Below are 144,179 nucleotides of genomic sequence, written 5' to 3'. Positions count from 1 at the left end.
AAATGTACCAAAATAAACATTAGGTAAGCATAAAAATTATAATTTATGAGACATATATTTATCTTTAAATTCTTTCCATGTTTAAAGTTATTATAACATCATGCCATTATGTCAATAATATAAAGCCACATAAATATTTCTAGAATTCATATGGGTAGCTTTGCAATCATATATAACTCAAAACTAAAACAATAAAAACATAATATGTTCATCTTAATCTTATAATTATTTTACAACGATGAGTATGTTGCGATTTGCGAATAGACAATTAAAGAAAATTGGAAATTTTCATGTTATAAGCCAGTTTTTGACAAAATTGATTTATTTATTTTGTTATACTTCATAAACGAATTACTGTAGAAAATTGAAATGTTTACCAAGTGTTTATATTATCATTATCCATACATGACATCATTTTTGAAATATTTTGACACTTTTTGAGCTATTTATAAGCAATTGAATTTTTTTATTTATTTTAGTTAAACGAATAAAAAAATTGAGAATGAGTAAGAATGATTGAAAATTACTATAAGATTCTTAATAAGCTATTCATTTTCATTTAATAAATATTAAAAATACTAAAAGTAGAATAAATTACTAAATAGCTATATCAAAAAATATATTGTGAGTTATATTTAAATACTTTATATAATGTTATCTTCATAATGGGTGATGGAAAATGTTTGATTTTTTCTGTAGTATACGCATTATTTGGTAAGCAAAAAAAAATATCGTAATACTCGATTGAGAGTTGTTAACTTAGTGATAAATAATAAATTGAGAAATGTATAAAGAATTTGTCATTTGTTTAAGATTACCTATTTATTATTATTAATTTTAATGATTATGAAAATTTAATGAGCACAGTTGACGAGTATGCTGGTCACGTTTAACTTGAATGCATTAGTCGACTTTATCCGAATACAACATTTTATGTGTATAAATCTAATGATCTTATTGGGTTTTTAATTATGGTTCTAGTGCTAAAATGTGTAATTTATTTTTTTTTTGGTTTTGTTAACGCAGGACTTTATAGTGTTTTAGTTTTTGGTAATAATACCAATATTCAAAATTCATTTATTCTATTTAAATTAATATAAACACAATAAAAAGCGTATTACCCACTTTGGGGAAATATGAGAAATATGAGAATAGTTTAAATCAAAATTAGAGCGCAATTAAATTTAGTTATAACTATGCTTTATCACATAACATAGTTCATGTTATTTCCTATAATTTGGTAATTTAACAATTAAAAAAGATGAAGTTGCGAGGTAGAAAAAAAATGATAAGAAGACGTTTTAGTTTATGTTATGGCAATAGAAAAATGTCTTAAACAGGGCGCTATTTGCCTAATTAAATATTTGATTTGTTTACTGATGAAAATTAAGAATCTAAAAAATTTAGAGAAAATATACGTCAATATTATAATGTGTTGTTATTTGTCTCTTTTAGTTTTCAAATAACACTACCATCGGGCCATGAACCTTTTAGTTTTGAAATACATAGTGATATTACATATCATCGTATTAGCTTATTAGCTCCCTTTATCCTAGCTCTAGTCATTTATGAGATGTTAATTTTCTATAAGAACAACTTTTGCTTGATAATAAAACAAAGCAAATGTTGAATAAAGAAAAGTTGTATTTACCTTAATCTATATTTATTCATGATTACTTTATATTATCATGTACAGAACAGAATTAGATCTTTTGAAAAGTTAAAAATAAAAATAATACCAAACAACAACAAAAGCAAAAAAAAAAAAAATTCAATTATATAGTTTAAAAAGAAATTCTATAATAATAATATTCAGATTCATTCCATTCAAATGATCTATAGCTATTGTAAGTTCAATGCACGATATTATATTATTAAATAGATACACTGTGGATTATAGTCAATAACAGACATTACTGTTTTTCTTGATAATATCTAGTCAAAAACGTAGCAAGCACTTACAATATCGTCCTGTCGGATCGTTAAAGATGAATGGCATCTGCGACTATCCTACTAAGTACAATCTTAAAGTGCACAGAATGTACAATCCAACTCGTTTTTATGACACACCTGACATACCATTTTGGGAACTGAAACTTTGCGAGGTCATCGATTAGGTAAGGTGCCGCAATAAATCGTCAAAATCAATCACTGGATTATTTTCCCGCACTTTAGGAGATGGTCGCACCAATATGTACAACTGAAATGTTCAACAGTTGGTCCATGGTCTGATGTTGATTCATGGCCTTGTTGACTTGATGTTAATATTCTACATCACAAACTATGACAAAATCATTCATGAACGCAACTACAAACATCACTAAAATTTAATAATTATCAATATAATTTATTTAAATCTTGAGGTAAGTACATTTTTTTTATACTTTCTACATTCTCTTTAATTTATTTCAATATTAAATTAAAATGTTTAAAGAACATTATAATAATTAACATATTAATTTTTTTTTTATATACATATAAATCACATTATTCCAAGTAAAGACACAAAAGTTAATAAAAATACTATTTTTATTTATTGTAAGTGTATCTTAAACTATCATGTGTACCAAAATAATAATATAAATTCCGCAGTTTAAAAAAAAAGACATCCGGTCTGCATGCATGGTATCTAACAGCAGAATTTATATTATTAGTTTATTAAACACGGCGACTTAAAACCTTCTTATACATTAAATAAAAAAAAAATATTTGTATAAAATTAGTGTTTGTACTTGGAATAAAATGATTTGTATTTATTTTATAAAATAAATAAATATGCTAATTATTATAATATTATCTAAACATTTTAGTCTCACATGAAAGTATTTCAATTGGAATAAATTATAAGAAATGCAAAAAGTGTGTAAAAAATTGTTCTTGTTCTAAGATTTAAATTAATAAAAAATAAATTATGTCGATAACTTTTGATTTTTAATGATGTTTATATATTTTTGTTCCTTTATTTTAAAAGATTCTAAATAAGCAGTTTATTTGCTGATTAAAGAATATCGAACATTTATAGAAACAATTTTTGTCGAAATATTTCAATTTAGAATTTTAGGTAATAAAATCTCAAAAATTACAAATAATATTGTAGTTAGTAAATCATAAAAAGTTTTTTGTTAATTCTTTAAGTTTTAAAATTTAATATAAGGTTATTTTTAAGATTTTCGAACTATATTACAAAAAAAAATTTCTACTGAAAAGTTAAATAATTTATTATCACTGTTTGAAGCTCAAATTTGTACGACATATTATAATAACTATTTTTCTTTAAAAGATTTTTATTTTTTGTTCAAAAACAAATATTCAAAAATACTTTAAATTTATATTAAATATTTATATTGTCATTTTCTATGAATAATATAATTTAAAAAATATCTTAACGTTATTTATAGACATGAGAAATTTTCGATTTTTTTTCATAAATGTTGATTAAAAATTATTTGTTAACCAAAATCAACCTTACAAAATAATAAAGGGAAATAAATTGCTTTAGTAAATTTATCAAACAACATAATATCATGAAATATACCAGTGATATTATGGGCTGACACAGACCATCTCCGCTCAAAACCGTTTTTTATGTACTATGATATATGACTGAATTTAAATTTAATACATTCACTCAATCCACTTGACGTCTAATGCATAGCAGAATGATACCAACTTGCCATCTTTTTTAAATTGATTTTTATTATGTACAATCAGTCTTATGTATTATAAAAATAGAAATCCGTTACGTATTTAATAAATTATTAGAGATAAATAATATGAATTCATTCCTAAAATATAACTTTAAACTAACTAATAAATTGATAATTACGAGTATACACTCACAAAGACGCCAAAAGAAAACTATAATCGTCTGATGTTCATCAATAATCGACTTCAAAAAAAAATAATATTCGATATAAACATATTATATGAATTATGGGTTTTGTAAAAGCGTGTTTTTACGTTTGTTTTGGGTACACCCTTATAGAATTAATTTATATAAAAGTATAGAATGTCGTTATGCTTTTTTACGTTGATACATATAGTCTCTGTGAAGAGACTTATTTAGTTTAAGTTATCACGTAGTCAATATAGACGCTATTTGGTATCGATACGAGAGTATTACTGCTTGGTCTTTCTATTTGTATAACACACGCTTTAAAAAATGCATGAAAAACGATTATTCCGTTGTCGACTGCAATGTAATACCGTGGTAGGTGTTAATAATCTCAGATTATAGGATAGTATACGTATATAAATATAAGACATGATATACAATTAATCTGAATAAACATACTAAATTCTAAATAACGATTATAGAGGCTTGTATACGATTGTGGCGTATTCACAAGGAATTTGTAAATATTATAAATTACTTATGTGCATTTAACCTTGGTTGGCCGCTCGTCGCATAAACTACAAGAAATAGGCAACGTAATTGTTGGGGGGTGATGTAGTTCACAAACATATGTGCAGCTATACAACTGAACTGTGCATGTACAATACTCGTTTCGCCGGAATGTCGTCATATTCCTTACCACTAAAACTTTATTATATTCTGTGTCCATTAAAATAAGGATTAGGCTATATTGAATTAGGTTGAAAATTTTATCTAAATATTAAAAACATATTTTTAAATATATTATTTTGTAGTTAAAAATGCATAATATTTTAAATTTAACACTTAAAGCTTAAAATATAATATCATCGTACAAAAACTTTCTATACAAAATTACATTTTCAAAAAATCTATAGATTAATTTTAAGCTATTAATAGGCATTTTTAATTTCTATAATAATAATAAAAAATGTTATACCTACTTCATCAAGTTAATAATTAATAATATTAAATTATTATTACCCAAAATTTCATATATTTCTTTAAATATAAAAAATATTTTAAAATATTAAATTTTACTTGAATAAATTAATATTTTTTTTTAAACCTGCTGTATTGATTTCTAAAGATAATATATAGATCAATAATAATTTTTTCTTAATCGAGCAATAAAAATTTTAATTTAAAAGTGGTTTCAGAACATTTAAAGTTTGTTCGAATTAAGCAAAATTGTATTGTTTTTGCGAGTAGGTAATCTTAAATTAGAATGCATATACTAACCACTCTACGTTGATTCATGTAATTAGCACTAATTTATTTTAATCATGTTTAGAACAATAGGCTTAAACTAAACTATTTGATACACTATTTTTAATGATATGTAAAATATCCATTATAAAAAAATATTCTTTTGCGTATTTTTCGAGTTTTCACCCATATCTCCTTTACTAAAAGTATATACAACCATTTTACAATAGACAATATAATTTTTTTATAACGCAAAAATCTTTGAAACCGGATGTCGTATATATATATATATATATATACCTATAATCAATATTCCTATTCATGCGGGATATTTCGTTTTGAACACAATCGTAAATCGGAGAAATTTGATCTTAAGGTTCAATTGAGCTACGTATCAAGTTTCTTTTCCGATATCTTCACTACATTGGCATGAAAATCACCATCTATATTAATGAATTGCTCATGTTTGATATTAAATTTGTAGTATGTATATTGTATATACAATATAATATACATTACTTAGTATATTTAGAAAAAAATAAAAATTTGTACGAAGAATATTTGTATTATTATTATTATTGGAGGGTACTCCACAAAATCGGAGCATCTGAGTTGCGTCCCGTAAAAAAGGTATAGACGAATTGCATCCCACCATATTTGGTTAGGTAGCAGAAATTTTATTTCGTTTTTAAGGATTCTCCGTTTTGTATTAATTATTAGGGAGCCTGAGCTCTGATATTAGGTTTTGAAGATAAAATAAATTATGATGATGTTAGTTGGAAACTCGCAAATTTCTGTACGTCAATATATAAGACACAACGCTGAAAAACATTTAATTTGTTAAAAATAAAATAAAAAAATTAAATGAAAATAAAATAACAGGATTAGAATTCGTAAAAAGCTTATCTAATAAGTATAAACATAATTTTTTATTGAAATTTTGATTAATAACTTTATTATTATTATTATTATTATTGTTTATTTATATATTATATTATGGACTTTTTTGATTTTGATTATATCTAAGTTATTTAACATTTATATATTTTTTATAACATGTGATAAACAATTTTTTGATTGACTTGTGATTATATTTATAATTATTATTTATTTATTTATGTTACTAGTTGTTTTAGAACCCCTGATTAAAATACACGAATTGCGTCCCAAAAAATCTTGGACGCAATTTGTGTACCTATACCTTTTTATGGGACACAACTCATGTGCTCCCCACAAAATTAGAGCTGCTTACTTTACATTTTGCGTACTTATTAAAAATAAAATAAAAATGATTCCATTAAATAAAAATAATGTAATACTAGATAACAATATATATTTATATTAAATTATAATTTATAAGTTAAGCTTAAACTTAATAAACTATTGTACATTAATAAATCACATTATATTGTATATGCTACGCAGTCAATGTATCATACATAAACAATTAGATAATATCACGCAATAACCTATATTCTGGAAATTATGTTTATGTAGTATACATAAACCATAAAAATGGCACGTGTCTAATGAACATTTGGTTTTTTTTCTAAACAAAAAAAATTCTATATATATATATGTGTGTGTGTGTGTATTATATCATATAGACGTTACAAATAGTTAAAACTATTCTATCATTTGTGACTTAATATTTTATTTATTTTTAATTGAAAAGCTTACGTGTGAATGAAGTTAAACAAAGTCTTCTCAAGTAATTTCTATAGTTAAATCAAGGTTGGAATCGCATAAAATGCATAATATTATATAGATATAACGAAACACCGGGTATAAAAAGAACGGGGTTTATGTGTTATTTATTATGTAGATACATAAAAACATTTAGATAGAGCCACAGAGACATCATTATTTGTTATGGTCTTATGACAAGACGTTCACATTGTTGTGTATATTTTTTGGTATAAGTAACCACTAACCACTATAAATACACGTATGAATTTTATACTATAATAATATACGTACTAGCTTAAAAATCTATTAAAACGTCAAATAATAATATACCACGTATATTATATTATATATACACCACTATACTTTTGTAAAACGGAACTGGCAGATGCTTCAATATACCTATATGAATATAATATAATTAATACGTCTCAAAAATAACAGAAACAATAAAAAAAATTCCAAAAATCAATCAATATGCCATATTTTTATTATTGAAATAGGATATATAGATGAAGTAGTAAATTAATATTTTATAAAAGTACAATATATTTATCTATACTAAATAATCTTTAAAACTATAACACAGAATATTTTTTAAATTTTCGATACTATATTGATTAGAAATTATAAAGTATAAAATATACCTAAATACTAAAATACCTAATATTATATCATAATAATGTGATAGATTATTATTATTAAATGTGTATATAATAATAACATCGTCTACTGCGAGATGCCGAGATATTAGTGTAATCTTAAGCATCATCATCGTTTCTGCAGGATCACGGGACCACTATACTCGTATTATATACAATTTGTATATATTTATATATCAAGTAGATACATATAGGTTTATAGTAAAATAATACCTATATAATAATAATGTTGCGTTACCTACGCGTTAAGGCGCGTAAGTATATGGGATGCACAACACATGGTTTATTGGTATCGACAGTGCAAGAAAGTGCCAAGATAAAATTAGAAGTAGGATAATAACGATATAATGAAACAGCCGACATTGATTTTATTGAATGGAAAAAACATGGGTAAAACTGGATAATATCAATGGTAATAAAAATAATAACACAAGGCGCGGAGAAAGGGGATCAAAAGAGTACCCACTACGCATAATATATTATATTATGTATACACATATATACATTTTAGATACCACGATGGAGGTTTCGGGTATACACCGTATAGAGATTAGCGCCACAGTGAAACGCATATAATATAACATGTACATAATAATATAATACCTACGGGGGCCTAGTGATGCCGCCGTCGCCAACGCTCTGGCATTCTTCTCGTCGTCATATATAAATATATATAATATGTATACTCGTATTATGTTATGCGTGTTGTATAATCGTTCCGAAATCTTCGGGACTTTATTTCGTCGGTCGGTCGGAGGAGAAAAGAATTTTATTATTTGAAAACCGGTGGAATGTTTTTCTTATACACGAGATGAAAAAAAAATAACGAACCCTGTTTGAAAAAGCGGCAAGTGTCGTTTATATTATTATAATATTCTTAAGATAACGCCGGCCGCTTTTTTATTTTTATTTTATACATGTTTAACAAACGAATATGACCGCGCTCTTATAACTATAATATTGTACGATCACACTTAGCTTTTTTTTCTACGAAACAAAACGAAAACGAGAACTGTCAGTATCACTTTTATATACGTTATATTATGACATGTTGTACTTAAAAGGTGTGATGTAAATAGTTCTGAATGCGGAATAATAGGTAGATTTTTTAATCAAATTGTTTTTTCAATAATATTATACACGAAATACATACAACGTTGAAGTACTGTTTTACCTTTTGGGACACACACCTCCTGCTGACTTCGTTCACCGCAGCATAAGATAGTGGTTATATAGGTTTTTATTATAGATTTTTGAATGATCATAAATGATAATAATTCATAATCGATAGGTCATATCAAAAATGTATAGTGTTGTTGCTATTACAGCACGTATTAAAAAAAATTGAAGTACTCGTACAACTAGCATCTAAGTAAAATAAATATTGATTAGAGTAAATAGCATTTCAATTTATTTTATTTTGATGTAACATGGTATGTATAACGTTATAACCATGGTCTATAAATAATTTATTATAACTTCCAAAATTACGAACATCACTTTTTAATATAATTTGCAATTAGTTATTTTAAAAATATAGTTGAAATAGGTAGGTACACGATATATAAACATTATATCATTCTGCTCTCAATCTTAATAATAAATATTATAATGCATCATGATAGTCACGTATGTATTTAAAATATAAATGTATAATACTTAAGTCTTTAATCCATAAATCGTCACCTTGTATGAAATATGTGTATACCCATTGGCTAACTAGACTTCTAAAACGTGGGGTGCTAAAACTATTAATGCCTCATAGAGCCATGGTGTTTCACTAAAAAAATAATAGTTAGGTATAAAAAATAAGGAGAGTTAAATTTGATATAGAGGGTACTAAAGATCCTTTTGCATCCCCTTAGTTGCGCCATTGTGTATACCTAAGATTTATGATATCTTATGTTGAATGAATGAAATAATCAATAATATCATTTTAAGATTTTACGCAAAAAATAAATAATTACTTATTTAAATATTTTGATGTTATGATTTATGATCCTCGCGATTCAATATTTATTATTTGCGTATTTATACTCCTATCCTCATACATGAACACTAAAAATACGTTGATGAATACGTTGTCGATATTCGCGTTCTAGTAACTCTAAATAGCAGAAAACTGCATAATTGAATACCATTATTATTAATATTGATCGATAAAGATTATATTCTGTTGAATAATTTTAATTGACCCAACACTCAAGACATAACTTTTTTATTAAATTTTATCTCTGTGATACAATACAAAAATGAAACCTAACTCCAGAACAGTTTAATTCAAATTCAATTTTCATTTCTTATTTTATATTATACTACATTATTTTCACTACCTTGTATTCTTACTGCAGCCCAATGGAAAATGTATATTATAAAAGCTAATTAATAATGAATAATAAGGATAATTGAAAATTCGTTACTATATTATCTTTAAGTAAATAATGATAATATAGCATTTCTATGAGTAATAAATTATGTGTAAATGTAAGTTTGAGAGTTTTTGAGTGATTGATAAACTGCAGACAATGTTTTATTATTTCGTAATTTTATGGAATATAAAATACGAGTACGTAATATCAAATTAGACGGATGAAACATATTTAAAGGAATTTATTACAATTCTACAATGTATCATTGACTTATTTATTTTTCATTCTATTTTTACACGAACATCTCCCGTATTGCCATATTATAAGATTTTAATAAATTATGTCGGTTAAAGAAAATGTAAATGCACTTACCAATTATTAAATTAAAGCACGACATGCGTTTATCATTTTTTATACATATTTAATGTAGTTTACTTCTTTTTTTTTAATTGCTTAAAACATATTGTTCAATAATATTGGCAACATTAAATATTTACTTGTATCTATATGATATTGTGATATTTTTTATTTTTGAAATATGATCAAATGATATTGTATATTTGTATTGGTTAATTTTGTACGGATAAATGTTTACAACTCTGGAACAAGTCCCAAGGTCTAAAACTAAAGTAAAATAACAGCGATAAAAATTGTAAACATTAAACAAAAACGGAAGAAAAATATTTAAAATATAGATAAAACACGGTGTATATTATTTTTTGAAACATCACGATTTTTTGTTCATTAAATAGTGAATAGCATAATTTAACATTAACTTACTCAAACATTAAGTTTATTTAAACTTCTTACGCGATTAAGTTTAACACCAGCCACCAGGTAATTGATTTTAAATGTTTTTACTTATTAAAATCACTGTTAGAGAAATACATTTTTGTCGAAATTATAAACTGAGGTATTGAGGCTAATCTAAAGTATATATAAAAAAAGAAAAAATCAAGGTCTAATTATATGTATAAAAATACTTGAAACATGATTCTTTATTATTTTTATTTTTAAATTATTAGTAAACATAATTTATATTACCTACATTTAATTCAAAAAGTGTTATTAGTATAAATGATAGCTCTCCACTGAGGCCTTTAGAAATTCTTAAATTATTTAGAATTAAATTTTATATCAATTATTTACTATTAAGTTTTTAAATTATGTTTGCAGTCTGCAAAAAATATTTTATAAGTTATAAACTGATTATGACTATGAAATTCATAACATTTTACAAGGTTAATTCTATATCAATAATTATTCTTATAGATTTTTTCTTCTTTTAAATAATATTTTTATAATAAAAAAAAAAAGTCGTAGGTAATCTTGTATAAAATGTTAACTTCACAATTATCTGGAAATTTGTAACTAAATTATTTAGAAATTTTAATTAGGCTTAGAGACTTAAATTTGCATGTTTTTTTTTTTGTTTTTGTTTTTGATAGATTCATAAATTGCTAATCAAATAAAACTTTAATTTTGAAAATAAGGAATCTAAATCCAAAATTGTATTTTGCATATTTATACATATTTTAAGGTTTTTGCATGATAAAAATATATAAACGCATTTCTTAGCTTTTTAATAATTTTCTGATACTATTTTTCAAAAAAAAAAAAAAATTATTGATTATACAAATTAATATATAAAATAAAGATTGCAATAATTCAATTGGTATTATTTTATTTGGTCTTCTTTTATGCACATTTGCATGTTTATATTTATATGGCTTTAGAACTATGTAAGCCCCTTAGCCTAGTTATAATATTTTATGTTATATTAGTTTATACTATATGTCTGTATAGTATGATTTGCATGATTTTAACATTTAAGTATTTTTAATAATATATAAAGTATAAACCGTACAGTAGAAAAAATATTATAAATACGGAGCTATAAGTACTAAGTTGTATCTATGCCATTATAGAAAAGTATGGATTGTACTTATTGAATGATATAAAATAACTCGAATAAATTCTGATTGTTTACATTGATATAGTTCATTCGCGCTCATTGATCTCGTTTATATCGTTAGTATCCTATATGGTTGACAATAGGTCATGTTACACTGTATTATAGAATCGCAGAAAACCTGCAGTGAAATAGTTTTTAAAATAACGGTCAGTTGCACGTCGTAGATATACAATAATATACTTTATAATACATAGATACAAGATTATGTTAAATTATATTTATATAGCAAGAGAAACTTTAAGCAAAATGATTTAAATACCATTATCTTTTTAATTTTTGTATATAATATACTTTTAACTTATATCAATAAATAACAATTGAGTTGGAAAGTTGGAAAAGAGAAAATAAAATATAACATCTAAAATTAACGAAGGTGTATGGTGAAAATAAATAATTATTTCTAAAATAACACAAATGATGAATAATTAGTGTAATACTGTAATACTATAAGATTTAAACTATACACAAAAAACGAGACTAATAATTATTATTCTGAATAACGATCGTTTTAATTGCTTACATATTCTGTCTAGACCACAGCAAGACGACTTGAATAATTCATTCTTAAAAATTTTCATCAATGTACACTAGTGCATTATCAACTATAGGTATGTAAGATAAGATTCATACGCATTGTCATATTATTCGAAAACCTTTAGTCGTATAGTCATCCTATTGATTTTATTACCATTGTTTACTAGAAATGTGTAGGTAACTGTTTAATTTATTTACAAATCATAACTAACTAAGAAAATAAGACGATAAAAATGTCGTCAGTCACTGTACAGTACCTACTGTAATTATACTATAGTGTATACAACATGCTATTTAATGATTAGTGACCTCGTTATGACGTTATGAACTTTAAATTAAATAAAACTGAAATACCAACAGTTTCTAGCTCTTAATGATTATTGTCATATTAATTATTTTGATTATTTTATGATGGGCCTCACTAAACAAGTACATATTATACAATTTGATAAATTTATAAAAAATAAAAATCTAGAAATAAATTGTTGATGGAAATTGATAAAGTACTATGTATGCTGTCGACATCAAAACTGACTTTTTTTGTGGAGATAAACATTTGCCATATTATTTAACACATATAAAAGGGCCTTAATTTAGCTTGGAATGCACTGTTGTTTGTTAATACTCATATATTATCGTGTAACACAATATTTTTATTTTTTTATCTTATAGTAACTTATTGTATACAGATTCTTTAATTATTTTAATAATATTACAATAAAAAAAAGATATCTATAAATGAACAAAATAATATTATACATCTTCCCTCAAAGAATTCAAGAAAAATAAATTAAATTTGTATTTACGTTATCTGTAAACAATATCAACAGTTGGTATAATATAACATATAATTATTGCAGTAAGTATTTTTTTACATAAACTGATTATATATTCATTATAATATCATATAATATATATTATGAAAGTCGAAATTATTGTTAATGGGTAGCCACAAAATTGAGATAGGGTCACCCGTTTCATTAAACATCCGGCGACGTGCTGTAAGTCGTCCAAGGAGAACAAACGCACACACATTATATATATATATATTCACATACATATATAATATATATATATATTAAACACCTATAAGGCATAAATATACATAATAGTAGAGTTGCTTTTACAGCAGAGAAAATATGCAAACGTACTTGATATTAGTACGTACATATAAGTTAATTCATGGGTATTATTTATACTTATATGCGTAATACTCACGTATATTATTGGGATAAATGATTTTAAACCAGTACAGACTATATAATTTCGTTAATAAACAGGGCAAGGCAAACACAATAATACAAATGCATTACATATAATTATAATATCTATATTATTATCTATACCTATATTAACGGTTTACCCACGAAATATTAACTATTTACGCGATTGCCAATTTGATAATAACAATAAATTAATAATATCAATAATAATTATCATTACTAATATTATTAATTTATTGGTATAGAGTTTGCGAAAACGGAACACCTATAATAGCTGTTGCAATCAGTGACGATGTGGTTCCTTACCGTTACTGCATATAATCATTGATATAATATAAAATATGTAAAAGCATTATTAATTATTATCAATCAATATTACATGTCTAAAAATAAAGTATATATATATTAAGATAAAACCACCTATATTTCAATATATAAAAATCTCTCGTGTCACAACGGAAAATGTTTGTCATTAAACTCCTTCGAAACGGCTTGACCGATTTTCACGAAATTTTGTGTGTATATACAGTAGGTCTGAGAGAGTGATTTAAACTATTTTTCATACCCCTAGTTGTAAATAGTGGCTCTTTAGAAATATTTTTTAATATTTAACGTGTAAAATCATAACTATTTATTTTTTTGTTGTACGAAAATAATTAATAATGTGCAACCAAGGATACTGCTTACGGTCAGTTTCCACGTGATAATATACAAATATTATTATCAGTTTAACTCTAATAACAAAATAGTTTAATTCTTTCTGTGTAAATAAATTGATTTAATACAGCATTAAGTACTTAAATTTAATCGATTTCTGTGTTTTGTACAATAAAAATTTCGGCAAGACGCAAAGGGTCTGATTTGGCCCGTAAAAAGACTAAAATTACAACCAATAGAGATAAAAGGGTATTTATTATTTGCACAAATAATTATATATAATAACAATAATAATAATATATATACTTATAGATAGATCTATATTACAAAATAAAAATATATCACTAGCTATAATGCTATATAATATTTTATTATAAATTGATATGTTTTTTTTTTTCATAACTTGTTATTAGCGATAATGATTTGTGACATTTTAAGAATGCTACATTAAAATCAATATTAATTTTTCAAAATAAAATTACTTGCGTGTTTATATGTAATTTTATAATAATTGCATGATAAAAAATCTCTATTCCGCATGTAAAAATAAATTTTTTGTATAAAAAATAAATTGTTAAATAGCTGTGACAAATTAAAAACCATAACACTTAATTTAAAACCATTAATTGCATTTACACTATTTTATATATAAATTTATAACAATAAATATTACATAATTAAACGTACAAGTTTACATTAAAAATAAAGTGTGACAATACTTTATTAATTGTATTAACTATTGAATTATAAATATTTTTAATAGAATAATTGTGTTACTTGTTAGTTGTTAACATTTTCGAGACTAGTCTTTATCAAAATGGTTAGATTTTAAGTTTTCGTATATTTATTTATATTTTCATACATAGGTATTCAGTTTCAATAGGAGTTAGATACTATGTAGTTAATTTAATGCTTTACGAACAAAATTAATTAGAGATTTTCCTCCTAAGACAAAAAAAAAGTATTATAACTAAAACAATTTAATGTTGAGTTTCGATTTCTAAAATAAATTATGGGTATACATTTCGTTTTTCACAAAATAATTAACAATGGGTATATGATGTATACACCAATAAATTACCAATTACCTAAATAATTAACAACGGTGGTTAGCGTTGTTCCAGCCGCTTTTAAAAATCTCAAGCACAGACAATTATAAAAATAACAGCCGATAAAATATTTTTCCGTTAACAAAGCACACGGCGATTATGTCTCGTTTTTTATTCATCCGAAACATATTATAGTATTTATTACTGAACACTTCTGAAAGGGTAGTTTGGTGTAGGCCTAAAATAATAAGTAATATTATTAACGTAGTGTTATATATTATACATAATCGGTCCGAGAAGATACTTTTAGTTGTATAATTTCGATGTTTTGATGCATCGTCCTTGAAAATATGGACCCCCGCACAAAGTATTTACCCTCTGGGCGACCACTACCGCCGCGCTGGCTTACGCATTAACATTTGAATAAAAAAAAGAATATATATACAATATTATATTATATTATAATGTGTCGGTGGAATTCGGAGAACCGTATTATTATATTATATTATATATAGTATAATATATTTCTGTGTGTGTGTGTGAGTAGGGTTCCCATGTGGACGACCCAAGACGAAATGGCTCCGACAAAGTGGGTAGTACACGCACGTTGCACTCGTTGCTGCAGCAGTGTATATAGTTGTGTAAACTATTGAATAACCTGCAATCTCCGATGAGGGATCTCTCTTTTATTCGCCTCTCGTCGTCCTTTATATTTCACGTATTATTATTACATCTCGCGTGCATTATACGCTTTTTTTTTTTTGACAAGACGTCGAGAAACCGCGCGTATTTACGCGTACGGCGGCATATACCTGTGTGAGCAGAAAGAACCGAAAAAAAGAAGACGAAAACCCGACGTCTCCTCGACCACGACCGCAGAACGGCAGAACAATGCGCAATACTCGTACGCGTTTGATATGACTATTAAGCGCGTGTAACTGCGTACAAGTGATCGTAGTTTATACGCCGCTGATAAATAGTATTTGGCATTCCCGAAAGATGATAATAATATAATTGATAGGTATGGACGGTATGGGTGTTACTTCTCATAGCCACGTGTAATTTGTTGTGCGAAACGAATTAACGAATGATACGTTAAAGAATTTAAGAATACGTTTCGATTAGAACTTTCTATATAATAGCCTATAATCTATGAATATTATACTTCTATACGCGCCGTGTACGTACCTGGTACATAGGTAGTAAGTGTATAGTTTACCGGAGTAATGTGAATAATTGTGTGTTTATTAATAATTACACAACATAGTGTTAAACTGTTAATGTGTATATATACTGTACGGATTTTTTTGAGATTTTCGGCGTAATGCAACCGTCGGTTTCAAGATTCTTCATTGCGGAGTGTGGACCGTGATTGTAATTATATACAATATATAGAAATAACACGTATTGCATTTATGTACTGACTGCAGTTTGTTATTTTAAACTGTTTGATCGACGTTCTTTCGACTCTGCTGGTCGTCTGTCTTTCATCTAGAATCTTGATCACGACGGAGATGATGTTACATTATTATGGCATCGAGCGTTTGTAAAATTTAATCTAGAACAGGAAGTATCTGTTATAATAAAAAATAAAAATAAAACAGAGGCAATGATTTACTATTGGTGGTTTAATGAGAGTATACAAGTTGTGTGCAAAATAACAGTGGTATTACTGATGTGGTATTAATAGACATTACAAAATTCGAAATCCAATCGAGTTTAAATACGTATAATATACATAAACAAACGCACTATATGACGTGTTTGATATTATATGTCTCAATTCTATTTAAATTTAAGTATTAAGTGTAAACAAATATTATTTTAACATTTAAGTCATTGTTGAAATGAGTTCATATATTTTTTTTTTTTTTTAATCTGAATAAAAATCCTTTTGTTATAATATGACAATGGTCAATGAATTATGAGTAATGGAATACATTAATACATTATATTTATATCTAAACACCTATAGTATTATTGGTGTAGAAATTACATAAAATATTTGAATTCGATTTCAATTTATTACATAATATTTAAAATTTACAATAATTGTTTATAATAATATTATAATAAATGATAAATTATGTAACTATTACTTAAAAAATTAAATAGTATTAGATTTATGGTTTGTACATAACATATTAAATATTCAAAGAATATATTATTATGTAGATATCCAGCACCGGATCTAGGAGGAGGGCAATCCGGGGCATGTGCCCTGGATACTAGTCATAATAAAGGGGCGCAAATTTCTAATTATGTAATAAGTAAAAAAAAATAAAGGTTATTGATATAAAAGGGCGCCAATTTTATATTTTGCCCTGGTTTAAAAAAATGTTAGATCCGGCACTGTAGATATCAAATATGTATTGATAGATATTCCAATCACGTTAATTTTATTTATCGTATTGTTCATGTGTCGTGAAATTGTGCAAGTAAATAAGAGTAAAATTGTGTATAATTACGTGTTTACGTAACTAATAAACTATTCAATAGAATCATGATTTATAACTTTATTTGTATATTGAATATTATTATTTATATTTAAGTTTATAATTTTAAATTTTTTTACTTTTTAGAAATCATGAATATTTTATGTAATAAATTTACTTATAATTAATTAACTTATAGTAAATTTATACTAACAAGTAACATATAACTAGAGATAAAAATTTAATTTATACACTTAAATGGTCATTCACCAAGCATACTCATCCCCTTCGTTTCCTTTAATTAAATTAAATCAAATTTTACTTTTTGAAATTTTTAATTATATTTATACTTTTTATATCATTTAAAATTTTCCAGTAGCATCACACATTTCTTTTTATCAAATAAGTACAAATATTTGTTAGTGTAAATTATTAAGCTGGTTATTTTTTTTGAATATTTGAATATATTTAAATCAAAATTTGGACAAGTAATTTTTAAGTTATTAAAATGCATATAATAAGTATAAAAGTCATTAAAATAATTTATAAATTTTTTATACAAAAAAATAAAATATATTTAATATTCAATGTATTATTGTAAATTGAATAATATTTATTATACTCAATAATTTTTTATATATTATAAAATATATAATATTTTAAGTTTATACAATTTAACTAAAATATTATATGTAGTGTTTCAGTGCTATACTAAAATGAAAATTTATTTTTACAAGTTTTAGAAGATTTGTATGAATAATAATAACATTTACCTTATAATTATTTTTATTTATTAGTAAATTTTAAAGTATGATATGTATAATGTTTAATTTTATACAACTCACAAAAATAATATATTGAGTATGAAAAATAACAATTCAAGAATTAATATAATAATACATTTTGTTAATCAAATTGACATTTACCAAGGCCATCAGCTTATTAGTACTAAATAAATTACTTTATTTATTAACACCATACATAACTACAATCATGATATTTTTAAAATAAAATTAATATGTTACTATTATTTTGAATAAATTATTTTAATAATGCTATTAAATTGTTATATTTGTATAATAAATAATAATTTGGTCATTGGTCATTAGTTAAATATGTATTATAGCCTTATTTACACATAACTATAAAAATGGAACATAATATTATTTATTAGGTTTATTATATATACGTAATATACCTACTATACCAATTATTTTACCAATGAGTAAACGGATACATCATTTTATACCTGCAATTTTTTATAAATCGTTAGACATTGATACAAAATGACATTCATTTAAATATAAAATGTAGATATTTATTAATTATAAATGAAGAAACTTGCTTCTGTTGTATACCTACCAGATAAAATAGGTTTCTATTGTATCTTAATATTAAGTAAGTAACGAATATGTTAAATTTAAATTTTAAGTTAAATGGTAAATCAACACCAAAATAATAAAATGATTTTTTATAAAGGTGACTGATGAGTCAATAATTATTTTTAAGAAAAGTTTTAGTTTAAGTTACTATAATTTATATTATTTTTAATATTTTGAATTTTCTTAATATTTTGGTAGTTTGTATTTACTTTTTTCAGAATCAAGAACCACTGTGTTAATAAATTAATTTTTCTTCCATCAATTTGTAAAAATACTTTCTATTAATATACGTCAATATTCACTTAATCCTTAATGTCGTAATTTCAAATCATACAATGATATTTTGCTACGCTAAAATAAAGTTGGTTAATATAATATAAGTAAAATTGTTATTAGATATTAAATGACTATGTATGTTATAGTTGTGTCTTGTGTGAAAGTGGCATTATATTTTTTAATTTTTATATACATGCGTTTCTTATGTTGCATATAGATGAGTAAAAAACTAAAAATTCTAATTGTTACAATTTGGTACTCGCTATTATAATATGTATTACATAAATAAATGAATATATTCATGCGGATATTGATAGGATTTACTATCTAAAATAATATAATTTGCAATTTATTTTGAATTATTAAGAATTTGATTTTTTTTAACAATAAACAAGATTTACTATATATAATTCATATTATTTTAATTAATTTTAAATACATAAGAGAGAAATAATTGGTTTGATTAAAGTTAGTTGGTATATAACATAATTATTAAGTTCATTATATTATTATGAGAAATTATTTATATAAGAATCATTTATTGAATATGACTTTATGAGTTTAAGTGGTATGTGGCGTGCATAATTCAGTATAAAATGAAAATGATTTAAGTGTTGGAGTTTCTGCGTTACTCCTACAATCCTTTAAACAGATGTTATTATATAAATGCGCAACATCTTCAAGTGCCAATTTATTATTCGATTTAACACGGTAGATATTTTTGCATTTTCAAAAATAAAATGTTTAAATCATGCGGTTTGGAATGAATACGCATGTATTTAATAATTTTTAAATACAAGCATTTGCCAAAAAATTGATACAAACACATTATTATTATCACAGGTCATTAGAAAATTGTTACCACTTTTAATGCATCCAATTTTTTTTTATCGTATTAATTATTTGCCGACCGACGATCGTCTTGTGCTCCCGTCGTTGTATATTTTATAACACGTCGCAATAATAAATGGTAGACTTAAAAAAAAATAATAATAATGACGAAAAAATGTTCATGTAGCAGACACTTGCAGATATCAATGGTGTATAATAATATATTGTATAGGTACATCCTGTTTTTGAAATGGTTTGGCGTGGAGATGACACGTGTTTAGGTTTTCGTTTTTACTCCCTCGCCACCACCGCAATCATCGCAACACATTTCACACCCTTGCACAACCAATGGAAACTTTCTCTTTTATTTTCGGGAGCCGACACTAAAAACAACGGTAAATCGAGATTAATACGCCTATTCATACACACAGCTATACGCAAAACAAAGTGGAATAATGTTATGGAAGGGGAACGACCAAAATGCCAAAATATGAACGATTGTGTATAGTAGCGTTAGACGTATGATATTACATGTTAAAATATCGACTATATTGCAAAGACTATATAGGTGTATTATAAACATTATACATATTACATACATAACACTGCTATATACATAATATATACCAACGTGTGTTAGTGCGTGTAAGTCTCGTAGACGTCAGACGGCGTCCACCAGGTGTTTGTCTTGTGTACACGCGTGGCATACATATATTTATGTGTCTACACATTATAGTAGACTAATATTATATGGTAGTAATTTCCGAAGCGATTTTTTTTTCTTGTCTCGTGCGTCTGGTGCAAACATTTCGATCCCGTAATAATCACAATAATAACAACAAAACAAACGCAGGCCCATCTGGCCGGAATTTTATTATTATTATTATTATTATTATTATATAAATCGACGGCCCCCGCGCAGTCGATCATTATTGCACCTGGCTGAACCGTTTGTGCACACGAGGACGAACCGTTTCTTTTTTTCTCGCTTTTCTGCCCTTCTTTGCTCTTGCATTAAATACCATACATACATATTATACAGATATAGGCACCTATACACAACCGTATTACGGTCCGGCGGTGAAAAATGCGTCCTGCGCATTTGCCCTCATTGTTCGGTACGCTGGGCATATTATATACATATTTCGCGGCGGACCACCGGTGACAGATGGCGAATATCGATGTAGTATATACATATATGTATACACACACCTTGTACATAATATATAGGTATGTAGGTATGCACTTAAATATTATAATACGCATGTATGTGCGCGAGCGAGTGTTATGAGAGTTGTGAGGGTAAAGGAGTCCCGCGGGAGACCAAACGGCAAACCGTGATCCGCGGCGGCTGTTTTAATACATCGTGGTGTGGTCGCACAATATACGTTTTCTGTGTAGATTCTTACACGATAATAATATATAAAAAGTTTGAAAAAACATCAGTTGAAAAGGATTTATTCAATTCGATAGCCACATGATTTCCCGGACCTATAGGGCACTCATCGCAGAGGAACAATTGATTCCAATTTACGACACTGAATTGCATGTCGCACTACTCATGCTGCGTTTCATATGACGTATGCAACATCACGACGACAATAATTAATATTAGGTGTATACGATTTTCAACGTAAATGATACATTATATCATTTATTTCCTGCTTCGAAAAACCTTTCGTCTATCTCTCCGGAATGCACCACAAGTATAAATCGTAGATATATTATATAAAATGTGAGTCAGCAGCACGACGACCGGAACAATATAATCTTACCAGTTCGAGTCACCGTGCGAATAACAGTCCACACACGTACAAGTAACAATTTTCTTCGGTGTAAAATAAATCTGAAAGAAAAATAAATATAAACACAAATAACGGGAATTTAGGTAAAAACGAATTCGCGCGCGTTTAACATATATATCTACCTGCTTATATGGCTATAACAGCTACACAGTGTACTACTACATTGCGCATTGTACATATGAGTATGTATTAGTATTGTTAGTAATAACTAAAAATTTAATATTAATACGATATACGAACACTATATATCCAGTCATAGGAGTGTTATTGTGGATATGCAACCAAATGGTTCAGACAATATAAATAAGTACCTATAGTATAGAAATTATGTGATATACCGGTCTTTTATTTAATTTTTTTTTTTTAATTACATATGTAGTACAATGTATAAGATAATGCCTCATAAGTCACTAAGTTGATATATATTATACTGAATTTAATAATATTTATCTTCACTATTATTGTCGATAAAATTTTTGAATTGGTGTAGTATACTGTATAGTTGATTTATTATTGATTGTTGATAAATGTAAATGCGTTCTACCGCTTTTGTACTACACTGCTACAATAATATAAATAGTATTTAGTATTTACTGCTTTAACGGTGTGCCATATCACTTACAACTCAAATCAATAATCTATATAGATAATTACCATCTTTTCCCCGTCCTTCATATTTCTTTCAGACATATTATACTTCACATAGTAGAGCAATACGTATATGTTAAATTTTATTTTTCGTAACTCTGCTAAATATTAGTATATTTTAGTTTCTATTTGTTTTCATACTTTGGACACTATTATTTATAGGGTTTTAAAAAATTTCCTACAATATTAATAACTTGTTTAGCAAGTATCTGATTATATGTATATGTTAATTGTTAACTAAGATAATTTCATATAAATAAAATAGGATGATATTTAAAATACGTATATCAATCGAATGAATGATTATAACAATTCTAGAATAATAATGAAAATATTAATCCACTAAAATTTTTCGTCCATCCGTTTTACGTTAGTATACTGTAAATGTATATATGTTTTATACATATTATATAATATAATAGTGAAGACTATTACCTATATTTTTTCACGGTGTTAATTTGAAACTGATTCGTGAATAATACTGGATGACAATGCTGAACGAATAAAAAACCTTAGAAAATTTTTTCTTTTTTAATATTTTTTTCTTTATTTAAAAAAATATTTAGCTACAATTTATGTATACCAATAGTAGTACAATAGGCAAATTAGATAAATAATGATCAGAAACAAATATAATTATATTTATATCTAACCTAACTTAACCTTATATTCAATGCTTCGATAATCGTTATCCAGACCCTTTTTATACAAACGAAAAAAAAAAAAAAAACAAGAAAAAAGTAAAATATTGTGCGTTTTTTCGACCGTCAAGTAGTGTAATGGGACAGATGATGGTTTTCAGACCGCATAAAACGATCCGCATACATAACGGTAAACGTATTGGCGTGAATAGGCTGCACGCGATGAGGAGTATTTCAAAAAAAGATTCGTTTCTGAAAGAAAAAATTGAAAATACAACTTACATATACACACGCGCGTGATGGATATTCTTCACATCACAGTATCACACGCGAATAATTCTGAACAAAAGTGACGTACTATTATGTTGTATTATATTATTTGTACGAAGGGGAGATGTGCGGTCCATCATATATTATATATTATATATAATAAAATGTATAAGTATGTATATATGTATAGATATAGCTGCGTGAATAAAATACGTGTTATTGTGTTTTTCAGTATATTTTGTGTTGTATGGATGAGTACAGAAAACGCTCTGATAATTCAAATTTTTCGAGTAAATAGACACAGAACGAGCAGAGGAAATACTTAAACCACAACAGCACAATAATTTATGCGCTATAATGTAAATCGATTTGAATTCATTCAACATGTGAAGGGGAGTTTCTTATGAATTTCTACGATTTTAACACACGTGCTACGTACCTGTAGGTATTTTGTATCGTACGACTATGTAACCACATAATAAGTAATGACAAATTACCTACTGTTAACATCTTTCAACTGTAAGTACAATAAACAAACTATAGGTACATAATATTATTATTATTGTTTTGAGCAATCGATGTATAATTGAATATTGCGTTTACTATTATTTTTTTTTACACTTATCAGGTTCATTGGCATAATAGTATATTACGTATATATTTTATATGTACATACCTACGTAATAATATAAAATAACTATTAAGAATACATTTAATTTAGACCGTTTACTTTGAATAAATAATTAAAAAAGAATAAAAACAGTTAAAACTATATTCACTGTATGGATACAGTATTTGCGTATTTACTATTATTAACACAATTCATCCGAGCAAATTGAATGAGTTTAAAAGTACTTAAAGTATCTTTGCTCTACATATTTATAATTTATTTTCTCAAAATATAATTACCATATAAATTTAACTTTAATAATATGCGTAGGTATATAAATATTTCACTACAGAATAATATATTTAAAATATAATGAATGTATTTAATAATATATTAATTAATATTTATTTCAGTTATATATCTTTCAACATTTTTCGTGTGAATAAATTTCGTAGAATGGTGAATATGTATAATGTATAAGTTAAGTGGTGGATTATAAATTATGCTGATTTTTGCTTATTTTAGCTACATTAACATAATATTTTATTTACAGCTAACCCCAATTTAATGTCTACACATAAAAAACACTAATTGCACAGCTTTCATTTTATAGTAGGCAATGGCTAAAATAAGGAAAATCTACTTCAAACATTTTTGAGGATATGATAAATTTTTAAATATAAATAAAGTGTATCACAATGATTTGATTCATATACATATATATATAATTTTCATATATCTACAATACACTATAATATATATATATATATATATATTGTTGTAATACACTATTACAGTATTACCTATGTCGAATGTAATATGTGGCTACACTATTTATAATATTCAACCAAAATAATATTGTATAAGTAAAATAGCTTAAAGTATATATATATATTTTAATAGTTTATATTGAACTGCCCTTGAGTAGTTGAGTATTTTAGAAATCACAGCCAATTCACTTTTCAGCATCCAAGGTTTTGTATATTTAAAATTATTTAAGTTTGATATTTATTAATTTCGTAGAAAAGTATTAAAGTTAAAAATATACTGTAGTCTTAATGTTAAAATTCAGTAATAAGGAGGCATCATTCATCATACAGTAAAAATATAATAAATTGTAATCTAGTAGAATGTTAGATCTTTTTTACTTGTTAACTGATATTTTACAAAATTATAAACTTTTGTGGTTTAACCGCATTAGATATGATAATATTTATCGTTATAATTGGGTTATTAATTTTATCATTACCAATTAGTGTGGAGTGGTAATAATAATCAGTACTTAAAGCCATACAATTGTATTTATTCCTAAAACATAAAAATCTTAAACTAACATAGTAATATTATTAATTATACATAAGTAAAACGTCTGCTGTTTCTATATATTTTAGATAACCATGTAAGATCAATAGTTGTGCATACGTGTATTGATATACATATTAATATAATAAAATAGAGGGAATTGATCTGCTAAATAGCATACCTAACCTAATCTACTTGGCATCTGCAGTAATTCATCATTGAATAGATTACTGAAAAGTCTGAAAATTGTAATAGATGTATTAAATTTGAATACAATGTTAAACCGTGTACGAAAAACGTTTTTGTGCCGAGATAATTATTTGTCTGCTAATAAGGATATTTTATATTATTATTATGTTAATAGTAATTCTTTAGTAAGTAGTTATACAGTATGTCAATTATTACTAACAATAAAACGCATAAATTATATAATATAATAATATTATTTTATATATTACTAGCTGTTATTAACGTATAGGTTATACATAAACATGCACCGTTTGACTAAAATAATATGTATATTACACGTTGCTGCAATGAGTGATTAAAAAAAAACTACGTTCGTTTACCAACCAAATATCATGGAACGATGAGTTACAAATGTCTTATTGCGTAAAATCTATCTGCGTGTGATCTTTAAAATATGTCATAATAGTCGTTTAGTCGGTACGAAAAGGTTCATCGAATTAATCAATATGAAAACTTAAGAAAATAAAAATTAACTAAGAAAATTACACTGTAAAAACTAAAAAGTAAATTATACGGAGTAGTGTCGTGATGGCAAAACGTTTCAAATTCCTAGGAATAATATTTTTTGAATTTATTACAAAAAAATAATTAATATCGTTATTTTTCATTTAAATATTCAATTTAATTATTGGCATTTAAAATTTAAATTTGAAATGTCTATAAAAGTAATGGCGTGTATGTGCTTTTGATATTTTAAACAATTTAGATCATTACGCAGATCACACGAAATGAAAATTTTATAACTTTAAACGTGCAAAGAAAAAACATTGTTACTCGAACTCGCAGCGTTAACCAAAATATTATTGGTGGAGCTGCAACGATTGGTTTTTGTATACGTTACGATTTCAAAGAGACATTTTTATATGAAAACTGCTCATCGCCATGGGTGGTAGGGAAGTTTCATTAATGGTAAAAATCCCCGGACACAGAGAGTTACGGGTGAGAAATCGTACATAATAATATTATACTATTATAATAAATTGTAAGACGACAATAATGAATATAATATATAAATATATTATTCTATTCAATGTTATTATGTACATAATAATGAATTTTTGGAAAAATCGAAAAGGAAATCACACGCCTTGTGTAATCGTAAATTATATCGCCTTAACCGTATAAGTACGGCAAGAATGGAATAGTACACACAATACGAATACATTATATGGTATACGAAATTTGCTGTATACAAAAGACGCGCTTCGAGTCAAACCTGGTGGACTCCATATACTATATTCCATTACATAATAATATAATATATACGCGAACCGCTTGCAATGTTATTCTCTTTTCTCTCAACATACGTCCGAAACGTCCATTGTGCGTAAAAATTTGGTACGATAATGTAGAATACAATAATATAACAATACGAGCGTATGTCACCCAAATATATTTTTTTTTGACCGACGACGCGCTGTCCGGCTGTGGGACTCCTGGTTTCGCGAGCTGCAGGCTGGCGACGACGACGGAAACCTAACCGCGGATCCGGTAAACGTATACGTGGTAATATATATTTATTGGTATACGATCCGACAACGTCGTGTTTAATTAGCGTACCTATGACCATGGGTGGGCATCTGCACTCCTCAGATACGTGTATTACTAACGAAACTGTATAGGTACAATGTACGTTTATATATATATATATATACATATAAATGTGACAAATCCGACGCCTAACGGTACGGGCGGCATACTATTTACGTATAAACAAACGAAATAAAAAAATATAATATATAATACAGGAAAAAAGTAGCGAATTAACACAGGACGTTTACCGTTGGACACTAGGTGTATTATAATTAAACAGAATACTGAGCGCGACGAATCTCTCGATCGACAGCTATATGATGTCATCTACTGCTGCACGGTTATCATCATCATCGTCATCATCAATCATCATAAATAGACGGCGGAACCGCACGTTTCGTAATATCGTAAAAGTTTAAAATTATATACCTGTACATAATATAATAATTATTATTATAAATGAGTCCGTCTACAGAAGACGACGCCGATCACGAGAGATTGTCCGAGAATTTCATTATCGCCTTGCGCTGTTGTATACTTTTATTATTATGTTGTATACAGCGCGTGACACACGCGCTCCCGTGTGTGTGTGTGTGTGTGTGTGTGTGTAATATATAGTTAATATATAATACGATTATGAGAACATACGACAACAATAAGGCCTAGAACTCTATTATGTGTGATGGACAATGTGGACTTGAAGACGATTGTGCCGATCGGTTAACGGGTATTTCACTGCAGAATGTTTGTACACGCTTAAATGGATATCATTCCAAAGCGTTTACTTGCAAAATTTGTCGTCGTCTGTTATTGTCGCGATGATTTACCGCGCATCACGAATTGTCGAACGAACGGTTAATAACACGATAATGGCTGTCCCGCTGTGGACTTAATAGTTTCGACTTCATTGTGCACGCACGCAAATATATGAAACCATGAGATTTTGTTCCTATAGCAGCGGAAGCTCCGTTTGAAAATTTATTATGGGCGCTTTTCCGCATCTATTTTGTACACTAATATTACAGAGACAACGATTCCAGAAGGGTGGAAGGCCGGGTAATTTTACGTGCCTACCGGTTTTCACGAAATTTTAGAATAGTAATAATTCGTATATCGGGTGCTATTTGTAATCTGTTTTCAAAGTATGGACTTTTAGTGTATACTTTTAGTATAGACCTATACTAAAAGGTCCATGGCTAAATACCAATTTAGAGACCATCGATAATAAGACTATGGTCAAATACGTACGTGTAGATAATTTGACTAACAAAGGTCTATTATGCTGCGGTTACACTGGAAATTTTAATTACACTCGAATTGATGCAGCCTCCCAGTGGCTTGTGCAATAAGTGAAGAACTACTGTTACACTTTTTCATGACTATTTGGTCTGACAAGGCCACGGTCCGTTCATTTTTCAATAATAATACGTAGAACAACCTGTTTATATAATACTTGTACGTATTGTTATATATATAATTTAATTTTCTGTAATTAATGACTTTACAATTTTTTGTAGAATTTATTTATTTTTTAAATTATAAATATTTCGTCCATTATATTAAAAAATTAATGATTCTGGATATTTGTAAAATATGTAAAAAAAAAAAAAATGTAGGTATTTATAACAAAATATACGTAAAATTATGTTAATTTAAGTGTACAGTTGTAGATTTTATTATAAACCAATGTGAAATTATCACATTTGTTATGATAATAATAATCATAATATAATATTATTACAATTTCATATATCTAAAGAAAATATAAGTATGTGTTTTATTTTTTATTGGTTTATGCATAAATAATATAATATTATTGTATGTTGTGTAATGTAAAAAAAAAAAAAAATAAGAATTTAAAAATTCTCTATTCATCGTACAACTTTTATAAATAGAGGTTTGGATAATTTAAATTCAAAAATCGAAAATCTTTAGTAAATCCTAACTATACCTTTTATGAATTATATTGCAGTATAAACTCATTTTTTTTTATTCCACCATTCCGCATCACAAGTTTCTGTTGGCTTTTACACGCCCTTATGATACATTATTGGTAGAATGATGGACGAAAGATATTATGTTTATGGTATTATATAAAGTATTAAATACATACAATTTTCATTTTTTTAAATATAATATTTACAATAAAACTAAGCACCTGGTTCTAACGGTTAAAAAATGTGACCAATGCACATTGCATATATTCAATTTATAACACCTATAATAAAACTATGTCAAATAGCCGCCAAGGATAAACCGAACAAATATGTTCTTTATAGATTTTATACATACCAGAGTTTAGAGGTGTGGTATTTAATTATATGATGTATTTATATGTTTTATTTAGATGTGTAAGCGTAACAATATTGTATAAAATTGAAGTCAAATAAATCATTCACTCGGCATTGCTTTGTGAACTGTGGGAAATATGGCAATTTAAAAAGTAAATAAACTACTAACTCGTTTATTTGCGGTAATAATTGATAATCATAAAGATGATATAAAAATCTTATTCAAGTGTGTATGTTTCCAATTATAGTTCATAAAATAGAGAGTTCAGTTTTATTTTCAAATAACTAATCAGACATAGCAATATTCGTAAATTAGCGCAAAATTAAAACATAAGTTTTTGACTGTTTTCACCAACTCTTCAATTATTTATAAGTAGATTGGAACGAATTATTTTGTCATTTTGAAGTAGCAAACTGCATCGACTGTATTATATGTAGCAGACCAGAACATTTTTTAATTAAAAAAATAAGTACCATATTTCTTGCAGTAAGCTTCAATCCAAAATATCGACCCTGATTTTAAATCTTAAACTAAAATTTTGGACAAAACAAGATTTTGAACGTTATTTGATAGCTTTAATAAACATGAGTGTTGAAGTATATAAACATGAACTAATTTTATATTAATCAATAATCAATTTTGTCTTTTAAAATTGTAAATAAGAGGCAATGGGGTATTAGAAATTACGAACCAAAACAGCAGTCGATCGTTACGATGTAATAATGTTTACTCACAATGTAATAATATATATTGGACAAAAGGCACATACACCTATGGCACTTGTTGATTCATAGTTAATTACATTTGTATTGTGATGAAAAAATAATGAATAATGCATTTTTTTCTCTTTCTTTTTTTGTATAGCGTAATTTACTTTGTCGCCCGATGAAGAGCCATCGCCTCTCTTCGTACTAGACCATCCAGACCATGATTTCAATATAAATATAATACAGTATATTATAAAATTGAATACTGTCGTGTCTGTGGAATTTGTATGGTAGTTGTTGCTACAGGTAACAAAAAGGAGGTAAAAAGGAACCACGAAGAACCCTTTAAGTACAATAATCAAAACACAATGAACGGAGGTTTTCAATGCAATGTAGCACACTAGCACCCCTTTCATTAGGACGACGCGGATCTGCATCTCATCGATGAACCGGTTGATTGACTATAATACACAACGTCGACGTCAAAATGAAAAATGGTACTAGATTCACTGTTGATTATTACTTAGCTTTCGTTTGATATATAATAATACCATGTTTTTTTAAATAATATAATATCCTTTATATCCGATATTACTTTTTATTGTTTAGATTATTTCAAGTACCTATAGGTATAATATATTATATAATTATAAATGTCAATAATGAATTCAAAATAAAAATTAACTTTTAATGCCTAATTAGTGATTTATTATACATCAATCTACCTTTTTCCTTTATCTGATTTTAAGTAACTGCAAACCAATTATGAATATTGACTATCGAATGATAGATTATGCACTTTAGTGAAAAAAGTACAGTAAATCACAGTAAACCCAGATTACACAATTTACCTAGATTTATGCCCAGGATTTAAATTAAATTAGAAATCTCAAATTATGGATTATATTTAGTTACTATTACATAATGGTTACAGAATGTAAAAATATCAACAAAAAAATCGTTTTGAAAGAAAGATATAATCAGATGCCGTTTGTGAAGTTAAACCTTAACTTCAATCCTGGTTTTAAAATTGGAATTCTGAAGTTACTTGTATCTAAGCAATTAAATACAAAAACAAATTTTGTGATTAAATTTCGTAACAAAATCTCGAAAAAAGGTCGTAAGTATATAAATTCCAAACATGGTGCACTGAAGCAACTCAGCTTTACTCGAATCCATTCAATTTCATTTTATTCTTTTTACACCAAAATCTTTTCATAATATTACTGTCTGTTTATATTATCAATGTAGAGATTTCCGCGAAGTGTGTTTAACGGCCATCTGCCGAGTGGATGGAGCCAATATTTTATAATATATGGGTCAGTCAACAAGAGCACAGTTAAATATTTATCGATATTACATACAGAAATTGGAAAATCTCTCCCCAATAAGCCATATTCAAACAACGTATTGTATTTTGGGCAATATCTGTTAACTGTTAACCCATAAAGTCAGATACATTTTTACAGCAAATTTTCATTACACTGATAATTATTATAGTTGATTAAATAAAATTTAAAAATATATCAACATAAGTATTGTTATAAAATAGGTAGTTTAATAAACAAAAAAAATAATAATAAAAATACTTATCGTTTAAATAACGATAAAAAAAACTTTATTGCACATTTCTTCTATGTATCTGTGATATTAAGTTAGTTATTTTTAATAATAATGAAATATGAGATTTAAAGTAATATTACTATTAATAATAGTTAATTATTGTTAATAATATCAAAACGATTTTTAATGATGAATATCACAATTCAAATATGTATGCCGAGTAGAACTATATCCTTTTAAGGAACACAACTTATTTACAAACAAGTGTATCATGCGTATACTTAGAACGCGTGTAGTATTCTCTCAACAGCCAATATGTAAAGCTCAAGTGATTGTTGGTGGTTTGATTTTACTATACTATTAAGGGAAGGAGGAGTGGACAAGCGGTGGAAATATTCACTAAGAATCAGTCTATTTCTTACACATATTATACAATATATCTTGTAACGATCAGCGCTGCTGCAGCTGATTTTCCAACATGATTTTTTGATTAATTATTCGGTATTTTCCCTAACAACGATTTACGTTTTTTTACGCAGATCCACAAAACGTTCGTCGCTGTGGCGGTGTCCCACGCTCTCGCAATGACCGAATTTGCTTTCGAAATCTCTTCATCGATGACATTATTATTTTTAGCGTAGAATCCTCTTATAATAAAATCATTGTTAAAATACATGTACGGAGACACAAGTTCAACAAACTCGCAGGCCGGCGTCGTCGTTGTCGTCGTCTCCGAGGACGCTTAACAATAATGTTACACGCGTCATTTGTATAATAATAATAATAAAATATTATAATGTTGTTCGCTATATTCATTATACATACATTATACAGACGCGCGCGCGCATACGTGGTCACACAATAGGAGACGTCTTTGTACAAACAAATTGCTAGTTTTCCACGTACTGATATATTCAATATAATAACAACAATACCAATAATAATAATAATAATAATAATAATATTATTATAAACTATAAAGACATACGCGGCTGCTACCGGGCCAGTCAGCAGACGATCGTATTATAATATCATCGTGATCATATTATAAAAATATAATGACATGTATGCACGCGCAATACACACACACAAACACAAACACTACCGAAATGAATGCATTTTAACTAGGCATAGGAATACCTTATAAGGCTAATACACCTATATAATGTGTACCACGGTATTAAAATAATATTATTACGATACGTCGTACCCGTGGAAGGTGTAGGTAGGTGTACGTATATCGTTGTCTTGCTACTGTCTACGGTCGACGCATTGAACGGGGCTGCTGATGAACACTCTGCACGGCGTGTTATTTGGACTAGTCTTTTATTATATCGTATATGTGTGTATACAATAATACGAATTCGAGACTGTGTGCTACATTATAAAACATCACTTTTGGTACATCGATACATGACGGTAGTGGTGTATACACAATATATAATATATTTATAGGTATATATACATGTGTACACAATATTTGTATTGTTATTTTACCATATCTATATATACGATAGTTTATTATTATTATTATTATATTTTCTATAGGTAACTATGCGCGAACGTGAAAGAAAAAAAACCGTGTAATCTTCATCTGACGAAACGTCCGATGAGAACCGTAGAGGATCGTGACTTATCGAAATAACACGCGTGTATGCAGAAGAACACGACGACGCCGAGCCTCAGTCGCAGTCACGAGTTAAGTACTTGTGTATGTATGTATATATATGCATAAGTATGATATTTTAATAACCCAGCTACACACTAATCACTATTGCACGTGGCTCCTCCTACTATGCATATTATCAGTAGATATGCCTACATAATAATCATATTACATCCAATTGCTGATTTCGCTGCTACTCGATTGTTATTTTTCATTTATTTTTGTTTTATATTTTTATGGTCAATATAATTTAATGCATTAAATAGATATTAGATGCATATTTTATCAAAGTATAATATTTTTTTTCGACTTGTCGACTGTATGTTTCCTATAATTGCCGTCAGCTGATTGTTTGTCGGTTCGACTGGAATCGACGACTCGTTCGAAACGAAGATTCTGCAATTTCCCCTGTCTTTTATACGAGTACACAAATAAACATAAATATTAATTATTTTTACACAAACCACGTGGTGGTTATCATATCACCCCTTTCTCATTACTCAACCGTACTTGTCACCCACCTTAACTCAACCCGCAACTACGTTTTAAGTTTGAGTACCTGACCGAAATAAAAAAAATATGATAAAAATAAATCATACAGTATAGGCTATGTAATATATTTTGTTTATGATATTGTATGAGTGCTCAATACTCCTATCGCGTTTTATGCGGTGGTATCGCGTTTTATGCGGCTGTTATTTTATTTTTTACCTTTCCACCGGTCGTCCTTTCTTCGTTTTTGAAAAACTGGCTACCGCCATCGCACAAATGCATAATAAGACGATAACGCAACATAATAACATACGCATCAGCATCGCAAAAACCAATGTGTAAACATATAATCCAATAATAATAATAATAAAAGTAATATAGAGTGATACGGTGCAGCAGCACGATCAGCAATGATTTCTATACAACCGTCAAACACCTAACGACTTCTGCACATAGTAATCAACAACAAAATATATTTCATTATTATTAACTTTATATAAGCGACCAGTACAATATTTTTTTGCGTGTGATTCTATATTCACTTTAGTCTTTCATTAATAATAATAACTAATAAGTTTCATAGACATTTAATGTATAATGTGTTGCCTATACGACTATAATATAGTAAAACCTCTATTAATAGACACCTCTCAATAGTGGATACTTTTAAATTCTCCGGCAAAAATGTATGCACATAATAGGAGTTATAACCTCTTACTAGTAGACACTCCTAATAGTGGACATGAACACTAAAATTGGTACCAAAATTAAAAATTACTTTTCGTAAATAAACACAATACATGTACACATCAAAAATGTGTAAGTTATGAAAATACTATATTTATCTTTTTTATACATTTCGGTCGTATTTTATCTTATTTGAAATATTGTGACAAATGATTCGGTTATAATGTTCGATCATCAGTTGTGTGCTGCACATTATGTGAATACGTACCTATTATTTATACATGTAAACGCATACATTTGTACGTTGTATATAATAGTATATATTATATAGGTATAAATGAGAATTATAATATAACAAAATAAAGTTTTTTTTTTTTTTAATGCTCAATAGTATATTTATTTAAAATTAAAAACTTTATCTTTCACATCTAATATTTGTGAAATTTTTCATTTAAATGTTACGTACCTACTGCACGATTATTATACCACTCGTACCTATTAGAAGTGTATGAATATATGGACTTGAGAATTCAAGTTAAACATACCTAATACAGTAATCCACTTAAAAAAAAAATTGGTAACTTAGTACCCTCTTATTTATCTTTTTTTAATTGGTATATAAACTTATGACAAACTTTCCATTCAATTTATAAATTTATAGATTTAGTATTATTCAGAAAAAAATTACTGACTATACTATACTTAAGTTCTATTATTATAAATATTATTTTTTTTAGTATTCATTGTATTAAAGGAATTTATTATTTTTGTAATTTAAAGTGCTGCAATATCAAATGATGTCTACAATAATATGATACGATACGCCGGTATTCGGCGATCTATCTTTATAAATGATTTATAATGCCAATTTATGGTATCATGTAGGACGTTTGTTTTTAATATTTTAAATCGATTAACATAATATAACAATTTAATCCGGACCGCGCGATTGGCTTGAATGATGTGGGACACTTATTAAAGAAATATTAGGGATGAATTCACAATACCTTTCCACGGTTTTATATAAGTCGTGGTCAGTTTTAGCGGCTCTGAGCGAACGCCTGAACAGGCGCGCCAGGTGGGTGTGGGACTTTATTCATATAGTCCTAAGGGCTTTTTTATGGGCAATCGCAATGGTAGATCGATTGTCGATCGCTGTCGCAATCACGACACTGCGTGACCGGTAGCAAAGGACAAAGGACAGTGACGCCCACGTGTAAGGCCGCTAGTAGTCGGCCTCCCGTCGTTATTGGAGGTGCGTCAGCAGTAGTTAGATACATTTTATCAACTAAATGACGTCCTTGTCGTCGATCGTCACTTCGTTCTGGTCGATACTTTGCCGGGTTCGATCGTTGCTTTTTAGGTACGTTTACCGCTGGAATCGTTCTTCAAAGTGTTGGCTTTGGAAACTATCGCTGCCTCGTATTCACAAGTGTCACTACAGTGTATGAACCATTAAGTATCTTTGTTTCCGGTCGTTGAATGTTGAGATGTTTTCAAGTTGGAGAATAAATATTTTCTTAAACCAATTTTCCATCGTCATATATGCCCGACGAAAAGCTGGTGGTAGTTGAGCGGTCAGTGGACGGTTATATAAAAAGTCAGTCCATGGCTACGGAAGGTCAGTGGATGGCTGTAGGAGGTCAATCCACGGCTGCAGACGGTTATAGTAATTTTATGTTTGCTACTAGTTAGCGATTTCTCTCGAATTTAAAACGATATTACAAAATATTAAAAATTTTACCATTTGCAAGTTATTTGGCTTAATTCGTCGCAATGTCGTTACACGTTTTTTTTCAATTGTTCAGATAAAAATAATTATGTAGTCTTAATATTTTTATAAAGAAGTCAAAATAATTTTAATTAAAGAAACAACAATAATTGGTCGTCAATTAATCGGCAAACACGTTTTTGCTTAATATTTCGCCATCGCCACGGTTCCAATCTGACTCTCGTAGTGGTTATTTGTACCAAATATTAAGTTATCGTTTTTATTATGTCTAGAATATACAATAAGTGTAGTTTATCTGTGTTTTCTAATAAAAATAAAATTGTTTGTATACATTGTAATAAAAAATATCATACGAAATGTGCTGAAAATTTCACGACGCAATCTGAAAAGTATTCCTGGATATGTGAGTTATGCATTCTTATTAATAAAAATGAAAAGAACCTTACTAGTCGTAAAAAACGTAACTCTTCTAGTAACGAAAATATAAATATATTATTAATTAGAGATGATATATCCAAATTACTTTCTAAAATAGGCACATTAGAAAATTCTGTCTTTTAATTCAAATAAAATCGATGATTTCAGTAAAAAATTGAACATAATATCAGAATTTGTTAAAATTATTGATAAAAAGTTTTTTTAATTATTTAGGCATGATAAATAATATATATATATATATTTCACGTACCTACATTAAAATTGTTATAAACATTTTTATACCCAATTTTAACTACATACATATTATATATAATAAATATTGAAATATAAATTAATATTTTAATATATACCAATTTCAATGTATATAATATAGATGTATAACCAAATCTTTATAGTCTATAGCATCTCCCTATAGTGGACATTTTTTAATTCCCCGTGACTGTTCACTATATAGAGGCTTCACTGTACTGCTATAATAAAATAAAATAATATTTACGTAGTTCGAGACAATTATCATCATTGATTTTTAATAATTATTATAATATTTAAGTGTAAATTTCATGTGATAGAACATTCTATCATTCCTCGATTGTTGGTTAACTATCTGAGACAAGAAAAAAAAACGATAAAAATCAATTATATAATGAAAAATAAAAAATATTATTAAAGAAAAATTAAAAAATCCGATCTAACCGTTTTGAAGGAGTTCAATATAGGCAATTTTTTTAAACATTTTGTGTGCATACAGCGATTAAATGGTCATTGATGTATGTGACTGTACTGTAGAATAAATAGCGGAGTGTTCTCACGCGTGCACTCAAATGTCAATAACGCACTACTCAAATATTAATTATTCTGTTTTATATTTATCTAAAGATTCCATTACTTTGATGATTGTATTAACTGACACAATTAACCGATAATATGAGTATTTCCAAATACACATATACATTCTTTAAAAAGTTAACTTGAAATCAACTTTTTTTAAATTATAAAATGTAAATAAATAAATTAAACAATTAAAATTTTTTTTTTGGTTTAATATGATTAATATTTAAAATGGTCAAAAAAACAAAATTAATATAAAATTTTAAAAATCAATATATTTATTTCTCAAATTAGAATCTAAAATGTTTAACATTCACAATTCGAAAATCTAATTTTAAAGCGTTTAAGAATCGTATACAAAGAAAGTGAAAATATCATCGTTCTGAACTAAACTTCGTGATAAATTCAAATATATTTGTAAAAGTTATGTATAATAATTAGGATAGAAAGTATGATTCGTGACCTAATCCAGAAGAGGGTTTGAGTTCAATCTCCCACACCGGAATGTATTAAAAATATTATAAGAGTTTTCATTAATATCATTTTTGTGATTGATTTAACCCCCCCCCCCCCCTCCCTGTTTAAAAAAATATATGCAATAGATACGGTCATAATATTATATACTTGCTAACATAAAACAAATTGAAGGTTGTAAAAAATGAACTCATATATTATTATTATAAAACATATAAATGTAATTTTTTAAATCCATATCATATAATCGATATGAATTTTTTTTTCACTAAGTCTTAAGTATCTAGAGATAAAAAATCTAATACTAAAAACTAAGGTTCAATCTGTTGTACTGTTTTTGAATTTTTTCGATCATTCGTTAATTTATTCAAAACTAATATAATTTAGCAACTCACTTAAATCTTAGTGCAGTTGTTTATATAAATACGTATATTATGACTCATAGAACATGATACATATTATAACTCTTAATTAGCGTAAAATTGTATACATTACGATATATATAATTCATTTAGAATTTAATAACATAAATGTTTTTACATTAATCATTCATTAGTTATTTTAATTACACATATGAAGTAAATACCTAATTATTTTAAACAAAAATAAAACAAAATATTTAAGTTCAATAGTCCCACGCACACCCTATACAGTCGTTTTATTAAATTCTCAAATTCAAGATACAAATGAGAATTTAATTTTAAAAAGTGAACTTCAAGGTTCTTAAAATTGCTTAGATGAATTATATTTTGTATATAAATATAGTTGAAAAATAAACTTTATAATCAAGCTTAAAATCTGTTGTCGATCATTGATGATGAGATGTTATCGTTGTAGACTCGTTTGTTTACTAAAAACATTTTATCTAAATACTGAACGTCGAAAGATATTTTGCCCACACACCTTATTGTTACTATTACACACATTTCATTTTTTTGTATTAATATTCTACAAAAAGATGATTTAGATAGTGGACAATTTAAACATAGTTTATTTATTATGAATAGGTACTTATAAAAATAGGAAAAATATTTTTTAGATTAAATAGAAAAAAAAAAACAATAAATTCACATTTCCATAAATAATAATAATAGTTAATAACATTAACTTATCACATATAAATTAAATGTAAAATAATAAAGCTTGTGATAAAATGTTTAAATTTAAAATTAAACATCATATAATATAGGTAATTAGGTATCATGCAAAATAAAAAATATTCAATTACAAAAAATTGCATGTAAATATTTAGATTAAAACTTTTCATTGTTTGTTAATTATTTAAACAAATGAAGTTTTTTCTATAAATTATTCATCTTAAAATATTTTCCTAATAATATTTTTTTTAAATATTGTAGTTAATGACTATTGTATAAATTAATTTAACTATTAATATACATAATTGCATACATGTTCTGAAATTGGCCATGTTATGGTATACAAGCTTAATTATTTTGAACTATTTAAAGTTTTTAAAGACTTTACTAATAATGTATCTAAAATATTAAAATAACTTACGTATTATCATGCTCAACAGTCAACAATAATATTTGGCTAACATAATTAATTATACTAATTTGATTTGATTTTAAAAGTTTATATTTAAAGATGTATGAATATAAAAAATGTATAATTGATTAGATATATTTTTAATTTAAATCGACGATAAAATTAAAAATATCATGATCCTTAACATCTTCTTATACATAATGTTTAAATGTATATATTTATAAATATTTGATTAACTGATGAGAGATCACAATGTTTACAGGCTATCGATCTATTTTATTTCACCGAAACCGTCAAAACTTCAAACATATGGTGTTTGAATTAAAACCTATTTTATTTCTTTTAAAAAACAAATCTTAACAATCATTTATGCATATTCTATCAATTACCAATGTTTAAACAAATACCAATTATATTTATGCTGACAAAATGGTGACAAATGATGCATGGTGAAAATTGAGTAGGTATTAGTTAAATCGCATAAATACTTTTATGCATTTGTATTATTTATGAGTTTATGACTAATATAATTCTTTTGACAAACTGTACACTTTGACCTCCAGCCTATATCAACATTTCAATTGATTACAATGTACTCCAATTTCTGTACACATACACTCTAAACATGGATTGGAGAGTTCGGGAATTATTTTTCCCACTCGATACATACGGCCATATATATTGCAACCAGATATTTTCAGTATGGAAGCTAATAAATTGAACTCAGGATCAATCTTAGTTTTTAGAGGTGTTGTCACAATATTTGGTTTTACTTCGGTATGCTGCTTAAATTCAGACTGTAAACCGACATCGACCTGTTGCTTAAAATTGGAATGCTGCTTAACTTCTGTTTGTTGTTTAAAATCGAAATACGGTTTGACTTCGATTTGTTCTTTGACATCAGAATGTGTATTAATATCGCTTTGATGCTTGAAATCGGCATAAATTTGGTCATTAGATTGTATCTTTGAATCGATATGTGTTTTAAGTTCAGGGTTATCTTTTACGCTAAAATGTGATTTGACTTCTGTTTGATGGTTACTAAAATCGTGGTATGATGGTTTTACTTCATCATAAAATTTTAAATTAAATGGTGATGTAACTTGAACATTTTCTTTAACATCAAAATGTGTTTTGACCTCAGCTTGTTGTTTAATACTAGATAAGGTGGCATCTGATTTAATTTCTTGATGTGACTTAACGTCAACGTGTTTTTTGATTCCTGATTGTAGTGGCTTGGTGTCGATAAGATACTTAGTTTCAAAATTCAGCTTTTCTCCGTTATCGTGTTGTTTAATTTCAGTATTTGGTCTGGATTCTACAGGCTTATATATTTCTTGGGTTTTGACTTTATTATGTTTATTTTCTGAGTGAATTTCAGTATCTGAGTTCAAAATAGGTTTATGCTGTTGTTTGGGAGGTGACATGAAATCGGTTTGTTCATGTTTGATGTCAATCAAATGAACTTTTTCATCGATTTCATCATCTGTTCGATGTTCAATGCGAGTCTCTGATTCCATGTTATTTGTGGTAGAGGGCAGTGAAGATGGGGATGATTGTTCGGGTGTATCGCCGTTGAATAAAAATGAAAACATACTTTCAAAACTATAATCTTCGTCTTCAAGTGGTTTAGGTACAGGTGTCGTGACTTCTGTGCGCTTAATAGTTGCTAACGTTGAAGAAATAACTGATAATTTTTCAGTAGTTGGAGCTAAAGTCTCAATCAACTTAACAGTGGATGTGATCGGTTTTAACGAAGAAGTTTCAGGAGACACAGGGAATGACTTTAGAGTAGTTGGAGATGAAGTTATAACCGATTTATCAGTTGGTGGTGTAGAATAAAAAATATGTTCAATAACTGGATCTCTAATATTCATTGTGGTTGAGGTTGTAGTTGTTTCAGACGTTACTTCAATTTGTTTCACGTGTTCCGTAGTAATATCATTTTCATATTCATCTATAATAGATAAAAAAAAAAAAAAAAAATATTAAACTTTTTGTGTTGAAGACTCAAAATAATGTAATAAATAAATATATTTTAATTTCATAAAACATCAACCCAGTAAAATGAAATTGCTTAAATATAATTAGAATAACCTTGTATTAAAAATTAATATTCCAAGTAAAATAAAATAAGAAAAAAAAATTCTACGTGAAATTAAATTATAGATATAACATACTTCATCAGAAAAAACTAAAAACTTACTGCATACAATTCGGCCACAACAAGTGCTATTGTTCGGGTCATTGATTCGTTGGCAGCCTACTTTTACGGCTGGACAATTTTCTTGGCACACAATTTTGGCGTTAAAACAAATGCATATGTTACAAGCACTTGGATCGGTTAGCAACTCGCCGTGTTTGTATTTCTTACCATTGGATAAGCACCAATCTGAAAATTATTAAAGAAAAAAAATAATTAAGTATTTATAATCCTAAAATCATTATTAATATAATACTTTTAAAATTAATTATCATTTAAACTTTTATATAATTTATGACAATAGTCTTAAAAAACGTTATCATAGAATGTTATAACTACTATATAATAAAATATTAAATAAGATGTCTACATATATCCAATTAGTATGACTATTTTTTATGTATAATTTATTTAGATTTTTAGCTGAATATTTAAATTAGTATGACTTTAGTACTAGTCCTATTTTATCTTTACTTTCTTAAATATTTTTATTTTTTTTTTTTTTACAACAAGTATTGTTTAAAAATTTTTAATAGTATTTTTGTATTTTGAATTGATACAAATTTAGCTATAGATACATTTAATATTAGTGACACATTTTTTCCATTAGGTAGTATAAAAAATGCATTAAAAAAAATCAATGAAAAACTGTGAAAGTGTAAATAAATATTTGCAAACTCATCAGTTTAAAAAAATTCATTTTGATAGTTTTTAAGTAAGGAATTAACCGATTACAATAGTTTTAATGTTTTATGAATGCAAAGATTTAATTATTCTTTTAAATTTTAAATAAATAATACAACACATTTCTAATGATGAAAAATGAATTAACTTACGTGATAATGCTCAATACCCAGTCCCTTTATGTTTAATTTTTTTTATTTTAAATAATAAATTATTTTTATTTAAAAAAAAATGATTTATTACAATGTACTTATTAAAGATATTTCGATTTGTTTAAACCCAACATGAGCCAAACCGATATTGGTGTTATTTCTATTATCAATTTTAAATTTAAACTTTTAAAATTAATTTATTAATTCATCAGTTAACTAATTTGAAAATGTATTATAAATTAAACAATAACATAAATACATCTTAATAATTTACCTGATCCTATTGGTTGGTGTTCTATAACATGTTCATCGTGGTGAATAGTGGGTTGTTCTGTTGTCTTTCGATATTTATCAGGTTTATAAATCGCACCATTTGGAGAATCTTTTGGAATAAATCCACCTAAATATTGCACATAATTTCAAACATTGGATTTAGATATTAATATTAAAAAAAAATAACCAAAAGTATATTTAATTTTAATATTAAATTGACTACGTTATTAGAGTAAATTTAGATAAAATTGATAAGTTATAACAGTATAATATATATATATATATATATATAATGAAATGTATTAACATTACCCTCAGTCTCAATAGGTGGAGAAAAACTATTAACAACGGGCAATGGAGATTCTTCGACGTCTGATACATTGTATATACGTTCTACCACTGGCTGATAGTTTTCATAAGCTGCAACAGGTTCATCAACAACTGCATCCGCTGCAACGAATGGTATGATTCTGTATGTCAAAAACAAAATATTTATTAAATTTTTTTGTAAATGCGAAAAAAAAATAATAATTAATTCATACTGGTATTGTTAAATTCGATTTAATTTTATGTAAATACGTATTTATGTTAAGTAATAAACATAGGCTCGTTATTTTTGAGTTACTAATTTCGGTTTTCTTATTATTATAGCTAAATGATTAAAAACTCAAAAATATTAGATTTGAAGTATAAATGAAAAAAATATTGATGTAATAATAAAACTAGTACCTAAATCAATTTTGAAATAATCTGTAAGAATTTAATTTAGAAAAAGTATGTATTGATTAACTTTGTTTGCTTAAAAATAAAATCAAAGTTTAATTATTTATACTTCTACTTTAAAATCATTTTAAATTCAGTTTGATTAATTTATAATTAATAAAAAATAATTAATTACTTAAGGTTTGGTAAAGATGGTGGCAACGTTGGATCATCATAATCCATTTCAAAGTTGTTCGATTTTTCAGTGACATTTAATCCACCAAAGTCATCGTGCATTAAACTAGCAGGATTACCATGTCTCGATTCTATGGGTTCTTCTATTGTTTGATCGGTCATATTTTTTGAATCTACTGTGATACTAGATGATGCAGTATCTGCCTCTAAAAACATCTGTTAAACACACTGAAATGTAATTTATTTTGCATACTACGTACGCCTTGATGTGAATAATATAAATTATAAATTATATTTCATGTTACTAAATCTTGTTTGAGTTTACAGAAGAATGTCGACAACTGAACATTAATGTAGATTTTAATATAAATATATTTTCAAACATATTATCAATAAATTAAACTGTATTTTCGTAAAAAATTACAAATTAATACTTAGTTCAAGTTAACAGTTAATAATCGCCAAAAACCTAAAAACCGTCTACAGGGAGTAAATTGTAAAGTGTATTATGTATAACGTAAATAATTTTTTTTTATACTGTTAGGCATTTAATTCAATACTAAAATTTATAAAAACAATACTGTTCAGAAAATGTATTGATTTATTATTAATATATCGGTAAGGAAATGCGTCATGAGACTTAAATAAAGATCTAAAAGTTATGTCATTATAATATTAGTGATATTAATTTTTATCAAATAAAAAACTATAGTGGTACTAATAAAATAAAAATAATAATTATTATTTACCTGAGACACCGTAGGCGTCTGCGGTGGCGAAGGCGGTGACGAACTACTGAGCAAAACATCATCATTAACAGTCACGGTGGACGGCAGCATTGTCGTAACAACGTCAATAGAAGTGATTGTCGTAGGAGTGACAGTCGGGCTGGCGTGAGATTCTAGAATGAAAAATGGATCTATAACGGCAATTTATTATATCATCCCGTTACGGACGATGTGCAACATGTTGGGAAAATGAAAAACGAACACTCGCGGAACTTAATCCATGGCAATATTATCATTTATCATACTAAAATAATAGTTAAATGTGTATAATATACATACACTTATCAAGGATTTAAATACAGGATGATTCACACCTACAGGACTCCCTTTTTTTCTCTTCCAATAATGCAATTATTCAAAATCATAATATTTTTAGAATTTTTAATTATACTTAAAAACCATATTTTCAAATTCTTGAGATATTTTGTACTAGGTACTTAAAATAGTCTTGTGATAAAGATATCAAATAGTATTTTTCACACAAAAACCCCGCTTTTATGTAATACATTATTTAGTGAATTATTTTTCTTAAAATATTAATGATTCAAAATCAAAGTTTGAATGAGTAGTTTTGAAGTTATTTAACTTTGTGTACTAAGGTTAACAGTGTAATTTTAAAATTTTAGCAATTTATATTAATTTGTCGAAATTTATATTTTTTTTAAATGATTCAAGTACAAAATAAATATTAGATCCAATATTTTATTTATTTTATATTATCTTTTTTAACAATTTTTAAAAAATAATGACTTTATTACCTTAAACATAAACATTTTAATGACTGAAAAACTACTCGTTTTTATACCATAAGATGCTTTACTCCTTGAATAGCACAAAAAACTTAACAATATAAAAATGTGGTTTAATTTTATTTAAAAATTATGAAAATTAGAATTTGATAAAATCCATTATTAAAGGAAAAAATGGGGGTGAGTGAACTCAGTGAATCACCCTGTATAATATGGTAAATAGGTGCGTCGGAGAAGTCAGTGACCCTGTGTGGGGAAACGCACAGCGACAGAGGCGCCGAGACGTACCGTTGCTGCTAGTTGTGCTGCTGCAGTTGTAGCTCGTTGGACAGCAGTGCCCTTCCGAGTAGACCGGTCCGCAATTGGGCGATATTTGGGCACGTATTGGCGGACATATCACCTTGTCACATCGCACCTGACCGTTGATGCAGAAACAAGTTTCGCACGACGACCGCGCCACGCCAATCACGGGCTCTCCCAGCGATATCAGCCGACCGTTTATGCGACAATCTGTGTTTATGTAATGTGCAAAAACCAATAAAAAATATTTATTTATTATACTTACTATGCAAAAGTGCACTAGGCAATATTTTAATTTTGTCTTATGATATAAATTATCAACTATTAAATTAAATGAAAACCGATTTTTACAGATTCAGAAATGTATATTAAAGTATATTTTGTTTACTAAAATATTGTGTTTAATATCAATGTAGCAGATATACGCTTATAGGTATTATATTTTTAGAGCTCTCGGATTTAAACACGAACTAAGATTCACATAATAACGTGTTTTTTGTTCACGTATACTTAAAACATAATATTTATTAAACATATTAAAATTATTATATTATATTATATTTATTAACGTGTATTAATAATTGCCGAAAAAAACTAAAATCTAAAAATGTCTGTACCTAATATTTTAAAAATAAATGTTTCATAAGCAGTATTATTGCAAAAAGACAGGACGAGTAAAGCAAATGTTTCGGGTTCAAAATAAATAAATGATATACGAACACTACACTATATAATTCATACAATTCAGAAACTATTGGAATACATGAAGTACATTTAAAATAAAATTCCACGTATAATTAACGCGTGCATTAATAAAATTGTACGAGAAATAAATTTACAAATTTACGTATAGTTAAATTCACGTGATCGAATACGTAAATTTTAGTTTTACGTGTACTCGTGAATTTAACTACACGCAAAATAGAGACCTTTAAAATATTTCATAACAATTTCATATAAATATTCATTACTCTATTATTTTAAGGTAAAAAAATCCTATACATTTTAGTTTCAAGACTGTAATTATTTTTTACTATTTGTCCAAAAAAATATTTTTCTAATACCTTTAAGCCGAGCAGATAAAGAAGAAGCTATTTCAGTGGTTGTTGCGTCCGTTGTATTTTTTATTTGTGCATTCTGTGAACCTGTAAAATAAATAAATGTAATTATGCTAAAATGAAAATGTACACCAATATTTAAACAAGTCATTTACAATATAAACATTATTATAACAATTTAATAACCAAATAAAAAATTTAACATTATTAGTATGTTACCAAACTTTAGAAATAAAAATAGTCACACATTTTAAAACTCATTTCTTATTAAACTTAAAAATTTAATGTACAATATATCTATTCATTAACTTATATTTATTTCTAATAAATTCGAAGAACATCGCAAATTCATAATGATATATGGTTTTATATATTTATAAAACCGCTTATATTTACCGACAAAAAATTAATTTATTTCAAATATCTAGATATTTAAATTTATATACAATATATTTGTAACATTCATATCTTGTCATATACACTTACATTTGTATCTAATTGGACAACAATTGTGTTTTTTGTACACAGCTGTACAGCCTGGAATAGTTAAAGAACATTGAGGCCGTACACACTGTTGATGTCCTTTGATGCAGTAACAATATTCACACAAACTGGAACTGTCCATCGCCGAACCTTCCGCGTAAATCGTACCATTTACCACACATCCTTGCGAATAGAAAATTAATCAAGTTTTTTTTTTTCTAATTGGAGTTTTGTTATTGTTTCAGAATAAATACAATTTATCATCCTCGTAAATACCTTTAGGTAAACCATCAAATGTCACAATCGCAGAATTGTCCATCCTTGCGGGTCCAGACCGATTTTGTAATGAAAACAGTTTGGAATGAACAGCATCAAATTGTTCTACAATCAATGTGTAAATCAGGCTTTTAATTTTGTTTTTAAAATTTTTTATGTTTAATTAATAAAAATAATATTATAACCAATTAATTATGTATTATAAGAAGTATAAATTGATATTAAAATATATTGTAACAAATTATGTAATTTAATTATGAAAATTGAAGACAAAATCAATCAAAAATAATATTGAATAAATAAAATTAAAAATAAATGAATAAATTATTTTTAAAAAAATAAATGAAACTATTAGTTTTTTAATTTTTTGTTAAACTGTATAATTTATTGTTAATGGTCATTTTAGCAATAAGTGATTTACTGAATAATAATGTATAAATAATAATGTAATAATGAGTAATAATAATAATGTCATGTAACAGTCAATAACTTATTCTCCAAGTTATTTTAACTACATGTCTACAAGTATAAGTAATAGTACATATTTATGAGTTAAGACATTAACTTTATTGATTATAACTTGTAAGTAATCATTATTATCATTCACCGACAGAACAAAATCTAATATAATTATTATTTAACTCCTTACAGTTTATATTATTATTTGTTCATAAATTCATCAAATAAATGCCATATGTTATTCAATAAATTATGGTTTGGTTTATAAACATTTAAATGTTTTAATATTTAATGCAACGAATAATGATTAAACATTTATTTTTTTATTTTTTACTAACATTGTAAATACTCAATAAATAGATTTTTCTTTTTTCTATAGACTATCATAACTTAAAGTATTAAAACAGTTAATTATGCTTCCACAAATTTCAAAGATAACTAAAATGTATCAATTGCGTGTACTTGTATTTATTAATAAATGTTTATGTACATGGATTTCATTTTTTCTATGCAAATATAAAGTCGTTATGATTTATATAGGTACTTATCTTAAATTGTGTTTGTTGTACAGCAAATACATATGATTAGAAGATTCAAAAACGTATATACGTATATCTAACTGATTTTTAAAATTAATGGTATAGCTAACGGGATTCATAAATAGGGTGTGACTCTTTTTATATTATGCGGTATATCATATGTAGGTACTGTATTTATCGAATACAGTTGCGTGTGAATATTTATTCATCGTTAAGCATCGAACCTTGTTCATGTGGCAAATAATAAACTAATATTTATTTTACGCGTTTACTACCTTAGAATTAATATTAAAGAAATCACAAAAAAGCCAATTCACTGCATCATTCAATTATTCTATAGTTATTTTACTTATTCAGTGTAAACAATTATATTTTTAGTAATGTATTTAGTTATACTATAACAATAAACTTTGGAAAACAAATAAAAATAAATAAATTTAGCCAGATTGAAAATTAAATCTTAAAAAATGTACACAATTTGTAGTTTAAGATAATCGTACTACATCAATCACCCATTGAAATTCATAATCCATTTTAGATTTTGAGTAGGATGATGAATGTATTAGTTTTATAAAAATAAAACAAAAATTAAAAAAATAAAAAAATAAAAATACTTCAATATTTAACTTAAAGGATGGTTTCTATGTTATTTAGATCTAGAATAGTTGGAATCCAATTAGGAAAAACTAAATAAACTAAATAATTATAGCAACACTTCAAATGGAAAAAATCCATTTTAATTCAAAAAACAAGAACCCCAGAACTTAAAATCTTTTTTAAATATTAATATTAAAATTTTTCCAGGCAATATTCATAATATATCTTGATTTTTTAGATTTATTTAGATTACCTATAGATTTTTTGAAAATGTCATTAAATTCTTATTTTATATTTGAAAATCTTAAAAATAATCAGTTAATCATAAGTTGTTTTACATTAATTAAAATTATTAAAAAAATATAACCACAAATTGATTTTTTTTTTTATATAATTATTTGAAATTCAAATTTTTACAAAATTAAAAAAAATTCGCAAATTATTCTATAGTTAAAAAATCATATAATTATTAATTTTAATTCCTAAAGATAGACAATTTAATTCAAGATATTTCTTAAATTTTTTTATCGGAATTTAAAAAAAATAATGCGTAAGGCCTTATTAATATATATAATCATTTTTATCAACAAAATTGGATATTTAAATAAAAAATTATGTTTTTTCTTTATAAAATACTTTTAGTTATTTAATTACATTTATATCTTATAATATGTTGTAATCCATCAATAAAAATTCGTACCATTGATATTGGTTAAGAACACTGCATTTTAGTTACCTACTCAATTATTATAAAACCGTACACTCAACATCTACTATACAGCAAGAGGGAGCTTCGCGGTTTTTGTTCGATTGGGTCCGACCCATATTCACGCTTCTCTTCGCGTCTATATATTTTTATTTATGTAGGTAGTTATAGTAATAATCAGAATAATTAGAACATTTTTAACTAAATGTAAATTTTGAAGTAGTACTCGACTCGACGTATAATTAAATATTAAAACAGTAATAAGTTGCATAAGATTCTAACGCTTAAAATATGATGAAATCCAAATAAATTTGCCATTAGTCATTGACTCATAAAACAATTTTATTTTTTGTGAAAATGGTACTTAAAATTTAAGTATAATTACATGGTATAATTAACCGTTATACAAAATAATTATATATTTTTGAAGGATAGTAATATCCATTTTCTAATATCTGTGTACTTGTATTTTGGTGGATTTTAACATATACCTATTGTTCAAGTTTTTTTCAATAAGTATAATCATTTTTAAATTAAAATTAATAAAATTGTTTTACTGATAATATAATTAAATAAAAAATAAAATTCAATGCAAGTTTTCAATCAATACAAATCACGAAACAACAAAGAAAATTCAATTGACTGTATCACAAACATATTTTATAATAATACTATAATGGTATCATGTCTTTATTTTCATCTTCTATATAAATCTATTTGAAAAATTCTTCTCTTTCATGAATGGATGGCGATTTTTTTTCGACAGAATTTGAATTTATATCATAGAGTTATTGTTGATATTAGTTCCAAAAACTGGCAAAATATAGTATTGGCAAGCACACATCACTCTTTTTACTAGTAAACTGGTCTTGAATGAATAACCTGTGGCAGTGGCAATGAGTGGTAGTCGACCTCAAGATTATATACAAAAGAGAAGAGGCGATAAAATATCACCATGTATATATCCCATTCATAAATCAACCCGAAACACTTGTATTGTCATTTTGCGTGCTAAACTTATTTAGCATACATACAATCAAAATTCCTTTATTTAAAACACCTTTCTTTGCCATTTGTAAATTTGTTAAGTCCGTTTGTCTAGTATAGTTATTGTGTGCTGAAACCAACCAATTACAGTTGAACTATTACATAGTACACACATACCTTTAATACATTTAACACATTGGTCTGGACGATAATGAATAATATGCTATAATTATTTTGATAATCAGCCACACGTGATACAATTTTATGCAATCGTCCCATATTTAATGGTTGTATATTTTTATACAAACATTAAATTTATAATCAAAATCATTTCACATAGTATACTAGGTATATTTTAAGTGAATATAATTTTTATTTTTGTTTTATGTATATTATGAATGTAGATATATTAATTATAATAATAAACACTAAACAGCTCTAGAGATGATTTTCAAACGCTGAACCAAAAATTAATTAATTTATTATTATCGTTATATTGATTAAGACTTACGAAAACGTCATATCTTCATATGTTGGTCTCCATCAAATAAACGTACAATTATTACTACATAGATAGAAAATAAACGTTGTGGCGGTTCCGAAATTATTTGCAGATTTTCAGTATTTATTACCGATAATTATCTTATTATCAAACTTAAAGTCTAAAGATAAGCACATTATCTGTAGCTGTACGTAGATTTTTGAAGATATTTTAATTTTTAAAAAGTTGTGAACGTTTTTGAACTGTAATAATTTACATACTCAAAAATCATTTAAAAATTAAAATATTTTAAAAAGCCAATAGGTATGAATAAACACAGATAATGTTCTCACCTTTAAATTTGATAATAATTCAATTCAAAATCATAGTAAAACTAACAAAATAAAATTAGTTCGGTTGAACGCAAATTTGTAATATTTTAAATTAGTAAGACAGGAACAATACATGCAGATATAATGTTTACATGCTTATACAATGTCTATAGTATAAAAAACTCAAGGTGAAATTATCAATCTTCTTTAGTTTTAATTTTAAAGAACCATTAGTAGGTAATATACTAATTATTTAAAAATACGAGATTCATAATATGATGGATATTAATAACTTTTTATATTGAAGAATTATTTTTGTAAATTTATATTCATTTGAATATTATGACTTAATTTCTTAGGTATACAAATGTTTTAAAAATAATAATTATAATTTATCTATAAAATTATTTTAACATTAAAATCTACCAAAAAATAGATAGATATATTGCTTATAGATATTACTGTAAATGTAGTAGCTAGTACTTTTAATGTCTGTACTTAACACAGTATTAATACTTTACGTTTAACCACACAAAACATATTTCTACTAAGAATAAAATAAATATAAAATAGGATATATTATATGTAAGTACAATATTTCCTCAATCTATGTTAAATACTTATTATTTTATTTTATCTGCATAAATAATTATACTCGTACTCTAAAAAAATTTAAAATCTATAATTTACCATAATAACATTGAAGGTGCGCACAACATTTGTTCTTCTTGTGGACAATCACACATCCCCGTGGTGGTGGATCTGGTAATTCTGGGCATACTTGCAAATGGCATACTAAACTTCCAGTGACACACGTGCATTTTAAGCATGGTTGATCTGTATTAACCAATGATCCTGGATCATAACTTCGTCCTTTATAATTACACCCGACTAATGCAATTTCTAAAACATAAAAAAAATAAACTATAATCGTAGCAAAAAATCATAATATAATGCATGTTATTTATTTTTATTTTTCATACTATGTTAAATATATTTAAAATATACCAATACGGCAATACGTCAATTCATACGGTCTTTGCGTTCATAAAAGTGTATTAGCAATTACTTATAAACTAATAAGATGCAGTTCAATTGAAATGGACATAATGGTTGGATAATATTAATCAATAAGTCGTGTATAGGTACTCTTGTTTTTATATAAATTTAATAAATTCATATTTAACGGAGTTATTACAATTTTGTATATCATATTACCGTAAACATGATCAAAAATTTGTTTTTCATTGAAAAAAATACGTTGCAGAAATATAAATTTTATTTATTCAAATTAAATATATTAAAAAAGTAATAATAAGTAGCAAGTACTAAGTATTAATTGACAATTGAAAAAATTTTCTTAATAGTAACGTTTCTCAAAGTTTAAAATGATTAATAATAAATATATCATAAAAATACTATACATAACTCTTCAATAATATAGATTATCTTTAATGTTTAGCTTTCGTCGTAGTATTGTACAATGATTAATTAATTTAATAAACATGTAGATTTAAGATTTTCTTATATAAATCTGAAATTTGTAAAAAAAAAAAACTGTAGGTATGGTAAATTTAATGAACTTTTCAATTATTTTGTGTACAATGTTAGAACATATTATAATATTTTATCATTGCCGTCACGTCTAATAAAAATATTATATATCATTGCATTTTTTTAGGTGCAGGCAATAAATAAAAAATAGAGAAGAGTCCGACTAACGGTACATACATAATACACACGCCACATTATCTCGTTTTGCCATACTATATTCTCTAGTGTTTTACTCATTATTATAAATATACACAAACATATTAAAATATTAAATAATACATAAAATACTAAAATATTTATATAAACCTAATAACAAATTAATTTAAATAATTACTACTTAAGAACAATAATATTCAATTGGTTAGCAATATTGCGATTCATAATTTATTTCAGTAAAACTATCATCGACAGGACAATTGTATTAGTGCTCCTAAATATGATCAAACTATGTACATAAATATGTAGTATTTTTAACTATGCGATAAAATCGCATACCTAAATACAAAAAAAAAATGTATAAAACGATTCATTTTTTAATTTATAAACAAAACTTAATTTTATTCTAATATATTTTTAATTTCTAACTTGAATAAATAATTTTTTTGTTTGTTTGTGTGTTCATTATGATATTCGTTTTTATTAAATTTGTCACTTGTGGGTCAATCATTATTTTCAACGTCAAATGTTTAATCATTTAATCATTTAACGCGCTTTGATAATAATTTATTATAAAATATAGATAGTATTTTTAGTTTATAAACAAATTTGTTTAAATATTCATAAGCAATAGGCAGTAGGTATTTATGAGTTACAATAAATCTATTCAAAATAAGTTTATAATTAGGATAAAAAATGTAAATTTAAAATTTAAAAAAAAAAAAGAATAATCATTTCTAAACATAAATAAAGGCGTAAAGTGTTATAAACATATCATTCTATGCACAGTAAAATTTCGAGTATTGAATCCTGTCATTTTAAACTATATATTGCTTTAGTAATTAATACTATTTATCAAGATTTATCTGCATATATATGAACTTGCAAACCCTAATATAATATTATTTTAAAGAATATAATTCAATTAAATGTATGTGTTGACTTTATAAGCATTAACAGAGTAAAACTAAATCAACAAACAGATACATACAATCAATAATATAATATAGTATTTTAGTTTTTAAATACAAAACAGAAGCTATAGTTTAATGGTTATTTGAAAATATATTATAATTTATAACACTCTATATTCTATAATATGGTAATATGCGGTTATCAATAATTATAAATAAAGAACTTAACCGTCAAAAACAAAATTTTAAATACAATTTATAATTTGAAACACATACTATAAAATATCATTGAAAATTGTATTTGGTTAATAAACCAAACATAGGTATCTATTTAAATATATTTATCATATTTTGATGTTTTATAATATAAATAAAATTTATAAAAAATTTGTTTTAATAACGTATTATGAATGATGTACTCATGAATAATAGTAATTTTATTTATTAGTATGACATGATAATTTTTTAGAGCAACTTGGTCCTGTGATTTATAATTGATGTTCATATGCGTAACTGGAGATGAGGGCGGCGAATTCAAAACTCTAACTGTTTCGTGAGAACTTTGTTTTATTCTAAAATCATTCATATGAAAAACGTAATTTTAAATAATGATACTATAATTTATAAATTTAAAAAAAATACTAACGGTTTTCTTTAACTGTATTATCCACCTACGTTTCAAAATAATAAAGTGAATGCTGCTCCCTTAAGAATTAATGATATTGTTTGCGCGAATTTAAAATACAATAAAATTAGTACAGCATAAATATTATATTAATGAAGGTATAGATTATATAATAATTATAAATATACCTTTATTGTTATTTATTAATATAATATAATATTATATATTAATCACAGACTATATTTATTATATTAAATTATTTACTATATTATATTTATTATTATTAAATTAAAATATTATGTTTTTAAAAGAATTTACATTACAGTTTTATTGAATTAAAATGGTATCATAAAAATAATAAAACAAACCTTTAAATAGTCCATACTATTTTATATTATGTGCTATTCAATTTTTACTAAACAAGAAGTCTACTATGGTAAATGGTATTATTATATCTTAGTAGGTATTTGAGAATATATTACACAATACTGTATAATAAATGATAAAATGTTTTAATCAAATGTTGCTTATAAACGTAAAAAGCAATATGTTTAATTATTAATGTATTAACGGTGATATGCAATAGCTACTCAACATTCAACTTAGAAAATATTATAATTAAAGATCTATTATGAAAAATACACTTTTATGACTTAAAAATATTGAAAGATATATTGAATGTAAATTATGATGAATAATGAATACAAAAAAAACCTAAATATTAGATTACATTGTAATAACTGGTACCTAATATCACGCGTGAAAGAAAACCATTATTATACGTAGCATTTATCAATAATATGTTCCAATTTTATTACATCATCTGAAACTCAACACGGATCTTAACTCATCGATAATCTAAAACAGTAAAATCTAATACATTTTACACTCGAGGCTTCACTGTTTTAATAATAATGAAATTATGAATATATATATAAATACCTATATCATGTGATTTCGTGTATAATATGTTGCTTTAATAATGTTCTGACAGCTTTAGGTCAAGTTGTCAAAATAATAACTCCTACAGTGCTAGTATTTTAGATACTAAACCCACTAACCAAATCTAGTATATATTATTATGGTAAATAACACACACTACTCTGCGGGAACCAAGCAGACGGGATGTACACAAACACACACACATACACAAAGGGTTAATGTACAGTTATACGACGATGGTATCTTGATTTTATAAAACCCAAATTAACGGTGTATGTAGAATCAAAAACGACCATATATATACAAAAATTGTACTGTGTATTTTTACATATAAATTTGATCAGTTGTATGTTTGAGCGTATGTTTTAGTGTGTATGTGTGTGGATGTGTGAGAATATCATGTTGGGCTCACGTCTGCCTTCAAGGGGTTTCGCGTTCATGGAAGTCTGCCGCCCGTGTGTGGGTTTCCTGCAATTCATAATTACATCCTTAAGCGGCGTGTATTAACCGTGAGAAAGTTAATACACATAATACGCCAACTTATGATAGGATTATGTAGACTAGAAGACTTTTATTGTTTCCAAGCTTCACAATATTATATACCTAATTATTCAGATTAATTTTTTTTTAACAGTTAACCCTTCTGAAAAATAATTATAGATTAATGTTTGCATTGTGCACTAAAAATAATGTTTTGCGTTATATTTTATAATGTATACGTTTTTATGTATTAAAATTTATAAATTTAGATTGTTTTTTAAAATTTAGACGTCATAATATAAAATTATGGTACTAAAAGTTTAAACGATAAAACGAAATCACCGGAAATGTTACCATTAACAGGTTCACATTTTGCCATATTACCCACATACAATTTTCAGTTACCTATAATTATATTTTTTCCTCTTTTGGTAAATAGAAACCGTTTAAAATTGCTTATGTATCTACCCGTATTTGTAGTTCGGAATAAACATTGATACATTTAATTTAAATACTAAAAAATTACAATTTACAACATACGTTGTACGGTTAATGTAAAATACTTTTCTATGATAAAAGTAATCCATTTAATATTCAGGTAGACATAAATAACTGCGTTTCTCAGTAAATAAATCGTCAACATAATATTTATCTAACAATTCTAGTTTTTTAAACAAGTTAAAAATAATTCAATTTAAAATAAAATTTACTCATACATATACCGGAGTACCATCGCTGGATGGTCTTTTCACTCAAGTCACATTTCAGTTACTCAATTCAAATAATCTATCTTTTCGACTTATACCTACTAAGAATTTTTAAATTATTGAGTTTCTCGAATAAAAACTTTTAAAAAAAAAAAACTCATTCATACAGCACCAACAGGTTAAGTTAGAAAATTTGTACGAGAAGTGTTCGTAATTGTATCAGTAAAATTAACTATTTTTTTACTCGTTATTGCTAAGTTTATTATATTTCATTTAATATCGTTATACATTTGTGAGTGCAAGCATATATGCATGTGTATACGAATATACGGTTGTGCGTGTTGTACCTATTAACTCGAGTAATACCTATTATTGTATCCTGCATAGATCGATGTGTGGCCGTCTGGAGACATCAGTATTTTTAATTGAGGCGGTGCAATTACAAAAGAAGACGGTAAGATAGAGAAGGAATAGAACATTCCCTCATTCACTGTACGTTAATTATTTAAAGTGGACCATGTACCGTGTTGGTCATTAACTAATTACTCGGCCAGAACCAATCGGGCAATATTTTCTTGAGAAAAATGTCACCGGTCATTTTTTTCTCAATCCACCTATACACGCTCGATACATTTTTTTCCTCATATTTTTTTTCTCTCATACCATTTCTTCTTATTTCCTGTGGCCGATGGGTTTCCGTTGCTATTTCCTCGATGCTGGATCAACGGTTTCTGATGCAATGCCTTCACTATAGTATTTCAAAAGCGTGCCGATTAAACACACAGAAATCTTAATGATTGCTATCAAAGTCGATAATACGTACCTACCAACCCAAACTTGTGTGACTAAACCATATTTAGTGACGACCCGCGCACATATAATATATTTATATTACATATTTTTATTATTTTTACAATATTAGAATAATTACAGAAACAAACACTTGCCTACAAACCGTGTTTGTACATCAAGCTTTAGCCTAACCTAACGCTAATTGTCAACCATCAAGATTTATAGTTACTTATCTTATTTTTATAAATTATATTTTCTAGAACGTTATATACTTATATACCAAACGAAAATTACTATCCAAATAAAATTCTCGAACAATTTAAATTTATTTTAAACGAATTAAAACATTAATCTATAGGTAGCAACGATTAAATCATAAACATGAAAATATCTTAAACACGAATTTGAATATACGTACGTATATCCATAAATCATAATCATTACATATTTACATGCCCCAAGTATTAACTTACTAGCTATGTACCTTCTATTTATTTTTTTACTTAAAATCACTAGTTTCCAAGCAAGTGAAAACTTCATGAATATATTGAATCAATATTACCACTGTCATAAAATTTCAAATTTACTGTAATTTTCAATTATTTGTTTACACACATTTCTCAATTACTAATGATAATTTATTTTTTCTAACATTATGTTAAACTTTTAATTGTAAGACACCAAGTGATGTTAAATTTGTGCATTTTCTGATCAGAATACCACATAAAATCTTATACTATTAAATTCAAAGAAATGTTAGTTGAATACATGAATAATGTATAATTGATATGTGATTAAGTTCAATTCTAAATATTTTAATAAGTTAAAAACATGACAAATAATGTGAATGGGGTGTATATACTACAATATTATCAATCTACATATATAACAATTACCTGTGTTTTATAAGTATATTACGTTTCAATGTTTATAATAATACTGAAGGTCCCTGAAAAGTGAGCCTTATAAAAGGGAAATTATAATAATACTATTCATTATAACTTGATATTATGTCCCTAAAATACAATTGGTGATAATTTATCAAAACTACCTAATAATAAGGATTAGCTATAGAGTCTAAAGAATTATTGTTGCAAGTGAAAAAACATTTCTATTGTTATAATGTATTATTATGACAGTAACAATAGACATGTAGGTATAATACAATATTATAAATTTTATGTTTTTAATAACCTCACTCAATCTTATACGTCTTTTAATTTCTATACTAGTAAGTTTTATTCTATAATTCGTAATTAGTTAATTCTGTTATATTAACTTCAGTTCTCCGAAAAAATTATCGTTCTAATCGTATATAAACAACATTTTACTATATATACAGTTTGTAATTGTTAATATTATACTTCAACATGTCACACAGATATTAATATGTTGTTTTTTTTAGCATTTAAGTATAAATTCTAACTACCAAACTTTAAATAATACATAACATACAGTTGCATAATAATAATGGTAATACATTTAAAAAAAAATCAAAGGATTTAAATAGATATTTAAATTTGTATTGTATTATACTATACAGCAATACATACTTAAAATATTTGTGTTATTTTTTAATATTCATGATGATTATTTAAGCACCAATTATTTTTCGTTAAATTAATTTACCAAAAGAAAAACGGAAGAAAACGAATCAAAAATTAGTATCTGGCTATAGGTTAACTTTTGTAAACTTATTATCTCTTACAAAAAAAAAATGTATAATAATAATACTCGCTATAAGTACATCGTAAAAGTGTAAAACCATCATAATATATTATACTTATGTATAAATAAGCCATTTAAGATTTTTCAGTAGATACATTGCATTTACCTAGGTAAAGATCAATGACACGAGCGACGAATTTTTATTTCTGTTTCGTATATAGACATTTTTCTTTATCGTGCATTCATAACGACTAATTATTATTACAACTGGTAAAATTTATGATATCGTATTATATTCGAATACTGCATTATAGCAGGTATATGATATACAGGTTAGGTGTATTTTTTTTATTCGATTTATTTACACTTATAAATTTTAGCGATTAGCAGAGGACGATTTCTCGAGGACATAAAAAAATGTCGCGAGACATGAAATACCTAAATATCATCGACCGCGGTATTATTGCATTACCTGTGGCGTTGGCCGAGGCGGCGTCCACGTCCACGTCCACGTCTTCGTCGGTAGTTGCGGGCGCGACTTGGGCGGCGTGGGCAGCCGACCCGTGGCTGATCCCGAACGATCGATCCCGGTCCGCGAGCAGCATCAGGAGCGCGACCATCCACGGACGAACCATCGTACGCAGAGTGATGACCATACGACCGCGTGGTCAAGCACAGACTGTTCCGGCGCACACGACCGGCCACGCGCCTCGCTTCGCCGCATCACATACATCATGCACACGTACGCACGGCATTGTCGTATGTTACCTCTTCGGCGTACACACAATATTACGCGCGCGCGCGCATGTGTACGTGTGTGTGCGTGTGTGTGCGTGTGCGTGTCTGTGTGTCTGTGTGTGTGTGTGTGCGCGCGCGTGTGTTTAGTGCGTGTAATGTTTTCCAAGCAGCCGTCACCGTTATCGTCGCACCATTGTCGCCGTCCCGCGAGCGCACCGGAGGAACGGCGTCCACCACGGTGACCCATCAAACGACGTGAGCCCGCAGGTCACCACCGTCCACCGTCCACCGCCACCACCGCTATACGTATAGGCCGTACGGCGTGCGTCCGTCTTATCGTTTATTTTAACGCGGCAACGCGGTGTGTGGTCATCGTCCGTCGTTTCGTGCAATCCGTCCGGATGTGCATCATATTATTATTATTATTATTATTATATTGCAGTCGTTTAAAAAATATCTGTCGAATCGTTTACCGCAGAGTGACGCTGAGGGTATAATAAGAAATGTCATCATTATATTATCGCCGTCGGTGTCTGTTGAATTCGACGACGTATCGGAGTGTACGTCCAGGAAATCGTTGTTCAAACGCTTTCGTATTACGAGTATAAGCGAATTGTAAACGAATAAATACAAATACCGCTGGTTAAAAAAACTCAACGTGCACTTGCACACGCATCGCCTATATTATAATATGATCCGGTAAAATGCAATCGTGTTGTGTGACGACTGTGGACGATGTCGTAACAATATTATATACCTTATCAAATTTTATTCGCTGAACGAATTGACGGCAAATCATGACTATATAATAACTACGTTATGTGCTGTATCGCCTGTATGTTACCAAAAACAGATTTTAACAATGCATAATAATATTGTATACGGAAATCTAGACTTTGCATTAAGGCAGTTGAACGAATTCATCGATATTATAAAAATTACTTACATACCGAGAAGATGAACGATAAACATACTAACTGGAATCACAACTTTTTAAAACAAAACCAAATAAACCAGTTACAACGACAAGTAGGTACCTACCTACGCTATGTTCTCGTCACTAATACTATCGTTTCATTCATCAAACATTCAAATATACGGATAACCACTAGTACATTAATTTAACAGTTTACCTACTATTCAAACAGAAAAGAAAATAACTAATAAATAGTATTATGAAATTAAAATAATTTGTTTTGGATTCCGAGTGAGGTATGTGTATAAATTATAGTATTATAGTAGTTTTTATTATTTTTTTTTTTTTTTTTTTGTTTCCCGTTGGTTGTGTACGGGTTTTCGGGTAGAATTATATTACTGTATAAACCTCATGTGACCCGTGTATTTTTTCAAAATCCGTGTATAGTTAGAACTGAATCCTTTTTAGAACGCCATGATCTTTATCAATTAATTTAGAATTTAACATTACATACATCGTTGAGGATAAAGAGAGTACTCGTTGTTTAATTCAACCGGCTTTTTTTAAACTTTATAATAAACTATTATCGTAATATACCTTATATACCAATGTAATTAGCATATTATTCAATTGTACCCTAATTATACGTATAATTATATATAACTTAATATTAAGTCTAATTAATAGTTAAACATTTCAAGTATTTGAACAGCATTAAAAGTTATAACAAATTATAGAAATCAAAAAAGGAAATAAGAAGCAAAATAAAATAAGCGAGAAATAATTTCCTCAAAAAAATTTGAACATAATTATTAATTACTAAGGAGGCTAATAAAAATGTATGTCAAGAAAATGACATTATATGAGGTGTGAAAAATAAATAAAATATAAATAGATGTATTAGAAACTTTAAAAACTTGGTGTTTGAAAAAGATTTAAGAAAAAAGTTAGACTGGAAGAATAACAGTTGGAAAAAACGAACATTAATAGGTACTCTAAAAAAAGTTAGAAGGCAGATGATAAGACACGTTTTAAGATATAATGACGAATTATACAGTTTAATAATTCAAGATAGAAGAAACAAGATCAATAATTCAAGAGGAAGATCCAAAATAAGACATATAAGCCAAACAACGAAGAACGCAATAGGAATTTCTTACATAGAGCTAAGAACATTATAAACAATAGGAAAATATGGAAAAACATTTTTTGTAAATAAATTTGTCATAAAATAATATTAAGATTGAAAAATTTAAAAAAAAAAAGTGAGATAAAGAAGAACGATTACTCTATTTAACCCACCTTCATATCCATCACTAGTCCAGGTGTATTACCATTCACCGGAATTGTCCTTAATAATAATAATAATACTTTTTTCTAGTTACTTATTTATATTTTAGTAATTTATACTTTAATATAAATGTTGAACAATACTGATAAATGTTGTAAAATATTATGTATATAAGAGAACATAAACTATACGTTAAACTTAAAATTTGTAATACTTTTTTTTTTTTTGTTTATCGAAATACACAAAATAAAAATAAAATAATGTTTGCATTTGTATTTCATAAAAATTTAAATTAAATAGATGATTTTAAATAACACAAAAATGTATTTCATTTTTTTAGTTAGGTATTAAAAATTTGATCATTTCATTGTTGATTTCAATGAATCTTTTAGAATTACTAAATACTAATCATTCATTTCGATTACATTTTTCAATAAATGATCTATTTTACAGGTTAACAAAATTTAACTAATCATATTGTTCTTTTTATTAATTCTACTAAAATAAAAAATATTATAATTTTTCTTAAAAGGACGCCGCACCCGCATGTGTTATCTCCGTGTTACATACATACAACATAGCAAATTTTCATTTAGCAGAGTCCATTTTATGATATTAGAGTAAATTTACTAAACTGAAGGTAAGAATTTTATCTAGGCTATCATATAGTCTTTTATTAATATCATAATTTTAAAGTGAGTTATGAGCATTTTAAAGTTTTAATATTTTACATAGCTATCAGTTTAAAATTATAGTAATATTAACAAAATATTATACAGTTTTGAGTTTCCCCTTAATTCTGGTGTATAAGCAACCTAACTTGATGGTACGTATATGTCACATTTTATTACCAAAAACTAACTCTAAGATGTTCAGAAATAATCTTATGTTTAGCCCAGATACGTCTTTATAGGAGGAAAGCGGAAATCACATATAAATTGTAGCTTCTTAAAAATGATGTTAGTTTTTTTTTAAATAATATTTCTGTATATCTATCTAAGTAACTTCATTAATATTAACAAAATTGTACAATGTGAATATACTATATAGTATATACATTATACATACTTAATACTATTTAAACTAATATTAATATTAAGATAATTTATTATGCATTTTAATAAATTTAAATAAAATAATTTTATGATTTTAATAAATTATGTAATTAAAAAGTATTTTGAGAACAATTCTGAATCAAAAATTAACCCAATGTAATTACTATTAAATCTATTAACCAAAAGATATAATTGTCATTTGTCAATGATTTGAAACGAAATTTCACTCTGACTTAATAACTATTAAATTATTATAATAAATTGTCTTAAATTGTAAACTATAAAATATATAATTAAAATTTCATGTTTTATAATAGTTTATATTTATATTACATTTATAAAATGTATATAATATTATTACTTATTAGTTTAATTGAATTTTTATATAAATAGATATCCTTTACAATGTCAAATGCTTTAATCAAAACGTGATGTATTTACTATTTTTAATAAAAATCATAAACATTTTGTAAAATGAAAACTATTGTTTTACACTTAGGTAATGTAGGTATTTTCTTTATAAATGTAGACCACCTAAATGAATAATTTTTCATGAAATGCTTATAGGAAAATAGTATTAAGTAGATTCCTAATCCTAATTATAACAAGATAATAATATGCTATTAAAATAAAGATATATAAGTACTTATTTTTATTATTTGAATATCAATATTTTACAGTGTAGTTCTAAGTATGCTCATTCAGACACCACTATTTTTCTTTAGCAATTCAATCATTCAAATTTTAATTTTTTGTAACTTCTAAATATACTTATAAATGAGATATAGCTTCCATTATTATATTTTTAACTGGATTAATATGTAATTTATAATAAAATAGATATTTTATGTTTAAAAAATATTTTTATAATAAACATTCATACAGACGGTGTATCTAAGCATATTAAAACAAATTTACATCAAGAGGATGCTAAACTTGCATATGTTATCTTCATTTTATACAAACGTACTACATTCAGTAGAACCAATTGTTTGTTCTTAGGTTTTATATTAGAATATATTGGTCTGTTATCGAAACTAAATGTAAGAGCAGTATCTAAACTTCAGCATTGGTTTTTTCGATGCTTTAATTTTTAAACTAGATATGTGCATTTTTAATTTGCAAAAATATTTATAATACTTAAATTTTGCTTAAAAATTTAAATATCAAAAAAAAATCAAAACTTAAGTGCAGTTAATAATATTTTTATCATTAATTTTGGTATTAAGTCAATTTTCTTTAATATTATTAAAGTTATAAGAACACAATTGGTTCTACTGAATACAAATTTGCTATGTTATATGTTTGTAAGATGAAGATAACATTTATGCGAAATTTACGTCCTTTTAGACTAACATAATAGTTATAACTAAAATGATATATCATTTCACAAAACAGATAGATACAATTTGTATTCATTATACATACATTATTTACATATCCGTTATAATATGTTTAAAAAATATATCGTACATAATAGAACATAGGTTAAGAAAGGTTAAAAATGAAAAATAGAGAAAGTTTATAACCATTTGGCGTGTCTATATATGTTTAAAAACATAGTTAAGGATATTTACGAGTAAACTCTATGAAAGTTATATTTCATGACGGAAAGTAATAGCATTTGGTATATATTTTATAAAGTATAAACATTAAACAGTAATATATGTTTATGAATACTCAATGATAATATTAATATCTGGTCACGGGTTCGAGTGAAAGCTTAAAGTCATGATGTTATTTATGGAATAATTCCTGTGTGCAGAAATTATGTTAATTTTTCGTCTTTATTACATACTTACGTATTGCCTACAAACAATTTCTTTGTTTTAAAACACATCAAAACTTATACTAGTCATTGAAATAATGTTTTACTGCTACATGTTATTATAATTTTGCTTTCTCTAATAAGTATAAAAAATTTTACTTGAGTTGCTCCTTGCTGCTACCAAAATGTTGACCATCACACGAACCATAAAATATTATAAAAATTAATTGTTAATATAAATATATATTGCTACGATATGTATTACGAGAAAATTAATAAGATACATAATAAAATCAATTTTATAGTTTATACTGCTTGTAGTTTTTATACCTACTGGCTACTACCATTAATTACAAAGCTATACATCTAAATTGTAGATATGTATGTTGAATAAATTGACTGGGTTCAGTGGCTCATGATCGCCTTGAATATCAAATACTATAATAAATATCATTACTTTCACTATCAAATAATTTTAGATTAAAGGAATATTAAATATTTACATGATACTAAGAACAGATTCAAAACGTTGCAAACCATTTTTAATTATATTTAATTTATATACTTATATACTTATGTCTTATACTATACCTAGGTACATCTTTCATGGAAATAAAACTAAAATATGGTAAGCCAGTCTATTCTTCATAACGATGATTTATAATTTGATAAATAGTAAATTATTATTATACGACCAAGATCATAGTATCTTTTGACTAACAGTTATGTTTTATAAAAGAAACATTTATTTAAATTATACTAACTTATTGCCTATTAAATTATTTAAATCAAAATACATAAACACAAATTTTTTCTATCATACTATCATTTATCTACACTATTTTTCTAGATTTCATTACAGAGTGCAGAATACGAATCGTTATTGGTATTCTACGCTAACACACAAGTATACTGAACTTCCTACATTTAACATATATTTTGAAGCTTACTCCAATCATAATTATGAATATCGTTCAACAATTTGATTTTCATTTATATGATATTTATAGTTTAAGTAAAAATAACCAAATTGAACAGTTCATTTTGATGACAAAACTCAATGTATCATCTATGGTTTGTGTTACTATTATATTGTAATATATTTAAAAGTATAAATACACATGAGTACACGGCACATTTAAAATTTTTATATTTAAATAATTTTTTAGTGGCATTTTCTAAACTAAAAGCCTGGAGCTGTAAATAAATAAATAAACATTTAAATTATTAAAATAAATTATACACGTTTATTCTTTATTTTGTGATAACATATAAACACAGTTTAATAATATATTCGTATATAGTTACCTACATCATAAATTTATTAAATCAGATCATGTTTATTTTTTGTAACACCTTTAGGGCATGTAGGTACTGATATTAAATAATGATTATCCGTGCATAGAAAGTAAATGAAGGTAATGTATAATAAAATATTAAATTTACTTTGTCAAAAAAAAAATAAAAAAATAGTATTAATAATAATGAAACAGTGGGTGAAAGCACTTACGTCGAAAAATAAAAATACTTTCTCTGTTAAAAACTAATCGATAACATTGTTGCATAAGAATTTTATCACGTAAATGCATAATGTGTGTATTAGATCTCAACGTTGAAAAATATTAGAAAATATAAAAACATTATTATTCGGACTGCAGTCGACGCGAGTGACTCGACTTATTTTAGGAAGACAAACGAAATATTATTATATATAGATCAAATCAAATTACACAATCGTTTCATTGTTTTCCAACTTGATCAACTTGGGTTTGCAGGTTGCTAACTACTTCTGGAGGCACGTGGTCGCCGAGAATCTCGAACAGGTTGATGGCCTGTGAACCAGGTATCGACTCGTATGCAACCAACTCTACACCTTCTTGAACCTTCTGAATCTGAGCATTTTGCGGTATAAGATGTGTACTTTGTGCTTGCCTGATGGCTTCGTTTGTGAAAATAGCTCCGTCTTTAGATCCTTGAGGCATTGCCAGGCATACGGCCATCATGCACGTGCCCAAAACCACAATGGTCATAAATGAATGCATAGTTCTAGCGGAGGAAAAAATATTTAAAAAAACTCGTTATGCCATGATTCAACATGCTTGTAAATTCAATTATTATAATTGATAGGTATAACAATATAACATATAAATATCAATATGCAATACTATTACCTACTATACAGTATACATAATTGTATATTAATATATTATACATTCATGCCAAACACTTTTTATGGGTATATAGTATACGCATATTAAATTTTATAATTATATAATATTATATTGTATTTTAAGCCCCCACTGACTTATATATTTCATAATCTAAAAATTCTAAGAAAAATAAATATTTCAATGACGAAATCTAAGATCAAATGTATAATCCAAATTAAATAGGTAAACATATTTATCAATTTTTAAATACTAAGACTCATGAACAAAAAATAAATATATTAATATGATTTTGTTATCAAATACATTTTATATTAGTAAAAATCGAATAAAAAAAACATTTTTTTATTTATTTACATTTTAATTTTTTGGATACCTTATTATTCACGTATAAAATTAAAAACATCAATACTTAAATTATAAAATATAAATGTACAACAAAATTCATTAAAAAACACGCATATAGATAGACGTAAAAATATGAACTAAATTGAAGTACGTATATATACTTATGAAATTAATAAGATTTTATCGATAAGTAATCATGAAAAAATCCAATTTATTCAGGTAGATATCATATAATAATTATCACCGACAAGTCTATAATTTTTACAGAAATTCCAACTATATAATCTAAAAATAAAATTATAGTGGGATGCGATAAAAATATGCTGAACTGATGCAATTCCAGATTATCAAAACTACTATATCATCTTAATATATAATACAGTGTTAAGAGAATGACTCATCCCAAGGCTTCTAAATATGTTGACTATGTCCTACAAATGTTGAAACGTACAATTATTGTTTATACTATCCATAGTAGAGAACAACATAACAAATTTGCGTTAAAACAAATTTTGAATTGTTAGCTTTAATATTAAAACGAATACAAATATTATATACAAAGTTAAAGTTAAAATAATATCTATGTTTTTACGTTAGTTTTTACGACGAGTTAATTTTTAAACAATATTTCAATTTAAAAATACTTATAACTTAAATAAAAATTAAAAATCGTATAAACATAGATAATGTTCTTACCTAATATTAAAAAAAAAAATAAAATGACGCAAAATTGGATATGAACGTTATTTCTAGAGTAACATTCTCCTAGGTAATCTCTAATCAGTAAAATAATTTTCAATAAAATAATGCTTATGATGGCTCAGTAAAATTTAAAAACATTATTATTTAACAATCATACATATAGAAGGCTCAGATAGTAATGGTCCTTAAAAAATAATAAGCTATTGTAATATATATAAGTATTAACAATGCTTAAGCACTATTAAAGTTCAAGTACATATAAAAAAATATATTTTTAATAATAAAAATTATTAAGATTGTTTCCTTTTCCTATATACTTTAATTAATCAATACTAAAATATATATTCAATTTATAAAACGAAAAATATTTTTAAAAAATAAATGATATAACCATATCTATAAGTTATTTGTAAATTATATCAATCAAAAAAATGTATCCATAAAACATTTAAACTGTTTAATAAAATATAAATTATTTTTTTTCATTTATAAAACCAACAAAAATATTCTTATAATATAAACTTCATTCATTCATTTTCAATTGTGTTTATAGTAACTTGTTGAAACATTTAAATATTTAGACATGATTATAGTATAATATTTACTAATAAATCGATTAATGGCTGTTTGAATTTCAGTTAAATTTACAATTACAAAAATAATTAAGTAAATTAATGATGTTAAGTTTAGTTAAATATGATATTTTATACCTAATAATCATCATTGTTTATTATGGTTAAGTATCAAAATTATTAAAATAAAATAAATAAATATAGTTTACCTGAGTAAATAAAACGTTTGTTATCTTCGAAGTGTCGACTCGGAAGTCATAATATAACGAAAGAACTCAGTGCTTTATAAGAGGACTAAAACAAATCATGTGATGCAAGTACTCAAGTGGGAGTACTGTCAGTAGTGAATTAAATTACTTTCTCTAGGATAATTTATGAAAAACCTTTCATTAAACATAATACGCACGTGTCAATGTCAGTAGATATTCATTTAATTTTGTTCGATGTAAGTTTCCAAAAAACTGAGGTGTTTTCAATATTAATATTTGATGCATCAAAACATTATTAAAAATATAAAACATCTTTTATTAGTAAAATAATAATTTCTAAAAATCATACAAAATAATATAACAATTTTATCGTTGTGCGCACGACTATTGCTAATTTATAAGTATCAATAATTATAGTAAAAAAGAAAATATTAATGTAGCTTACTCATTTACTTAGTTGAAGTATTAGAAATAAATCATCTAGAAGAGAAACCAGCTATTGTTATTTGTATCTAATATGTTAAATACTTAAAATATCCACAATCTAAAACAAATGCAAAAATACAATGCTTATCTATAGGTACCATATAAAGTATAGACTATAATAGGTACCATCTACTTAGTATATTTATGTATCACATATTATATATTTATATAGATAAAAAGTTACATAAAAAAATGAAATATATGAACATTTAACAACAATAAGCAAATACCTAAACAATTTTTATGTAATTGATTAATTGCGTAGACTTTAATATTTATAAATTTTAAGTATAAGTACCTACTTAAATCTATTATAGTAAGCTTTATACATTTTTATATTTTATAAATTTACTTGAAATCAACTTTTACGTAACTGAAAAATTTTTTTGTAATAAGTTTTAGGCAAACTTTGTAATCAATAGCTGTTTTGTTAAGTTAATTCATTAATAACTTTAAATAGATACATTATGATGACTGATTTAATGTATTATGTCAAAATAAAAATATAAATAAGTACTCGTGTTTGCCCATTTATATTTTATTATAAATACGCAAATTATTTAATGAAAAAATTATTAATAAATAAACTAATATTATACGTATTATCGACTATTAAGCTATTCTTTTTTTATATTTTATAGTAAAAAAGTATATTGTTATATTGCATCAAATTTTCAAACATCAAATGATGAAATATATATATCATTTAAATTATGCCGCATCTTTATCGCATAAATATTTTGTAAAAATTATAAGTTTTATTATCGTCTACAATTAGACAGTTATTTATTTGTGAGTTATAACAAAAACAAAATCAACTTCATAAAAAACTGGTTTTGCACCTTCAAAAAGTACCAACTATTCAATTTTCTATTAAACCCCACCTGCAAAGCTTAAAAATGAAACATTGTTTCTATTGTATAAATACACTTCATTGTAAATTAATGCATTCATCACTGTGCTTAGAATCTAAAAAATGAACATAAAAAATTATAGTTACGCTATTGAAATAGGTACACCATAATTACATGCCAAACCCTAATATGAGGTATTTCAAAAGAAATTAATAGGCAAATGATGAATAAAAAAAAAAAAAATTAATTACTTAATTAAAGCATAAGATACAGATTTAGTATAGTCGTAACTCGTAATATATTATTACATAATATTATGTAGAATTTGTAAAAATACTAACAAACGAAGACTTCAATGCGTTTCTTTTAACGCTCATGATAGAATTGCCCGACATTACTTAGTATATCAACTTCTGACTTATACTTATTACTGGTAAAAATTGATACAAGTACTCGATTACTATTTATTATTTATTCATGGTTGACCATGCCTTTAAATTCGGTAGGCGGTATGACATCGGAACTTTCCCAGTGAACCAGGGCCAGTAGCGAATAATTTGCTGTTCATATAAATAACAATTAGATGCATTCTTTTTTATGGCTGTAAAAAATAAATAGAATAATATTGATGTTCAAGACATAATTAAATAAAAGATCGTGCTCATTTTTTTTTTTAATTTACATAATATTATATTCCGTTTTTGTTAATGTTACGGTTATTCTACAAAATAAAAAAATAAAAATTTATTTTTCAGAGATAAAAAACCGTTGTCGCTACTCACATATTAGGTACTTAACATACTCTAAGTTCGGAACTACTTATTTAAAGTATCGACTGATATAATATTAATAATATTATGATTGAATAACTGTGCATGCGCACGGATGGATAATGGACTCTGAATTTTGTTCAAGTCTCAAGTGCGTTTGTGCGTAAACAGTATCTATGACTTCAGGAATCCACGTCCTCATTCGAATCCGCGGATCGTTTCGACTGTCAGAAACCAATCCGAAAACTGGTCTAATGACGTGTTGAAACTAACGTCTGAAAGTTGAATTTGCGCTTCTTCTATATTATAACAACATAACTTACTGTATAAGTGTTGTGGAACGTCAAAACTACTGCGCATGCTCCAGCTAGATATATTACGATAATTGGAATGCAAGTTGAAACAAGGACGTGGAATCACGGTTTAAGCCGTTTAGGGTGTATCTTAAATTCTAATAAAGTAATAACCATCTTAACCCGTGCACGGAACACCAGCTATATTATAGTACAGTACAGACAGTATTGACTATACTCGGTCATCAGTATAGTATCATTAAAATAGTCGGTACTGAATACTAATGGTACTGGTTTTCACATACGATAACTTTACTACGTTATATATTTAGGTTGGTCACGCTAGCTGTTCAGACGGTTATTTTTCAAAACTAACAGTTCGGTTATCTCGGGTAGTATATGATTTTGATTTATTCATTCACCATTGTTTACGTTGTAATTAATTTCAGTATTTTAAATTTTGAGTATTTAGAAATTTTACAATTTTGTATTAGTGCGACCAATCTCATACATAAATTTTAGTTATTAGTTACTAGTTAGGGATATCATCTTAACTCGTTAAACATTTGTTCAAGTTTAATAATTTACCTTGTGAGTTGTTTTTATCAATTTTTCAAACTTGCTTATATTTTTGTTTACTCTTTTTATTGACTACGGTTTTAACGTCAATAATGAATAATTAACTTCGTTGTCTATGTTATACACTTTCCAAACCTCAGGATATACTAATTATAATAACAAACAAGTAAGTAAATCATAGAATCGTTATTAGAATATTAAGGCTACAGTCATCTAAAAAACATACACTATAATATTTTATTAAATGTATTGTACTCTATGAGAAAATATTTTATTTATATTATCTCATTTAATTTAAAATACTTATCAAAAAAATATTCATAGAATTTAAACTATTAACAATACCTAATTGGATATTAAAATGAAAATCCACTACCTATTCAGTTCATGTTAAAGATCAAACTATTCAAAATCTATAGCATACAATTTATTGATAATTAATGGGAATTTTTTAATTATAAGTATAAGATATACCTGATTTATAGCTAACTAAATACTCGTCAAATATTTATTTATAAGTTAACTCATGCACTACCTAGCTACATAATTATTTATGCCTTTAAAATAAGTTTTAATCTAAAATTTAAAAAAAACAAATTGAATTGTAATTTCAAACCAATTTTAAGGTTATTATATTTAATCTGTAACAATCAAATCATTGCATTTAAAACTCAATGAAAATACTTAAACTAATCAGTTCAAAGAAATACACTAAATTTATATTGAATCTTTAAAAGCGTAAATGTATATTTTTTGAGTATTTACTCCTTACAGTCCTATTAGAAAACAACAATAAACATTCTATTATACAATTTATGAATTTGATTTAAGAATATGATTTTTCAAATTAAAATGCAAATGATAAACTTTAGAATCCCAGAAACCAAAAAGCTATTGGTTATAAATTTAAATATTTAGGACATAAGTATATCTAAAAAATTCTATCTATTAAATTAATAACTAATTTATTTTTGTAGTTCTCTATATTTATTTTATAAAAGTACCTACTAGCTACTATTTAAAATAATATTTTAGTGTTATAAAGTTATGAAAATTGATTGTATCATACTACCATATCTTCTTTAAGAATAATAAAGATTGATATACTGCTAAAATCATCCACATTAAATATATGTACGGTTTGACTGTAAACTTGAAATAAAAATTACTCTATTTTTTGATTGTAGGTAATTATTATTGGTAAAATTTATTAAAACTTAAGTGGATATATCTTAAGCATTCAAAGCATTTTATATCAATATTCTGCAATATAAGTATATATTGTGAATACTAATATATTTATTATTTATCTACTTAATGTAGGTATAACTGAATAAAATATAAAATAAATTGGATTTTATTGAGAAATTTAACTTTATATTATTAAAGTATGGGACTTATTTAAGTTTTATTAAAAATGCAGTGTGCCAATAAAATTAAATAATCCTTAATGTACTAACCTACTCATATGTTTGACATTTTTTTTTTTTTACGTCATAAATATTATACAACCTGTTAACTAATTTTACAATATTATTCCAAATAAAAATGAATAATATGATTAATTATTTATGTATTATACTTTTAATTTATTATTATTAGGTATTTTGACCTACTTTTTATGATATTTTATTGAATTCTACCACAATTTTGTTTTAAAAATAAAATTATACCTAACCTAACATTTGATTAAGAATACTCACATAAAAATTATCTTTATATTCTACTCATATTATTCTCATATACTTTGGTGCATGTTTACTGAAAAAAAATTTTATTGTAGATAATACACCTATTGATATTTTCCTCTTCGTTAGGTTAGGTACATGTCAGTGTTATTTTTGGCTCTGTTAAATTTTTCAACAATTTATAATTTTTCTATAGTCTTCAGATTACTGAGTGTACAATATGCATGATTTATAAACACAATTTATATTGTATTTAAAAACAATTTTGTTGAATACTTTTATATTATATTCTTTCTACTGTTTAGTTACAAATGGGAAAAATACTATTTAACATAATAGAATAAATTACAATATAAATTATCTTTACACGATTCATCTATAATAGATATATTTTTAATAATTAGTTCATACTAAAATATATTTAAGAACAATAAATATTATTCATAATACACATTTATAATGAAGAAAGTTAAAAATTAAAATGATTTTATTATAGCATTAAAACAGCTGTAGATCCACAGATGCTTATATTTGCAATGGTAAATAATATTATTCAAATCACCAGTTAGAAACTGAGTAGGTATTCATAGATTTCAAACTTTTTTTAATGTAATTATAAAACCATTCTATAAATTAAACTACTCTTAAGCTGGATTTAAAATGATACGTTTCGAAGTGGGCGTAAACCATTACTTGGTTTAATAGTTGTTGATTGAATTCCAGATAAATATTTTTCAATTTCTTTATCAGCTTTATAAATTAATTCTAAAGTTGGTAGTGTAACCATTGTTGTTGTCGTATAAATTATGTCTGGAATGCTTGTGTATGTTTTTTTTGTAATAGTTAAAGATGGTCCATTTTGTATTGTTTCAAATTCATCAGGATATTCTTTAGGATATGTAATTTTTTTAATAACTGAACGAAGAGAGTCTTGGATTGGTAATAATTTTTTTTCAATAATAAAAGGAGTAGTTGAAGTTGGCTCTAATTGAGAGTGAAATAGTTCATCATTTAGTTTTGAAGAATTAGTACAACTACTATTTACACATGAAGTAGTATTTTTTGTTTCTAATTTCAGAAAACTAGTATTATTGTACGTTTCAGTTGATTTATTTGTATTAATAGATATATTTTCTGGATCATATTTTATGTTTTCTGAAATATTATTTTTCATATTTTCAATATTTGAATTTATTAATGATTGATTGAATAGTTCATTTTGAAGATATTCAGTGGTTATTTCTTTCATATTTTTTATGGTTGGTAAAAATGTGGTTGTATAAGTATTTTTTTTTATTTGTGTACTATCTGAATTTGAATCAAAATAAATTTGATGTGTTTGTGTTTTATCACCAAAGTTTGGTCCAAACATATCTGTGGTATCTTCTAAATCTGTAAATGTATTTTCTATGTTTATTTCATCCTCAATAGTTTTTTGAAGTGTGTCTATAACTATTTTTTGAGGTGTACCAATTGTTGATTTATCGGGTGGTCTTGGTGTAGTTGCTTCTCTTGACTCTTCATAATCCATCTCAGTTGTAATATCTATTTCAGAAGTTATAGTAGAAAGTTCAATAAATGGTTTTTCTGTATCTAACACTAAATCATTTGGATTAAAAATTTCAATCTGTGTACTACTTGTTCTAGGTACTGAATTAATAATTTCTTCAGTAACTGGTTCCTCCGTCAATCCTATAATAGTTTCAGTACCATTTTGGTCTGTTATTATCACTGAATTATCAATATCTGTCGTAGTATCAAATAATTCTTCAAATTGAGGTATAATTTCTGAAGTTTTATTGTTTGTTATAAAATTAGTATCAGTGGTTTCTCCATCTGTTGTAAAATTATCAATTTCAAAACCTAAAAATGAAGTTTTTAAACTTTCATTGATATCACCCACTGTTACTAAATTATCAATTTTGATATTTGTTTCATCAAAAGTAATATTTTTATCTAATACTGAGTTTACTGTCGAAGCATTTAATTCTTCAAAAAAAGGCAATGATGTGTTTATATCCTTAATTATTTTTTCAGGGTCATAAAATGTTATCGGTATTGTTGTCAAAAAGTTTGGAACTGTAGTCAGTTCTTGATTTTGACTTTTTGCTGTATCTCTTTTCCAAATAACATCCTCACTAAAATTATGTTCTGTAGTATGTGACCAGTTATCAATTTTTCTACCATATGATTTTTTAGAAGTCATTGATTCTTTTTCTTTTTGTTCTAAAAAAAATATCTCATTAAATATGTTTTTATTAAATAGTATATTCATACCTATATACCTATTGAAGTTGATGAGCAATTATCATATTTAGGACAACAATCTCCTGGTAAATAATATCCTTGACAATCACTTCTAGTATAACATACAATAGAAGTGCATACTATTTCTCCACCATTGCAAAAACACACTCTACAAGCAGATTCGTCAAATTTATTAATTTTTTCTCCATTATTATACTGTTTACCTTTATGTTCACAATCTATTTAACAAAACAAATATGTTTTGTTATTCTAATATTATAAAATTTTAATTTTAATATTAAGTGTCAACAAAATCATTAAGTACCGCATTTGTACTTTGGACAGCATTTATTTGGCAATTGAATTGTAATGCAACCAGTATTTATTGGACATTTCATCATTGAACATACAACATTTGGTGGATGGCAAATACATTCCTCACATGGACCTGCACCTGGTGTATAATCACCTTCTCCATATTTTGAACCATTGACTATACAACTAGAGTCTACTAATTTTTTATTATACTCTTTTTCATGTGCAAAATGTTCGTTTCTAATATTTTCTTGGTTTGAATATGACATATTTAATGGAACTGAAATGATAATTACATTTTAATTAGAAATAAAAATATTAAACTAGTATTTAAATTTCTTTTTCTTTATTCTTATTATATCATTTATTTATCTTGTATAATAATTATCAATATAAACATACAATTACCAAACAGTTGCACTAAAACAGTCAGTCAATAAAAATTGCTAGGTATATTAAGATGTGTATTTCATTATAATATTTTTATATATAATTTTTTTTAAGACTATTAGAAAACAATTTAAATATTATATAATACTTTAGTAATAACTTTTATTTTTGTGTAGTTGAATACAGAAGATTTGACAATTCTTTAGGCAATTTTTCATTGTATACCCATTATAATTTAGACATACTATTAAAATTAGAGTTTGAAAAGGAATATCAGCTCAAGTTTAAAACAACTACACAACCATATTTTTATTATACATTTACATAAATAAGATTAATTTAAAAAAAAATAAATAATAATTATAAGTATCATTACAATTAAAAAATTTATAACTCTCTTTTACCTCCAAATACCACAGTATTTAATGTCAAAAAAATACTTGAAATAATAACTATACATTTCCATCTTGAATTAATTAATTTATGTCTCATGATGATCCTATAAAAAGAACAAAGAAAAATATCAAGTTTTATTTCTTAGTTATTGGAAAGTATAAAAAAATTAGTATACATGAAGTCAATATACAGAATGTTTTTCAATGACCTGACAATTGCAATAAGTTTTGTTTTATTAAACATTTTTAATTTTTTATTAACATTTAAAAAAAATCAAGATAGCCATTTTGTAAATCTGATTTTTAAACAAAATTTTGTGTCAAAAACTTTTACAAAGGTTAAGTCAAAAACTTTCAATTAATTTTAAAGTTTGCCTAAATTCAAATTTATTTCTTGTTTATCAGTGTATAGTGATTATTGATTATCCAAAAGGTCTATTTTAAATCATTTAAAATTATGCAAACTTCTAAAAATTGTGAAAAATAAACGGCTGAGCATTTTTAATTTTTTTTTTTTTTGTGAACACGTTTTAAAAATGAGATCAACAACATGGCAATTTTTATTTTTTAAATATCAAATTAAAAATTTTTTAATTTTTTGATTTTATTTCAGAATTTAAAAAAAAATCAAAAAATTAATGTAGCGCAGATAACAATTGATAATTTAAAAATAAAAAAGTTGAAAATGTTCAATAAAACAAAAATTTTACAATTGTCAGTTCACCATGAAACACCCTGTTAAAATATTAAAATGTTATTAAGATTAAATAAATCCTAGTTCATTAGTATACATAATAAAGATCTAATAAGTAATAACTTTTTAACGATATTAACTCAAATTAAAATAATGTTAATTGGTTTTATTAAATTGTTTATGAAAAAAATACCTAGTCTATTTTCTAACATTTCAATATTTTAAGATAATAACACTTATTATCTCAAAAACCCAATTCAACTCATTATAATAATTTTACTGTGTATAAAATATAAATTATACATAATCCATCAATTCATAAAATAAAGTACCTATTTACTTTTTAATTTTAAATATTAATAGGTAATAGTGTTTGGCTAATTAAATTAAATAGACAATTTGGATTTTTCTGTAATATTTAATAATTATAATATATTATTATTATTATTATAAATACATTTTTTTAAATTCCTATTCTCCATTTACGTTTAAAAACAACCTAGTATTTGTCTGCAGTGTACAAGTTACATATAACTGTTTTCCTTACTTAATTGACCATTACTCATTCATACTCTCAAAAACAGAGCAATATCACACCCATGTGTAAAAGTTGGCTATCCTAGTTGCTTTTAAACATGAATGAAGTATATATACAAAAAAAAAATTTATATGTATTGGTTCTTATTGAAATATCGATATAGCTGTATCAATAACAAATAACATTATAACAATATGTAACGCTACACAGAAATTTGTTGTCTCTGTCTTACAAGTCAGATATAGTAACATAGACAATTTACATTCAGCAAATTAGGTTTAGCTTCATTAGTTTAAAAATTAGAGTGAATCAATCTATAATGGAACTTGATGGTAAGAACATTTTTTGTGTTTTTATATGAGTATTTTTACAGTAATTCAATTTTTAGTGAATTTTATGTATGTAAAATATAGTAAATTAAAAATACTCATAACTCACTTAAAAAATTGAATTATCGTAAAAACCAACATTCAAACACAAAAAAATATTATTACCATCAAGTTTCATAATAGGAAAATTCACTCTAATTTTTAAATTAACAAACTTAAACCTAATCTACTGAACGTAAATTTGTCATGTTACGTACACATTTGTAAGACAGAGACATCAAATATCTGTGCAGCGTCCTCTTAAACAATATTAATTGATACCTACTCATCAGTTTCTTGTTTTTTTTTTTTTATCACTTGATCACCAGTCATTTTGATTATTGCTATACATTAAACAAAGTGTGTTTTTAATTCAAAATTAAAATTGTACATCAACAAATTAGATTTATGCAGTATACATGTCTGATTGTAACTTAGTTTAAGCAATAAAATAAATACATTTTAAAATATTTTTCAAATTTTTATTTTATTTTTCATAATTTTTTAACAGATATTTGTTATTATTACTAATCTGAATATATTTTACAGTAAAAATTAGTCATACATGATAATTAAGTGAAAATACTAAATAGTTTCTTTGTATCTGCTACCTATATTATAATAGTATTTATAATATTTTATCTTTTTATCATCATTCATCATAATATTGTATATTACATTCTGGCAGTTTTGTTTTTAGATGATCAATTACTGCTTCTGGTTCAATTAAAAACTGTAAATTTTTTAATTCCAAATATTTTAATGCCCTGAAAATTTAAGTTATTAAGTAATATATATTTTAAAAAATAAATTTATTTATTTTTACTGAAGTTGTTCCAATGACATTATTCCTTGGTCAGAAACATTTATACATCCATTAATTTTCAAATTTGTCAAACAATCTTTTAAGATATTAAGTTTATTTAATGCTTCATTATCAATTGTGTGGCATCCAACTAATTCAACTTTAGAAATATTTTTACAGTTTTCTATAAAATTAACATTTAAACGTCATTAATATAACAGCCAAAATTAGATTTTGTATTGTTACTGAGAAACCTACCAAAATAACTAAATCCTATATGTGAAATTGAGGCTTCTTTTCCAGCATAAACTTGTTCAATTAGAAATTGTCCGAGGTTACACGATGTTATATTAGGTAAGCAATTGTAATGGCTGACAAATTCTTTACAACCTTTCCATCTGACTTGTGCACCATTTTTCATAAGCCACTCAGCACATGCCAAGTTAGGGCCAATTTCCTTGATACGATCTTCATCCAAACTTTTTTTACAAAATGATAATTATAATATAACTAAAATGCTTTTTCCTTGTCGTTTTATTTAAAATAAAGGCACTTGCCGGTTAAATGTATCATCAACCCATTGCCATAAGCAAAGTTTATTCATTCCAATAGTATTTTTTTTAAAAAAATGAGATTTTAAAGTTTTTAACATCGTCTATAACTGAATCGCACAATAAAATGGTTATTCTAAGATATTTAAAAGTCATAAACAAACTTGAAATCATGAAGTATGTTGACTGTTGAGTTTATGCATTTGATTATTTGATTATTATATATAATAATATAAAATACACCATAGATAATATTCTATAACATTATACAGATAAACATCAGTGTGACCAATGGATATTCCAACAAATTTAAAATGAATACTAAGTAGTTATGATATAAAAAAATGATATTTTCATGAAATTACTGTATATTAAGGAAATAACTAACAATTTCAATCAATGCACATTTATGCATATTTTGGGATTTTGAGGCTTTTTATAATTTTAATAAATATTTTTCGTGAATCAAAGTCAAAGTAAAAAATAAAACAAGAATCCGCAGTCCTGTATAGTTGTTGATATCTATAGTATTTCGTTACATGGTCTACTGTAGTAATGGATGTGTTTATTTTGAATTCAATAATAAATCATTGTATACGATAAACGATTCTGAAAAATAAATATTTCTACGTTCTTATAATGATACTTTATTATTTTAATTGCTATTCAGTATTAGAATAGTTGCTTATTTTTCTGTTAATAATACGGAATTGGTAAAAATTTCAAAATTAGTTTTTCTGATTATTTTAAAAATGAATTATCTATTTTATCTGATTTTTACCAAAAACAACTTGTGAAAGTTGTAGATTGAAGCATTTTCCGTTATAAAAAGGGTGAGTGCTATCACTCAAATCAAAAACAAAACACATCATTGTAACATCAATACATTCATAACTCCGTTCAAGATATACAATTATTTCAGTTATTTATATAATAAAAAATCATCTGTAATACATAATATTGTGATTTATTGAGTTCACGTTCTTTAAAATTGGGACAGAATTATAGTTTTTAGTTTAACAGTCATGACTCATTAGATAGTAATAATATAAATTTGAACGCTTTGTATCTCAAAAAAAAAAAAAAAAATCGTTCCTTCTAAATGTATAGTATTATTTTTCCGTTACTTTTTTTTTCTCATAATATATGTTTCAAATTTTAAACTATATAACCATTTAGGTATCTACAGCTTTAGATTGTCCGTAACACGTATAATATAGTCCTATGTAGTTTTTAAAAGTGTAAAAAATGTAGACTAATAATTACGTGAGTGTTAAAATATCGTTTTCATAACCAAAATTACGGGCATATAATTATTTATTTGTTTAATAATAAATAATGAAAATCCGCTACAAATTTATTTTCTTATTGTTAACATAATAATAATTATAATAAGTATTTATACACGTAGAGACTAAAGTTTACCGTAAAAATAAATAGATAACATTTTAATTGAAATCACAAATTAATTAGGTAAGTAGTACGTAAAAGTTTGTTAAAAAAGTTAGAAACTTATATAATTTTTATCAGAAAAATTATAACAAATATTAACTATGACAATATTTTTGTGATGTTAATAATAATTTAAAGATGAACTAAAATTTTGTTCAAATACTATAAAATAAGTATTACATTTTCCTACAATATACCTACAGAAATATTCCTACTGATTAAGAGTTACGGATAATAGCTAGTAGGTATTCAACATGTGCCTACGACTTAACATTGTATTCACAAAATGTGTTTAGATTCATTATAACTGGCTTAATTCTGTTGAAAACTATCAAGTTCAAGGCCCCGAAAGAGCAGTGATTTATTTTGTGTATAGATGCAAGAGGGTCATTCTACTGTTGCTATTAACCTATTAGTTACGGTGTGTACGGTTTTACACCTGACGTGATATTTCTGTTTTTTTTTTTTTTATTATTTATATATATAGATATTTGTCATTGTTTTGGAGTGATTTGCAGTCAAATACTACGTGCTCCAAAATAAAAGTATTCCAACAATTAGGTATTATTCCAATTTTATAATATCTTGTCCTGATTTTCCTTATTTTATTACATATAATAAAATAATATGTACTAGTTTTAAATTTCCATAGCTCTAAATCGCTCTCTGTAATATGCATATTTAGTAATTGATTATATTCTTTAACCATTTATAACTATTATAATGTGACAATAATATAGACATAATAAAAACATAACAAAACTGTAAAAAATAATTAGCATAAGATAAATACGGATATATTATTGTATGGTTACAATATAAATCGTTTTGGTGAAATATTGAATAATACTCTTAATAATTTCTTATTATACTATGAATACTATGATAGTGTATTTGTGTACGTATGCAATGTACATTCCGTGAATTGTTATTGTTAAATTATAACAACATTACATAATAATATTTAAAAATATTAATTTAATTAAGTATTAATGTTGGTAGTAGAATATTATATTAATTTGACACTTTTACAATTATACTATCAAATAATATGGCTATTAAGTGGGAATTGGGAGGTAAACCGTGATAATTCTTTGTTAAAATACGTTATTTTGTTATTTGTAAGAAAAAAATATGTTTAACATTTAAATAAAATTAAGCAATAGATAGGTGTACATATTTAATGTCAAATTTATGAACCTCCTTCATTATTATGCTTGTGAATAAAATCGTTTATTAGTTTATTACCATTATTAAAATAAGTATGACTTATTATAATATTTAAAAAAAAATTACAAATAGACATATTACTATACTTAGTTTCATTGACTAAAGTATTCAATAATATCCACTGTTATAACTTCGGTATGTATTGTTTTTTTGTTTAATATTATTATTTTTACATCATGTAGACTCTAGACAACAATAAATTAATTGTAATTAGTTAATCAAATATTTAACTACTACGATAAGTTAATTTAACTATGTTTTTATAGTTTATAAATAAAAATACTATTTAAATTAATGTACATTATATTGTTAATTTTACGGTATGTTCCTGTTTATCTTTATTGAAAATAGAGATAAATAGTATTTATAATACATAACTAATAACGTTACAATATATGTATATCTACATAAAAATGTATAACTTAAAATATTTTACAAAATGTTAAGTTTTAATAATTAACATTTAAACTATATTCAGTTTTTTTGTTGTGAAAAAAAATTATATACTTATAATAATATAAGAGTTGAATTAGGTGTACTGTAGAAAAATATTATTTGACTAATGTAAAAAAAAAATCCAAGACTAAATATTTTTAATATAAAAATACCAATATTTTTGTATAATATAATAATTAAAACAATTTTTACTCACATGTTTGATAGATGATCTTAACTTATTCAATATTCGGTTAAAATATGAATTAGTTGTATTGGTCTCCTGTTACTGAATAACGATCTGAGGATCTATCTACCTAATGTTGTCGAACAATAAAAAAAAACGAATCGATTCAAATCTAGAGCCTTCAGACTGAAAAGCAAATCACGCATGCGCAATTTTATACTCGGGGAAAAAACGATTTATTTAGTATAACAAAAACATTATTGACATTTACTAATAAAAATCTTTTGATAGTTAATTTTATTTTTTATCAATTTAATAATATTTTAGCACTCATCTTATATTTGTGTTATCGATAACAAATTTAAAATAATATTACTACAATAAGTACTAAATTTTAAAATATAATAATTTGTACTTACTTTACATTTACTTCGACATTTATAGAACATATTGTTATGTATAACTTCTTAAATTCTTGTATTTAAAAAGTAAAAATCGAAACTTAACATTCTGCTAAATGCAATATTTTCGCTCATTCATAATTAGCCAAACAATAAAGATAGTTTTAGATTAAAATTAGCACAATTCCATTGAAAATTTTTATATCATGATAAATAGTTATTATTTTTAAAATAAAATAAAAACTACAAAAAAATTGTCTTATTAAAATAAATATTCTAAACAAACTATAGTGGAACTTATCAGTGTACCTTAGAAATTGTCTCATTTCGAGGGTTGTTCTGTTTAGACACATTCAAACAATATTATCGATCATCATTTCGGTGCTACTATGTGCCTTGCACGAGCTTTAAACTTGTATCCTAGTATGAAACAGCAAAATATAGCATGTCATTTGTATTACTCTTTTACGCATTTCATTTCTTGGTTCTGTATATTATTAAAAAATAGTAAAGTATTTAGACAACCAACACTGAAGTTTTTAATTATTTATATTTAAAATTGATCTAATTAATCGTTTAAAAAAATTACTTTTTAAAATTAATTATTTCTATAAAATTTAATAGAAATCATTTTTTTTTATTATTATTCATAGGTTTACCTTATTTTTATTTTCAAGATAAATATTAGTATTTAAATATCTGTATATTTTACATATTTTTCTATGTTCTTAATAAAAATAAAACTAAATCAACAAATATTTTATGTTTTTGTTATACTTAAAAATTGTTCTAAAAAAATGTAAGCTTGATTATTAAGTATTAGATAATAAGTCAGCTATAAATATATATTATTATATTTTATAATATTAAATTGTTTTAACAAAAAGAATGGAGTGATGGTAAAATAATTTTATCTACACAAGAATGTTATATATTAATTTCAATCCTTTATACCTAGGTACTTAAATAATTACAGATAGTAAATTATTTGTTCTATTATGGCGTATCAAGATTTAAAATTTTTTTCCCCGTATCAGAGTTTAAAAAAAAACAGCTTACATATCAAATTTATTGTGTTATCAATTAGTCATTTTAGAAATAAAACACGATTTCAAGATGATGAATGTTATTAATAAAAATATATAATCTAACGGTGCAACTCGTTTGCGCACAATCTACATTTTTTACCTAGATATCGATGACTCGTTTGCGCACAACGAAATCAGTCGTTTACCTGTAACGGACGACTCGTTTGCGCACAACATAAACACTGAGTAACATATATTTTATATTTTTAAATTTGGACTTACCTAAAGTAATTGAATTATCGGTAAAAATTATCAGTACAAATTACCAGCATATCAATAATCAATATATATCGATTTAAAATAATCGTCGTGTATTAGGAAAGCATAATACTTTTAAACAGTCGTTCGCCAGAAAGCTGTACTATAACAACTGACTATATTGACTATGGATATCGAAATTTGTGATGTTTTTGAAACGCGTCGAGGAAAAAAATGTTTAAACATAGAAAATTATAAATTTAGAGAATTCCGAACTTTAAAATCTGGTGATAAAAATTTTAGGTGTACAAATAAAAATTGTTCCGTAAGTGCTGTAGTTAGGTTAGTTAATGAATCATATAAAATTTTAAAAATTACAAACACGCATACCCATGACGAGTACGACGACCGAACAATTCATCGAGAAGTAGTAAGAAGCAATTTGAAACGTAGAGCCGAAGAGGATTTACATATTAAACCAAATAAACTAATACGCCGGGAATTGAAAAACAACGAAAAATCTGAACATCTTCAATATAGCGATATGAAATTAATTCGAAGATCCATGTATGAAAAACGAAAAAAATCCTTTCCAAACATACCGAGATCTTTAGAAGATGCTAAAAAACAATTAGTTGATGATCAGCATAATATTACTTACAAAGGTAATAAATTTTGTTTCGTTAGTGATGATGAAAATATATTTATATTTACATGTAAACAAAATTTGGAATTGCTACAAAGTGCAGAACACGTTTTTGGGGATGGGACATTTTCATTCGCTCCGAAATATTTTGTTCAACTTTATACTATTCACGTATTTACAAACAATTTTTATGTTCCTGTGGCATTTTGTTTTTTAAGTAACAAACATACTGATACTTACATCAGTATGTGGAAAACATTACAAAATATATGTATTCAAATTACTGGTAATATAATAAATTTAAGCAATTTTCATGTCGACTTTGAAAAATCTGCGCATAATGCAGTATTGCAAATTTTCCCTAAATGCAAAATCATGTGTTGTAACTTTCATTTAGGGCAAAATTGGTTTAGGCATATTCAACAACATAAATTATTATCGAGCGAGTACTTAAACAACGACTCAGAAGTTGGAAAATGGATGAAATGTTTTTTTGGATTAAGTTATTTACCCCCTGACGAAGTTTCCGATGGATTTTGTGATCTTATGTCAATAGCACCAAGTACTACGTCTAATATTTCTATATTTTCCGATTATATTTTAGAAAATTACATAACATCGGACAGCAATTTCCCTCCAACATTATGGGCTTGTGAACCTACTAATAATCCTAAGACTACTAATGGTGCCGAGAGTTATCACAAACAATATAATAGTCAGTTTTACACTGCTCATCCGCACATACATCAAGTAATCGACGTCATTATTGGAATTCAAAGTGACACTGATTTAAAAATTAATTCGATAAACAATAAAATCATGAATTTCAAAAGAAAAGAGACAATTAATAAGGAGATACAATTGGAAAACATTTGGAATGAATATAAAAATAATATTATTAATCGTTTAACTTATATGAAGAAAATCGGACTTAAATGTCACCATTCTAAATTAGTATAATTTTATAACTAATAGACTACTATTATTACTTATTAAACCTACAATGCATGTTTTTTAATATATTTTAATTTTTGTAATATTAAAATCATATTTATAATAGATATATCTGAAGGTACTTACATATGTGCTATAATTATAAAACAAAAAAAAATTAAATATTCATGTAATTTTATTTTTATTGTGTAAATTAATAACGTAAAGTAACTTTTATTTTTGTACTTTTTTATTTAATTCAATATATAAATTTTAAATTAATAATTGACAATATTGTTTACGCGTATAATCATTGACGTTATTATTACTTTTATCTGTATTATATTATTGTATATATATCTTATTCTCGCCGATATCTGGTCGATCGATGTTAAATAATATAATAAATACTTAGAAATTCAAAATAATTAAATCTTAATTTATAAATTAATTTTTTTTATATACAATATGTATATATATATTATTATTTTATACAGTCTATTAATTAATTATAATTAAGCAAAATAAGGTAAATGTGCGCAAACGAGTTGTACCTTTATTATTTAAACCTAAAATATGTGTGCGCAAACGAGTTGTGATTTTGTGCGCAAACATGTTGTAAAAAAGGTAAATGTGCGCAAACGAGTCGCACCCATAATCTAAATATTGTTATTTTAATAACTTATTGTTCATGGTTTTAACGGCAAAGAAAAATATATTTAAACACTTTAAGAGTTGTTTATTAAGGTAGAATTATTAAATCTTAGTGCGTTTCTAGTATGCACGTATTGCGTTCTAAATTGAGCAACAATCAAAACTTATAATTGAAAACTATTGAAATACCATTCTCGTAAAAAAAAAATTGTAATGCTTAGAATGACGTTACAAATAAGTTTATTATTTCTGCCTATCACTACGCGTATCTACCTAACAAATCAAAACTACGTTCCACATACTTCCGAACTATTGCTACAGTTCTATGTATGTCGAATTTATGTGTGTGAAGTATTATAAAGTTATTAAAAACTATAAATATCATATGCTTTGTCTATCAAATATTTACTTTCAATATTTTAAGTTAGTGCAAAGTACCTATATTATTTTTCTAAATAACTGGTTTAAATATTCTAAAATAAATAATAACAATGAAATAAATCATTTTGCTATTAGGTCATTCAATTTTTATGTTGTATAATAACGGTTATTGTGTAATTTTATACAATTTAGAACAAGTTATGATTTTATTGTTCAGGATTTTTAAAGTGTGAATATAACAAGTATACGTATTTAAATCAAGACTACAGGGACTTCATATAATTACATTAAAACATATTTTTAATTATTTCAAACTATAATTAAGTTGATAATACTTTAATCTACGTTAAAGAAGTTCCTACCTTTCCTATAGGCAGGGTTTAGGGACTCATCCTCCCTAATTTCAGGAAAGTTAAAATGTATGATTTAATAAAGTAAAAGTGGTTAATGTTTGTAAATTACTTATTATATAAATATGAAAATATACAAACTTACCCTCCGCCACCACCGAGAAAAAAAATTTGTGTGCGAACCTGTGTGGCCCTATTGCTACTAAGTTTCTTAATACGTCGCTGCATTCAACCGTATTATTTTCTTTAAAATACTATTTTATAAAATAATAAAATAAATTTTTTAAACTTATTTTTATTTTTTTCAATTATTATCAATGTTATGTAAAATTAAATAAACCCATATATGTAATGATATTCAAAAAGACTTAAGAAAATGTCATACCCATTTGTGTTGTCTCCGTCTTACACACGTACGACGTAGACAAAATGTGTTTACGCAGTTTGAGTAAAACTCGCTCAATTTTGATTCTAGAGTAAATATACCTATTATAAAATTAAAAGATGAAAATATTTTGGAGGGCAAAACGCTGAAATTTTTTTAAAAAATTTAAATTTTGAAAAGTTAAAGGTTATTTAAAAATTTTGAAATTTTTGCTGATTCTAAAGGTTTATAATGAACGTTATATTGGGAATAATAAAAAAAAAACTTAGCGCCTCACCTTCCCAAATATTGTCATCTTTTAATTTTATAATAGGTATATTTACTCTAGAATCAAAATTGAGCGAGTTCTACTCAAACTACGTAAACACATTTTGTCTATGTCGTACGTGTTGTAAGATGGAGACAACACATGTGGGTATGACGTCTTCTTAAGATTTACAGTTACAGTTATTATTTATTTTTAATTCTGTTTAAATAAATTTTATTTAAAATAGTAGACATTCTTGCATCTTGGAACTACTTTTTTTTCTTATCCAAGCCCTGTGTAATGTATTTTATATTATTATGCACTTAAAACAATAACGGATTAAATATTTTATTATCAATGTCTGAAAACCTAATACAAATAAAATATCTCGTGAGACCTATACTCTATTATTAGTTTTTACCCACTTACTTATCGTAATCCATATTTTTGTATCATTTATATTTTGCGATAACTCGGTAAAATAATTCCCAGCTTATAATGATAGGCACTTGATTTAGTATCATCGGTCATAACTAATACATCTATTTGAAAAATGTTCAACAGCTACTTAAAATAATACTTTTTATACTTATAAAAAATTTTATTTTCAGAAACTGTTCTTTTTCATTCAAAAACAATGGATCGATTATCATTAGCCATGAAATACGATGAACATTTCAGACACGTGTTGGCTTTATTGGACACAACAGTGGAAAGAGGTACATAATTTATACAAACGTGTATTTACATTTTAACAATTTTTCTTGTACAAATTTAAAAATATATCTAACTAAACTATAAGTGAAAAGTGATCGCATACTGTCTTACATATTAATTTTAATCATTGAGATAAAAATACCACTAGGACTTGGAAGTATTTATTTCACTAAAGATTTGTTTTCAATATAAATTTGTCTATCACCCAGTATGTGTATATAAATATAATTATTTTAATGTATCAACATTTTCATAGACTATAAAGCCAAAATTATATCATTGGAAGTACTCAGTGTACAATTTAAAGACCATGGAAATGACAAAGAAATAATGAAGAAAAAACTTCAAGAAATGCGTATTGAATGTGAACGTCTAATGCATAATCTTAAAAGTTCCAATCGATTATTAGATGAAGCTAATAAAGAAAAAAGGCATGCTGAAGTTGAACGAGATAATATGGTAAAATATTATGGTTAATTGCCTTTTTTGAATAATGTAATGTTTATTTTTATAAAAACTTTAATTAGGCCCAGAAACTTGATAATTTCTATAGGCTATTTAATAGCGCTAATAATTCCAACATAAATCGATCTAGCTCCCCGGTATTTCAATGTGAAGCAGAAAGGTTTGATCAAATACCACGTCAAGATACAACTGGTAAAATAATATTAATAATCATAATTTACAATTACTTCATGTTAAATTGTATATTCTAGAGTCTGTATTGTCGGATATCAGTTACTCAAGAGTAGAAGATAGTTTGGATTCCGATAAGAATTTTGAAGACGCTGTGGATCGCTGGGAGCCTGAAGTATTTGGTACTGTAAAAAGAAAACGAACATCAGGTCCTCCAAACCCCAATGAAATGAGAAAGGAAATTGAGGTAAAATTTATTTGCTATTTAATTTACTAAATTAAATATTTACAAGTAATATATTTGGTTTATAGACTACTACTACGACAGCTTCAACTCAAATTGTTGCAACTACTACTGTTACAATGCAACCATTCACAAGGAACATCAGTGCAAAATCTATAATTGAAACCAAACCATCTAACCTTTTTCCAATACCCAGTGCACCACCTATATCTGGTAAGATATCTATAACAATTAACAAACAGTTACATTCATTAAAAATAAAAATTATTAATTAATATTAAATTTAATTACTTTAGACTCTTTAGATTCATTTGATTCTGATCCATACGGTAATGAAAATAATCAAAATATACCCAACACAATACATTCAAGTTCAGCACTTAATAAATTAAACAATAGAGCTCATAATTTTACTCAAAAAAGTGTAATCATTCCAGAAATATGTGGTCCGTGTGGAAAAAAGTAATTTGTATTTTATTATTAATTTATCTAAAAAATATTCTCAATTCTGTTTACTAAAAAGAGGAAAATATGTTATAGAGTTAAATTCAATCGTGTTGTGGTGAAATGCTTAGATTGCAAAGCAACAGCGCATTTGGAACACAAAGATAAAATTCCTTTACCATGCATTCCTGTAAAGAGTACACCAAGCAAAAATGGCGTAAGTTATAATAAAACATAATTGTATAGTTATTATTAATTATCTTTAATTCAGTGTGTAACAATTAAACATTGTTAAAAATATTTGTTTGATAAGAATTTAATTCATGTTAACTCTTGAAAAAATTTATTTTAAATATTTAAATCAGTGGTGACATGAATATACTAAAACTATAACAATACGTGTTACATATTTTAGTATTTTGTATACCAATATTAGCTCATAATCACGCTATGTAATATATTTTTAAATATTTTATTTATGTGAATACTAATAATAGGGACGAATAGCTGATTATTCACCAATGGTTAATGGCCGCCCAATGATACCTGCATTGGTCATCCACTGTGTGAACGAAATTGAACAAAGAGGATTTGATACTGTTGGACTGTACAGAATACCTGGCTCTGAGAAAGACGTGAAAGCACTAAAAGAAAAATTCCGTAAAGGAGTACCTAATTTGTCTGATGTTGATATACACGTCGTGTGTGGTTGCTTAAAAGATTTCTTGAGGACTCTTGATGATCCATTAATTCCCCACTACGATTGGAAAACTTTTACGGATGCTGTCAGAAATTCAAAAGATGAAACTGAACACAGATTATACCAAGCCATATCATTATTACCACCGCCTAATCGTAACACGCTTGCTTACATAATGTTGCATTTACAAAAGTATGACATTTTGTGTTAAATTCAAGTATAATTTTTATGTATACACTTTATTTAATCTAAATTATTTAGAGTTGCTGCAACACCTGATTGTAAAATGCCTGTCGGAAATTTAGCTCGAGTATTTGGTCCAACAATTGTTGGTTATTCAAGTGAAGTTTCTGAAAACCTATATTTTGATTGTGAATTGAGTAATAAGGTAAGAATAGAACACTGAATGTATAATATTTTATAATACTCATTACTTTAATAAATATAAATATATTTTATATCTATAGGTTGTCGAAGAAATGCTGAAACTGTCACCTGACTATTGGTCAAATTTCTTAAACAATTTAGTACCTTTGCGTGCACAAAATACACCTGTAAAACGCACTTCTTCCCGTCCATTACAACCCACTCATACTCCAATTACAAAAAACAATAGAATTTTTGGTTCCAGGTGAGATATTTATTTAAATTGTTCAAAATAAAATTTTATTTTATTAAAAAAATATAATTTATAATTATAGCACAAAAAGACGGTATTTAGAATCTCCACGATCAGTCAAGGCTGCTAGGATTAAACAACTTGAATCAAAAAAAAAATAATTCTTCAGTGATCTTTGAAAATTGTTTTGATTTTCATCTTCTGTTGAATCTAATTTAAGTATAATACAAACATTAGATTAAGTTATCACAATACTTATGTATTTATCATTTTTTTTAATTACATTAACAAATCAATAATTATAATGTGATTTTTCAAACAAAACTAATAATGCTGATGAATGTTTATCAGGTGTTTTTTTTTTTTTTTTTTTTTTTTTTTTTATTTTTTTTAGGATTTTTATTCAAAATGTACTAACGAACACATTTTTACATTACTGTTTTATAATTTTCAATCATCATTGTTTTTAATTTTTTTGTAATCTGTGATTTTCTTTTTTACTTTAATTTTAATTTATGTACCTACGAACAAAATATATTTTATTGCTTATAATTTATATAAAAAACCCCAACAAAATATTATATATTAAGTTTACAATAAGTAATAAACAATATATACGTATGTTTAAATTAACTTTAATTTTTAGTTATTTTTATATGTATACTAACAAAATAAATAAACATACAATATTAAATTTAATATGTTTTATTTTTTTTTATAAGAAGACATCACACCCGCATGTGTTGTCTCCGTCTTACTGTAAGACTTTTATATACATATAAATACAACATAGCAAATTTTTGTTGAGTAGTATCCATTCTATGTTGTTAGTTTTAACATTAGAGTAAATTTACCCATTTTCAAACTTTAAGGTAAGCATTTTATCTAGGCAATGACATTGGCTTTTATTAATATTATAATTTTAAAGTGAGTTATGAGCGTTTAAAAGTTTATATTTTATATAGCTATAATTCAATTTAAAATTAAAATATCAATAAAATCCTATGTCATTGCCTAGATAAAATTCTTTAAGTTTGATAATATGTAAATTTACTCTAATGTTAAGCTAACTAACGACATAAAATGGATACTACTGAACGAAAATTTGCTATGTTGTATGTATATAAAACACAGATAATGTATGCAGATACGGCATCCTCTTAAGTATTAATGATCTTATTTCTTATTATTTGAATTCTGGGTCACTGATTTAAAAATATTTAAATTTATGTGGTTTATAGATTTATAAGTATATACATAAATAAATTCATTAAATATTTAAAAATTAAAAGAATTATCTTTGTTTATTAAAATATTAACGGGAAACTTTAAAATAGAATTTTTGTAATAAAAGATTAGCTAAATAGCAAGGAGTTTCTCGTTTTAAGATTGTTTATTCTAATATTAATTAGGGATAATATTTGTTGGACAGTCAATATGATACCAGTTTACATTTGTGTAAATATTTTAACAATGAAACTAAGTAACATTTATGAAGTATATGAATACTGAATTGAAAAGAAATAAATTGTAAAAAATTATTTCGTATTGAATCTAACATATTATTTTACTTTAATACATTATTTAACCAGACTAAAGGGTAGTATTAAGGGTTGGAACAAACTAGAAGCAATAAAGCATTTTCAGAGGAATAGGATCTAAAAAAAACTACAAGTATGTTTAATAAAATCTGAATTAAAGTTGTAGGAGTATTAAAAAGAAAATATTCTATGATTTTGGAAAGATTAATTGATAAGTTAATATGTCACATGGTTAGATGATGAAAATGGCATCGGAGTGAAATGATGTAATGTGTGAAGTGAATAAATTTAACATTTAACTTAAACCGTTCAAGTACTTAGTAAGTAGGTACAAGAGAATGATTTTTTTTAGTAATTTTCATCAAAAGTATTTTATGAAACAGATGTCATTAGATTAAATGGTTGATTAAATAAAACAATTGTAAGGCCTTTCATGTAATATGGAGGAAAGATAGAATAAAAAATTAATTAGTTATGGGTAGTGTAGGAGTGGCATCAATTATAAATAAAATTAAAGAAAATAATTTGAGATGGTTTGGTCATGTTATAGAAGGAGGTGATTCAGAAGTAGTGAGAGTAGCTATGGAAATTAATATAGAACTATAAAAGAGAAGAGAGAAAAAGACCGAAAAATGATTGACCTACCTACTAATAAATGTTCTCAGTCACGCAGGTCTTATTTCCATCCTAAATGCAGGGCTGTCATTTCAGGTTATTTTTTAGGTGTGCGGGGTTTCAAGCAGGCCATTTTTAAATTTCACAAACCATATAAAAATATATATATATATATATATATATATACGTATATGTACGCATTATCCTACTTTTAATTATTATTTCCATACATCTCATGGACCGAATCAATGAATACCAATATTGATAAATGTCAATATGAAAATTAAAATACAATTTAAGAAGATTTAATTTTGAACATTATTTCAGCAGGGCGTAGGCCAATTGGCATATTAATTTAAAAGTAAAGGGTACAGCCGCACACCCTGATCCCCCCCCAAATTACGCCCCTGCCTAAACGTAATATGCAAAATGCATTTTGTTCCTCAATGCTCAATTATTGATCAGAATTTTGTACGTTATAATTATTGTACCTATATTGTTCCCAAATAATATACAGTTTATTCACAAAAAACCCAATGTACTTACATCTACTCGGTGTAGGTACTTCATGTACACAAAATAAAATAAATGACTCCTAGAGTCAATCCTAAGCCAAATAGGTCTAAGACATAAAATATGATTATTATAAAATAGATTAGTATTATTAAAACACTATAAACATATATTTCATTTTTATTTTATTAATTGTGTCATCATAATCAATGTTCTTACTTATTACTATGTTAAATCTTGTTCTATAGCACTACAATACATCTCTGAAAAACATCGTCTGCAATGCAAACTACACGGACGCGCACTTAAAATCCCCGGAACTCACTAGTTATGTTGTTTATTGAAATATTTTGACTTTCGAGTGTTTCTCGGGAAATTTCTAGTTATTTATGCCGATTTAGGATTTATTTCGTATAATATATTTTTGTCTAATGTGTCTAATTGAAGTTTTATAATTATATACCATACCTATTATAAGACATAAAACACAGTGTCAAAACTCAAAAAGTAGAACATTGAAAATTAACCATGGTATAAAAATAAACCATAGAAAATGTGTGTAAATAATAATTAATAAATAATAATATAAATGGCACCTATGCAAATTGTAGATTTTTAAATACTCGTAAATTGCTTCAAAATTATAATATACAAATGAAGCCATTATTAAATAGGTACTTATATTCTTGACTTTAACGACTGATAATTGGTCAACTCACAACACTTAACATTAAAAATAACAGAGCAAAATAGATTCTTATGGACGTATAACTTTCCGTGTGATGCGTATGTTAGACGGAGACGAAATATGCGGATAAGGTGTCCTTTAAGTGTTTGTACAAAACAATATAAGAAATTAAAAATTAAATTTTAAATACGCGTCACAGTGGTGGATTTCGGAGTTTAGGACAATCTCGCAAGTAGAACGTTTCATATTTATTTTTAATACGCCGAACATTAAATTAATTACCTATTATTGTGAGAGTACACTAATTACAAACACTATGCCTTATGGATAGAATATAAGATATTATACCACTTCACTGTTGTAATCGTGTTTTTTTTTTAAATCCACATAATGCACAGTTAACTAGCAGTGTATAATTTACGTAAATATATATTTATAATCGTATTAACCTGTTTTCTCTAAAAACGGATAAAAACAGTTTTCAAGTTTTTTTTTTTTTTTTGTAGTCTTAAAATTAAAAAAATTACGCACACTTTTTTGATTTAATTTAGACCAATGAGTTGTGATATTATGTAAATAGTAAATTATAAGTTTAAGTTACCCAAACGAGAGTAACAAATAGGTATCTACTATTTAACAATGTACGACCACCAGTTTTCTCTGATAGCTGTAACATGTAAAAATAATTTCAGATTCAAATTAACAATAATTAGATATTGAAAATCTAGCCTATAGAAGGTTACTAGATAAAAAAATACACAATTTCTGAATTACCATTAATAAAATAATATACAACTCAGTTAGAAGTATGAAAATAAATTTAGGAAGCCAAACGCCAATCAATATTTTAGTTATCAATAATTACAATGAGTAACTGTGTAAGAAAATACAACGTTATGAGAATAAAAATATGATTAATATTTCAAAAATTACCGCATACAAATACAGTAGTACAACACAAGTGCTTTACAGTACATACAAGCAATAATTTAATAGTCCAATACAAATAACATAAATTATTTTTTTCTTTAATGAATGTTATTTATAAATGTTTAATAATTAAGTTGCACCATAGGTATTTTATAGATAGTTTTGAAGTTTTGAGAATAATTAACAACTACAAATTATATTATTATACTTTTTGTATATTTTTAAATTACATTTTTTTAAAAATAAAGTCATTTAGCAAATATTTTAGTTTCAAAAAGAGAAAATACATGTTTCTTTTGTATTAATATTCATTGTATAACATAATTAATAAATATTATAACTGTATAACATTTCACAATTTTTTTTCAAACTTAAAATTATAATAATTTTTATAGTTTAAAACACGCTAATATAATGATTAATTATATAATATAATATATTGTTTGTTTTTTGCAAATTCAATCACTCCAAATAACTATATAATAAATTATTAAAAATAAGATAAAACTATTATAAAACACTCTAAAAATAATGGTTGATTAAAATATTAAATAACTTTATCCAAGAAAACTAGGCAAGAATACAATATACTTTAATATATAATCAAAAATATTAAAAGGATCATTTTTCAAAAAATAACTAAAGTGGGTAGTTTTGAAGTTAGCATATAAAAATAATATTTTAAGGGTAAATTTATGGTTTTTTTTCTTTTTTTAACAAATCGATAATACAAATAAAAATGGTAATATTAATTAAAAACAAAAATGTTCTTGATTAGAATTATTAATTATACAGAAATAAAATAGTAATACACAGCCAGCTTGTGTTATTTCATAAGTTTGTTTTGTTTGAGAATAGGTAAATATATAGTTTTGTTTACAAACAGAATACAATAGAAATAAAGGATACAATACTTAACAATATTAATGATGACATTTTTTTCTTGAAAAAATCTACTCTTACACATATATATTTATGGGTGTGTTTATAAATAAAATCTCTATAATAGAATATATAGTAAAAATAATTCATTAATTCAAAAATATATAAATACATACAATATAATATATATATGTTATATATTTAAATGATTATAACGAGTTTATCCAGATCGATCCAAGGACACTCACAGTTTAATTGCTTATCAAGTTTATTAATATTTATTTTAGAGATAAATGTTCCAATCAACATTCACTCTTGTCTAAATTAATTATGTTCAATGCGATACTTATTATTTTAAGCACCTCACCTAAATTACTGTTATATACTTTATAATGAGATCGATCACAAATTAAATTTCTCTTAAACTTTGGCTTTTGTAAAAGATTTGAATCCAAATTATGCTCCCCTTAATAAAAATGTTATAGAGATCAAAAAAAAAAAAAAGTAAAATAAAACAAAACAAAATTATACAATAAAAAAAAAAAATAATTAAGTCTATCAATTTTAGTTTGAACACATCTGAATTATTAAATTCTTAATTCACATTAAGAGATTAAGAGTTATTAAACTTTTTTTTTTACTTTTTTACATATTTTTATTTCCAGAACAATTTGAGCCTTATATTTAAGAAGCTAACTTGAAAAAAAATTATATTTCTTTAAAAAGATATGTTAATTTGGGACAGGAGATTGTCTTAGAGAGCATTTATAAAATAATAATGAATATAGATAATATTATCATATATAACCGCATGTGACATAATATTTCTTTAATTTTTAGTATAACTATCATATTATTTATGAATGATATAATCAAGTTAAATAGATTAAAATTGCACATATATTTATTTTTTTTTGTATTCATATTAAAAGCCAAATTGATATTTTGTGAAAAATAGATTTTTTTAAATAAATAAAAAAACTGTCACATGCGTTTAATATATATCTTAAAAAATAAATAAATAAATCAAATACAGTAAAATAATAATAGTAAATACAAACTCATAGAGCAATTGGTAACTACTTAAAATAACATAACATATCATATAAACAATAAATAAATCAAAGTAATACAACCAAATAAAATAATACAATTACATTTGGGAAACAACGTAGTTTGAGAAGCAAAAGTCTAAGTAAAATAAAATGCTTGTTCTCGAAATTTAATATATCATTTGAAAATAAATATAAAAATTATTCTGTGCGCATTTAAAATGTAAAAATATTAAGTCTAACCATAACTATAAATATAATTTATCATTAAAAATTATTGCTTTTTTTAGGACATTATCTTGTGGTTTTCGATTATTAAAAACTAATACTTTGTCTTTTATAAATTTATAAATATGGCTTTTTGTCTGGTAGATAAATAAAAATTATCATTTCAATAACAGTCATTCACATCAATGCAATAATGGACTTATGAATGAATAAAGTACTTTTCCTAGGAACTTTTTCCCAAGTACTGAAACATTACAAAATTTTAAGTATTAAGTCGTAGGTATAAGATACCTTAATGTATGTATGATTTTAACTTGGTAGAATAATAATAATTATTATTATTATGATTATTATATACCTAGGTATATTTGTACAACTTATTTTACTAAACATTAAATAGAAATTTGTTTATACATAAAACTGGGTACAAATCTCGATGAAAGTTGATATAGAAAAAAAAATATATAAAAACACTATTGTGTCTTAGCATTTGATAAAAATATAATAATATATAAAAAAAAAAAACATAATAATATTAAATAAATAAAATAAAAGGAAAAACATTTTAATTTTGGCAGTTAGCGTAAATTGGTGCAGATTGTCGGTATCGGCGGTACCTGGTGTATCGTTTTCATTACGCCAATTGTGCGTTTTCGAGAGACCCGACAAATCTTGTGCAAGCTTTCTTCCATTTGCATTGCGTACACCATTTTTCTCGGTGTTCCATACCATATACCTTACGACACTTCTTCGTTTCACCACGCGCTTTTCTTATAGGGCTATTCGGGAACCTTGGGCCACCCAAGTTCTGATACATCATTTTGATCTGTTTCTGAAAAGAAAAAAAAAATTAAGATTAAAACATTAAACCACATATAATACAAAATACATATCAGTGATCCATTAACAAAAAGCACTAACGTTTATGAAAATATTTCTTTTACGTAATTTGATAACGTCACATCAAAACAAAAATTTTTGCTACTTTTTATCGTTATCATTTTTATTTTTTCAATAATAACACTTTCTCAATTCTATATATATATTTCAAAAGTAAAATATTTTTTAGAGCACTTCAATGTATAAAAATAGAATTTTGAGTAAATATTTATAATTAATAAATATTTACAATTATTATTAATTAATTGACTTCTTATCCGAAATTTGATTTTTATAGATCGAATTATTCCAAATAATATTCCACTTAGGAATATGAAATAAAACTGAATGCTTCATTTAAAAAAGTAAATAACTTTAATTCAAAATTAAATTTTTCATATTATACTTTTTTATAATACAAAAATTAAATGTGGCATACAACATTTATTCTTGTAAATAAATAATATAAGCTCACTATAATTGATAGTAAATAAAAAAATACAATGATTTTGATTAAATTTTATCACCACAAGTGTGAAAACCAATAGAGATGATAGTTGTTATTATTGATACTAAATAAATAAAAAAATATACATGACCGCGAATTAGATTGCATTGTGGTTTTTAACAACTTCAAATGAATACATTAAACGAAAGAAATTAAATTTTTCAAAGGTTTTTTAAACTTATATTTTTTCCCTCGAAATAATATATTACGTACCTGTCCGTTAAGAGATGTGAACGGCCAGTTGATGACGGTGTTGCCAGGCGTGCTGGGTATGTTCACTGGGCAAGCGCTTCCTGGACGAGGTATGATCAACGTTTTCTGATATTCGGGATCTATATTTAACGAAGATGAACCAAAAACAAAACAAAAATTATAGTTAATAACATTTCGTAAACCAAACAGCGCACACGCGAAAAATTGGTAATAATACGAATCGTACAAATAATGATCATCTTATTGGGCGCGCATCCTTTACCTTCGTGCGGCGGACGGGCCATATCCCGATGCGACAGCGTGGGCGGTGATGAAGCTGCGCCAAGTTCCACTTCCGTGTAATAGAATTCCTCTTCGTGGTCGTCAATCGAATCATTCGTACAATCATCCGAAAGAGATTTGTCAAGCCTCGGTCTGAAAAATTCATACCATCAAACACACACATTAGTTAATTTATTAAAACAATCGATATATTTTACAAATTGATAAAAAGATATTCTAATCTCATTTACCTTCATCATAAAATAGTAACCTCCAACCCCCAATGGTCGACAATCCCGAGGTCAATATTTTAATTGAATTAATATGCACAACGATAATATTACGTATAGGTACCTACCTATATTATTATTATTTTAGGTTTTTACTCCGCTGCGCCTTCGTTATATTGTTTAAAAACGAGGACGCAAGCGGTCGTATATTGCAATAATAATTTAATAATAATATCCAACACTTACGTTTTGCGCATGCTAATATAGATGCAGTTGCAATATAATTATAGCAACTGCATACATACATACAAAGTAGTATTTTATTAATAATTGCACTATTCGTTGCACGCTTACCCAAGGTGATTCTGGCGGACGTGTAATTCGATGGAAGCCACAGTAGTGGTGATCATAACGCATCCGGGCCAAGTGCATTGAAAAACTGTACGGCAATCCGACTGCAACATAAACAAAAGAAAAGTTCGATTATATTATAGTAAAAATATTATTTTTATTGCACTCATTTGCACACAACAAAAATAGTAATAAAAGTTGGTAACAAATAAAATTCAGCGAGAATAACGAAGATAATAATTATTATTATACGTATAATTATTATACTAAATAAACGGATAATGCCATTTTAAGTTATGACATTTAGTACAAACAAAATATTTCTAGGTCATTCAAGAGATTAAATTGTTCTCCGATGTATTTATAATAATTAATAAGTAATGAGAGCATATCCGTCGGTATTCATTATATTATTTTCTAAACCGAAAAAATAATCACGAGAGCTAAAAGCATAAATATTCAACATGACGGTTATAATTAAATAATATAATACAACTGTCGCAGGCGAACTACAATATGAAATTAAGAACGAATGTATTGATATAATATAACCTGATCAGAAGATATTACTGATTTATACTTGATTTAATTGTAAGTATTAATTTATCGTAACAAGTGATAACGATATAATATAATAGGGTGACCTAACGTCACGTATATACAACGGAATTGTCCCGTTTTAATACGGTTATCTCCATATTATTATTTTACATGCGTAAAAGAATAAACCTATACACGAATAAATACAAAACAATATTTTTAAAGTTTTATATTGAATTATTGAAAATTTTATAATAATTCTATAGTTTTTTAGTTTATAGTTATAACTTGTAAACAACAACTTTTTTACAACGAGCGAGGAGTGTCGATGAACAAATTTCAGCGATAAGCATGATACATGTCGTATTGTGGATTGTGATGTATACTGTATACATAGAGTAATTCAGAACCCTCAAGACCGCCATCCTTTCAAACAACTTGCTTTGTTAAATATGGAAGAATTATCTCAAAAATATCTTTAAAAATATGAATTTTTTTTATAAAAATGGTCACCTTAAGAATAGTATTAGTTAAAGTAATATTTTATTATTCGTATTAGCATTTTGATGTTGTTCATTGTTCGCATAAACTATATTGTATAGTTTACGCATTTATATGATTATTATTTGAATGTATATATATTATGAATTCCATTAACAACAGTAAAAAATGTATAACGTATAATCGCATAAATGAAAGTTGTTTAGTAGTCCGCACGTAAGTATACCAACACTGCAGCAACGTTGCATAAAATAATATTTTTGCAGTTAAATCGTAATGCGTCACAATGCAAGTGGGCAGTGGCTGACTATTGTATTTTTGGAATCGTAACAAAAGCGAACGAAATGTAATAACAAAACGGAGATAATTTGATAAATTTATGTAACACGTAATTTTTTTAATTATTATTTTGAAGATTTATTTTCTTAATATTGGGCATTACGTAATAAATTATTTTACTGCAATATGTGCAATTTATTATATTTTAATATTTCTAATTAATTTTAAAGAAAACAAATCGTACGTGTGTTTAAACACAACTTTCTCTATAATTTGTTCATAGATCAATATTGCATACATAGATAATACATAAAAAAAAACACAAAAGTCGTTTAGAAAATTTATTCAAAACGTAAATGTATGATTAAAATATTTATATATTAATATATGTCGATAGAACGCGCCGTTATAATATTGACATTTGACGGTCACGAACAAATTATGGCATTAAGAATAAAGAAGCAACAATACTCTATGTCACTGCTCATGCAAGTAGAATATTCTGTTTAAATAATTCAAACAAAAATAGGAAGATGATATGATGTTATTATACATTTAAATGGTGGTGGTTATTATTTTTGGGTTATGCTGATATGGAACAATCGATGACGACGATGACATATAAATATCATCCGACAGCCTTTACCAAAAGGCCAATCGCGCGATAAATATAATCTCAAATACTTGGACAAGAATCAATAATAATCGATATAGCGCTTCGTGAGAACCAATTTCAGTGCCAATGCATCATGATTTTAAATATCATAAACGCATTAAGGTCATTACCGCGAGAAACATTGGCGTACACCAATAATATTAAGTTGGTTCTAAACGACGCAATGAAGAACTGGGTTAAAAACGTAGTCGAAGACCGGGGTATGAAGAAATTTCATCGAAAACTTATCGAAAACGTATAATCGACACGCGCGATGAGAGTAGTATAGCAAATCGATTGGCGAGGAGTTCCTCTTTGTTGTACGATAAAATAATATAACAAGACCACGACGAGTACGAAAATTATTACCGCAGAGGAAGTAAATAATCTAGGTATACTTTAATACTTTAGATATGTGTAAGAATTAAAAACTCGTCAAAAGGTCAACCCCGACCCGACAACCTGCACTGCGGGTACTGCAGTAACGTTTATAATATTATATAATATATATATATATATATACATATACTATTGCAAAATATGCACATCGTCATAATGACACTGTTAGACAATAATTATTATTATCGTGCTGCACCGTGAATATATAATATAAACTGGAAACGTTTCACGCGAACACGCGAAACACTGCAGCAGCAGTCATGTGCGGGATTGAGGGGAGGGGGTGCATTCGTTCACAGCTGCAGCGATCGACCAACGCGTTTCGTAATAATGTATATTATGTATATAACGCGCGTATATGTAGGTATATTATAATTATTTACAACGATATGATATTATAATTATTTACAACGATATGATATTATAATAATATATGGCGATCCGCGGCGCGGGTTGCAATGGATGATGTCCTTGACGAGCGATGATTAAATAGGTTTATATTATATGATGATGAGGACGACAATGACGAATCCGCGACGGTGACAAGAAGGGACGCGCCGAAATGAGGCCGGTGCAGCGGCTGAAACCATGTGTGTTAGTATGCTCGCGCGCGCGCGTGTGTGTGTGTGTGCATGCGTCCACGTCGAAATGGGTCAGGTCGCGAGCGGGGCCGCCGAGCGCGCGTACGCGGTATCTGCTGGGAATGGTCCGGGAAAAAATGAGGTCAGTAGGCACGGTTTTCTGGCGCACTGGGAACGACGGCCGATGACGAATAAAATTGGATCGATGAGCGCGCGCGCGCGCGATGGCGGCGAAGACCGGCGACGGGACGAAGCCGAGGTACGCGGTACCCACGTGTCGGTTAGTGCGCGCGTGCACGCCGGTCCGCGCCGACGCGTGCTTGCACACACACACACACACACACACACACACACATATGGCGGTACGGTATAATATTACACCGACGATCGCGAGTGTGCGGCGGCCGGAAAGCTGATTTTAACGCGCGCCAACCGTTGGCGGGCCGAGCGCCCCCGCGACAACAAACCGCGGGCGCCGCCGCTGCATCGTCGTCCTTTGTTGCCGGTATCGATCTCGGGCCGGCCCCGATCGGCGTCGGCGGCGAGTGGAATCGCATCGCGTGCGTACACAATAAAGCCGCTGCTGCTTTCCGCCACCCGATCCCTCCCCCGTCAATAATTCATCCGGCCGCGCGATGAAAGTTTAGTACCAGAGGGTGGTTGTGGTGTCGGTGGCGGTGGAGCGTATTGCTCTTCCCCTTCTCTCGCCGCGACTTTAGTAATCGGGTCAAATGATTAACCGGGTTAACGGAGCGGCCGGGTGCCTGGAAAAACAAACCGAGCGCGCCGGTGAAGTTTTCCTTTTCCTGTTTGCGCGACGGGTTAAATTATTATGTCACGCCGAAGTGGGGTATATTATGTTCAAAAATAATACGGAACACACGACAGCAATAGCTGCCAAGACACGAGATTATACTCTGTGTCGTTTATAATAATAAATAATAATATATAATACGACGGCCATATAATACATGAGTATATAAATAATATTATGTGTACTTAGTACGTTCTACGATGTATATTCCGCTACAACAACAACAATATATCTCTCGACAGTCCGGGCCGCTCGATTCGAAACTAGGTCAGCTCGACCCAATTCCAGCGACCGGCAGAGGTTTACAACGCAAACAAACACACATTCGCGCACCCGAGCGAAGAGACCTAGTTTATGGCGTCCCCACCGCCATCGACCGGGCCCACCAGATCATCGTATATACGCGACACGAGTTTGGCGATTCGGCTGCGGTGGGACGCCCATTCCCACCATAAGACCATCAATTACTACCGTATCCGCGGTCCATTGTAAGTTATCATTATACACACACTTAGACTTATTAATAATGTACTACAACGTTTGATAATTGCGTGCGCGAGTGAGTGAAAGAGAGAGAGAAAAACGCTGCAGCGGAATGTGCATAATTATTATCATTACTTTGGACTACGGATGCGGTTCCGCGATGCGCGGCGGAGCGCGCGGACGAATGCAATGTGTACATTATACACTTGGTGTGTACGGGATGGATTACTGTTTATAATTTTATTTATCTACCGCGTTTCCGATCGTTGGACGCGAACAAAAAAATAAATATTATTAATAATAGGCAATAACCATATTTAAACGGAAGCTTGACGCAAAATCATTAATCGCCATCGTCTCGGATCGATGCTTACATATTAAATAATATATAGGTACGATTACACACACCCTGTGCGTGTATACATTACAGCACGAATTGAAATTTGCTGTGTATTATCGGTGTGAAAATAATTAAGTATAATATATTATCATTGCTGTATAGAGGGACTCCGGCCAAGGTGTGCGTGGGGGTCAAGGTGGCACGGAAATAGGCTAGCTAGAAATAGCAGCAGTAAGGAAAACAATTTTCATATAATAATAATAATACATATTATAATAACTGTCGTTGGTCGGAAAACACGATTTATTTTTTGCACAGCGTATATAACAAAACCGCGTTTGCGTAATGCAGTAAGTACGTACGGACAACGAAACCGCTGCCAACACTATTTATCCGACCCCACCTTCGCGACAAATAGACAAGCGCAAACGCAACTTAATTTTTTTATACCGCAGAACACGGTCTATGAAACATTTTTAAGGTTTTGTCCGTCATCCAGAGAGCTATACTGATATGATTATGTAACAATTCTCCCGAGGTCTGGCCAAATCATTATTATTATACATGTACCTGCCATCAGTCGTCATATATATTTTTAATCTTTACAAACGAATTGACTTTTTAAGAGGATTATCATTAAATTATGTAACAATAAGTTAATATTGACAGTATGATGTTGATGCTCCCGTCACTATTTGGCATGGCATCCAACACACGATGTGTAATAATAATAATCGCGTTACAAGTGAAAATGAGGTCGGGTACCTATACGTTTTTAAACATTAAACAATAGTAGACAAATATTAGTTACAACAATTTAAACCACCATTTTTTTTCTCTCATTATATATTATTAGGTACCTATTTTATTTTATCATTTCAAGTTTAGTCGATTCGACAGTCAAATTATACGATGGATCACCGCTATTACTAATAATTATTATAATCTCACCTATGACACCTACTACTACAAATATTGAGGTCGACCAAGTTTATGTAGACCATTTACAATAATTAAAGATCGCGAGAATTTAAGATTTTTATATTTTACTCTTTTATTTTTATCGACCTAACCATACCGATTACTAGTGAAAAGCGCGTGCACCCGCCATAATAATAATCATGTACTTTAAATTTTTACACCTCGGAACTGTTTATTACCAAGTTTTTTTGTGATTTCAAATATTCAATCTATTTTATAAGTTATTACTAACCTAATAGACACGTTGTATAAAGAGAATGTCTTGCACATAATTGTGTATATATGAATTATATAGGAGTATAAGTAGAGAGAGGAGAATTAAATAACTTTTACTTTCAATTCGAAAGATGGAATGACAACTGCGCGCGGCATTGTTCATGGTAAACACTAGACTGAAAGCTGTGGCGCAGTTGACGACATTGGAAACGTGACCGAACAAATGAGTAAAAACTGTTTTAATGTTCAATACATCAGAATTTTTTTTACCAAACACGAAATGTCTACTGTATTACATTTTATTAAATGAAAAACAGCAATGATAAAAATCACGAAGAAAAAATCGATTTTGCTCCTTTCAAATAAACATCCTATTGAATGTAATGTGTGCGCATGTTTATTGTGTGCAGTATAAATTTCGATCGAAAACGCAACGGCCGCCCACGCTCCACAACCTCCACTCATCAATGTATTATACTACCACTTGGCCTACCCTACGGCCTACATGAATCCCCACTTACTCAAAGTTGATATTCAAAGAATAACGACAAAATTCCACTCACAGTTATCAAGACATTTTTTACGAAAAATATTATACGACGACTTTATTTGATTTCGATATACATTTCTATAACGTTGTTCAAATACATTAAAATATGTGCCTATATTAATATTGTTCGTTGATACGTACACACACACACACACATATAGTTACATGCGTGTCATATACTTATACGTCATAAATAAAAATTTTATAACAGGGTTATGAACCTTTGCGAGTCAACAATCAAAACCATTATATTCCAGTTGTCGTCGACGCTACCGCTATTCTACACAGGGTCAAGGTTCATCGATCGGAAAAATCTAGCATTAACACGCACAATGGACTTTGTAAACTCCTCCCTCTCACTCATCATCAAACTCTGTTCAAAGTTTAGACATTAAACAACCGTGTATCAAATAAAATTCATTTTGACACATTGATACCTATATTTTTTGGGTTTTTAGTTACATGTGTGGAATTGTATTTTATCATTTTTTAAATAAATATCAGCACATACTCATTTACCATAATAGGCATTATTATTATTATCAGATTTTACTATTAATAGACGGCTTCAGGATGTTTACGACCTATTTTTACTCTTTTCAACCAATCTCCATATAATTCATATTATGCTAATCACATAATAACATTTGCAAATAATAAGTGTCACTGTATTCGTATAATATAATTGACCTCAAGTGTAGAATAATATTTCATAGTGTTTTGTATATTTTTAATTCATATTATATTGCTTTATTTTCGGTTTTTATAGGAAAAATCATTTATAACCTCTGTGCCTATACGCACTCACTGCGCAGCCAATTTCAGGAGTCGGTGAATTTTAAGCATAAAGCAGCAGCTGTAAAAGAAGTGTTGTAACGGTGGTTTTTTCACGATGTACCACTCCTCCGAAACCATGGCCTCTGCCAGCGTGCAGTTGGATGACATTGGCCCGAGGTCATTAACCCACAAACGAAGTGCACTATAATAATATTATAACATAATAATAATACGCAGTATACATACAGTATAATAAACTCGAGATGTAAACACGAACGGGTGATCGAGAGTGAAGACTGAAGAGGAGGAAAAGGCGAGGAATGACACACCAGAAGAGGTAAATAGTAAGAAGTTATTAATAATAACATTGTCGTACTGATTTTAAAATTTAAGGTAATATACTAATATACTATGCGAGTCGTATCTACATTGTATAATAAAAAAAATAAAACGCACGTTCAGGAGAGATAAGACGAACAATAGTTATTAATATTAATATACAATTTGTATATTATGCCAAACAATAATTACGCACGAGTGTTTACTGTATGTGTGTATGCTCGCGTGTGTATGTGTACACACGTTTCGGTGTAGATAGGTCGTCGTTTTAAACATTTTAATTGGCGTAATTCTATATCGTATGTTAAACTGTTAATCGTTATCTCTGGCAAATATAATATTATTATAATAACCATACAATATATTATATCACAATATTAAATAAATATAATAATTAATATTATGTATATACGAAAACATTCTCTGTTATTATTATTTATTGATCAACCTCCTTCTAAAATACCTACACAAAAACACCAACAGAAAATAAAATTCTAATATATATATATATATATATATACATAATTATACTCCTCGCGTACAACAAAAAACTGTTATCAACCATCATAGTAATTTGTCGCACACAGTACATTATTTATACACAAAAGAAATACATAACTTATGCAACTGTACATTACAATAACGGTTTTTTCTACTCGTTTAAGAATTTTTATCGTTATAATTATTATTATTATTCTTTTCATGACTGCTAAACGGACCAAACCACCGAACGACAGAACGTTGCAGATTTTTATTAGTCAATACATGATTGCTAAAGGTAGGTCGTTACGACCTACCTGGGACTTAATATCTATAATAATAAACGCTTTATATTTAAAAATCACACTAATATGAACAAGTATTAATTTATACGCAATCCAATACATAAATAACAAGATCGTTTACAAGGACAAAAATTAAATTGCACAAGACTTTTTTCCGCATAGTATTCATAAGCTGTATTTATAAGCTGTTGACGATATGTGCTAACAAAAAATGTACTTATAATGTATTAAATGTATGTTTTTCTATTGTTTCAAATCGCTAACAATTTTACTCTGGATAATTATAGTGCAAACCAAAAGAAGAAAAACAAAACATTTTATGCGAAATGGTTTTTAATAAATTTATTATATAATCATTTTTTATAAAAGGCCATTAATAATAGTGGATAGCGATAACCTTTTTCAACTTCTAGTGAACTACTCGATGTAATTTAGCTTTTTCACAGTTGGCTAGTGTTGTATTAAATACATCTCAAATAGGAATTTTTTCAATGTCATTAAGCCATCAATATACTCGTAGAAATCATACAACATTACAATTGCATAAAAATAATAAAAACGGTAGCAGTCTGATATTACGTAAGCTAATATGAACGACAACGAGACTGGGAAAAAACTATAAATATAAACGTAGGAGTGAGAGGCACTATAAATATATTATTTATACAAAATTAAAAATGACAATTTATAAACATATCCTAGCCCAAACATTAAAATAATGTCACAATTAACTATGTGCGAAACTGCTTGAAAAAAGAACGTCTACAGAGTTTAGATTCAAATTCGTGAAAGTTGTGATACATCATAAAACGCCACCGATATACTGAAAAACACACATATCGTCTAATCGATCGGCCTTGTGATGATTTAAGCGATAATATGGTCAATACTGCATCAGATTTTCGAATACCGTTCTAACCACATAATTTTGTAACAACAATGATGGTATTTAGTAAAACAAGAGTCAAATTTTGATAATAATATTATAAGAATGAAATTGTCTCTGCTTTTAATCGTATTTTCTTTGTTAATGTTTATTATCGAGACACATAGATATTTTATAATCAATAAATTATAATAGTTCTCCGCATGTTTCATGTATTATCAATACGTTTATATACAAATTATATTATGTAGTGTAAATAAATCACTAATCAGTATAGTTAAGCACATGCTAACATCAACACATCGTTATAATCATCTTTTATACACCGATAGCAATATACAGAATATATAGTGTAACAATAATACACAAAAAAACGTTTATACAGGATTCAAAACGAGCATCGGTTAGTGGAGGAACTCGGTCGGACGACTCGGACGTGTTGCCGGAATTGATATAGTTTAATAAACTTCTATTCTAAATACACAAACACTAAACAGGCGGGTTATTTATAAACACACAGTCGTATAATGGCGGTAACTCGGATCTTTTAACCAATAACAAGACAAAAACATATGAACGTGCCTAGAACAATACTGATTTCTTGAAGCGTTTGATTCTTTTTCGATTTCTGTGATAGCTCAGCGCTGTCAGCGTTGGCAATAGATAATGTAAAAGATTTCGGACGCCGGGCCCCATGAAATATTTCGATTTTCGATCGAATCATTAATATTGCCCACAAATATACGGGCGCGTAAGATGATAAGTAAGGGTCGATTACGTAACTGGAATTACACGAATTCATACATTACAATAGAACGATAAAATCTTTTCGTCGTCGACAAAAAGTGACTTAGAGCGAACCGCTTCGTTTTGTAGAATGGATAAATAAAAAAACACGTCTATCCCGCTGGAGACCGCCCGCGGATAAAAGATTTGAACACCACCGCCACAGTTGTATACACTATACACACAAAACGTCACCGATTTCGGACGATGTACGCCTTAACCTTCCTCTTCTTATCGGGTGAAAAAAAAACAGCCCCCATTCTACTACGTCTGTAATTCTACTGCGTCACAATACCGCTCGGAGCGGATCCCTCTTGTTTACGGATTATGTATTAATATACACGGTACATATACGTATACTACGATCATGATGAGAACGCACAACCCGGTGCCGTGCTTTCTTCACAGTCCACGTACAATCGAAAAACCCTGAGAAGAGGAAAGCAATACTGCAGCATATATTCGGTGAAAATAAATAACACGATACGTAATATTCCGTATTAAAGCATTATATTGTGAGCAAGTGCAATGATAACAATAACACTATTATAATATTGTATGTTATTGTGTGACCCGAAAGACGTGTAAGTGCGTACCGGAGGAGAAAACGTACATTAACGCGATGTTCAAATTTGAAGGGGGGAAATAAAAAACGCTACACCTCAACACCTGCAGCAGAGGTTAGAATGGTTAGATGGACGGAAATCGAAACGAGAAATCGTAGTATATACGTGAAATTAGGACCGGCGACGGGGGAAAGGATACGGAGAAAACGACGGCGGGCCGACGCCGTACACAACAGAAATACGACGCCGAGAGAACCCAACAAACGACCGCGACGAGTGTACCTACTTAAGTACCGCGCGCAACCATTCGTCGGACGGGTTCGTACAGGACGACACACATATAATAACATATTATAATGCATAATATAATATTATAAAAATATCGCGTCGTGTGTGTCGGCGGCGGCGACAGGGGTGCGCTCAAGAGTGCGTTACACCCGGGACGAGCGACGTCCTTGAGCAACCGGTGGGAAGAAGAGGTCACCGGACTCTCGTCGTACGTACCGCCGCAGACGGTTCTTACCCCAACGGTAAGCGCACGCGCACGACGACCCGACCGTATAATGACCGGTTAATGGTGGTAGTGCCCCAACAGTCGTCACAACATTATATCATTACAATAATAATCATAATGGTCACAATAATTGTTGCGATAATGACTGTTGCTACGAAACAATAATAATTATTTGTCGCGACTGCCGACGAGCGTATAACGTGCACCGCCACCGTACGTGTGCACACGCGGCCACACCATGTCGTTTTTTCGTGTTGTATAACTCTCTCTCGATATCACCCCGCTTATCGAACGTGAGATATTCGCTGTTCACTTCCGTATTCGCGTTCGCGACACACGGAAAGGACCGTACATAATAATATTATTGATAACGATGACAATAATAATAATAATAATAATAAATAACAATAATACGGTATTATGCGAAACGGATATCATAATAGTGTTATTGAACGTGGATAGATGGTGAAAATAACATATAAACAACACGCACACGGGGGCGGCGGCGGCGTCAGTGTGCTAAGGAGGGGGAGCGAGCGAGCGAGTACAGTCATCGGCGGCACGGGGTCGCCGAACCCGACGGTGTATCCCGGTGTTGCATCGGTCTCTCTAGATATTGCGTTCAATCCCTACAACAACGTTCTACGCACACACACGCACGTAGACACACAAGTTCAAGAAACTCCAGAGCCGCCGGCAACGACGGCGACAACGACTGAACGACGACGTCCACGAGGACAGGACACGACTACGACGAGACCGCAAAGAACATTATTTATTATTATTATTATTATTATTACTATTATTCTTACACAATATGTAATATACACGCGCATAATATTATTATATATGGATATTTATAGATGTAGAACGGGCCGACGAAAATAAAATCGTATTCATTATAATTGTGTGAACAAATATTTTATTATTTACCCGTAGGTATGACGTGTATAGGTGGACCAATAAATTGAATAATATGCGACACATTATGATTCCAAGAACACTAAGTAAACGGACCATTTAAAAACGATATTAAATCGATTATTGGGTCGTTACGTTTTGCTTTCTACGTACGTAATGCCTTGGGTACAGGTACACGACCCTGGGACGTTCACCTTCGCCTTAAAAATAGTAATTAACACACGTTCGAAAGCCGTATTCGTCCCGCCACCAATAAACCTAAAATAAAGTAAACTATGTTCATACCAAGGAAAATACACTATATGGGAAAACAGTCTTAAAACGTCCGAGGGCTATATTTATTGGACTTTTTTTCGGCGAACGAAAGGCTGTATTTGGTTGAAAAACGTTCAGCTTGAATGTTTTTTCCGAAATGAATTTATTAGAGAAATTTTGTTGTTTGTTATTTGCCTGAAAACGTATTTAGTTTCAAAAGTTTCAAAAGTGTTTGCTCGAAAACTTATAGGTATGTTTGGAAATAAAACCATTGACAAATATTAATTTGGAATCGTATTTATTTGAAATGTTTTTTGTTGGAATACTATTAACTTAAAAACGTATTTACACGGAAAATTATTTATTCGCGACCAATACGTTGAGGTAAGCCTCATAATAAACATTTCAAACAAAATATTTTCCATAAAAATAAGTTTTCGAGCAAAAACATTCCCGACATGATATATTTATAATGGATTACGATTCCAAATTTCAAAGCTATGCGAATTCAATTAAAATACGATTCCGACAATGTATATTGTTTCAAACGGGATATCTTTCAACTTTCAACGATAATATACCTACAAATCTTCTGTTTTTTATGCACGGCGCCGGAATCGTAATCCCCATGCCTCACGGGGGGGGGGGGGGTTGTCCGGTTGTGGAGTAATTATTAAAGTTTTAACGAACACAGTCCTAACTGTTGGTCGCCGGAGTGCAGTTGTAGAGAGGAACGATGGAAATTCCGTTACAAAACAGATAGGTAGTAGTAGTACGTACTACATACACGCGATGATTTTCTTCATATTATTTTTTCAGCCTATTTGAATCATCGCCAGTGTTGTTAACCTCTGGGCGGCGAATTTTACGGTTTCGATATTTCAACCGGGTCGGAACAACGCGCGAAGTGATGGCTGCATCGGCAGTGACCGGTCACCGCCGCCGCCTCCATCACTGCGTGGGCATGTAGTATTGCATGTTTATATATTATTATTATCATCATGATTTACTATACGTTCGTTCGCTCAATAACAACAGCAACAACAACAACAACGACGACGACGACGACGATGATCGCGTTACGGGGGCCTATGATGCGGGGATTTCCCAACGCGGTCCGTCCGCCAAAAGCAGAGAGATGCGTCGTTTTTTTTTTTTTGCGTCGTAAAATTATTAACTCGGTGCCGGATTCGATGCGCCGGCCGTCGAACTACGGACGTCGGTGCGTAGAAGTTGACAGCGGTAGGATGAGCGGAAGACGCGCGCGCGGGGGACACGTGTTCCCGAATGCCGGCCGGCAATGATCGATACCGCGCATACGCAGCACAGCACGCATCGCGCGAGTCCCGTTATTGTTATCTATCTCGCTCGTAAAACATTCGCACGTAGGTAAATATTTCGAACGCACACTATTAATATTTTATTATTGCTTTTATTGTTTTTATCGCCCCATCGTCGTCGTCAATCGTCATCGTGATGATAAAACCGTTTGGCGCAGGTGTGTATACCACCGGTTTTCGTTTGCTTTTCAAAATCGCGGTTTTATCTACCGGACTACGGTTCGGTGCGTAAAAGCCGTAAACACGAAATTCCGCGCATTCGCTTTGCCGATTTCGATTTCCACCGTTTTCCCTACCCCTCCGACCCCGTTACGGAATCTACGAAAGTTTTACGTTGTTGTTGTTGTTGTTTATATCCCGAACGGAGAGAGTAGAACACGCCATTTTTCCTTTGTCACAACAAGTGTGAGTGCGCGCGCGCGAACGCTATCCCGCTCGCTCGGCCGCGTTGTTATGGTATTGCGACGCGGACCAGCGCGCACGCCCCGCGCCATCCACCCTCTTATACACACGTGCTGGTCTTCGCTCCACGTGCACCGCCGACGGAACAAAGAACATTCCCGGGCGTGCGCAAAAGGGGCCCCTTATTATTCCTCCGCTGTGTCACCTCCGCTCCGCCGCCATAACGCGGCCACTCGTTACCGCCGGAGCGACTTGCCCCTCCTCCTCCACAGCTGGTATACGTCGAACAGTGAAAGAGAGAGAGACGCCATCGCGGTAATAACAGCAGTACAGTGCAATGGTAATAATAATATACCAGCGCGGAACAGCGGCCGAGTAGGGGGACAGGGTGACGACCACGTCCGTGGACCGCGTACAAGGGAAATGCATTGCGAGAAATTTCGCACGGATGACGCGCGCTACGGACGCGGCACGTGTCGCGCGATTTCATTGCAATTTTTTTTTTACGCCAAGGCCGTTTTGGCGTCCTTTGTTAGAGCGCGGCGCGACCGGTTCTCCGACATAATATTGTTATCCAGAAATCCACAACGCGATCGCCAGTAAACAGGACGTAATGATAATATGGTATACGGCCAGCGTATATATGTTGAAAATTCCAGTACGGTAAACAGTAAACAAGAGTATGCCCATTAAAATGTTGTCAACATCGGAGACACGTAAAATAAATAAACAATATTGTTGAGTGTACCTAAAAACTGTATAGTATACATGTTATAATAATATGTATGACACAGTTCTGATTGTAGCGAAACACCACATAGCGGTATAACGCATCCATGGTGGGAACGTATGCGTAATGAAACGAATCGAACTTTTAGACTTGGGCACACCGCAAAATTATCACTGCCGGCGTGCCATAATCGCGGTGTGGCGGTGGATGTGTGCAGTTTTTTAGTTATAAAATAATCGACAATCAGCGGATTGGGAGTAGAAAAAGTGTGTAAAATGACCGATGACAATCGGAATTTTTGGGTGACCACTTGTTCCCGTTATGAAACCACTAAAAATGCATGTTTCGAAGGTTGATAGAATTTTTTTCTACGCAACGTAATTATTTTTTTTATTTGATGTTATTATAAGTTTATTCCATTTTTAATCAAAATTAGACTAGCATAGATTATAAATACGTATACCACAAGCGTGAAAAAATATATAATAATAAAGGCATATAATGAGCACGTGCACTACCACAAGCAGCAGCTAGTGCAGTTGCGAAAATTGCAAGGCCAAAGTTGCAACAAAAAAAAAAAATTCAAGGAACCGACATGTCCAAGGACTTTATGACACACGTTGCAGCATGCAATCTGACACTCCAGTATCCCCTTCACCACCACTTCATTGTCAGTCGATACACATACGCGCACAATGTATTTACTTTATTTTTATTATATATTTATTATTTACGCAGAGGTTTTCCAAAAAGGGAAAATAATATCGAGTTTAAAAAGAATTTTAAGCTATTGTGTTGTAATTCGGAATTGTGAACAGCTGTTTTGGTGGGGGGAGCGTTCCAAGACCAATAGAGCAGATATTTTAAAAATTAAAACCGGTCTTGTTAGGGTGAATAGTGAATACCCAGACACAAAGCCAACTACCACCAATCCCTCCAGTGACTGGAGGATATAAATTATTAATACCTATTATTACTCTTGTAAAAGCGACTTGCAATATACCTCGGCAATGGAAAATAAGCATATTACGACGTTATACTATATTATATTATATACGAACAAATGGACGTGGAAGGTAGAACCCGACACCACCCGTCATCAGAGATACTTACTACTTATAATATTTTATACCACGATTAAGGCAGTTAGCGTGGCAAATTTTGGGACGAGAATCCGTTCGACCTACTGCCATCCAGCGTTCTTGCAATACACATCGCAATTTCCTACTGGGTCCGAATTTGTTTTTTGCTAACGTACATAGTTATCCGTGTATTAAGGATGATACTAGATATAATAGTATTGTACTTGGGGATACATATTGTAGAGTTTTGCGAACAAATCAATTACGTACTTAAACGCATATTTCATATTTCCAAGTGCAACTATATACGTATTATGAATATTATGATACGCCTCTTTCGTTGTGGCTACTATATGTTATACGTGTTCGCATTCTTTTAATGAGCGATTGTAAACGTAAGAATACCTCTCACTTTCTCCTATGATTCGAATCCCAATTTTTATCAATCGACCGTAAATAAATTTTTTAATAAATATCACGAGGAAAACTGATTTCTTCAATGGCTACAGAATGAAAGTTGTCGTTTCGAATGCTTGTCCAACGAATAATATACTATTATACATTTGTTGTGTCGCAATTGTTAGGAAGGGAGTAGATTAGTACCGAGTATGATGCATTGATGCATTGATGCATATTATAGAACTTATGCATAGTTTGTACATGTTCTAGGAATGTTTTATCGATGATTTTCCTTACCATTACAGGGTGTATTACTTATATAATATTAATCGAGTAATTATATATTTTAGCATAATTATCATTATATTAATACATATTTGAATTTTAAAGGACAAACAGAACATGATGATTGTAAACTTGACACTCGAACGCGTTGGTATAGGTATTGCATTTTAAAAAAGTTTTGTTTAATAATAATGATATAATTAAATAATACATCAAAATAATATGAATTGGTTTTGTTTGAATTAGTATACAACACATTATCTAACTAAATAGGTATTATTATTATTTTTACACAAAACAATCATTAATGTTTAACATAAAATATAATATACATATATTATACAAACATTATGTTTTTATATAAATAAATAGATACTTGCTGTTATTTCAATATGAAAAATTATAAATGTACGTACTTAGTGAGAAACATTTTTATAAGATTCATGAACTATAAATACCAGCCTATGGTTTTTAATTGAGTAGAAAAAGTTATTCATATTGTCAAATTGATTAAATGTTAAACTTTAATTTTTATCCAAGTACGGCGATTATTGTTTAAAAAATACATTTATTTGCCATCAGGCAATGATTTATGATTGCGTTAATATAATTTGGAGGTGGGTAAACAGTTCACGAGAAAATAAAGTTAACAAATTAAAATTGTCGTCACGGCTTGTAGCGCTCAACTGAAAATTGTAATATAGATATCTATTACTAACGGATCAGCGCACTTTCGGGGGAAAAAACCTACAGCACTACCGTAATTATTATTATTATGTACCTACACCTAGAAAATTCTAGCTATTGAATAAAAAATAATTAAACAAAGTAATACCAACACTATAACACTAGAATCAGCATGCGAAAAAAAACAAAGAGCGGTTTTTTTAACAAGCTAACAGGGGCGTATCCGTTTTATTAGTTTTATATTTCACATATTATCTCTTAGCATTCAAATTAACGTAATGTTAATATAATAGTATGTACAATAACACAAACATATTCAGGCGCATTTTAGAAAGGAGGAAATATATAATGACGGTCCACGCGTGCATATACGGATGGACGATGATGGCTATCGGAGCAATTATTCTAAACATACATCGTAATATACCAATCACAATCATTTTGACGTGAAATTTAATTTCAACGTGTAACATAGAGAATTTTCTGTTTTCTCGACGAGGTCCGGGACACGTCATAATGTCATGCAAAGAAAACACTTTTAGATCAAGCACTATTTGCCTGCATCGTTGATCTATATATATGCACATTTGCATATAATTCTAAAACTATAATACAACTATTGTATATGATACTGTGCCTAATCACTGATAACAGTATATCAACGAATATAATAAACAACGGTTTTTTTCGATACCTACATGTTTAATTGAAATATGATAATAGTATGTGAAATACCACAATTGAACCGTTGAACTCGCCGAAACAATATTTTTTAATTTCATTATATTATAATATACAAAACGTAGAAAATGCTATTTGTTATTATCATATAGTAACATATGCTACTAACCTTCTTTCGCTTGGGCACGTCTTCGAAATCGTCATCAGTTAAACCGATGCCTTCATCGACGACCGACGGCAGGCCGCGTCCGCTCCAAGCGGCCGAGGAGCTGGACTCGCTAAGCGGTGGTGACGGCGAGCTACGACACGAAAAAGCTCCTTCGCTGGATGTGGACGGGCTGGTGGACAGTGACTCGGGTTGTTGGCAGCGCGTAATGCGTCCTGTGTATAATGTACAAAAAACATATGGTTGTGATTTTTTTTTTTTTTAATAATCGTTAAAATATCAAAAATAGCAATCAAGCATGTCAAAAATGGCGATTTTAATAGTAATAATATTATATTAACACCGGGTGGTACAGAAAAACGTAAGGGGAGAGGCTTGAGCGAACGCAAGATAATTCGCAGAGACCGAGCGCGCGTGACGGGCGGGCGCTCGCGGGGGGCCCCCACGCAAACGCCAGCCTATGCCGCCCGAAAATAAGCTCGTAGGCGACCGTGATGTGACGTCATCGAATGACGCTTTCGTACCGGTACGCGGGGGCGACGGTTATTACTGTTGTCGTCAGGTGGTGAATCGTCGTAGTCGGTTAGAGCGAGTTGAATAATAATAATAAAAAACACGACGTATGGATACGTATACATTATTATTAACACTCGTGTGTTTGTGCAATTGTGCGTAAGTGCGCGTGTGTAAGTCGATTCACACGCACAACAACGATTCGTCCTTGTATGAGCGCAAACGTGAATTTCGCTGTTTTTTTTTTTTATTAGTTTTTGTTTTTAAACCTTTTTAATATTTCAAACAATCAAAATTTGTTTGATATTTGTTTAACGACAGTTATTGTATGCATAATATTATGTACAATCAAAACACGCATTTCGTACGTGATGGACGTCAATGATGACGTTTTAACATTATGTACCTACTGTACAAATTATAACATGAAAAACAATAATAACGACGTCGATGACAATGAAAACACACGAAATTGTAAATTTCCGGATTAAAATCAACGAAATTAAAATAATCTACGAGTGTTTTACGCGATGCCTATATATAAACATCTGAAAAATCTCATTTATAGGTCATCATTGAAAGAACGGTCGAGTGAAGAATAACAGTCGAGTGTGGATACAGAATGTTATATTTGTTATTAGACAAGTTTTAACACGATCAAACTAATCTCATTATATAGTATTATATTATTCAGTTTATGAACTACAGTTTTTTTAATAAGTATGCGAATAAATAATAATGCATGTGGCGATAATGCAGTAAAAACGTGTACATATTGGCTGTTAATGCAATATTTAATAAGCAAGTGCAGCATAGTGATGAGAATCGACTGATAACAAAATGTTCTGCCAATGTACACATAAGACACTACGTCGTATACTTCATAGGTACCTACCGCAAGAGTTTTACACGCAATTACATATTGTTATCTCGTAAATTAATATCGAATACCTACTAAATATATGATCCAATAACGAACCTTTATAGATGACGACAGTTAATCGAAATGGAAAATAAAAAATATTAACTGCAAATTATAATAGATTAAAACTACATTTCGATTTGAAACTTTCGAACGTTGTTCGGATAGGATATACCATATAAACGTTAATAATTACACTAATGCTGTATAGGTATACTGATGACTGGTTGAATTCGATTTTGTCTATATTTTTTAGTTAGGTCCCCATTACATTTTCCCTTAATGATCATTTACGGACATGGCATTTCAGGACGACGGTAGCGCGGAGCAGGGAGATTTTCAACCGAGTTCTGTGTACAAGTCCTCCGTGTTACCCGTACACACGTAAACGCAGTATAATCATAACGTTATGATATAGGTAGGTACACCATTTTAAGTCGTGAAAACGCCATTCGCGAGATAGAAGATAACTAGAAGTTCATTGCGCAACATCGTCGTGCACACTGCACCTCTACTACAAATGAACATTGTACGCTGATGTGGGGGATTTACGAGGCATAGTTGTGCATTATATAGTGAACGTTATTGTAACGTCACTGTTTCTGGTTAAAAAATAAACTGTTTCGGTTTTCTGCGACGCGCGTCTTGACATCGTATATTATGTTATTATATAACAACGAGTGTTGTTCAAACCCGGTTTTTCGGGCGAATTCTTCACACTCGTCGTATCATCGTTTCGCGCGTGCTCTTGTCCGTGTGTCGAGTGGAACAATCGGAGGAAACAACGGATGCGTCACACACGCAGCACGTACAACGCTCGACACGATTTCGACAGTCAAATGACTCACTCATAATACACGCGTGTATCTGTAAGTCTGGAAACTAAGACGCATTCTTTGGGTGGTTATTGGGATGACGAGGAGGGGGGGGGGGGGGGGGACTCGGCTAGTAATTTTATCGTGTAATTCAACAACGTACATGACGAGCGAGCGCGCATAACATACGTCTGTGCGTTTCGGCGAATGTTATGTGTCACGCATGCCGGCCGGCCGGCGACACAGTTTCCGAGCGCAGCCCGTCCTTGTCACGTCCAATGTCGGGCGTTCTGCGCTGCACGCGCGCGTTGGCGGGGCGAACCGGCCGGTGCATGCAGCAGGAGCGCGAGAACGGTTACGCCGTGGCGGTGCGGCCACGCGCGCTTCGCGTCCTTAACACTGCGTCCCGGTTACGAAATGCCGCATAGACGTGTACCGGAGCGCGCGAGGCGGGCCACCGCGGCGGTACAGCGCATAGAAAGCTGGCTTTTCACTTTTACCATTATCATATCTAGGCCACAGTTGGGCAACTCTCTACATAATAATATTAAACGCGTTGGTGAATTATTATTATTATTATTATTATTGTTGTTGTTGTTGTTGTCGTCGTCGTTGAATAACCGAACGGCGGCGGCGGCGGCTAAGCGATGATAAGAACTCCACGCGCGCCAGATGGTGGCGGCGGCCGCGGCATCGGCTCGGACCGTGCCCAGATCCGGCGGCGAGCGTGGCGTTTTTTTTAAAAATAAAACGATCGATTCATAATATTAATCGTAAATTCATAAATAGTAACAAAATATTGTCGACGCGACGAAACGAAAACCACAAACTCGATTCCATATTACATAATACATATATATACACGAGTATAAATGCATACGTAGATATTATTATATATTATGTGCGGGGGTCAAGTGGTGCTTTAACAGAAAAACCGATCGAGTGCGGTATACGAAATACGATAAGTTTTGAGATCTCTGATTTATGCGTCGGCTGCGAGACGTGTGAAATAAGAAGTGCAGCGTGTGCGTGTAACGCCGGGCCCGGTCGAGTTTTACACGCGTCGTCGGCCGTTATAATTTATACACACACGACGACAACCGGATCGTTTAATGTTTAGACGCGCGGCGAAGAGCCCCGTTATATGCACACATTACGTGTAATGCATAATATTATTAAATCGGGCGACGGACGTTGCAATTACAATTTTCGCGTTGGGCGCGTATACATTAAACGTGGTTTTTCATCGCTCATTGCTGCTGCAATAAGGCGTTATACACCTATACCACCCATATATTATGCTGTATAGGTGCACACTATAATATTATATAGGTACACGGTCCGTCTACACTGCTGCAGCAGTGGTCAAATCAGAGGTCAACGCACCGCTGCCGGTTAAAGTACATATTATTATTATTTTTTGTTATAAAGGTATGTGCCACGGTAGTGCGGCCGCGGCGGTGTCAATGCACCGTAAAACGAAAAACAAAAACACGCACAAACCACAAAGGCATCCCTGCAACACATAAATGGTATTTATTATATAGTAGGCGGCCAACGAAACCGCGTTGATTGCATGTTGTAGCTTCCTGTATACGTATAGGTAATACAGCTGTATATCCAAATATGTATATTATATTAAATATATGTAACCATTATGTGTAGCCGGCGTACCACCCTGTAACACCTGAAGCGCGGAGTCATTTGCCACGCGCACGTCTACTAACCATGTGCAATAGGCGCGATAATATTGCCATTATACATGCATAACATTAAAATGATATTATTATTACGCTCCATCCTGTATATTGTGTATACACGATATATCGAACTACAACGGCAGTCGTTTTTAAAAACGTAAATCAAGTAAATGAATATTTAGGTTTTTTTGGAAACGGCGATATTGTTGCATTGTGAAACCGTGGAGAAAGGACGTTGCAGAGCATGACTGAAAGTGAAATCCCGCGTATCGACTTCCCTCCATATCGTGTACAATATAATATTATATACAAAAATATCACTCCTCCCCCTATTATGTATATATATATATCACGCGACTGTAATACTATTTTATCTCTGTGCGCAATCGGCATCCCCCCGCTCCATAATCCGGGTCGAGTTACCGACTGCGACCGTTTTACCGGAGTTTCCATTGGGTTTTCTCATGACAGAACGCGCAAAAAATATAACAAACGGATTCGGGGTGAAAGTGCCCGTATGTAATATAACGAGTAACGATACACGGAATCGAAAACAATAGCAATTTTATATCGTTTCGTACACGATTACGAAAAATATACCGACATATTATAATCGTTGCAAAAAAGTGCATTAAATTCAAATACCGACCTTGTATGGACGGCGAGTGGGGACTGCATGATAAACTCATCAACACCAAGGCCGCAGTGCATTCTGTCATTTCTTCCTCTTTTGGTTCATTATCGTCGTCTTCGTCTTTCATTTCCTCTTCACGGGATTCATCCTGATCTTGGCTACTACTGGGCCGACGTTTTCGGGACCTGTAGATTTAAATAAATCAGAAAAATGATACATTTTAATTTAGATTCTAAACTTTGATAATCGTGCAGTACAAAGCGCTATTCGTTAATACTTATTAAACATAGCAAAACAGAGAAAATCAACGAAAATTCTTCAATAACAACAACATTTTGATATCATTTTAAAACTTTAACCTCTACCAGAATATGGTGGAAGGTCAGGGTAAACGACTGGATTCACACCTGGTAAACAAATTCTATTTTTAAACATCAAGGATGACGGAACTAGGTAGCAAGTGAGGGTTTATTTTAATTCTAATTATTATTATCAAGGTTTAAATTTAAACCAATTCCTTAAATATTATTATAAATATATTATATTATTATGTAGCCATTAGGATGTATCTCCTTTATTCTGAACTCATCAATATTATAATTCAAAAAATTATATCGGTCTAAAATCGAGCTTGGGTTATTTTATTTTCTAATTTTAATAAATCATATTGGATATCTATATTTTAATTTCGATAGTATATCCTTACAGGTAATACAAATAGAAGAAATTGCTCGATTTATCAACCGGATTTTCTATGTAGAAAAAAACACTATTAAAATGTTGATCGCCATCAACATTTTTTTTTTTTTTTTCATTACACATGTAAAAATGCAATCAATAAGTTTAATGCAAACAACCATGTAGAAACATTTATATAAGCAAGCACTTAAATTATAACCATAACGTACGTACTCCATACAGATCGACTAGTAACATATATTATGATACACATTATATGTAAATAAACCCCCATTATTATTACGTAACTGTATGTAATGGCCGAGTGATTTTATTTGCGCAATTATTATCCGCTGAAATAGTAAGTTTATACATATATATATATATATACTAATTAAATCTCCGCTGTGTGCCGGTCCCAAAGTGTTCCGGGATATATATAACATAAAAAAAAAACCAATAACAATATAATAATGTTAAATGACGACAATTTTCTTAAATATCACCACGCCCGACATGACTGAAAAAAGCAATAAGTAGGCCAAAACTACAATAACAACCGTCAGCAGTTTGACTCTCATTCATGGTCGCTGATATAACCCACACCATTATATATGTACGTATATATTCTTTAAAAATCTTGTCGTGTTCGCACTCCATGCACCTGCGACGCCAACAACCTTGCGAAATCCTATTGAACTTGATTGTTTTTAATTTGTGAACGCGTATGCATGCAGTGAAATAATCAGATTTCATAACACTAATCATATAAAGGCCGCGACCTAGGGTACAGTTCATTTTTCACTCAACATTACGATTGACATTTGTGTTTTAAAAAAATGTCAGTAAAACGTGCCGCCGAATTTGTTTTTAGCGTTACCAGTTAATACTAAAATATTATATAAGTATACAAACATATTATAAATTAATTCAGATTATATTACAGGCAAATACCTATAAATAACTAAAATGTCGTTACATTTATTTCGCATGTATATTGTATATGAAATTTATTATTTTGTTGTTTTATAAAAAATACATCAACAGAACACACAGATTAATTATTGAATTGACTGGTATATTACTTAATGGGCCTACGGTTTACGGGCTATACAACAAGGACGCGAACCTTTTACGATACGATTGCGTACCGTATTCGGCATGTGTGAACCTACATAGAGTATATTAATGATGACATGATGTACTATATAATGCTATACCTGTTACAACGCTTTATATGAATATAATATATTTGCGACACAAGTACTGACAGTGCACCGGTTTTAAATGATTTACCGGCTTACAGCAGTAGCACATCGGCAACATGGCAAGGTCGTCCGTATGTCAACCGACCTTGAATAAAAAATACCAGCTGATCCGAGGGCCGCTATTTCTTTTTATTATGTTTTTTTTCGTTACTATACACCTCCTCTCCGTGTTACCAGTCACCGCCCAAAATACAAGTATGTTTTAATAATCTGAAATACGGTTTTATGATGGAATACACGACAAGGTCTCCCGGACATAATTTGCATCACGCGAAGGGGGACCACCATTTATAATATAAAAGTGTGTACTGCGTAGACCTATTTGCAGTCACAATATATTACGCCGTGTTTATATCGTTTGGGCGTATGCTATAATGTCAATATACACTTGCGAGGATTCTGCAAGACCGACATGCAATCAATGACGAAAAATGATGCAGTCTCAAAACCGGAACTCTATCAAATGCACATTTTTCTTTAAATACACTAGTATCTCGTCCGTAATATGCATATACGCCGAGCGGTAGCGTTCCACTGATGTTGTATTATTAAAAACCAACTGCATACGACGGAAATTAATGAGAAGACGTAAAATATTTTTTTCCATCCCACGCACATCGAAATAAGAATTCAGCGGAGAAATAAATTTAAGACCAACAACCCAACTGTATAACGAGAGAAAACACCGTGCCAAATACCGTAACTGCCTGCAAAGCAGATCGTTTTCATTTTTGTATCACCCGCTCCTTCCTTTTGTGTTATCCTTTTTCGCTCATACTAATATAATAATAATTATTATTAATATAGTAGCATATAATATGAATAATATTATTCAACAAATGAAAAACGATATATCAAAATCGTACAATAAGCCCACACATTTGCACGCTCTATCAAAACAATTTCATGTTTACATTTTACATTGACGACCCTACATACTACTACCGGACTATTTTTATTATTTTTTAGTAAAGAAAAATAAAATTTATTTTTTTTATTTGAATACCTAATATGATATTATACAATTGCTATACCATCAATAATTTTCTATTTATAATGAAAACTGATGCCTAATTACCGAATACGACACCGTGCCAAAATAGTAAATACTAAATAAGTGTAAATTCATCATGCCCCAAACGAGTGTCAGGGATCCTGGCACCTTTCATTTATATGACCATCAGAACTCAGAAATGAAATAAGCTATTACAATGATTATGTTTAACGATATTTTCGGGCTATTGAACTGTTCTATTGTCTTCGTCTAAACCTTTATATATATTTTTTATCTCGACGTTATCTACGAATGTATATTATTTTCATTATTACGCGGCTATCGAACCACACAGAACTATAATAAACATATAAATGCTTAAAAGAACTTTGTTTACCTTAGTGTTTATGTCCAGTTGTAATATTTTAACCAGTCAAAGGTTAACAGAAAAAAAAGAAGATATTATATCAAACCGCAACGCAACATTAATACCAAAAATGAATTTAGAAATAATAATCTATTTTATTTTTTATTTACAAAAACCACTTACCCGCTGATTTCAACAACATTCTGAGAGGATGAACTACGTTTCCTGTCCGACATGTCTGCCAACCTAGCGAAATCTGTATCCTGGTCCATTAACCGAGCTGATTTCCTGGACTCTAAAACGCGAACGTCATCCAATTTCTTTATTACTTCAATGGATCCCTAGAAAAAAAACAACGGTAAATATTGGTTGTAAATAAATTGCATTCCGCGAGGGTGGCTATAATCAAAAACGCATCATTTTTTAGTAACCACCGGTAATTATGTACCTCATATTTAATCAATTTATAAAATAGTAGCAATGCTTTCACTCCGCCCGCAAGACCGGTTCGCTTCCTTGTGAAATCGGTGAAATGCGTACTCATACACACCTATGTCTCAAAGTTCAGTCATATGAAATAATTTTATTTTTCATAAAATAAGGAAACAAAACGTTTCAGTGACTGTTTCTATTTAAACTCGAGGTTAGAAACTTTTTTCATACTTGTAACCGGTTGGCGGTTACCACGATGATACAAATTACGAGAAAACTTACAAGTGAGATTTATGCGATTTTCCATGGCTCGACTAGATGACCCGGATTGTAAATCAAACCTGCGATATCGGTCGCGCACACGCCACGGCAAAGTCAAGGTCGAGCACAACGCAATTGTGAATTATTGTTTATTTAATAAATGTATATCAATAATTAATCACATAAATATAGCACCTTCTAATCGGTTAATCATAATAAATAGTAAATATTAAATATGCATACAGTTTATTGCCCAAGTTTCGATAACATGCGTTATCTGCGATCTTTTCCCACCTCTGTCAGCTAGGCATCCCCGGTACGAGCTAATTGTGGTTACGAGTTATAAGCCACCAAGTAGTACACAGGAACGTATAACTGAGGCGGAGGCGTTATGAGAGGGGATAAGTTTGACGCAATTACGATATCCTTTCGCCAAATCGTTACAACGGAATGTCGCACGCCGCTCGCGTACACCAGGAGAAAGGTATATTTTATTGTATAGTGTATATTATTATATTATTATTGTTATACACACACCGCGGTGGCAGCTTATGATGTAAAAATAATAAAAATGAGGTAGAAAGTAATAAGGAGCATTAGGAGTCTCACCCCCCGTATTGCATCCCGTTCACCCAACTGGTTTCAACTGCGCAGCAGTGAACGGAACCCGCAGCGATCCGCGGACGCCACATTTAAATAAATATAATAATAATTTAAATAACATAATATTTCAAAATCCGTTGGACACTGACTTGAGAACAGTTTTCGTAACACGTCACCTGTACAATATGACGAAAAAACTATTTTCAAATCGATGATTTTCGCAAAACCCGGCCCCATCGGGATTTTTTTTTTTAAAAAATCAGAAACTCGAACATCGTCAAAAACAGTTACGCTATAACCGGACGACGTCTGGGTGTCGAAGGGATTAAAAACACGGAATTCCATAAATACCGCAGATGGGGGGGTTTCGACCCCATTGAACAGCTGCTGCCACTTTCCGGCTGTTGCGGGACCACAGTCAAAAAAGAGATTCCCTGGCCGTGTGTGTATAGCCCGACACGTATCGGCGGGTCCCGTCCGACGAATACTTCGTATGAATATTTAAAAATCGACAAACGCTTGTCCCGACCGGCCGGCCACGACGGTAGGTTGGCAACCGTGTCGCCCGCGCATGCATATCGTAACCGCCGCCAACCCGGTGAAATTGGCGTACCTACGCGGAAAACTGCTGCGTACGCTGACCACGAATATTCCGGAGTTCCGTGTGCGGGTGACGACGAGTTGGTCACATAGCAATGAGCCGACTCGGTTATTGTTACTTGTCAACAAACACGGAACGCGTTTAAATCGCACGGTCAGCCGTGCACTCGCGCCGGCCGGCAACAAGTACAACGGGGCAGTGGACGCGGGCCGGGGGAGCGACTAAGACCGAAAGAAAACACATCCGTTTTGGCGCCAAACGCACGGGCTATCGTCCCGCCGCCATAAAGCGCTAAAAAACGCATAACACTCGCTAACATCGGATCGCTTACACTTGGCAATACGATCGTTTTATTTTTTTCACGCATACCCGTGTTATTAACTTTTTACGTCATAGCTGTGGGTTAATTATGCAAAGTCGATAATTTACATTTGAAACACTATCGTGAACATAATAATAAATCCATTATCCGCTGTTATTGTACACTCACCTCGTGCCCGTGCGGCATGATGGAGACGCGGACTTCCTCAGTGTCCGGTCTATGGACGACCACGTCACCAGATATCTCACGACCGTTGAACGTAATGTACACCCGCTGACCGGCCATCAGCCGGAGGTCGGACAGCGTCTGGAAACCGGGGCCGACCAGTTCGGTGGCCCGGTACTCGCGACCGCCGCCGGTCCCGTCGTCGAACCTAATTGAATACCCTGTCTCGGAGCCGTCCGCGGCCGTCTTGACCGCGGCTATGATTCCGGCACAAAGCTTGCCGTCGTCACCGGACGGCGCGCAGACGCGCGTCCCGATGATGGACCGCTTGGCCAGCCGCTTACCGGCGCCAGCGATCAACCCGTTCTTGTGCCGCATCGGAATCGCAAACGAAGCGTCCAGCTTGGCGGTGTGGTACGACGTGATTGATCGATATCGTTTATCGCGCGTAAGCACGATCTCGAGAAACGGGCGGAAAAAATTAAACACGAATATATATACGTACCGGTGTCACTCTCGTCCAATATCAATCGACACTCACCCCGCCGTCGTACCGATTCGGGAAATTGTAACAACACATTTTGATCGACCAAAATAATATTTGAGAAAAAAAAAGACTATGTCAATATAATATATATTAGTAATTATTTTTAATTTGCAATTTAAAAAAAAAAAAAACACCAATTTGTATCGTAGAAAAAAAAATAAAGTTTTTGAGCGGCGATTTTTTTCAAATTGTTTTCGCGCGAATGTATTGTCTTTGCAAATTTGATTTCACACGGAACACACCCGGTCAATGGGGAACACGATGAGACAACAACAATAACAATCGGTGATTTAAGGCCAAACTGCCAAATTGCTGAACAGCGAAAGACTACCGGCTTCGGCAAGGCGTAAAACGGAACTATGTACGTGGTTTGGCACAAATGTTCAACGCCACAGCTGACAATGCCGGTTGCCGGTATCCGCGCAGTGATACCAATTTACCGTACCCTATCGACCCGGTTTTGCGTTCCACACTCGTACTCTATTATTATTATTACGACGCACATCCTGAATCCACTTCTCCTTCACAAAGGAAATCAACACTGATTTTCTGACGTTTTTCATGAAATATAAATTCGACATTTTTTTTCGTCCACAATGGGCTTTTGATTCAGTCGCAAGCTCAGCCGCGGCCGGCGTAATATTACAAATATTACGCTTTCGGTGCACATATTAATGACGTCATCACTCGTATTAAAGGTTTATTTTTTATTTGCGTCGTCATTGGTATTTCCAATAACAATAATAATTGTGTATTGTATTATTTTATGTAATACACAAATATCCATATCTAACCTAGTAACTTAAATCGTACAACATAATAATAACAATATCACTATTACATTACATTGGTGCATTATATTTAAATGCATCCTGCATAATATAAAATAGTATCATATATATAAAGATATAATTTATTTATATAGGTTGCAGGTAGTGCCGGTAGTGGTATGACCTATAAATAAATTGAATATCTGAGAATAGTACTCATAGTCCCCTGGTTCGTGTAAAGTAAACAATTGCACAATGACACTGGATTACCCTTCATATCGTCTATCGACATTATTAATTAACCGATAAACAAATTACTAAAACAAACTAAATAAAATCAACGGAGTTCTCTATTACCATACCACCCAAAATGGCAAAAAACATCTTTATCTAGGCTTAAACTATACATATCATAAATTCATAAAACATCATTCTAGAAAATCAACCGAACAATTAATAAAAAAAAAATTTTATTATGTTACAATACAATTGAGTTTCTGTTATTGCAAATTTTTAAATATATTACAATATATTTGTGTTTGAATGACCAAAGTCGAATAATTTGTTACTTAAACAAATTTTTGTGATAATTATATCTTTACTTGGAAAATAATGTATAAAAAACAAGCAATCATAATAAAAAGTTTGAATTTAGATTTATTTTTCTACGTATTCAGTTATTGGTAGTTGTACAAAATTACGTTTTAACATTTATATTCAATGTTGCAATGCTATAATAACAAGTGTATGCCATTATATAAAATATAAGTACCTATAAGCACAATTTCATTATTTTATGTAAAAAGTAAAAGGTATTCAAAATAAAAAAAAAACTTGTATAACTTTTAAATAAAATTAACTAGTTCAAAATGTTCATTATAATAAATTATTTTATATATTAACATATTATTTAGATCTTTTAAATTCTATTATTTTTAAAATCTATTCGAATAATATATACGTATCATTATTTTTTTATAATTCTTTTGTAAAAAAAAAAAATTACTATTCAAAACTGTTTAATAGATTAATCTTATTTTTTATTTTCTAATTTAAGTGTTAAATTAAACAACTATTTCAGTCTACCTATTTCTGCATTAATGAAAAAAACCTTTATTTTAACGAGAAAAAAAAATAAAAGTATAGTAGTGATTTTTAATAACTAAACATAAATATAATAGAAAGAATAATTCTTAATAATATGCATTTATTTACATTTACATATTACATATGATATGTAAATAAAATTAAATGTTAATTCAATGAACACTCAATTTAAAACTCTACCTATAATGTAATAGCACTCCTCTAAACAGACTAATACATCTATTATTTAATACAATAATATTTTAAAACGTCCAAATCCTATATAGGTAAGTAGGTTGATACATAAACTTATTAATTATTACATTTATTATAGTTAACTAAATAAAAAAAATAAATACATGTAGATACAACGATAGATAAATAAAAAGATACAACACGGTTTTCGCGTTGACAATAGCAGATAAAAAATATGATTGATGTTTTTAATGTTTTGACTTTCGGCATTAACATCAGACAAGCATAATTTATCCTTGTTTATTTAATGTAAAACACACAACATCAATATAATCATCTCGCGATTCATCTTTTGCGATATTAACTATCGTAGAATTATTATCAATTCAAAAAACAAAAAACCAAACTATAAAATAATAATAATTTTTTATTTTAGAATACCCGTTATAGTTCTATGCTATTTATTTATTTCGAAATTTACACCTCGGAAACAATCTAAATCTATGCTTTTAACGATTGTATTTTTGTAATACGCTTTGAACCCGTAGTGTGTATAAGGTGTAATTAAGTCCCCGCCCAAATTAAGGTGAAACCCAACAGTACAATGTGGCTTTGAAACAATTTTGTATTTATTTTATTTATTTATTTATTTATTTATTTTTTTTTTTTTTGTCTTAAAGCTTTTTGTCATTGACACGCAAACCACATATACATCGTTAAATACATCGACAATGCGCATTGTGTTAATAATTCTAAAAGCACCATACACACATGCGTATTATTATACATTATATTACAAATTTATACTGTTCGCGTAACAAAAATTCTAAGGCTATTGCCTTTGCCTATAATGTTAGATTTTTATCTAGTGTAAATTTCCCATTCGGAATCTCGTTTACCCCGCGCCGAACAAAAACAGCGTAATGCCGTACATTTTATTAGAAACATCGTTGCGTCCGTGTGTGTCTTTGTGATCGAATAAACAGATCCGTACACAACAGGTCTAACGCGCATAGAACTGTATTATTTTTGCAATAACGAGTAATAATAATATTGGTACACAATAAATTAACGCAAAAAAACACGACGATCCGAGAACTAGCCGTCGAGAGACGTCGCTGTGATGTTTTGTCATTTATTTTACGACTAATAAAAACCATTATAATAATGATGTGACTTCTGGTAAGCGGTAAGCGTCTGTACATAATATTATAGAGGTAGTTCAGGCTCACACAATAATGTGGTATACGGTATCTATACGATAAATTATAATATATACCGCGGTCGTCACTGCGTCCAACACGTTTTCATTGGATCCGCGATACATATTATGTCTACGGTCTACACAATAATAATAGGTACATTTTTTACATAATATTCGTGCGAGTGAAAACATTTCAATGTTAAAATATTCTGCGCAGTTGATTGTTTTTGTTTCGTTTTGATTTTTTGAATACCTACGTATCGTCGTATATGAACGCCGATCGCGTTTAATATCGTTCGATTCTTACACGTATTAATTTACGTAAATGTATAATATGTATGATATTACATGAATATACATAATACGCGAACCTAACGGATTTTATGGAAGGGACGAATGGAGGGATCAGCCCTCTCCGAATCATTCCGAGTTATAGTTTAGATTTTTATGGGTTTATTGATCAATGAAGTATTATTGTATTCAATATTATGAATGCTGTGACATTAATACAATTATGTATACGGTTTACCCACATATCACAGTGGTCACAGTGTTGTGGGAATGAGGGAGAAGCATCCCGCTTTTACAGTTATTTATGTCAACAACTTAATGTTTGCATGATAAGTACAAATCAGTAATATCCTATTAAAAATATTAAATTGATATGCAACAGCGAGTCGGCGAATAAACTTTGAATTTTAGGATGTTCAAAAAGTTTTTCTTCGTTGTTGTCCTTTTGCCATCTTAAATTCAAATATACGTATTTAGAGGTATAATATTTATAATATCGATATACATAATCCGCCTGTAATATTTAAAATATAAAAATTCGCTTCTAAGTGCATACTGTGTGCATACTGTGCATGTATAAAATACATTATTACATCTGTGTAGTGTACATATTTATATATATATATATATATAAACACGATGCCGAGCAACGTAATAGACGTAAGACCTACTACTGAGTACCGGAATGACCCACTTTTCGTGGTCAGAGCGAGAGCAAAATGTCCGTCGTGACCGGGTTTTATGTGATTTGCAAATGGGTCAAAAGAGCCACGGCAACCAAAACGGTAACGATAATAATAATATTATATTTTAAAATAATAATATGGTAAACCGAGGCGAATCGTGTGTACAAACGGTATGCACGTAAGTGTGCACACATTTATCCATTTATGTATACGCGTACTTATTTTAAGAGTACAGTACCTAACCTATATGACTCTCAAGTCTACGCAAAAATTCGTTGACAGAGAAATGCGAAAAGCGAAAATGTTGCGATCGCTCCACTACCATAGGTGGCGCCTTTTAAAATTTATATAATATATATTATATTATACGTATGACAATATTATAACGATGGTAGGTACGCGTGTATGTCGTTATTGTGTGTGCGGTGCGAATTTCAACAATAATAATTCTAAGCGGTAAATAACGACGCTAAAACTGTTGTTGCGCCGGCCGGTCGGTACGTGTGCGTATTATTTTTTCTCTCTACATATTATTATTACTATGATGCGCACTTCACCGGCCGGCTGGCCCTCGATGGCAGCTCAGCTGACACGCGTAAACACAACTTTCAGCACGATCGTCGACGGTGGCAAACGGCCGGGCGCGAGGGGAGTCTGCGGTGACCTCGGTACCGTGTTTACATTGGTTGACCCACTTCGGCATCGACTCGGCGCGCGCACGGCGCGCACACACACGCGGACTCGCGCGCACGCGCTTTCCGCAAGTACGCCAGTCCGCGCGTCCACCTACCGCCGCACGACCCGTCAGCCGGCCGGCCGGCCGGTCTCCGCGCCGCTAGCGCGAATCGGTGGCGGAGACGGCGGTTCGCACGGCGAAAACATTGTGCAGAGCGTACGTTGGCGACACGATAATTATCGTACACCATTATTGGTGCGGTGCCCCGCCAAGAGTGCTGCTGTGACGTAACCGACTTGGACGACTTGGACGACGACGCTCGGGTACCACCGGCGAAAGTTTTTTCATCCGTCATTTCGCTTACTGCGTAATATTTTTAGCGTCCCTACACCGCCGCCCCGTGACCCTTACGCCGCTTAATCAACGAACACAGCCGCCATCGCGCTTCGCCAATATCCGCACGCGCGCGCGCGCACGTTCTCGAGTTGGCTCAACGTTGTCGCTGCTTACGTTTCGCGCGAACGGGCCACACGGCCAACAAACATTTGCGTATTTTTATTACGCGGCGTTTTCCGTTGTTGTTTTGTTTACGCGGGCAGCCGCGCGCCCTACGTTTCCACCGACTTCACCAATAATGCCACACGGCATTACGGCAATAATATTATTATTGTTGTCGGTGTGTTATGACTTGTTGTTATTGGTTATTATAATAGATATATTTATAGTATTGTGATATTGTATTTTCGTCTATATTTAATTGCACGCCGTAAACACGTAAAAAAATATTCTAATATACAATGTAGTGTGTACTTTTCGACGAATTATTTTGGTCACATAATATAATATCCTGTATTATTAACCGAGTAATAATATTATGTGTGTGTGTGTGTGTGCAATTTTTCCTCAAAAATAGCTCCTTGGATTTCGTTAGGACTTCGCGATAAGGTTTTTTTTTTTTTTTTTAATAAAAGGTACCTACTTATTAGTCAGGGTAACAGTCACGGTATACCGTACACGATGAAGTGAATTAAAATTAAAAAATAATAAATATTCTACATCTAGTAAATAATGTTGTATAGATGTGTATAAAATAATTATTAACAAATAAATAAAAAATATACAATATATATAAGTGTAAAAAAACTATAAAGATATACAATTTAAATGTTATTGAAAAAACAATAACTAACGATAATACTTTTCATATTGGTTTCTGTTAAATTATCATTTGTAACAATGTTTTTGTACTGAAAAAAATTTCGTTCCACATAAACATTTGATATGAGTGAATATTATTTATAACTCGACAATATTTTTGGGGAAATATTTTGGATAAAAGAACTCTTGAGGTCAACGTTTTCCCCTTGGCGTATTTTAGAAATTTTTTTCAAGATTAATAAACCTTTATGTTTATAATAATTTCAAAATATTTCAAAAAGATTATTATTAGAATTTGTAGCTTCTTTAAAAAATTTTTAACCATCTATAAAGTAGTAAACATAAAGTCTGTTTTTTGATACTTTCAACAATAGTTAATACATTTGTATGATAATAAATAATAAAATTAATAATTTAAATGTATAAGTAATATGACAAAAAACATCTATTTTCATGGAAAATATGCACTTGCACCTAAAGTATACAAAATAAAAATTTGTCAATTTATTTAAGTATGATCGATGAAAATCCATTTACTGCCTGTAATTGCTTATAAAAATATGAACATGTATTACATGCAAAATCCGGTCTTTATATTTAATGTTATATAAACACTGTGTGTTACAATGTTTATTATTTATTTAATATTTAACACGTGTCGACTTATATACATATAAGTAGCTAGTAGGTACAATATGCAATTAAATAGTAATAGCCAATACAGGCAATATGTGCATAATTATAGTGTCACCAATATGAATTTATACGCTGCGTATTATGTCTTAACTGTATAATTAAAATTTTTGTTCGATATTTAATTTGTTTTTTAACTGGATTTTGGTAAGAGCTGCATATTTATTAAAGAGGTACCTATGAGTTGATTATCTATACACGCTCCATTTACATTTAATGTTTATATCATATACAGAAGTAGTACACACCCCTAAATCAAATTAATTTACAACTAATTTTCAGCATGTTTATGTTTCGTCATAAGTCGAATATACTTATAACAGTAATATAACAGTAATAATTTTAAATTTAAAAGTATTGACATTATATTTTCATAACAAAATATACTTAATCGGCAATTTAGTTGTAGGCGTGCCCGACGGTCGACAACAATAGATGTAAAAGTACCTATTTACTCCATAATATTTTTAAACGATATAAAAATTTTAAAAAAATTATTTTGTGTTTAAAATATTTTGTTATGGAGGGAAAAACTGTATGAACGTTATGAACATGGTTAAAATTCGATTTGTGCTAATATCTAGGTATTATACAATTTTTGAAATATATAATTCCGGATTTAGTATCAGATATTATACATTTTAAAATATCTTAGCATATATAACATCAATTAATAAAATGATCAAATTTAACATAAAAATAACATTATATGATTATTATTGAGTCATATGGAAAACAATTTTGAGGTATCAGCTTCTTCTTCTAAAAATATTTATTAATTTATTTAGTTGAATAGTACTAATTATATTAGTAAATAATTTGTTTTTCTATTAGTAATACGGACTACGGTAAGTTAAATTAATTATTACCAAATACATTGTGTGTATTATATAGATTATGCATAATAATTTATTAATATAATGTTGTAATATTTCTTATAAGCTATAGTACCTATATATTATTGTAAATAATTAATCGAAAATATGAATTTTACACCATGAAATAATTTACAAATTTTCACATTAATTAAAAACACACATACTTCCCGTTTAGAATCTAAAAAAACGTTGGCGAGCTCATAAATTATACGTATTTATACTGAAAAAATTTTAAGTTAAATAATTGTGTCAAATATCAATAATATACGATATTTACGTCTTATTAGAAGCATATAATATACGTACCATATTCGTTCAGTCGTTCACATTTATATATGTTTTCACATAAGTATAAATTGAATTTATTTTAATATAATAGCAATTAATGAACAATAATATTATTACTTATAGAACCTATTTTCTCCCGGTCATATAACAATAATTAGAATGTTTAACATAGTTTTTACTCATTAGTCATTACGTAATCACAAGGTATTAGTATATAACATACTATTATTATAACACAGTAGGTACTTAAAACATTATATGAATATTTTTAAAATAATTCGATTGTTCAAGATCAGTCTCACTGGGGTTGTTGTTGCAGATATTATTGTGTATTGTTCTTTTAACTGATTGCAGTATTGCATTGCAAATGTAAGATCTATTGTAATTACTTTATTTGTACACAGTCAATATTTAAAATATACATTAGGCATTTTTACATGTAATACTAACTGATTATACATTACCCAACACACAATTTTGTACTTTTGTACCTACTTAAGTGACTGTTGGCTATTGAAGCGTTATTGCTTTATTAGGTTTTCATTAAAGATATTCTCGTAATGTATGTATTCTTCACAGTTCGTATTTACGATTTAGGTACATTTTATTTGCTAACGCTTATCATATTAAACATTATAATAATAAATTATTATCTATATTATACAGGTAATTAAATGTATATCGTATAAATTAATAAAAAAAACAAACTATGTAGTATGTAGATTTATAATGATGTGTCGTTAAAGGCATAAGCACTATTAGATTAATGGTAAGTGGTATTATTTATTTATACATTACAGGCCAATGAAGGCACTGAGTAATTTAATTATAGAAGTTTGTGCTTATTAGTTAATTACATAGGTACTAAGAACTATTTTAAATTTATTTATCTTAATTTTTAAGACGACCTCGTAGCCGCAGATTGTGCTGTATCCATCTATTTTCTTTTATAATAACGCCTAATATAACAAATATTACGGTAAGAAAAAATCATGTCATTCAGTTATTTTGGATTTTAGATTCTGAGCGGTGCAATGAATGTACTTATTTTATGCAATGAAGTAAATTTATTTAAAAAGTCATTCCAATATTTGTTATGAGGATGATTTCGTATATAACAAATTTAATCTAATTGGTTCTTTAAAGAGGTCAAATTTCTCAATAATTTTCTAAATAATTTTTTTTTTTTTTTTGACTTAAAAACAATAACCTCGAATATTTGAATTTTTGATTTATTTTCGTTTTATTTTTAAAAATATCGATAAATCAATTTTTTGACCGAGCAAAAAATTGTTTTACATTTTTAAATACAAATACTTAAAAATTACAATTTTATATTCATATATAAACAACTCTGTGCAATACCTATTATATTATCTTTCTATACATCTATAGACTATAATATCTACTCATATTATCAATAATATTTCAAATATTAAATACCTATTCTATTCTGATATAAAAAGAATGTTTAAATGTTCAATGTTGTAAACGTGTTAACCATATGACGTTGAATATACACATTTATTTTCGTATAATCACTAAAGTTCAGCAATACCGGGAGTACTTAGTACTTAAATGAGTGACCGCTTGAGAAGACTACTTGTCATTGGTAACTTTTTATTTACATTTTATTATTTATTCAAAGCTTATGTTTTTAATTTTATTTTTATAGATGTATTTCTATTTACAGTAATTTATAAATTATTTCCAAAGTTAAATTTAATCAATTAAAATTATATTTATATATTTATACAATCTATGTATAAATTATAAACTGATGTTTGTGACATTTGACTTCTGTTACTAAGATGTATTTTTTGGTTAATGAAAATTTATAAACCATTTTATGATTTATAAAAAGTTGAAAATAAAACTGAATGAAGAAAGATGAACTAATAAAGTTGGTCCTGATTTACTATTTAGATGTCAAGTGGGTCATCAAACATTATAAATCATAATGTAGGTATGTGTTAAATTTGAATTAAATTATAATAATTATTACTTAAAAAAATGACTCTGAGCTAAGATAATCTGTCAAACTATATTATAATATGTTTAACTATACTTCAAGATATATTTTCAGAATATAACTATAAGAAAAATAAAAACTATAATAAACACGTAAGATTCTTAAAACATAGAAGACGGATTTATGAATTACACTATGTGTATTTTCATAATTTAAATTTTTTTTTCGGTTTGTAAAAGTAGTAAAAATGCTTCAATATTTTTTCTAGTGGAAAAATTAACCTTAAACTTTTTAAGCTCAAAAGCAAAAATCTTCTGTACTTTTTTAAAAAAATTGAATAAAAATATACAAAAATCTGTAATTATTTAAATAAAATCCATTTTTAAAATTAATGTCTTATATTTTGCAGGTAAAAATCAAAAAATACGTAGATACTTGAAATTTTTAACAAATGTTTAACTTTTTTTTCTTATTTTATTTGAGCTTTTTATAGAAAATTTAACATGAGTTAATTTTTTTATGGTTTATAGCTTTTTTTCTATAAATATTGAAAAAAAATCGCTTTATATGACATTTATTTTATTACCAATAAAATAATTGCCAAATTTTTACAAACTCGATAAACTTTATCATTTTTTTTTTTTTTTTAGGAACGTACTATGCATTTATGCCCTATTTAAATTGTAATTTTTCTGTTTTTCCTATTATATGGATTATAAAAAACTCTAAATCAGGTCAAATATTGAGGTACGTATTAGTGCCACAAAATTAACATTTTCCTTCGAAATTGAGTTTAATAATTAGTATCTGATTTAAATAACCGTTTGTAACCACATACTTGAAATTTTTAACTTAAACACTTTCTGGAAATATCTGGTAATGTATTGAAAAAAGATAATGTTAAAGCATCTTAAATATTGTTTGTTATTTTAAACTATTTATGACATTTTATTAAAGTCATTTAAATCTTATATTTCGAAATCATTAAAGTGTCGTACTAATTATAAAACATTTTTTTGTTAATGTAAAAGATACAAATTCACAGAACTGGAAGGACCTGAAAAAAAAAGAATCCTCTAACAGTTACTTATATCGTGGTCTATATGGAAGACAATATAAGATAAGAACTGAAATTGGAAGATAAACCAGCTGTTCATATGAAGAATGAAAATAAGTGGAATAAAAAAGGATGGGAAATTGGGAATTGTAAATGTAAAGAGAAGCGAGATGCAGACCATCTGCTAACTGTTTACATATTTACTAATACTGGTTAAATGCAAAAAGCAAGAATTTTAAATGACAAATGATATCACAAACAAGGTGATACAAATTGCTACTTAATTGGAAAGGGAAAGGAATAAAAAACTAAAGACACGAAAAAAAATAATATATAACATAAAATGTGTTATTGCCGTATTGGTACCACTATAAAAGTTTTAGTGCTATATACAGTTTACATTCAACGTACGTAAATGTTATTGAGCATAAACTTATAAGGTATTTCACGAAAGATTCTATTACTTGTATATAAACACAATATAGGTTAGACAACGACTGCAGCAGAAAGCAGCCATTGGCCATGATAAAACAAATTTTGGTAAATTCAAGGATTCTTAAATTCACATTCGAATGTAAATTACAAAATGGATTATTCTATATTTGTATCCGTATGACTAGGCTGAATAACTTTTAACTAGGTCATTACCGCCTTATTATCAGCGATGTTAAGTTGTCGTGGAAACAGATAAATAGAAATTAACAGCTGCAGACTGCAGTGCACTGTGCATCTCAAACAAAATCATTTATTCAAAAAATGTTGTATGAGATGGTATCTAGTATCTACGTATTGGAGCGGACATCCATTACTACTATAATTTTAAAATCTGCGAACTATTAAGGCAATGGACGTAAACAATTATGTGCCTATGTAAAGTGCGATTTCAGTAGAAGATAAAAATGACTAATTAGCAATTAGTATTTAGTATTAGTGTATACTAGCTGTATATGTATAATAATATGTATTATGCCGTAAAATATACTGCAGTTGTTACTATTTTACAATAGAGATATTTCATTAAAAAATAATTATAACTGACGTATAGCCCAAGCGTAGATTATTCTTAATGCAATACAAAATACCAAGTGGTTATTATTATATTTTGTATTGCATCTTAAAAAATTGAATTCTTCTGTTTCAACTCTCGACCTAATTATAGCTCAATATTTAATTATAATGGAAAAATAAATGTTTAGTATAATCTATAGCGACAACAAGAGGTAACTACCTATTTATAATATCTACAAAAACAAATTAAAAATAATAATTACATTATTATTATAAACTTAAATTTTATAATATTGTTAAATAATTGCTTATACTTTATCTAATTATATTAGGTTCAAATTTTGATTAAAATCGTCAAACTCGTACGACAATTTTATAAATTATTTTATTTAGAAACCTATTGATAATTAATTAAAAATTCATTATAAGCATTTAAAATTTTTAAAGTAAATGCTATACAAGATTATTTATAAATTCACAAGTTATTTAAAAAAAAAAAATAAATATAATTGAGCGTAAATCCGTAAAACTATATTAATGTCTTATGAGAGCTTAAAATTAAAATTTTAACAAAATTGAATATTATTTAATATTTACATATAAATCAATGATTTTTCCTTAAACGATTTTTATATTTTCTTGAAAGTAATTAAAAGAATACTAATCGTTGAAACTTACAACTTTTTACAATAACGTATATCTTTATTACAATCACGCAGTACAGTCTTTAAAGTATTTAGACTGATTTTAAGCTATTTTTACCATAAATTCATTTAATACACCGTTCTACGACACGTTTATATTGAGTTGTATAACCATCATTTACGTCACATGGTATATTTCAATTTTTTTCGGCAAAAATTAATTCACTCAATTTACCGTATTAGTGTATTACCTACTACTTATTTACTATTAGTCAATAAATAATAATCTATAATTTACTAATTATACTATACCTAATAATATTCTTATACTTCTAATATAGCCAATTAAAGGTAAACATTGTCATCATTCAATACCGTATATCCTTGTTTTTTTTTAATTATTTAATGTTTATTGAATTATTTGGAACTCATCATTATCTCTAAGTACAGAATTGACAATTTAAATCTATTAGTTGAAATTATTTTAAACAGCAAACTGAGCAATCGCTGATAACGTGGTTAATTTCATTAAACAGTTCTATTCAGTCTTAAACAATGTCATAAAACAATTTTACCATATGCGGTCAAACTTTTTAGATTTTTGAAAACTTTCCTATTACAAACTGCAAGTAGTAAACGTCCTATAACAGCATTGAAAAGATTAAAAATGTATTATTTGCTAAATACGATTCATGAATGAAAATAGATTAAATTAGTCGACTGCAATAGTGTATACGATGAGTTAATGATAGACCCCGGATGTCTTAAATAAATTAAAGATCAAAACAAGAAAATTACAATTAATATAATTAAAAATACTTTTTAAATTTTTATTGGTCTATAAAAATTAAAAATCTATTTTAACTTTAAGTGTTTACAGTATACTTAAAATTAAATCCTGTTGACAATTCCTATAGATACACTGATAGAATATTGTTATCATAGATTTATTTATTATACAATCTAACATATGCATTTTTTTACAAACGCCCATGTACAATAATAATTGTGAATTAGATTTAGATTTCCAAAAAATAAATAGGTCAATGTCTCGGCTCGTATTCCATTTCTATGGTTAAATAGTGTTTCGTTTCCACACACGTTGCGCGTGTGCCTATATATGCCTTTCATGCTGTAGAGTCTGTAGGCGTGAACTCAGCAAGCAATAATAATTGCTGGTTTCGTCTTCGTTGTATTGGAATTTTGTCTAGAAATGTATTCGATTGAATTTGTGTGTGTACGTTTTTTATTCAGTTTTTCGCTACAGTAAGGTAATTGTTGCACGAGTAAAATATAAATATAGGTATTATATACTTAAAAATAATATTTTATATGTTTACTCATCGTGTTTCGGTATGCCTCTATTTAGTAAGTTTAAAATTTTTTTATGAACTGTATTATGTAAACAAAATATATAATATAATTATTTATTATATTATAATACGATTTCAAACTTCGCGGGATACAGAGCTAAAGGTACATGTTACATGAAATTATAAATTGTATAACATTAATAGGTATATGAACTTTGAAAAATGTCACCAATTACTATGATTAATTGATCATTTTCAATGAGCATCATATACTCGTATCTAAAAGAAATATACATCAAGTTCTCATCCATTTCCACAATATGGTATGTTGTATATTTTTATACGTGTATAAAATACATTATACTGTATATAATACAATAGTATTATTTTCAACTAGTTATCACATATAAATGATAATATTATATGGATAATGGATAAAAGTAGATATGTATTTTTTTAACTTTTATTCTTTACTGTGTCTTAAACCTACATAAATAATACTATGAAAAT

The 144,179-nt window shown here is 28.4% G+C and overlaps 7 protein-coding genes across 10 annotated transcripts; 2 read left to right on the top strand and 5 right to left on the bottom strand.

The window, feature by feature from the left end:
• Window positions 1-39,770: 39,770 nt before the first annotated feature.
• On the bottom strand, window positions 39,771-60,294 carry LOC112598156. 2 transcript variants are annotated; one of them, XM_025344531.1, is made up of 12 exons: window positions 59,883-60,294; window positions 52,263-52,475; window positions 47,472-47,576; window positions 47,199-47,378; window positions 46,719-46,799; window positions 45,643-45,864; window positions 44,567-44,718; window positions 43,819-44,033; window positions 43,233-43,390; window positions 42,922-43,047; window positions 41,815-42,000; window positions 39,771-41,565 (listed from the first exon to the last, which is right to left on the bottom strand). In XM_025344531.1, exons 1-12 carry the CDS (start codon window positions 60,064-60,066, stop codon window positions 40,178-40,180), a joined length of 3,210 nt encoding a protein of 1,069 aa, XP_025200316.1. In that variant the 5' UTR covers window positions 60,067-60,294; the 3' UTR covers window positions 39,771-40,177. The 2 variants fall into 2 exon arrangements, with proteins under 2 accessions (XP_025200316.1, XP_025200317.1); XM_025344532.1 differs by lacking the exons at window positions 47,199-47,378; window positions 47,472-47,576 and having other exon boundaries at window positions 59,883-60,286.
• A 6,164-nt stretch (window positions 60,295-66,458) lies between these two features.
• Window positions 66,459-69,286, bottom strand: LOC112598168. Its single transcript, XM_025344549.1, has 2 exons — window positions 69,178-69,286; window positions 66,459-67,224 (listed from the first exon to the last, which is right to left on the bottom strand). Exon 2 carries the CDS (start codon window positions 67,218-67,220, stop codon window positions 66,918-66,920), a length of 303 nt encoding a protein of 100 aa, XP_025200334.1. The 5' UTR covers window positions 67,221-67,224; window positions 69,178-69,286; the 3' UTR covers window positions 66,459-66,917.
• A 2,788-nt stretch (window positions 69,287-72,074) lies between these two features.
• LOC112598143 (rac GTPase-activating protein 1-like) lies at window positions 72,075-92,317 on the top strand. The gene is made up of 12 exons (XM_025344510.1): window positions 72,075-72,325; window positions 89,349-89,456; window positions 89,711-89,913; window positions 89,982-90,111; window positions 90,171-90,337; window positions 90,403-90,547; window positions 90,631-90,796; window positions 90,875-90,995; window positions 91,276-91,670; window positions 91,740-91,866; window positions 91,946-92,109; window positions 92,180-92,317. Exons 2-12 carry the CDS (start codon window positions 89,375-89,377, stop codon window positions 92,256-92,258), a joined length of 1,779 nt encoding a protein of 592 aa, XP_025200295.1. The 5' UTR covers window positions 72,075-72,325; window positions 89,349-89,374; the 3' UTR covers window positions 92,259-92,317.
• On the bottom strand, window positions 74,305-84,033 carry LOC112598142. Of its 2 annotated transcripts, XM_025344509.1 has the most exons (6): window positions 83,874-84,033; window positions 83,485-83,584; window positions 77,204-77,298; window positions 76,420-76,689; window positions 76,133-76,333; window positions 74,503-76,073 (listed from the first exon to the last, which is right to left on the bottom strand). In XM_025344509.1, coding segments are annotated over exons 2-6 (2,139 nt in total). In that variant the 5' UTR covers window positions 83,487-83,584; window positions 83,874-84,033. The 2 variants fall into 2 exon arrangements, with proteins under 2 accessions (XP_025200293.1, XP_025200294.1); XM_025344508.1 differs by lacking the exons at window positions 83,485-83,584; window positions 83,874-84,033 and adding an exon at window positions 79,081-79,202 and having other exon boundaries at window positions 74,305-76,073.
• Window positions 79,334-80,338, bottom strand: LOC112598146 (ATP synthase subunit s, mitochondrial-like). Its single transcript, XM_025344515.1, has 4 exons — window positions 80,157-80,338; window positions 79,858-80,078; window positions 79,621-79,783; window positions 79,334-79,561 (listed from the first exon to the last, which is right to left on the bottom strand). The coding sequence occupies exons 1-4, from the start codon at window positions 80,249-80,251 to the stop codon at window positions 79,447-79,449; spliced, it is 594 nt and encodes a 197-aa protein (XP_025200300.1). The 5' UTR covers window positions 80,252-80,338; the 3' UTR covers window positions 79,334-79,446.
• On the top strand, window positions 85,013-86,790 carry LOC112598145. The gene has a single exon (XM_025344514.1). The coding sequence runs from the start codon at window positions 85,329-85,331 to the stop codon at window positions 86,745-86,747; it is 1,419 nt and encodes a 472-aa protein (XP_025200299.1). The 5' UTR covers window positions 85,013-85,328; the 3' UTR covers window positions 86,748-86,790.
• Window positions 92,318-98,530: 6,213 nt separating the features above from the next.
• On the bottom strand, window positions 98,531-129,870 carry LOC112598144 (zinc finger protein 395). 2 transcript variants are annotated; one of them, XM_025344512.1, is made up of 8 exons: window positions 129,207-129,870; window positions 127,003-127,160; window positions 123,528-123,697; window positions 118,932-119,143; window positions 100,992-101,092; window positions 100,373-100,560; window positions 100,147-100,265; window positions 98,531-99,378 (listed from the first exon to the last, which is right to left on the bottom strand). In XM_025344512.1, the coding sequence occupies exons 1-8, from the start codon at window positions 129,579-129,581 to the stop codon at window positions 99,181-99,183; spliced, it is 1,521 nt and encodes a 506-aa protein (XP_025200297.1). In that variant the 5' UTR covers window positions 129,582-129,870; the 3' UTR covers window positions 98,531-99,180. The 2 variants fall into 2 exon arrangements, with proteins under 2 accessions (XP_025200297.1, XP_025200298.1); XM_025344513.1 differs by having other exon boundaries at window positions 100,409-100,560.
• Window positions 129,871-144,179: the final 14,309 nt, after the last annotated feature.

The sequence above is a fragment of the Melanaphis sacchari genome, unplaced genomic scaffold (genome assembly GCF_002803265.2).
Source record: "Melanaphis sacchari strain LSU unplaced genomic scaffold, SCAv2.0 Contig45_pilon_pilon, whole genome shotgun sequence".
Classification (NCBI taxonomy): Eukaryota; Metazoa; Arthropoda; class Insecta; order Hemiptera; family Aphididae; genus Melanaphis; species Melanaphis sacchari.
Note: the sequence above shows the minus strand (reverse complement) of the source record. Positions and strands in the feature narration are given on the sequence as shown.

Bases quoted from the DNA above. Each gene is read 5' to 3' on its own strand.
- LOC112598156 (XM_025344531.1), bottom strand. From the start codon at position 60,066: ATGGTCATCACTCTGCGTACGATGGTTCGTCCGTGGATGGTCGCGCTC. The intron at 43,048-43,232 runs GTAATGTTAATA...TGCAATATTTAG, and splicing joins TCCACCTATTGAGACTGAGG to GTGGATTTATTCCAAAAGAT. The intron at 41,566-41,814 runs GTAAGTTTTTAG...TATCTATTATAG, and splicing joins TTGTGGCCGAATTGTATGCA to ATGAATATGAAAATGATATT.
- LOC112598168 (XM_025344549.1), bottom strand. From the start codon at position 67,220: ATGCATTCATTTATGACCATTGTGGTTTTGGGCACGTGCATGATGGCC.
- LOC112598142 (XM_025344508.1), bottom strand. From the start codon at position 79,127: ATGACTGGTGATCAAGTGATAAAAAAAAAAAAACAAGAAACTGATGA. The intron at 77,299-79,080 runs GTAGGTATCAAT...TTCTTTTTATAG, and splicing joins AAAAAACAAGAAACTGATGA to GATCATCATGAGACATAAAT. The intron at 76,074-76,132 runs GTATATAGGTAT...TATTTTTTTTAG, and splicing joins TTGCTCATCAACTTCAATAG to AACAAAAAGAAAAAGAATCA.
- LOC112598146 (XM_025344515.1), bottom strand. From the start codon at position 80,251: ATGTTAAAAACTTTAAAATCTCATTTTTTTAAAAAAAATACTATTGGA. The intron at 80,079-80,156 runs GCAAGTGCCTTT...TTGTAAAAAAAG, and splicing joins GTTGATGATACATTTAACCG to TTTGGATGAAGATCGTATCA. The intron at 79,784-79,857 runs GTAGGTTTCTCA...TTAATTTTATAG, and splicing joins TATAGGATTTAGTTATTTTG to AAAACTGTAAAAATATTTCT.
- LOC112598145 (XM_025344514.1), top strand. From the start codon at position 85,329: ATGGATATCGAAATTTGTGATGTTTTTGAAACGCGTCGAGGAAAAAAA.
- LOC112598143 (XM_025344510.1), top strand. From the start codon at position 89,375: ATGGATCGATTATCATTAGCCATGAAATACGATGAACATTTCAGACAC. The intron at 89,457-89,710 runs GTACATAATTTA...ACATTTTCATAG, and splicing joins GGACACAACAGTGGAAAGAG to ACTATAAAGCCAAAATTATA. The intron at 92,110-92,179 runs GTGAGATATTTA...TTATAATTATAG, and splicing joins AATAGAATTTTTGGTTCCAG to CACAAAAAGACGGTATTTAG.
- LOC112598144 (XM_025344512.1), bottom strand. From the start codon at position 129,581: ATGCGGCACAAGAACGGGTTGATCGCTGGCGCCGGTAAGCGGCTGGCC. The intron at 119,144-123,527 runs GTCGGTATTTGA...CATTATACACAG, and splicing joins CCACTCGCCGTCCATACAAG to GACGCATTACGCGCTGCCAA. The intron at 99,379-100,146 runs GTACGTAATATA...TTTTCTTTTCAG, and splicing joins TCACATCTCTTAACGGACAG to AAACAGATCAAAATGATGTA.